The sequence below is a fragment of the Dermacentor variabilis genome, chromosome 1 (assembly GCF_050947875.1).
Source record: "Dermacentor variabilis isolate Ectoservices chromosome 1, ASM5094787v1, whole genome shotgun sequence".
In the NCBI taxonomy this organism is placed as follows: Eukaryota; Metazoa; Arthropoda; class Arachnida; order Ixodida; family Ixodidae; genus Dermacentor; species Dermacentor variabilis.
Window position 1 is genome coordinate 166,256,394 of NC_134568.1, and position 132,453 is coordinate 166,388,846.

At 46.7% G+C, this 132,453-nt stretch overlaps 1 protein-coding gene and 1 pseudogene across 3 annotated transcripts; one reads left to right on the top strand and one right to left on the bottom strand.

Annotated features, from left to right (window-relative positions):
• Positions 1-22,632: 22,632 nt before the first annotated feature.
• LOC142587809 (calcium-activated chloride channel regulator 1-like) lies at positions 22,633-117,626 on the top strand. 3 transcript variants are annotated; one of them, XM_075699100.1, is made up of 13 exons: positions 22,633-22,957; positions 28,739-29,006; positions 40,394-40,544; positions 45,548-45,668; positions 46,486-46,613; positions 47,461-47,578; positions 53,128-53,367; positions 54,118-54,405; positions 96,928-97,134; positions 97,713-97,847; positions 110,525-110,689; positions 113,129-113,282; positions 114,083-117,626. In XM_075699100.1, exons 1-13 carry the CDS (start codon positions 22,769-22,771, stop codon positions 115,210-115,212), a joined length of 3,294 nt encoding a protein of 1,097 aa, XP_075555215.1. In that variant the 5' UTR covers positions 22,633-22,768; the 3' UTR covers positions 115,213-117,626. The 3 variants fall into 3 exon arrangements, with proteins under 3 accessions (XP_075555215.1, XP_075555207.1, XP_075555223.1); XM_075699092.1 differs by having other exon boundaries at positions 110,525-110,675; positions 112,980-113,282; XM_075699108.1 differs by having other exon boundaries at positions 110,525-110,675; positions 114,083-114,288.
• LOC142572436 (speckle-type POZ protein pseudogene) lies at positions 85,217-86,961 on the bottom strand (annotated as a pseudogene).
• Positions 117,627-132,453: the final 14,827 nt, after the last annotated feature.

Consider the following 132,453-nt stretch of genomic DNA (forward strand, 5'->3'; position numbering starts at 1 on the left):
CGGACGAGTCGGTCCCGTCGCACACGCTGGCCAAGTCGAGCAGCACGCCGGCCGTGCCACTGCCGGGTGAGGAGGACCCGCTGCTCGAGCTCGACAAGCGCGTGCCGCCCACGGCCGGCGTCACAGCCACCGGCGACTCGCACCACGCTGTCAGGAAGGCGCACACTGTCCCCAAGCACAAGCACATGATGCATAATCGGCAAGCCAGCCGCAACGTGGAACTCAGCAAACCGCCGACGGTCTTCAAGAACGCCACCGGCGCCACGACCAAGAACAGTAAGCGCTTTCTTCCTGGCTATTCGCATGCTGGAAACTATGCTTCCCAACCAAGCTTTCGCGCTTTTACCTCAAGTAGAAGTTTATGACCTGTGTAGCAGTGTCAGCCATTATCGTTGTCGCTGTGATAGCATGTGACAGCGCGACCGAAGAAACGTTGCGTTCTTTCTGCACTTTGCACTTCTTCGCTTGTGCGATCGCACCATTTGGTTCTTTGTGGATTTGATATCGCAATTTCTCGGCTCGAAATTGACTGTGGCATCAAGTCGTAAACTAATTATTCAGTACCATGACAAAAAGTTGGTAACAGCAGTCTGGTAAGTTTGTCCGTAGACAAACGGAGCTCTTATAGTCAAGGATCAGAAAATACTTATAGAGGAGAACACACGCTACTTTTACTGCCGTTTCGGGCTATTAATGACGATCGTATTTCACATGGCAAACATCTAAGGCGATGTTCATTATGAAACTTACTGACACTGACCGAACAACAAATGAAGCTCACTGGGTCTACATTCGTGCGACCAAGCGAAGGGTAGGCTTTTCAACAAAAAAGAGTGCTCAAGTTTTACGACCAAGACTACGAAACCTTACTGTTGTGAACCCTTTGTGCAAAGTATCTTAAGGTATCCTAATAAGACGACTAGCATACATAAATTACAGAGCACAATAAAGTGGTCGAAAGGAGCACACCACTTTAATATTAAGATGTTCTTTGGTGAGCTACGTCTTTGTATTTAAAAAAAAAGGTGGGCATGCAAACCACAGCTTCTAAAGATACCGTAGCGACGGCTATAGTTCACCTTGTTTTTGTAACTCTGACCGCTCATACAGGCCCGAAGTTAAACGTTATATATTGCTTCTTCATTGCACAGCTCGAATCCTGGCATGCTTTATATCTGGCGATACCCCGACAAGCATGGACGCTTTGCCACCACCCGGAATTTGTGATTACCTCATCTATACGCGCGCCGGCTATGCCAGAGGTCGCCTTCGTTTCGCCTACCCGTCCAGTGAGTCCATGCCCTGTTACACGCCGCTAATTTTGTTCATCGGCGCCCGTTTTTCTACCGCACAGTCTGCGTGAATAGCTGTGGTGAGAGGCCTGTCAGTTACAAATACATATTATTGTACAGCCGCCAGTGGCGTAGCCAGAAACTTCTTATTTTCCCGGGGGGGGGGGGGGGGAGGTGTAGAGAAGGAAGGGGGCACCCACTTGACCGGGGACGTGAAGGGGCGGGGAGGGAAAAGGAGGGCTGGGCAGGCCGCATATTAATACACAAATTTCGAGGTGAGAAGGGGGGAGAGAGGCACGTGCCCGGTGTGCCATTCACCGGCGACGCCTGTGGTAGCTGCATATTCTGATAATGAACGATCTCAGTTCATTTTCAGTGTACGAGTTGTTTGACATGTGCCAACATGTACACTTAAATGCCTATATACGTCGTAAATAACTTCAGCGCCTGTGCATTGTCTTTGCTGCATTTATTCGTAAACGCAAACAACACCTGTATATTTTTCTTGATATTCGGAGGGAATAGCGTTTAGAATTGGTCTCTGAGTGTTCAAATAATTATGTTACATACCCGTGCTATGATATTCTGGCATTTAGCACCCCGCGCTCGGTTGTCCGTTTCATTTGCCTCTTCGCAGGCTTACGAAGGCGCTACTGCAAGCCGACTCTTCGAATCAAGCTGTTGCTATATACCGCATTACGTGCCTTCTTTTCTGACTTGGCATATGAGTGACTTGATCGCAGAGCGTTTTGTATTGGGACCTCTTTTTTTTTTGGCATTGTAAATGAAAATATACCGCTTTGTTTAGTTGTCGCCTACTACGTCTTCATATTTATTTAGGGTTGCGCGCGTTTCGTTTTCATTTTCCCTAAATTCGGCGTACTTTTGTGTTCATTACCACGCGATTTTTTTTGTGTGTGAAATGTATTTGATAATAAACCTTTACTAGATTTTTCAATGAATAACCTGGGGCCCTATAACGTAAAACTATTCCAATATGTTTCTATTCCAATCTCCTGACGTCAAATTTGCGTAACCACCGACGCAAGCACCGGGCGGTCACCCGCAGGGTTGTGTGGACAGACCAATCAAACGCTCTCCTCGTTCATAGGAGGTCACTTTTGTTTGCTTGAAAAACGAATAACATTGCCTACACTGAGCGGCTTGTCGTATCTAATTGGCTGACAAGAAGCGAGGAGAACGCTCAAGTGGAGAGGGATGCACTGGGGCAGAGCCAGTGCACTGAAAATCGATAACCGGATGAAGAGGGTGGTGCCGCCGCCTGCGATTGGTCGGCTTTCCGTTACTTAGCTTGTGGTGGCTGGTCGAAAATCATGGCAGCATGCAACGGAAGCTTAAGAATGACGCTAAAACTGACACTCAGCAAAGAAGAGTTGGCAGAATGAGGTGCTAAACGTGCCGGAAGGGCTCGAAAACGTCACACGGCCACGCAAGAAGTTTTATTATACGCAAATACACCCATGCTCTCCGGCAGGTGCGAGTAGCCAGCGTCTCAGTGATCGGCGGCAGCCATATTTTATTCCTTTCGGAACGGGGCCGCCTTCGGCTATTCCGAAGAAAATTCAGTTTTGTTCGGCATATTAATGCGTCTTTATCGCGTACACGTCACTTTGACGCGGTGAGTTTGTGCGGTTTTGTGACGTCGCGTGACAGGCAGGTCAAGTGGGTGCAGCCCGAAAACTTTTTACCAATAGCCGAGGGCTAATGGCGAAAAAGGGTCGAATCAGGAACAACTGTGTTTTTGTTTTTCTGTCAAATCATGCATAATCAGTGTGTACACATCATATCAGATGGTGAGGTATCGCGGTTTTTGCGACGTCGCGTGACAGACAGGGGAAGTAGGCGTGGTCGAAAAAAGTTTTTGACCAATCGTGGAGGGCTGATAGCAGAATTGGAATAGAAAAGTTTGGAATAGTTTTACGTTATAGCGCCCCTGGATCTTATAATTTCTTCCTTTTCGGCGAATATCTGTTCCCGTAATTTCGTTGACGCCTAAACGCACTGTATGACTGCACATTCTACTTTTCACATTCGACACCGCAATTGCATGTAATACAGAGAATAACGAAGATTTTCGAAACTCATTCTGTATTAAATGCACAAAGAAATACTGCGATGTGACTATGCAGGAATTGAGAGAGTGCATCAATGACATTTGAACTATAATAGAATGATACTTTATTTGTCACGTTTTAGGGTACAGGGTTCGAGAGATTAATAAAAAAAAACATGTACGGAGAGGACCCTCCCCACTCTTTATCAGTGAACTCGCTCGGTTCATCTGCCACAGTGGCCACAGAGCAAAAATTGCAAAGGTCGGCGGGGCGCGCACCAGGGCCCCCTCTACCACTCTGCGTACCCTGTCCCTCTTCTCATCTACACGCTTCTCGGTTTCGTCACAGCACTATGACAGGCAGAACAAAAGCAAACCTGAAAAGTAAAGAGTACGTATTGCTGGGGCGGCAGGCTATACCTTGACCTCGTCGGACTCCTAGTATCGGAGCACATATATATAGTATTGCAGCTGCGCGCCCATCATTGTCTTGACTCTTTGGTAAATTTACTTTCTCGGGCCCTTTTCGATTAAGGCTAAATTTTAGAAAAAAAAAACTTAGGCGTATCTCTTCAAATTAATTTTTTTTCGATTTAAACCAAACACGCTGAAACCTAGGGTTGCATCAAACGAACAAATGTCATCCGGTATAATAATAACGAGAAGGGAAAGAGTTGACACTGCAGCAGCCTGCTGAAAGTAGGAAAAAGAACATCTCCGAGATTTTCTGCGTGTAAGGAATCGGTTTCTGAGTGTTAAAATAATTATGTTATATACCCAAGCTACAAAGGTACATTTCGATGTCCGAGTTTTCAACGGCACCAGTAGCACTAATTTTTCACACTTGTTTCTGATTGATTGATGGATATTGTTTTTTGGCGTAAGGGCCAGAATGGCCAAAGAGCACCATGACACTTGGTGATGAATGGCAATGAGAATAGTTGAATATGGTGGAAATCGAGTGGCTGTATATTGGCCTAAAATATTATCTGCAAATGGTGTAAAATATGCATCTACTAAAATAACGTCAATGAAAAGTGAGTGCTATGGTTATAAAAGTACGTTGTGGAGGATAAGATACGAAAACGTGTTCATTTATAGCAGCACTAGTGCCTCTGCAGAGGCCTTCAGCGCAAGGGCTGCGAGGCATGTGCTCTGTGACTGCATTGCAGCTACAGCCTCCAAGCAGAGGCTGTGCTACAAATAGCCTGACCAAATGATTTCTATGGTGTTCATTTCTTCTAAGAACTTGAGTGGTGATTTAAAATTAAATAGAGGGTCATTGCCTAAAAAGAAGACTGGGTGCAAGGGTATATTATGACGGTATAAGGAAGGGAAGAGCTTTTTTCTCTCCTCTTCTAATAATTGGCACTGAACGAGAACATGAAGGACTGTAAGTCTACTGCCGCACCTAGTGCATGTCGGAGGGTTAGTTCCAGTTAGAATATACGAGGGAGCGCTATAGGTGCGCCCAATTCTTAATCTACAGAGCAGTACTTCCTGGTGTCTTGTTGTTCTTTCAGAGATCCAGTTTTCTATTTTTGGTTTGATTAGGTGCAGTTTGTTGGATATCTGAGTGTCCAATTGCCTCGGCCAATATTTCCGTAATTTATATCGCAAAAATGGCTTAAGGTCTGTGTACGGTAAAGGTATATTAATGTTTGCATCACAAAAAGCTACAGATGTAGCCCTTTCGTCAGCAGTTACGTTGCCCTCTAGGCCTCTATGGCCAGGCACCCAACAAAGGACAATTATTTGGTTCGACATGTATACTGAGCATAGAAGGTTGTAGACTTCATTAAGGATAGAGTTTTTTTTGTTTTTCGTAGACTTCATATGCCACTAACAAAGCTTAATGAATCTGTGAATATAACAGCCTTTATTATACCTGTTTGTTTTATATGTTTCACAGCAGAGAGGATCGCGTATGCCTCCGCTGTGAAGATGCTGTTGTTTTGATTTAATGCACCGGACGTTGAAAATGACGGTCCGAGAGCTGCATAAGCTACACCATAAGTAGACTTTAAAGCGTCTGTATAAAACTCCGCGCAGGAGTACTCGGCCTGGAGTTCGAGAAAGTGTGAATGTATGTGCACCTCAGGCGCACCTTTTGTTATTGCGACGAAAGACATATCACACTGGATGGTCTGCCATTCCCAAGATGGTGCAAGGTTAATGGGAGTCATTAGGACTGTTTCTCGATGTTGAATACCGGTTTCATTAGCCAGTTGTTCTAAGCGCACTGACAGAGGAGCTCGAACAGATGGGCGGTTACGGTGAAGTCTTTGCAGAATACAAGTCAAGTACAGCTGAGTAACACGGATGTTCGTTATTCGATTTACATTTTAAAAAGTAGGAGAAGCTTAGATGTGTTCTGCATAGGTGTAAGGACCATTCGTTTGCCTCGACATACAGACTTTCCACAGGACTTGTTCTAAAGGCGCCTGTTGCCAGCCGTACATCTAGATTGTGGACTGGGTCGAGAATGTTTATGATACAACGGTAGACAGAATGCACCAGAGGGCGATACACGAATAGATCATATACTCGGTGTCTCACGTAACTTGTGTCAAAATTTAACAATATGCGAGTGCCACGTAGCTGGATATAAACAAGGTAATGTTGTTTGACGTCCCTTGGAGCAAATCAGACTTTCTATTTCACCTAATTATATAATTAGTTTTTTATTAATAATTTGCTTCTCAATTATTGTAATCAGAGCAAAATTGTCCATCAGAACACTGTAGGCCGACATGAAAAATTCCCAGTCCATCGTTATGTTGCTCAATACGTGCTACATTTTGTTTTTGTTTTTTCAAGCCTGAAAGAAGCCCGGAAAAGCACGCGAAAAGTGCGGCGCAACTAGTCGCGCGGCATTTTTTCGTTTTTTGCGGGTTTTCCGATTAACAATTTTCTGATTGACAATGTTGCTCTGATTACAATATTTTAGACTATAATTAATTAAAAACTAATTATGCAATTACGCGAAATACAAAAGATAGTCTGACTTGCGCCAAGCGACGGCAAGCAGCATAATCTTGCTTCTGTCCAGCTATAACGTGGCACCAGCGTATTTTTCAATTTTGGCACAAGTTACGTGGGGCACCCTATAGTCGCCCAAGTAACCTGCACTTCAGAAACTCGTTCGTGAGGGACAATGAAGTTTGTTCCACGGCTTACAAACGACTCTGTCGGCTGCACTTGGCGGCACACGCTCACCGCAAACCTTCGGCGTCCGGTCGTGCAGCGTTCAAGAAGTTTCGCGAGCAGGCTCGCGTCGCCCAGTCGACCAGCGTTCGCAGTGGCTGGGGCGTTGCGCTGAACGCGGCCGAAGCGATGTCGGGCCAGAGCGGCGTCTGGGGCGAGCACCGGCAACAGTTCGGGCTGCAAGTGCGCCGGCTGCTCGTCGCCTACGGCATCTCCTGTTTTGGCCTCGCCGACGTCCACACCACGGCGGCCGACTTCATCGATACTGCCAACGACTACCTGGACTTCTATAAGGTGCACCGCCGTACGATAACGATGCAGAGGACGTGCTGATGGATACTGTGACAGTTTATTTTCTTCTATCCCTCTCCGCCCTCGCGCATCTTAATCGTGACTTCATATTTACGGTCTGCTTGCGTAGGCTTCGCTTTATGGCGGTAGCCATGCGTGGCCCTGCAACTGAAGCCTTCCACTGGGTCTGAGATCTTATGGTCAGGGTTGTGCTGTGTGCCGCATAACAACTATGTGCAGAGGTAATGCTATACAGCCCTAAAGCGCAGCAAGTGTAAGCATTATTTCATGCGCCGTTCTTGTCTTCTTAGTGCTCGCGCAGTGATGCAAGTGACCGGACAACACTGGATAGCCTAATAGCTTCGCAGCATTTAATGAAAGGCTGTTTATGTTACACGTACCTTTCGTATATGAGTTTCTACAATTAACTAACACTAGTGACACCAAAATAATCAGCAGCCGTTTAATTAAATACTGCATGACAAAGGCCGGTACGACAAGCGGAACTCGGTCCGCACGAAATTACGGTATGTAGCGCAACTCAACTGTAATATCATCATCGCCTTTGTGGAATACGACTGACTGTCTCCGTTCAAGTTGCCGGAAGAACAAATACAAATGCAAAAATTGAATGTTAATTACGCTCTTTGCAGCCGATATAGCTGTTGTTCTTCTTTACTCTTCACGGCTTGCTTGCAGAGCTTCCGCGGCATATTTGAGAAGTTTCGAGTTCCTTTAGGACCAAAGCCGACCCTGTTTTTCGGCATGCGTGTCCTCGGCATGTTCTATTCCAACCGGGATGCCTTCCGGGACAGAGTCGGCAACGTCCTGCAGTAAGTGATTGTAATGCTGCGCGATGTGGCGACTCGCCTGAAGGTAATTATGCACCTCTGAAGTCAAAGTCACTGTCAAGTTGAACTACTACTGTAGTGGCAGTTGAAGTAATTTTTATTTGCGCTAATACCAATGTTTGCACTTGAAATACGTATTAGGTGGCGTGATTTCACAAACCAGATACAGCGGTATGTTCTACAAAAGACACCCCTCCGCCCCCTCCCTCCCCCCCCTCCCCCGAGAAGAACTGCGTAGGTTTCGCTATTATGCTAAGAAATTATCAGTACACGGGCCCCCCTTTTTTTTTTTTGAAGTCTGCGCCCGTCATAACATAACCGCCGCGTTAGGAAGAGGGTGCGTAACTTTCATAAAGTAACCGTCTCCTCATGATCATTGTCGTAAACACCATTTTTATTGACCTAAACACAGAGATGAAGATGCAACATCGCGTTGTAGATTGACATGTTGATGTTTTATCCTGGATTTTCATATCAAATCGCGGTATTCAAAAGGCACTTCAACTGCGCTTTTGATCGTCTGCGACGATATAGAATAAATTGGTAAAAAAAACAAAGGTGGTGCCACTAATGCTCTTAAAACACATCTATACAGTTTCGCATGCACCTGAATTAATATCAGGAATGAATGTCTCACGTAATCACTTTTGAGTTAATTTCGGAAAGGATCATACGCTTGTCACCCTGAGAAGTCCACGTCAAAATTATGACGTGACAGCGAGCTATGCGAAACTTCGGGGTGGCGGTGCCACCCGTCTTTCGTGCATTTTTTCTGGCTTGCCAAGCCTCCTGTCCCTGATAGATCCCAATAGTTTTTTCCTTTCTTTTTTATTGCAAAAGCGTAATTAGTGAACACAACTGGAATAATTAACCCTCGTATTCAGAAATGCAGCTTAACTTGCAGCCTACGCTCGACTCGAGCGTCATTTAGATCAAGTCAAGCATGGGATTCAAGTTAAGATTCAGTTAAGATCCAGTTAAGATGCATTTCTGCATGCAAGGGCTAGTATTTCTCCTTAGTGCCCATTTAAGTTGCAATTCCATGTGATCGTTGAGTACTTGGTTGTGTGCAAATCTGCTGATACGACTTGCGACGGTTACTGACCGCAAAACATCTGCTTTGTTGGCAGGTTTGTTGATATCTTCATCTATCAAACGCACGTTTCCAGGATTACGAAGATGTGCGTCAGCGTTTTTCCATCCAACAGATACTACCCAGGAATCGACGATCAAGACTCGTTCGTGCGTTGTCCTTTTGATTATATTTACAGTGACACAGCTCTTGAGAGGCGCGCCTATCGATGCTTTGTTTTCACTCAGCTAACGTAAACAAGGTGGAATTTTCGTCGCCCACATCGTTCAATAAAGAACTTCGGATCTTTGCTTATCTTGTTGGTCCGGGAAAAATGAAGAGACGCTGTAGTATTCGTGCCTGGTCATCGCAAAAGCAAACTGATGTAGAGACGGGGACTGGGCTGGTATAATGTAGTGCTTCCGTTCGTTAAATTCTATTTCTTTTTCGTGACCCACCGCTCATAACCGGCTGATTCTGATGATAACGTAGGCGGGGTGCCGTTCAAACCACTGACGAAGCAAAAAAAATAATAATTGGAACAGAATCGTTACATTATCCTGGCTCCTGGGCGTTCTATAACGTAAAACTACGCTATTCTGATTTTATTCCAACCTCTTTGCGTCAACATCCTTGACCACATTCCTTCTGTCTTCGTTATTAACAGGACGACGCTTTACGGACGCTCACACCTCCACTTGTGTACAGAGACGACTTCCAGTTGCTCTTGTCCCTAAGCTTGAGCCTTTTAAGATTCAGCATGAAAGGGCCTGATATTGAAGAAATTCGAAGGCCCTGCAAGAGCATGGTGTCCTTACCTTTCAAGGTGGTAGGTATTCCATAATTAATACAGAACGACGTCTTAGCCTTGACTTACTAAGTCTAGCGAACAATGCGATAGAACGAATGCTCTGACTGGTCATTGCGCGCTTTTGAATTTGTGACGAAAACATGCAATATGGGTGAAAATTAAATAAGTGTGTGCATAATCTTAAGGGGCTGACATGTTTCTTGAATTGTTCTTCAATTTTTTTTTCAATTTAATACTTGTTGAAGACTTCGGAGCAGAGGCGTCCTATGCAATGGGGCGCATCCGCAATGCTCCGGGAAGCATATATTGAAAATCTAGAAGGCACAGCACCTTAGCAACCCTGGTTGAACGCGATTGGCTGAAACATCGCCGGCGGCGCTCGATGCCCTTTGCAACTCCCGTGGAAGTACGCCGAGCCAACTAACCCCTTTTACGCTAACCTAATGTAACCTAATCTAATCCTTGCCTAACGTATTGTGGTTGACACGCAAAGGCAGTAATCCTCACGGTGTGACATCAGAGCGTTGCTGGCGGCGTTTCAGCTAACCACATTCAACAATGGTTTCTAAGACCGCTGTGCCTTCTAGATTTTCAATATACGCCTCCGAGGAATCTACACAAACGTCTCACCACTTATTTTGAGGGAGGTGATGTAAATGGAAGACGAGCTTACTGACTGAACAAGTCACACAATTCTACCTAAAACAGCATCGTTAGACAACTGTACATTATGCACCGTTTATATAAACCAGGATCACCGCCGGTGCAGCCAGTGTTGAGTGAACAGAATATGTCGAAACACTAAATTGTCCGCACTTCTAAGGCTCTCTATTCAGCGGTTCTAAGACCCCGGTTACCTCCAAACATGGCGTGACGGACAATAAATTGTATTTCTCAATGCCTTTTTCTTTTCGGTAATCCATTCACATATATGCGACGCCGGGCACTTTACGGCCGTGCATTTTTGCTAGTTAAGACAACAGTGAGCTTCGCTACTACTGTAATCGGGATGACTATAGAACTTTGGTGCTATGCACGCTTGCAGCATCGTGCCACCAGTCGCGGGTGTCTGTATAGAGTGCAACGCTAAATAAGTGCGCCCCGTAAGCGTGGTTTCGGACATGGTGCCTTCAGGAATGACTCTCATTTGTGAGCGGTCGGCCTCGGTAGGCGAGTGCCACACAATAATTGTGAGCATACATTTCGGAGTAAACATGGCATGCATACTTGTTCGACTCGTCTTTTGCTTCCTTATCTCTTCTTTTCTCGTTGTGCACAATATACGCAGTACTGTAATACCACTGGATTCAGCGAGGACTCGGAAGACGAGCTCCAGATTGGCGTCTATCGTTTCAACGAGCGGAGATCTTTGGTGGACACGTTTGAAACTCCAGACGTGATTGAATTCAAGGTGTGGATGATTTATATACACTTTATTGCATTCAACGGATTTATGTGAGGCAGAAAAAGTTGTATCGGTTACCTTCAGTGTGTAACCGCAAGTAAAATGACAGGACCAAAACTGCTATTACACTCAGTAGGTGACGGACAACTCGGGAGTTATCATACGCAACTTGTTCCACTGCGTCAGGAGTATCTCGCAGTGCAGAAAACGTCACAGTGTTTGATGCACGATTTTATTGCACTCGCAAAAGAATTTGACCTTGACATTATGGAAATACAAAGGGACTAATGATAGTCAATATTAGAATGAGTTATTTGCAATTATTTTTCTCATTCATACTCATAGTCATTGTACTTCTATGCATCGCTGCTGTATTGTAACGCGATGCTACTCTCCAGTGGTGAAAACTATACTTCTTTGAGGTACGTGCTTTCAACATTCCTTTGATTAACACTATGTAGTTGCTGGCAGCTTGTTAAACTTTATCGCCGCAGCAGCGAAGGGTCTTTTCTGAAAAAACCTAATTTTTCAGAACGTGCAGTTTCGTTTATACAGAAGAATCTGTGTGCACCTTCAGACAGATATATTCTTTGTTCGTTCGCAAGAGTTTGTTTCAATAATTTGACAATGGGCCTGTATTCACGAAAAGGATATCAGGGCAGAATTTCCCGTAAGAGAAAATTCCAGCCGATGTGGATATATTATTAGCGAAGGCGGCTGACAAATGGTAACGGCTCCTTACGAAAGAAAATATATGTGAATTCGGCCTCAGTTACGTAACTTCTGTTCATTTTGACCTCTTTGTTTTCAACGCCGACGTCTCGTTTATTAAAACAAGCACGGCGCATACCTCGCAGTCCCGTAAGAAATAAGAAAAAATGCCGCAAGAACAAAAGCCCGTATTCATAAAGTGTTCTTACGCCATAGTTGTTCGGAAGAGAAAATTCCAGTCACTCCTGATACTAGACATACAATTAGCGAGAGATAGAGAGAAATAACTTTATTTTGGACGTAAGGTTAAAGAGTGGGACCCTTAGTCTAGGGCTCCAATGGCCATGGTGATGTCGCGGACCCGCCGGACCAGCGCCTGCTCAACCTGCGGGTTTCCGTTTCTTAGCACAGCCACCATGCTATCCAGGGATGGGATATGGTTGGTGGAAGGTCTTTGTCGAGGCCGCGGGTGCTGGCACTCCAGCGTTATGTGCATGAAATAACCTTGGGGTGTCCCCACAGCCCGAACAACGGGGGGAATGGTATGTGGGGTGAAGGACATATAAGAAGTGGACGTTGGGGAAGGTGTTGGCCTGCAATTGCCTTATAGCCACTACGTCCTCTCGAGATAGTGACGGACGCGGGTGTTGCTATCGGACCCGGCCCTGCCTACAGAGAGTATCTCGATACCTTACTATTATCGAAGGCTGCCTGCGCCTGCCAATAGCGAAGAGAACATACGAACGAAAACTTTTGTGACATCGTCTGGTTATTTGAAAAGCGGGAGTGCTTTACCAGAAAAACTTAGGTAGAGAAAATTTCAGAAAATATTGCATGCTTGAGATATCATTAGCGAAGGTTGGTGGCCAACGATAAAGAGTGCTTGTTACGAACGAAACTGTGAATTGGGGTTTTGAAGAAATGGGACTTCGGAAGTTTGGTGCCCGAGCTTACAGCTATAGCTATCAGCTGTCACGCTATGGTATGGAGAATGTAGTGATTCAGTACAAGTCACCAGAGGATGTCCCTCGCAAAGTGCTCTTTCACAGCAGCGCACCGAAAGGCGCGCTGCGTGGTTCATTAAGGTACGGTTTTCACCTGTTGGTACATATTTCAGTTGCATGCGCTCTGCCAAAACACTCAATTTAGAATAGAGACGAAGTACGAGGCTAGAAGGCCACATGACCACGAAAAAAAATGCGTGCCTTGGTGCTTTCAAATACCATGTGAACAGGGTTTGTGTTTGTCAACGTGGTACATGCTTGTGTGCTTAACATATTTTGCAGATGAACGACGTGATGCGAGAGTACCAGGTCAACGGCTTGGATATCGGTTTTGCTGCCTTCTACTTGGAACACGAGGACTACCGTGGCGAATGCGGAAACAGCTTTGCCAGGCTCCGAATGATGTCCAAGTGTCTGCGAAACTTCGTATAACAAAAATATCACAAAGTCAAAAGAGGTAGATCTATAAAACCAAATGACTGCGCCTCAGGTTTATCTTATCGCTCATAGACTTAGATGCCTCCATGCGCCCAGAGCCTTAAGCACTGTGGGTCAGTCGGAAAATACGCCCTTGATACATCACCTGGACACGGACCGGCTCTGCCCTTCAATAAGCGACAGCGGGCTCCGTTCAAAGCACGCCATTCGCCATTCGGGTGCAGCCTGCAGCCTATCTTCTCGCGAAGCCAGGGCATAATCTTACGACGTCAAAATTGAGCCTCGGATATGACAGAAAAACTGCAACAGATCAATGGTCCTAAGAACAAAACTATTACAATCTGTTTTGATTCTAATCTTCTGACGTCAAATTAACGTGACCGCCGACGCACGCATCGCGCGGTGACCCGCAGCGTTGAACCGCCCAACAAAATGCTCTCCTCGTTTATAGGACTTCACATTTGTTTACTTTCAAAGCGAATATCACTGCCTACTACATGAAGGTGCACTGCAGTCTCCAGATAAGGACACACAACTATGGGCCGTCCAGTAGGCCTGGGGTGCACTCGAAAAGCACAAGCCCCATGACCCACTACAAACGGGCCCAACTGGGGTAGTGCAGAGTAGGGTATAACCCTGGGTCGACGCTTGGCCAGCGTCACGACGTGTTAAACCGTCGTTTGCCGGCACTTTAGTAAAGTTATCCCTATCCCATCCTATCCTAGCAGGTTGTTCTTATCTAATTGGCTGACAAGAGGCGAGGAGCACGCCGAAGTGGGAGAATTTCAGTGGGGACGAGCCAAGGCAGTGAAAGTAGACAACTGGATGAGGAAGGAAGTGCCGGCGTCTGGGGTTGATCCAGTTCCCCTTGCGTAGCTTGTGGTGGCTGGTCGGAAATCGCAGTGGAGTGCTACCCCCCGCCCCGCTCCCTCCGGAAGGTTTATATATATATATATATATATATATATATATATATATATATATATATATATATATATATATATTATATGCACACACAAATAAATCCGTTCTCCCCAGCAGCTTCGAGTAACTGTGTGAAAGCGATCAGTGGGCAGATGTCTTCTCCGGCTATACCAAAATGGGTTGACTGTAGCTCGGCAGTCATCTTAAATGCGTACATGTCAGTTTGACGTGGTGAATTTTCGCTGTTTGGTGACGTCGCGTGACAGAAAGGTGAAGTGAGAGCGGAAGTAACGCGGAAGCAAGGCACGAGTCCAATCAGTAACTCCCAACAAGCAACATACCCAAAAAAGCATCATGATGGCCTGATAACATTGTTTGTCGTTAACCGCGCACAGATGAAACGCAAGTTAACTTTGCAGTCAAAAAAGAAAGAAAACTTTAACATAATTTCTATATAGTACTGATTTCTTTTTGCTGCTTCTCATTTTTGGATAGCACGGTTTTGGTTTTGAAACATTCGAATGAGTTCGCAATTACAAGTGTTGTTACAATTCGTTGCTATACATATAACGTGAATGTCATTGAATGCTTATTACACTAATTATTCCTGCGTGACAGTAGCATAAAATTATTTTGTGCTACTCTTCAAATAATTTTTGTTCGGACGATACTGCTTGCCAGTCCGCGTAGAAGTCAGTGCAAATTGATACACGTAGCTCATATCCTTCAACTAATATGAATGATGTCTGAAATCTATTTTATGCCTGCCTGTGATTGGCTGTTATTCGGCCTGGATCTAATGCAACAAAGTATTCAGCACAAACTCTTCTCAAGCTTGTGCAGGGGCTCATTTGCTCTCAGCGACCCTCACCAGGTCTGGCCATTTTGAGCCGACAAGCGCAGAGCATACATTGCGCGATAACAATCGTGTCTGCAAAGTATTACATCGCTACGCGCCGCGGAAAGGCCTGAAATTTCAATCCGAACGCCGTTTCCCTCTTCACTCGCGGCGAATCCTTCCCGAAAGGGACGGGGACGTAGTCGGGCTCCTGCGCCTACCTAATCGTGCCCGCAGTGTGACGTCTCTCGTGGTGACACGTGACTTCGACAATTATTCAAGACAACATCTGTTAACTGTTCCATCTGTTGCTTGAAGTGACGAATTGAAGTTTGGAGAAATAATAAAACACACAAACGGAATATCTGCGTGTTTTTTTGTTTTGTTTTACTTCGTACCGAAGCAAAAGAGATGTACTTCCGCTTCGTCTGCTTGTTCCCACGGTCGTGCGGTCACGTGCCCAGGTACCGAAACTATGCCATTTTCTACTGGGTCCCGGGCGTGATCACGCTCTGCGATTTGCTTGTTCTGCTTCAGTATTCATGTAGCACTGAATTATACCGCTAGTCATGTTTCCTTGTGCACAGCGGGCAACATCGTGCGCTGCGCGAACGAGACAACAGCTCCAGCGCGGCGCCGTCAACGGAAATGCGTAGCGCCGAAAAAAAAAAAAAGCGAGGAGCAAAAAAAAAAAAATAACGAAGGCGGGGTCTGTGACGTATGCGTCACGCGATCTTCGAGGCAGGGAAGGAATTTCGCTTGCGTAGGCTAGACGGGGCGAGTGGAGAGAGCGTCTTGCTTGGCACTGGAGCCAGCCTGCTGAAATCATGGGTTTGCGGCACTGAAATATTTCCATCTCGGCTATCAAAAAGCCGATTTGAAAAATATATTGCGGCAGAACGCTCCCTAGAGGACACGTGACCACCTCCAGCGTGTAACCAAAATTTGCTACGGGGCCTGGGGAGGGGCCCTTTAAAGCTCGTTTTTTTTTCCTTGTACACACACACTTCTCGTTCATTATATATATATATATATATATATATATATATATATATATATATATATATATATATATATATATATATATATATATTGAACGTGCACAAATTCGTGAGTATATGTTGGAGACCCACCGCTATTTCCCACTGGCTATGGCGTTGCGGTGCTGAACTCGAGGGTTCAATCCCGCCCTTGGCGCCGGATTTGAATGGGGACGAAATGTAAAAACGCTCGTATACTTGGGTTTAGGTGCACGTTAAAAATTAAATTATGGGGTTTTACGAGCCAAAACCACTTTCTGATTATGAGGCACGCCATAGTGGAGGACTCCGGATATTTCGACCACCTGGGGTTCTTTGACGTGCACCTAAATCTAAGTACATGGGTGTTGTCGCATTTCGCCCCCATCGAAATGCGGCCGCCGTGACCGGGATTCGATCCCGCAACCTCGTGCTCAGCAGCCTAACACCATAGCCACTGAGCAACCACGGCGGGTGAGGTGCACGTTAAAGACCTCGAGGTGTTGAAAATAATCCGCATTCTCCCACAGCGGCGTGTCTCATAATCAGACCGTGGGTATTTGGGCGCGGTAGATCCCAGAATTTTTACAGTGAAGCTGTATACCTCGACCGTCCAATTAAATTTTCGCGTCGTTGGCGTGGTAAGCAAAAAAAAAAAAAAAACTCCCCATACGTGGGCCGATCCCGAAGATAGCGCAATACCGGCCCGACCCGCGGCGGAGGTTAAGCAGGCGTTAAGCACTCCTCGTACGTGGGTCTATCCCGAAGATAGTGCAATGCCGGGCCAATCCGCGGCGGAGGTGCAGTTCGCCATTAAGGGGCCCACATACACAGCTTCGCTGGTCATCCTTCTTCACAAAGTGGAAGGGCACTGAGATTTAAAAAAAGAATATTTTTGACATCAATCTATGCAAAAGGAAAAAGCGCTTGCCCACAGGCACCTGTAGCACAGTCTCATGGTCACCATGTGCATCAAGCAAGGTTACAAACATACGCACTGCGGCCCTGCCAGCGATGATGTGCCGTAGGCGCTTTCATGTTGTCTGAGACAATTCGTGCGATGCTGCGCTCGTCGGTTTCGTCGCAATAACAGCAAACGCTACTGCGGGGGAAAAATGCTTGGCCACTGGTGCGCGGCTCCTGAATCACGGATGCCAGATCATCATCAACATGGTTTAAAGAAGAAATATGTGTTTTACGTGTCAAAACCACGACCAGATTATGAGGCACGCCATAGTGTGGGACTCCGGGATAATTTGGACCACCTGTGGTTCTTTGACGTGCACCTAACTCTAACTGCACGGGTATTTTCGCATTTCGTCCCAATGGAAATGCGGGAGCCGTGGCCGGGATTCGACACCGCAACCTCGTGCTTAGCAGCCCAACACCATAGTCACTAAGCAACCACGGCGGGTAAACAGGATTTTACGAATGCCCTCTCATATGTGCTTTGATGGGACTGCACATAAGAAGGCCGCCCGCAACGTGATCTAGAAATGTGAGATAATTCGGTTTTCGACTCGTGGGCGCCCTACAACGCGCCATGATGTCTAAGGAGGACAACTGCCTCCACTGTACGGCTTGGAATCAACCACGTGCCAGCAAGTCTCTCCTGTCGTAAACGTCATTCGCCGTGCATTTCGGTGCGACAGCGACGCGACTGCTCCACCACGCAAAAATCGGCGAAGGAAAGGACGAAGTTTCATTTTTTTTTTTCGCTAAGCTACTGATAAAGAAATGATAAAAAGCCTCGCCAATTCACAAAATTCACATCTCAGATTCGTGTTGTGACGGAATCTCTAGAAAGATATTTTTTTTTCTCTCTCTTTGACACGTCACCAGTTCAACTTTCTGCGGAAATGACGTAAGTTGTGTTAAAGATTTTAACAGAAAGTTAGTGATAAAGCTGCCCATACAATGCTTATGCTTTAAAAAAAGAATAGACGCACATGTAGGCGCCTTTACCATATGCCGCTATGAATGAGTACAGCATTTCATCAATTTGCATTTGAACCAGAACTCGTCTGTAAGAGATCCTTTGTCGTGCCTAACATTAAGTCTGATCTGCTGCAGTTGCCTAACTCAATTGAGCCAGTATCTTTTCCTTCGCTGCCATTAGCGTTTCTAACGAAACTCGTTTGATCGTGGCCGTACCCATGTTGCACAAGCTGTCGGACGAGCCTTCAATGCTAAAAACTTCTTCACGGCGTCGCAGCGATATCGTGTAGTCTGAGAACGCGAAAAAAGTACATCTGCCGTCAGCACGGTTTACCGGATGAAGCGCTCTGAGTGAGCAGCTTTTTTTTTTTCCCGCAAGGTGCTGCTTCGTCTAAATTTGATATGCAAAACGACTTCGGAAGCGTGTGCCAGCAGACCGCATTTTATACTCGCTGCATGCAGCAACTACGGAAAGCCGTCGAGTAATGTGCTCATGGAGCGTAGCCGGTTACCCACTACCCTGCGATTTGAATTTACTTCAACGCTTCAAGATGTCCTACAAACTTTTGTGCCGGCGAAATTTGGAGGCGTAGGATTCTAAACAGTTTGTATAAAAGCCCACATATGTCGTCTTCGTACATTTGTATAACATAAGATCACCTACTTCAGTGTTGTCTACCGAAGCGGTGCCAGTGAGTGCACATATTCGACATACTCATGTGACACTTCTGTGACAGTCGGCAGCGCAGGTGAGATTGATTTGAAACTTCTTTCTTTCAGCCCTAGCATTCGGCATCTGGAAATTTGGTGAACTTGGGGCCACTGTTCCTGTGGACATTTACAGGCCGTAGACTGCAAATGTTTACGATTCAATTTTTTTCCTCGTTATTTTTCATGGTGTGGCCTATACACTGTTTCATAGTTCTATGTAATTTCTTATAGTAAATATATGCCTTGTACGGTCCCTAAAAGCATGCCTCTTTTTGTGTGCGCAACAAAAACAAAAATCAACCAAATTTACGGCTTTTTAGCGTCACTAATCACACCGAGAAATCAACTGCCCTAAAATTCGGAAAATGCGATACTCACCAATATATAGATATATAGACAATATATAGACAAGGTAGCGACACGGCGAAATAGTCCACAGACATTTTCAAATGCGAAGTCCAACTCTAAAGAATAACGAAGTTACGCGTTCGCCACTAGAAGCTGACTGCCCGCCGTTTTCGGTTTCGATAAGGCGGGTTCTCACTGCACACTAGCTCCTCTTTTCTCTGGGAAGCGTATTGTACTGGGCCGTTTGTTTTCTTCCTTTTTTTGCACGTTATTGCAGTGTGAAGGGAACAACTAAACGAACGGGATAAAATCTAGGGACGACACAGCCTTGTGTTTGACCCGCCGTGGTTGCTTAGTGTCTATGGTCTTGTGTTGCTAAGCGCGAGTTCGCGTGATCGAGTCACGTACGTGGCGGCCGCATTTCGATGGAGGCGAAATGCGAAAACACCCGTGTACATACATTTAGGTGCACATAAAAGAACCCCAGGTGGTCCACATTATTCCGGAGTCCCCCACTACGGCGTGCCTGATAATCAGATCGTGATTTTGGCACGTAAAACCGCATAATTAAAGCAAAATAATTCTCCACAAAAAAAACGGGAAAATACTGTTTAAAGAAAGAGGTCAGGTAGGGAGACGCAATCTCTCCAATGCTATCCAGCGCGCGCATAGAAGAACTATGTAAGCTAGCTATTACTCTGGGAAGGATTAGGAATGAGGATGAACGGCAGATATCTCAGCAAGCTATACTTTGCAGATGACGTTGTCCTGTTCAGCAACGCTGATGGTGACTTGCGACAAATGATTGATGATATTAGCCGACAAAGTGTAATACGTGTAGGGTTGAAGATTAATATGCAGATGACAAAGGTGCTGCTCAATAGCCTCGCCAGAAAACGAGAACTTGTGATAAGCAGTCACTCTCTACAATCTGTGCAAGAGTACATTTTTCAAGACAAATTATTCACAGGGATTCACGATCATAGGAAGAAAATTTGCAAACTAATAAAAAATGGTTGGAGCGCATACGCGTCAGCCATTGCCAAATCTTGACAGGTAGCTTACCGCTATCCAAGAAAAGAAAGTGTACAACACTTGCATTCTACCCGTGCTAACATATGGGTAAAAACTTCGAGCTTAACAAAGAAGCTTGAGAAGTTAACGACAGCGCAAAGAGCGGTGGAACGAAAAATGTTAGGCGTAACGTTAAGAGACAGGAATATCATAGCATTTTCAATTTAAAGCAAACGGGGGTAGCCAATATTGTAGTTGACAATAAAATTTTTTTAAAAATGGAGCTGGACAGGCCATGCAATGCGTAACGCACATAACCGGTGGTCTATTAGAGATACAGAATGTGTGTCACGGGAAGGGAAGCACAATCGAGGACGGCGTATAATTAGATTGTGGGATGAAATTAGAAACTTTACGGGCATAAGATGGAATCAGCCGGCGCAAGACAGGGGTGATTGGAGATCGGTGGAAGAGGTCTTCGACCTGCAGCGGACATAAATATCATGATGTTGATTATTATAATGAGGATGGACCTAGAATCTGCTGTCGGTCTACGGTAGTTTCAAAGTTTGTATACCTAGAGAATTTGCGAACTTAGATTCCGCATCTGTAACATATAGCCCAAATTAATTGAAAGAACTTCTCCAGCTCCACTAAAGATGTTACGTTGAAGTAGGCAGGAAACCGTTTACATGATATATTTAGAAGTATAGCAAGCGTTGATCAAGATGGAAGCCAGTCCACGTAACGCATGGCACGTCGATGTCTTCGGTTCAAGCTGCGGCCGCTGTCTTCTTCGGGTGTCATTTAGCAATATTGATTTGCTTAATAATTACATAGTAAATAGACAATTGTCGCACAATTTTTTATGGCTGGTGGCACGAACATATTGCCACTGCAAATCTCATAAGGGTGGAGGAAGCATTACCGAGAAAATTCGGGATCGGGCAGCATTCAGTCTTGAAGTAACCTGGAAGCTTCATTTATATAGAGGTCCCTGCACCTGCCCCAACTCTAGAAACCTGACACAGCAGGCGGGTATTCACTGCGTAATGTGGACTTACCCTGGCCTCGCAACATACCTACGCGAGGCCTTGCTGCGGGGTCCTGTCCGCAACCATAAGATCAGCATGCTATTACAAGTGGAATGTGAACATAAGCAACAATACTAAAACGCCTTCATTGTGTCCGGTTGACCCAACTTTTGTATCCTTCACACACACACGCACACACACACACACACACACACACATATATATCTATATATATATATATATATATATATATATATATATATATATATATATATATGGACCAATTCGAATGAAATTTGTTGCATTTGAGAGAGAAAGGTAAATTCTACTGACTGTTGGAAGCGGAATTTAGATTTAGGGCCTGAATTTTGTAACAAAAAATTTCAAAAATACGAAAGTTTGAAAAAATAAGAACCACGAAGTTTACAAATTATTAGCTCTCCGTCAAGAACACATATCGCGGTTCTGTAAACGGCATCCATTAGATCATTCAAAGCGGACAAATTCGATATGTCAATTTATATTTTACGTGAATTCGTTACCTTTTGTAGAAGGGTTCTGCAAAAGCTGTATTTCCATATTACTAAATTTGTCGAGATTCATGTGTAACATATCAATTTTTCCCGCTTTAGATGTACTATTAGATGCAATTCATATAATTGTGGTATCATTTTTCATTGCTGCGTTACAGAGCTGTAAACGTGATAATTTCGTCTAGTGAAAATTTTCGATTTTCGCCTATTTTTAATAAAAATTAGACAAATAAATAAAAAATTCCAAACCAACAGTCACTAGATTTGAAGCTTTTCTTTTAAATGTAACAAACCTCGCCCAATTTGGTGCAGTGGTTGCCGAGAAAAACGAATTTTCCTTTTGCACGTATTTAGATACGAGCACCCGAGCTAAAGCTCCTTAATCTTCGCTGAGGCACCGGGAGCCGCTTGCATGAAGCATTTTACCCTTGGGTACTTGCATACACTTAAGAATACAAAGCTTCGCGCAAGTGGCAGGAAACTTCGGCGCAGGATTTCGCCGATTGAAGAGAAAGGCACGAAGATTTGCGTAATTATTACTCATTTGTCACTCGACAACTTATTGTGCGGCAACTTACTGTTATTTTCGCGATGCTGTTTAATTCCCTGGCAAAAATAACCCCGTGGGAATTGCTTCGCGCGAGCATTCTCTGGATGGAGACTATCCTGTACGCGCGTCTATATTTCGCTAACTTGAAACTAGGAGAAGTGAAGGAGGAATGGAGTTCTACAAGGAATGTCTTCTTGTATATTGTTTCATTCCTGCTTCCTTCTCCCTTTTGTTTACAAGCGGCTCGTTTGGGCGTCACGGTGGACTCAAGGTGTTCCTTTTTGTTCGCTTCTTATTTCCAAGGTGTGCACCACAACCGTTTATTGCGTTTCTCTTGCACCGACGCGCCTGCAATCTCGTACTCACAAATACGGCGACAAAAGTAGCCGCCGCAGATAAAGGCGGAGGCGCACGTCGTACACATACGCCATCGGGTGAAGAGCAAGAAAGTGACATGCTTCGCAGGTTGCGCGACACGAGACGACTCTCCCGGCTCTCGGTTACCCCGGCAACCGAAGTACGCCCGATAAGACGATAAGCGCATCGTTATGCGTGGAGCCAAGAGCACACGTACGGCGGACGTGCACGGTGGCTAGGAAGACCGCAGCAGCATGCAGCGCCGTCGGTCCTCGCCCGGAGCGCCCATGCACCTCCTCTCACCGGAGTTTTGACCAAGCCTACGCACGTGCCGTATGGGTGCAATATGTGGGACGCAAGGGCAGCTATCGGCCTCGTGGTGTTTGCCACGCTGAGTTTTCCACGGGGAAGCGGCGTTGGTGCCTTTCGGGACCGGGCGCCTCGCCTGGAGGGGCACGGGTACACGGATATCATTGTGCGCCTGCCGCACGGCCTGAATCAGCGGGATCCAGGAGAATTCTTCGGTCAGCTCGAGGCAAGTTTAGCATTCAAGTTGGCAGTGGGGCGTTCCTCTCGCACACATCCGCTTTGTGTCTGTTTTGTGCCTGCAAATTACCTCCTCCTCCTCCTCCTAAACTACTATAATAATAATAATAATAATAATGATAATAATAATAATAATAATTAACGTTGTAGCAAATTTATAGTCGTCTGCTTTCTCGCTCGTTAGAATTCATATATTACCCATGATCATTTCTAGTTTAAGTTCGTACAAGAGAGCGCTGCCACAGTAATTACAACATCTTGCTTGGCTATATAAGCCTCGAAGACTGCTTACATGAAGTTTTTCTCCCGTGATTGTCGTTTGTCTAAGTTCTAAAGAGCGCGCTAACGCATTCTATATGTTTCACTTCTGAAGAGTTGTGGAGTAGTCGTTAGGACCTTCAACTGCTTCAAACCAAATGGCTTCAGACAAAAGCGAATGGCCGCTGAAATCTTTCCGTCGACTAAATAAGACAAAAGATGAAGATGTTCGAGTTCCAGGAATATTTCAGAAGAATGCTCAGGCTATCTTGTCGGTTTCTTGTCAGATTCCTGTCAGTTTTTTCAATGCTTCTGCCATCTTGTTAGGCCGGCATGCCAGCAACATTCGCTAGACACTTAATACACCGATTAAGCCAAGACGCGTCGTACATTGCAAATTATGCATGAATTGATTGTGTCTATTTTACTGCGATTTAAAAAGTCATAACAGGGTTTGCTCTGTCTGTCCAACGAGTCCGTTCTGTGGCGCAGCGGCAACCGTCGCTGTGCCGTGATCCATTCATCGTTTATTTACTATAGGATGCAAATACCACACAGAACATTTTACTGCTACAGCATTTAAGTCTTCTGGCCGCTGTCGTCGTGCCGTCATGCCATACGGTCTACAATAAGTTGTTGGGTCATAGATTTGTATTTTTGAGTAGTTTCCTGAGAAAAGCGCCGATCAACATTCCGGCACCCAGAGCAGTTGCTTACATCGCCACGTACTTGTGATTGCTTGTGATTCGTTTCACAAGTGGTGTAAACCACGCCGTATTCGGACATAAAAGAACGCTGAAAACTAGTTAAATGGCGCTCATCTTTCCGTACTTATTGTGCGACGTCCCACGCTGAGCAGCGTGGGTATAAATACTTGGACCTTTCGACAACGGAGACAGGGAGGTCCTCGCACAGGGAGTTGCAACTAGCGGTTTCGTTAGCCGGTGTTGGTGCTTCGCCAAGCAAGTGTTCTCTAACACTCTGAGCCCGTCAGCAATAATTTCAAGAGTGGTTTTCTTTTGAAAGCGCCGATGCTGTCACTGGCACTTGAGCAGAGCAGTTGTTTACATTGGACCGATAGCACACTCACACACTCACCGCCGGTTGTTTGCTTGACAATTTACGCAAGCAATGTTTCTCTGAAGTTAATCAGTATAGGTTAGCTTAGCAACGCGTTAAAAATTCAGATTTCAGCGAAATTCAATACAATTCCCTCATCTGTGCGACCTCACACAACGCAGAGAAGCGGCGGTGAACGCGACTGGCCTTTCACAATGGTGGCAGACCACTCTCCCGCTTACGTCTTAACCTGCCCTTGGAGACACGCCCGCAGCGTGTACACAAGTTGGGCGGCTTAGGCCGTATACTATACATATATAACCTTCGCTGAACGACACCGGTGACGACTGCAGCGTGGTATGCGCGTCTATTCAGTGCTACAGCTTGTGTGTATAGATCTGAACTACGGCAGCTCGCTGCGGATAATTTTTGGGCTTTCTATTAAATACCCAGTAATGGCGCCGTCAGTGCGAACATTTTTGCCCAGCGGCCGGTCTTCCGGGAACTGTTTGATTGACGGCGCTGAGGGGCGTCACTCCATAAGGGACCGATTACAATACAGACCTATCAAAGGCCGACTAAAATATCAATCGTAGTGCACATGCTAGCAGTGCAAGCCATTAAGTTGAAGTTGCAAACCTAGATAGAGTAGAATGAGATACTGTAAGGACTGCAGAATAGTTTTGAAATCGTCAGATGCATCGATGATAATCTCTTTGTAATCTCCCAGTGTGGAGGAACAGCCAAGGACGATAACTTGCCAATTTATACCCTTTTTATATGCTAGTGGTGCACATGACAACGTAAACAGGAACACCTTGTGGAGCATCCTTCGACAGGAAGGCATTGCGGCAGGTACTATAGTGTTTCTAAAGAAAATAGCCCGAAACAGTACTGTTAAGCTAACGTGGGAAGGGAGAATTAATAACGTGACATATAGACAACTGGAAGGGTCTGCGCCAGGGCTCCCATTGTCATCACTGCCCTAAATTTAGGATATATATATGATAAGCATGTGAAGGAAAATAAATGCAGGTAAATTATGGATTATGGACAACGCATTTTATAAGTCGCTGCTGCAGTATCTGTACGAAACGGGCCTGCATGCTTATATTCAGCTCCATTATGACGTTACGCCACGTGGCAACCCAACCGAGAAAAAAAATAAATTACGAGTAGGTTATAATTTTTCGTGTAACGAGCTGGTATGGTGATGGAGCAGTGTATTTCGGCTTTGACGCACGCGGGTGAGATTGCTTGTGAGCCGGTAGTCGGAGAGACGGGGCGCTGAGACGGGCTACTTAAAGGGCTGCAGCAAATAGCACCCCTTCATGTCTGCAATTACTCTCTCTCTCTCTCAGTTGGAAAGATATATAGAACTTCCCGCAGATATCTGGGGAAATGAGGGCAATGTAATCAAAGCAAGAAGGCAAGAGAAAGAGCGTTATGGCAGAACGGCAAATATTAATCATAGTACGAGGTAACGGTTCCCAGGATTATGTTTGCTAACTCCGTGCTGTGCTTAAAATCTGAAGTGCAAGCGAAACTGGAGATTAATTAGAGGGCTGTAAGAAGGCTAGTACTGCGAGTGCATGGAGGAGAATACACACACACACACACGCCCGCGCGCGAGGCAGTATGAAGCAGCACATCAAGACATCGGGTGGGCGTCGTTCGAAGTGCGGGAGGGCTCGATACATCTGCTTCGAAAGACGACTGCGAAAACTGAAGAAATGCGAGTATAAACGGGCGGCTAGATTAGTTAGGTACCTGTATAGGAAAAATGATCACTCAAAGTGGAGAAATATGACCAGGAAACTAAACAGTAAGTATTAAATCGGTGGGACAGCGACAAAGGAAAGGGTGTTAAATGTAAAGGCAGAGATGCACAAATACTGTATCGGATGGGAGCAACGAAAAGAAAGCTAGCCGTGGAACGATGTCAAACAGCACAAAATTAAATCAGAAAATATTTGTGGTTATTCAAAGGACAGTGCCCTAGTGCTCGAAACGAGATCGGCATGTCTGAGAATGCGTAGTTATAGGGATAATAATAAAAAAAAGACTACTTGTGCATAGCGTGTGCAAATGGTGCTGAAACTATTGAGCACATTCAGTTAGAATGTCTGGGTATCCATCCAGCAATCAGTCTTAGCTTTTATAAGGACAGTAAAGGAAACATAAATGAAACTGCTAGGGAGACTAGTAAAAGACAAATCGCAGTCTGGCGGCGCAAGGGAACACGTCAGGAAGGGAAATAAACTTGTATTGTGGCTAATGTAACTCATTGACTACAAATATATTCAAAGATTTAATTGCACCAGAGCCTTTTAAAGAACGCACTTGGCGACATGCAGCGCCTCCCCGTTTCAATAAGAATGAAAATATCATGATGATGATGATGATCATCATCATCATCATCATAAGGTGCGAAAGACTGACCCACGTAAACGGCTTTCGGTCGCCGTTCGTGCCGTCAGCGTTGTCACAACTAGCTTCCAGCGACGCGTTCGCTCATCGGTCGATCGCGTCGGCGTTGTCACCGTGTGTGACTGCGAATGAGCCAGGATTATATGTCGTTGGCACAGAAATTTGTGACTGACTTTGGAAGTGGAACGGCGATCCAGCGCTAAATATGCTGCTTTCCGAGGTGATCGCTGCGGCTGCCACACCGGCGCAGAACCATAAGAAACGCAGGCTGCACACTTACTTGTGGGTGACGCAATCATAAATACAAGCTTTATTTTTTAACATCTACACAAGACAAAATTATCCTGCGCAATGACGTCATGGTAATATCAATATTATTAGGTTCAGTATTTAGAAACCAAACTTGATATCGAATTAAAATGCCGTATAGTTTGTAACCTTTCTACTTACTGAGTGCCACCGTTTTAGACCGGGACACTTGCGGCAGAGTTTACGTAATTCCGAAACTATGAGTTTAATAAACGCGCCTATAGGCAATGCTGCGTCACGTTATATGCCTTATATGCCTCGACGTTCCTGCTAAGGTCGTTCTAAACTGCTAGAAGCACGCTCTTGGGAAACTTTTAACTGGAACGCCACTGTATTTCGTAACAAATTTTAAGGTCGCATACCTCGGAAGTGGTGCTAGTCTTGCGATTTCTGCCAAGCCGACATAACTTCACTACTCCTCCGCTTGAATTTCTTAATTAGAACACGTGCCCTAAAGTTAGGAATTGAAAAGTTAATTAGCATTAGTTAATTAAAAAAAATTATCGGTACCGTCTTCCTTTTTTATTTTTTTGCTGCTACTATCCGCCTAGCCACGTAGTCTATCAGCAAGTGGCAGGGGCCTAAATATGACAGTTTTTTTAGTGTTCGTCATAAAATGAAACATCTAGCAGATACAGTTCTCTTACTAACAGTTCTAGTGTAAGACCTTTTTTTGATAAGAACGCAGGCCTCCATAACTTTCAAATGAAATTCAACATTACTTGAAATTAATGAAAAGAGAATGAAAATGAAATGAAATGAAGAAGAAAAGAGAAATGAGCTACCAGTTTCTTGGCTAAATAGGTATGTGCCACCCCTTGCTTCGGATTTTATGGCACGGAATTTAGACCGACAATTAAAGTGGTGCCAGCGAGCGCAACCCTGTTCTGCCTAATCGAACAAAATGTCAGGACATAAGACCTCTTCATATGTGGGCTCATTAGTATCGCTAAAGCACACAGACATCTTAATTCAAGAGGTCACGATATTCAACGACTTCTCTCATTTTTTTTATCTTTCTTAATTATTCGACCCCGTTTTTTGGCCACCATGGTGGCCACCAGAGTGTCTTACCATGGTGTACGTGGCCAATCCCACAGAATCGGTATGTGCCATTGTGACACACGAGGTATAACATGCTTAAATGTATTTGTATATCTGTCGCACTTCCCTGTGCCATACACCTGTCATCAACATTCTCCCCTCGGCAAACATCATACATCGCCTTCGTCCTCGTGACAGCAGTTACAGGCTACGGCACCGTGCGCGTGTCAGCGAATTCTGCTGCTACAACGCTAACTCAAACAAGCTTTGCTTCATTTATATTACAACACTGCGCGCGATCTGTGCGTCGTTTTTGTGGTATAAAGAACTATTGGAGCATTACTTTAAATAAAGACTAGTTGTTTTTCAGTGCTTTGATATTGCAGTTAGTCTTTCTGACTGCGTCCGCTGCTTGTAAGGCTTTCAAGTCGTTGAAGATGCAGAAACGGTCACATGCGAGCGAAACAACTTTAACTGCAAACGAATTCAAGAGGGCAATGCAAAAAAGGAAGAGCGCTATTTTCTTATGCAAACAAAAAAAAAGCATTTATATTGGATATGACCCTTGACACACTTTTGCAGATTGCTTGGATTTACCATACTCACTTTCTCTGCCTCTCTCGTTCTCAACATTTTTTTTTCTTCCCTTTTTGTGCCGTGGATTCCCCAGAGGCTGCTACGCCGTGCGTCAGGCAAGCTTCTGCAAGCATCTGACGGCCTATGGTACTTCAAAGGCATACGCGTGGTCGTGCCTCCCGAGATGGAGACTCCTCGGAACCTGTTGTTGCAGGACGCCACCTGGGAGCTTTTCAACGACGCCCACATCGTTCTCACCAAGCAAGGCAGCAAGTGCAAGGCTCGACAAAGTAGGGGCTGCGGTGAACGGGGAGACCTCGTGGCGCTGCCCGTGAGCACGCTCGACGCGTCCGTGGACATTGGTGAGAAAATACACTAACGAGCACGGCGCTTCGAGGATTCGCCAGTAGCACTCCACACACACATGATAGCGCCCGACGTGGACTGTGCTGCAACATGTACACCATTGCTAGCAATAACTTGGAGATTGCGGCATCAGCAAATTTTTTTTTTCTGGCACGGCCGAGCCAAACTGTGACATGCAGTCATTGCTCCACCAAGCGTACGTGTGTAATTCTACCACTCGATCTTATGTTTCACGTCTGGGCTGAAAAAAGAAACTGTCTTGGTGGCACCTGTGGTCTTTAAGCTATCTTAAAGTTCACCTTTGTACATGTTACAGAAACAAAATTACATGCCGTATTTTGTAGAAATTCTTTTCGTTTTCCATTCTTTTGGCTTTCATCATTGTCTCGCATGAAGCAGCGCCCCAGCTGGTACCGGGATGTGCTAACGGGCAGGACGGATAGAAAATGAAGAGAATTTGAGGAAGACAACTTTAGCAAAATATTGTCCAAGGACCGGAACAGTGCAGCGATTCTATTGCAACTCTAATAATAATAATATTTGGGGTTTTACGTGCCAAAACTACTTTCTGATTATGAGGCACGCCGTAGTGGAGGACTCCGGAAATTTTGAATACCTGGGGTTCTTTAACGTGCACCTAAATCTAAGCGCACGGGTGTTTTCGCATTTCGCCCTCATCGAAATGCGGCCGCCGTGGCCGGGATTCGATCCCGCGACCTCGTGCTCAGTAGCCCAACACCATAGCCACTGAGCAACCACGGCGGGTGCATTGCAACTCTGAGGCGTAATTCATGAAGTCTCTGGTTTTCAAATGCAGTTTGCCATTGGATTAGTATAACCAACATAATCATTATCTGGCACCTGCTCTTACGAACAGCCTCTATCATGAGAACTTTTGCGAATACGGACACCTTCTTGCGTCTTCAGAGGCCTGAGAGATGCAGCGCCTACACAATGTCACCATAACAGGCAGGTCCAGGGCGGTGAATATGAGTGGAACCGAATCCGCCGAAGATAATTCTTGCGTCTGACCTAGTTGAGCGAATTATACATATAGTTACAAAAGTCAGTACGGCAGGGTCGCTATAACGTAAAACTATTCCAAACTTTTCTATTCCAATTCAGCAATCAGTCCTATGCGATTGGTCAAATACTTTTTTGGACCACCCCCACTTCACCTGTCTGTCACGCGACGTCACGAAAACCGGGATGGCTCCCCATCTGATATGGCGTGTACACACTGATTATGCATGGTTTGAGCGAACAAAAGAAAAAATTGTTATTTGTGATTCGACGCCTTTTCGCCATTACCCCTCGGCTACTGGTCAAAAGTTTTCGGGCAGCACCCACTACACCTGCCTCTCACGCGACGTCAGAAAACCGCAAAAACTCACCGCGTCAAAGTGACGTGTACGCGTTAAAGATGCATTAATATGCCGAACAAAACTGAATTTTATTATGAATAGCCTCAGGCTGCCCCGTTCCGAAAGGAATAAAAGATGGCTGCCGCCGATCACTCAGGCACTGGCTACTCGCACCTACCGGAGAGAGCACAGGTTTATTTGCGTGTAATATAAGTTTTTGCGCAGCCGTGTAACGTTTTCGAGCACTTTCGGCATGTGTACGACCTCGTTCTGCCAGCTATTCTTTGTTGAGGATCCGTTTTAGCGTCATTCTTAAGCTTCCTTTGTATGCCGCCGCTATGTCGACGAGCCACCGCAAGCTAAATAATGGAGAGCGGCCCAATCGCAGACGCCGGCACCACCCTGTTACGTTTCGCCTACGACGCGCGGTAAAGCCGGCGAGGATACAACAGACGCCAGGGCTTCGTTCAAAGCGGCAGACATTTTGGCCCGTTCGGCGCCGCCGCTACGCCTCCCTGCCAAGCGCGTCCCGGCATGTTCCGATGCCACGTGTCTTCATGTGCGTGTGTGAGTGTATGTGCATATTGGTGCCCACGCTTGTCGAAGCGCGGCAGCCGGGGAGAGGAGCTCCCAACAACTGTGAAGCAAGGGGGTCCGAGCGGCGCCGACACGACGGCTGCTCCTCCTTCTCTTCCCATTGTGCCCACGCTTGTCGAAGCGCGGCAGCCGGGGAGAGGAGCTCCCAACAACTGTGAAGCAAGGGGGGTCCGAGTGGCGCCGACACGTCGCTGCGCCACCTTATCCCATTGTGCCCGAGCGGCACAGTCACGTGCTCGTCTATAGAGGGGTTCCTTCTTGCCCTCAACTGCGAGAGTATAAAAGCAGCTGCCCCCGGACGCCAAGAGGGCTCCGATTTCTTCTGTTGAGTAACGTGCTCTCCCGTCTCTCTACTTCGGTCAACCTGACCGCCAACTCTTTGCGATGTTAGAATAAACAAGTTGTTTTGTTGTTACCAGTCGACTCATGCTTTGCCGGGACCTTCGGATGCTTCCAGTTGTACCCCAGGCCGCCAGGCCAACGCTACCCTTGGGGCTTGCGACCCAGGTACAACAACGGGCGTCAGCGCCGAGTTCCCAACAACTCGTACCAGCGGTGCGATTACAACAACCGGTGCCATCGGTGGGATTCCGACAACTGTCTGCCAGCGGTGAGATCGCGACAACGGAGGCCAGCAGCGAAGAGATGCAGTTGACTGTATGCTGAGCAGCTCAACGACCATCCGGGAGCAGTGCAACGAGCCCTGTGTGATGACTGGTTGCCTGCAGCGGAACGACTGCGCTGAAGTCTTGGCTGCGAGGTTTGGTGAGTGCGGGACTTTCTTCTTCTGAGCTTTGCCAGGCTTTTGTTAGTGTCAGAAACAGAGCTGGTAATTGTGGTTGTCGTTGCTGCCGGGTTAGTTTGCGGCAAGACAATATTAGGCAGTAGAGAAAGCAGCATTCAGAGCAGCCATGGATTTGAAGTCGTTGCGCAAACCGAAATTGCTGGAGCTTGCAAGAGAGTTGGGTCTGGATGTCTCAGACAAACTCAGAAAACCAGAACTGCTAAAGGCTATTTTGAGTTAGAAGCTGAGGATGACGAGCTGTCGGAATGCCTTGAGACCATTGAGGAGAGGGCAAAAAGACATGAGCGCGAACTTAAAGAGCAAAAAGAGAGACAGGAGCGCGAACTTAGGGAGCAAAAAGAGAAACAGGAGCGCGAACTTAAAGAACAGAAAGAGAAAGAAGAGCCTGAACGTAAAGAAGAGAAAGAAAAAGAAGAGCGTCAACACGCTTTGGAAATGAAGCGTCTCGAGATAGAGATGGAACGCGCTCGTAATGGAAGTCAGGCACACGGTGCAGGAGAACGAGTATTGTTCAAAATGACTGACCTGATGCGGCCGTTTAAGCTTGGAGAGGACATTGGTTTGTTCCTGGTTAACTTTGAGCGAACGTGCGAGAAGCAGGGGTTCTCTCGGGAAACGTGGCCACAGCGCTTGCTCACTTTGTTACCCGGCGAGGCGGCCGACGTAGTCGCTCGCTTGGATAGAGAGGAGGCAGAGGATTTCGACAAAGTGAAATCGAGTCTGCTAAAGAAGTACAGGCTGTCAGCAGAGGCGTTCCGTCGGAAGTTTCGGGAAAATGAGAAAGGCAGAAGTGAGTCATACACAGAGTTTGCGTACAAGCTTATGTCAAACATGCAGGAGTGGCTCAAAGAAGAGAAAGCGTTTGGTGACCACGATAAAGTTCTGCAGTGTTTCGGGCTAGAACAGTTTTATAGTCGGTTACCTGAGAACGTGCGGTACTGGGTCTTGGATAGGCCAGACGTTTGTACGGTGGCTAAAGCCGCTGAGCTAGCCGAGGAGTTTGTGACGCGTCGGGCTCGCGGAGCTAAGGACGGTCAAAAGGGTGAATTTGGCTCGAAGTTTGAGAGGCCGAAGTTCACGCCCATGAGAGCAAAGGGGAACACACGTAGTGCGGATGCGAGTGAAAGCAGTCCAACAGAACGTAAGGAGACGGCGGCAGCCGAAGCCAAACGCAGAAAGCGGTTCGAGATGAGGCAAGCGCGCGTGTGTTACACGTGCCAGAAGCCGGGTCACTTTTCGGCGCAGTGTCCGGACCGAAAGCGGTTCGAGATGAGGCAAGCGCGCGTGTGTTATACGTGCCAGAAGCCGGGTCACTTTTCGGCGCAGTGTCCGGAAACAAAACCAAAAGTTGTGTTTTTGTCAATATGCAGCACTGACGAGAACATGAAGCTTCTCGAGCCTTACATGCGAGACCTCCTCGTGAACGGGAAAGAGTGCCGAGTGCTTCGCGATTCCGCAGCTACAATGGATGTAGTTCACCCGTCTTACGTAGAACCCGATATGTTCACGGGCGAGTGCGCATGGATCAAGCAAGCCGTGGAAGCTCATAGCGTGTGTCTGCCGGTAGCAAAAGTGCTTATTGAAGGACCTTTCGGAGCGCTTGAGACGGAGGCCGCAGTGTCATCTATGCTGCCCCCCCAGTACCCGTACCTATTTTCGAACAGGTCCGATCTCCTCCTGCGCGAGAAGGGGCTTTTGTTTGGTGAGGCTAGCGTTCAGGCCTTAACCAGATCGAAGGTTCGGGAGCTCGCTGCAAAGGCGGTAGTTGCGGGGCCGACGTTATCAAACAATGAAAAAGGGTCAGAGGCGCAGCAAGCCGATATTCAGAGCACGCCTGAACTGAATAAAATTGAGTCTGTAACGTTAAAGGCACCAGATACCGGAGAGGAAATTGCCGATGCGGGAAAGTTAGAAGAGCTATCTGCAGATTTGCTCATCGCGCCTACGTCAGACGGACTTGATAGGTTGCTAAAAGTCAGCCGGTCGGCTTTGATAGCCGAGCAAAAGAAGGATGGCAGCCTAGAAAACGTGCGCTGCAATGTCAAGGAAGGTATCGCCAAGAAAAATGCTCGCTTTGTGGAAAGAGGTGGAGTCCTGTACCGGAAGTATCTAGACCGCAGAGGAGTGGAGTTCGATCAGCTGATCGTGCCTCAATGCTATCGTCAGGATCTGTTGCGCTTGTCGCACGGGGGTTCGTGGTCCGGACACCTAGGAGTTAAGAAAACTAAGGACCGTCTCTTGCAAGAGTACTATTGGCCAGGGTGTTTTCGGGACGCAGACCATTTCGTGAGGACATGTGACACCTGTCAGCGGGTGGGCAAACCAGGGGACAAATCGAGGGCGCCGTTGAGATTGGTACCTATCATTACGGAGCCTTTTAGACGGCTCGTTATTGATACAGTGGGACCTCTGCCGGTAACAGCCACAGGGTACAGACACATTTTGACTGTGATCTGCCCAGCCACAAAGTTCCCTGAAGCAGTGCCGCTTAAAGAACTCAGCTCAGTTGAGATAGTCAATGCACTACTGTCCATATTTGCGCGAGTTGGTTTTCCTGCGGAAATCCAATCAGATCAGGGCACAGTGTTTACTAGCGCTTTGACGACAACTTTTCTCGAAAGGTGTGGGGTAAAGCTGTTACACAGCTCAGTGTACCACCCACAGTCGAATTCCGTTGAGAAGCTCCACTCCGTCATGAAGCGCGTGTTGAGAGCATTGTGTTTTGAACATCAAACTGACTGGGAGCTGTGTCTGCCTGGGGTGATGTTTGCATTACGGACCGCGCCGCATGCGGCTACGGGGTTTTCGCCAGCTGAACTGGTGTACGGTCGCTCGCTGCAATCTCCGCTTCGCATGCTTCGAGAATCGTGGGAAGGCAGGGGCGACGACCCAGTCGTGGTGGAGTACGTGCTTAAACTCCTCGAACGCTTAAGAAGGGCACAGGAGTTGTCAGGTGAAGCAATGGCAAAGGCCCAGCAGAGGGCCAAGGTTTATTATGATCGGACCGCCAGGGCCCGTCGTTTTGAGGTGGGCGATGAGGTCATGATATTGCGCACATCGCTAAACAACAAACTAGACGTGCAGTGGGAGGGCCCAGCACGAATTGTTCAGAAACTGTCGGACGTTAACTACGTGGTGAGTCTGCCAGGAAAGCGGAAAGCACAGCAAGTTTACCACTGTAATCTGCTCAAACCTTATAGACAAAGGGAAGCAGTGGTGTGCATGATGGTAAACGTTCCTGAAGAGCTTCCGGTCGAGCTTCCGGGACTAAACTCAGTGACGAACAGGAAAGACACCGATCAGGTCATTAGTGACTTAGTCAGTGGAGCATCGCTGTCGCCTGAGCAGAAAACCGAACTACACCAGCTCTTACAAGAGTTTCAAGGTCTGCTCTCTGAGAGGCCTGGTAGGACTTCTGTCCTTACTCATGACATAGAACTTACCTCCCCGGAGCCAGTACGATCCAAGGCGTATCGGGTGTCACCCCGCCAGAACGATATTATGGAGGCTGAGGTAAAGAAAATGCTACAGCTCGGTGTTATTGAGGCAGGTGAGAGTGATTATACCTCCCCTTTGATATTAGTTGAGGTACCGGGCAAGGAACCTCGTCCTTGCGTCGACTACCGCAGGCTTAATTCCATCACTAAGGATCAAATTTATCCGATCCCTAACATCGAGGAGCGCCTTGAGAAAGTTAGTAGCGCTCAGTTTATTTCCACCCTAGATCTTGTCAGGGGTTATTGGCAGGTTCCACTTACAGAAGAGGCTAGTAGGTATGCGGCGTTCATTTCCCCAATGGGAACATTCCGTCCTAAAGTGTTGAGTTTTGGTTTGAAGAACGCGCCATACTGTTTTTCAAGCCTCATGGATAAAGTGTTGCGGGGGCAGCAAGAATTCGCTTTACCGTATCTAGACGACGTAGCGATATTCTCCGCATCCTGGTCTGAGCATATGGCACACTTGCGGGCAGTGCTAACCCGCCTGCGCGAAGCGGGCTTGACAGTCAAGGCTCCCAAGTGCCAGTTAGCACAGGCCGAGGTTGTCTACCTCGGTCACGTGATTGGTCAGGGTCGTCGCCGCCCCTCTGAAATAAAGGTGGCCGCTGTGCGAGACTTCCCGCAACCGCGCACGAAGACCGATATTCGGTCGTTCTTAGGTGTCGCCGGCTACTATCAGAGGTACATCCCCAGGTACTCTGATATCGCGGCCCCCCTGACGGATGCTCTAAGAAAGACAGAGCCGCAAACAGTCGTCTGGGACGAGACAAAGGAAAGAGCTTTTAGCGCCCTAAAGAGTGCCCTAACAAGCCAGCCTGTGCTACGATCGCCAGACTATACAAAAGGGTTCGTTGTTCAGTGCGATGCTAGTGAGCGAGGCATGGGCGTTGTACTGTGCCAACGGGAAAATGGAGAAGTAGAACACCCCGTCCTGTATGCTAGTCGTAAGCTGACCAGTCGTGAGCAGGCGTACAGCGCCACCGAGAAAGAGTGTGCGTGTCTCGTGTGGGCCGTTCAGAAATTGTCATGCTATCTAGCCGGCTCGAGGTTTATCATTGAGACGGATCACTGCCCTCTCCAATGGCTGCAGACCATCTCTCCCAAAAATGGCCGCCTCCTGCGCTGGAGCCTCGCTTTGCAACAATATTCATTTGAGGTGCGTTACAAAAAGGGGAGTCTCAACGTTAACGCCGATGGCTTAAGTCGAAGCCCCTAACGTAGGAATCAGCCTCAAAATTGTTACTGATGTTTTTCTTCCTGAGGCAGGATTTTTAACATATTGCTTTTGTTTAGTGTTTCAAAGTGATGATATGCTTTCTAGTGCAATTTTCCAATTTGTGGACGCGTTCTGAGTGCTGCTAGACTACTGTAAGGAACTAGGCAGTGGTATAAAAGGGGAAAGAGCCTGGCAGGGCTTAGTGAGGGTTGTGCCGTGCTTGCTGACTGAGCGGTTGAGTTTCAGCGTAGTTCTAACTCTGGCCGGGAACGAGAACAAAAATGTGAACTCTCCCGAAGTCACTTTGCAGTGTCCCGTGCGAACCTGAACGAGAGAACGAGGCCTTCTCTGTGCGCTGCGCTCAAGAAACGTCGAGGGACGCCCGACTTCGGTTATGAGCATCATCGAGCGACATCCCTCCGGACAGCGGATGCAGTCCCCTGACCATCGGGATCTCCTTCCCCCGGCGGGGCGGTCTTTTACGTTTCGCCTACGACGCGCGGTAAAGCCGGCGAGGATACAACAGACGCCAGGGCTTCGTTCAAAGCGGCAGACATTTTGGCCCGTTCGGCGCCGCCGCTACGCCTCCCTGCCAAGCGCGTCCCGGCATGTTCCGATGCCACGTGTCTTCATGTGCGTGTGTGAGTGTATGTGCATATTGGTGCCCACGCTTGTCGAAGCGCGGCAGCCGGGGAGAGGAGCTCCCAACAACTGTGAAGCAAGGGGGTCCGAGCGGCGCCGACACGACGGCTGCTCCTCCTTCTCTTCCCATTGTGCCCACGCTTGTCGAAGCGCGGCAGCCGGGGAGAGGAGCTCCCAACAACTGTGAAGCAAGGGGGGTCCGAGTGGCGCCGACACGTCGCTGCGCCACCTTATCCCATTGTTCCCGAGCGGCACAGTCACGTGCTCGTCTATAGAGGGGTTCCTTCTTGCCCTCAACTGCGAGAGTATAAAAGCAGCTGCCCCCGGACGCCAAGAGGGCTCCGATTTCTTCTGTTGAGTAACGTGCTCTCCCGTCTCTCTACTTCGGTCAACCTGACCGCCAACTCTTTGCGATGTTAGAATAAACAAGTTGTTTTGTTGTTACCAGTCGACTCATGCTTTGCCTGGACCTTCGGATGCTTCCAGTTGTACCCCAGGCCGCCAGGCCAACGCTACCCTTGGGGCTTGCGACCCAGGTCCAACAACGGGCGTCAGCGCCGAGTTCCCAACAACTCGTACCAGCGGTGCGATTACAACAACCCTCTTCGTCCGTTTATCAATTTTCAGCGCAGTGGCTCGGCCCCATCGAATCCCTCTCCACTTGAGCGTGCTCCTCGCCTCTTGTGAGCCAATTAGATAAGACAAGCCGCTCAGTGTAGGGAATGTTCGTTTTTCAAGCAAAGTGGCCTCCTATGAACTAGGAGAGCGTTTCATTCGTCTGTTCAGACAGCCCTGTGGGTGACCGCCCGATGCTTGCGTCGACGGTTACGCGAATCTGACGTCAGGAGATTGAAATAAAAACATATTGGAATGGTTTTACGTTATAGGGCCCCAGCATTCGGGAAATATATATTGCTCTGAGTATACGCTTCCTTATTGGTAAGCACAGCGGATGTCATCTCTTCGGGCGTAATGACCGGCTGATGGTGTCAACCAATCGCAGAGAGTTGTAACTTAAAACGTTTGTCGATTGGAATCTTCGTTCCTGTGCATAAAAATGTCGAGCTGTATGATATGTCCGGTCTTTAAGCGTAAATTTTGGTCTCAAATCTCCATTTTGCTTCAACTTACTATCATATATTTCCAAATATTTTTTATTTCTTTGCCGACGGAAATAGTCACGGTGACAACTGCCTAAAGGCCCAATTCAGAAATAATATTCATTCGCAAGAACTGTTTGCCACTGGCCAACCGTCTTCGGTAAAATATCTTCTCCATCACTGTTGGGCGGCGCCTGCTCTTATGCCAGCTGTTACAGAGTAACGGCTACTTTGTAAATACGGGCGCGGGACCTATACTCACAAAGCTTTCGTAGGCTGTAATAGTTCGTAAGAAGAGATGCTCGCCAGCAGCGACAGCAAAGATGTTTTTAGCGGAGGTTGCTGGCTAGTGGCACACAAATTTTTCGAAGAGAAAGCGTTCTGCATTGGGCCCAAGGCACGTTTTTCGAGGCAGGCGTATAGACGAATCACACCACATTCGTTCTTCGAAGCGAAATTTTCGTCACCGGTGTGAATATTCTAAATTCGAGCAATTACAAGGCAGCGAAGCCGATATGAAAATTAGGTTACATTCATCGCACAGGATAGCAAGTGCTCCCGCGTACGACGAATTTCATAAAAGTAACAAGACCTAACCGACAATTCAGAAGTGAGGCTTAAAAAAGTACGTCTGAAGTGCAGTTACGTGTGCAGTCACGGCTCAATGACACTCATGTTACCGCAACGGATAAAGGTGCCCTTTACACTTTAGCCGATAAAATGCACTAACTCGTCATCATATAGTTACGGGCCAGTTCGTGTAAGTTATAGCCGTGGGAAAGTAGTGTAAGTAATAATTTGTAGACGTGAGTAAAACTACTCAATGTTTGTTTCAAAGGTGCACCAAGAGCCACACTTTGTCCGCTGAAGTGGCTAACCCTTGAATGACACTGTGCAGCCGGGTCCCTAGCATTTAGTTGAATATCAATTTTGCATTTATTTTCCATTGGGCGTCATCTTGCGTAAGTCGAATAAATACCATATCATTCCATATATCTCCACATTATGCGAGGACAACATCGTACTTCCTCTCCCCTGTGTTAAGTCTAAAGGCTCACAACTATAAATAATGTAACTGCACGCCATTCTCGATTCATACATGTCTATAGAGTGTCACTCACTGGCACACCGGACAATGTGGTTGAAGGCATTGTGATGCCTGCGGTTCAATTTCTTAATGCTTAATTCACATTTAGCTGGGGGAGAGATGGCGAACTTCCCAGGGCTGAGCTTCTGGTGCACCCTAAAGGAAGAGAAAAAAAGTCAAAATCAATCGGGAATGCTCCACAGTCACCTTCACCTCCACAGTCACCGGCCTATCCCCGTTGTTAGTTTGGGTCACTCTGTCCTGCGACGACGGCGGCAACCACGAGGACAAGGCCGACGACAGGAACACTAGGCATCTCCCATGATTAGCTTTGAAACGGCATAATTTATCATCTTACGCAGGAACCGGCTAGCCCATCGCGCTACACGTGACTATATGAACCATGGTTCCAATGTTCTGTGCTACATGTGGTTAAGGGAGTATAGGCTGATAAAATATTAAAGTTTCAAAGCACAAGGAAGTGAACATTGCGTTCATTTGTTTATGCACTCGTGTAGCGAGGTACGATGAGAGTATGTGATACAAAGTACGTTTCATAGGAACCATTTGCATGAGTTAAAAGGAATAAATTTAGCCAAATATTCTTCGGCAACAAGTTTTTACTTAAGATCAGTCTAACTTACCAACTTGGCCGGTCATTATTGAGTGTGGTGCGGATTTACAGTGCCAATTCAGCGTCATGCATCACAGAAATGCTTGCCGCCCCTCATTCATTTCCGAAAGCTGTTTCCCTGCGTAATAAACGTCAACATGTTTGTGCTGCACTCGGTATACAAATACCTGTGTAAGGGTGCCAGAACCGCCAATGACATATTCAAGTTTGCTTGCAACATTTCTTGAACCCTTGAAAGTGTGTACACGTTTCAGGGACAACAGCAAAATGGAGTCAAAAAAAGATTAAAATGTCTGCTCCTCAATTTATTCGCATATTACTTTATAGCCTCTGTACAAATTTGTACGGCAACAGGCCTTGAGAATAGACGCAGCTGCAGCCTTAAACATGCGCATGCATGTTTGACGCCAAAGTTTTCTTTCTGTTTGAAACTTTCTCTAGATGCAGCAGCGTCCTCAGTCGTTCGCAGCTGGGCCCAGTTTCGCTACGGGGTGTTTGAAGAGACGGCGTTCGGTTCCAGGCCGCAGTGGTGCTTCTACGACGGACATTTCTGGCGTCCCACCGGCTGCTACACGACGAATGTCACTGCACGGTAATTAATTCGCGCGAAGAGTAGCAGCGAATGGGGTTGTCATTAAACTGCGAAAGAGGTCATCAGTCACTGAAACGAAGAATAAATATGGGAACTGCCCCATAGTATCTCTCGCTCGCAGTGGTTGGTCACCCACCTCGCAGCTCAATTCACAGTGCTAAACAGGTCACTGGTCAATCCATTTTTTTGCATTATAAGTTTTCGCACTATTATCATTATTTCCAGTCGCCCATCTTGCACTCATGCAACGAATGATTAATTGAGTGGCCTAGTTACGTACCCCGCGGCTCACTGTGTCGAGGATGAAGCAATGAGCTGCAAATACTGCAATGACCTGTTGCAGTTACCTAATTGGTGAACCTAATTAGCAGGAATTATTCTTATTAGGGTAATAAATGTAATTTTAATTAATCTGAATTAGAGCTAAGTCATGTAATATCAAGCAATTTTCATTACACTTATTAACGTTTATTCGACATAAATAATATCATCGTAATTATTCTTGATTAGGCCTAAGGGAGCCTAATTACCTTTAATTAATCCTGATTAGTCCTCATATAATATTTATCAAAATAATATTTAGTTAATCTTAAGTACGTTTATCAATCTTAAGTAGGTTTAATTATGTAACCATATTTACTACTGAATATGCAAATTAGGTTAAACTAAACAAATTCAATTAACCGCACGATTCATAATTATCATCAATTAATCATCGTTACGTTCAAGTAATTGCATAATAATTAATCTGCGTTATGCCTACTTACATTTCATTAGTCTTAAGGAGCTTCATTTAGGCTTAATTAATTTCATCATAATTATCTTATTAGTATTTTATTAACCTCCATCACTCTTAATGCATCTTCAGTACTCACTATACATACAGTCACAATCACAAATCTGGGTAGTCATACGTAGTCATACGTAGTCATTCTCATACATAGACCTTTTTCGCGGAGTAGTTTAGAACGGACACGGCGCTTTTGATGGCGCCCCGCATGTATTTTTAACATACCTGATTAACGCAAGCAAGCTAGGTAACTTTTGTCACCGCTCCGTTTAAAAGGGGATGCCAATAAATCATCATCATCATTGCACGACGCCTCAAGCGCGCACGGAATGCGAAACCAATACCACTTCTGCCCTGCTACTATGCGATCAGCTGTCAGAAATGCATCTGGGCAATTGCTAACGTACTGTTTTCCATTCATGCTTCAAAATGTGGAACGGTAGAGAGACGACATATGCAGTAACTGGCTGCGAAGATCGTGACTGGCATATTAAGGCGTGGAACCAATCGATGTGGCCAAGTTAGCAGACCTCTGCTGCACAAAGTGTGCGTGTGTTGCCGGCCCTTCGCGATGCACGGCTTTCCTCTAGGATGAAAAAATTCACTCATACGCCAGCGTAGTGTCACTAACCTCCAAAGAAAGAATTTCAACCCCGGAACGTAGGCAAGAGTGAGTACCGCTCGTTACTCAGTGACAAAACTAGTGGCAACGCTTTTATATTAAGTTTCTCGCACGTTATCTACGCATAGACCGCAACTCACACTTAAATTAACGCCCACTCTGTCGTCCGCTTATCAAGAATAAGTGAATGGACTCGCTCTTGAATCAATGCGCCGAAGCATGGGTGACGGAATACACCGAGAGCACAACGAATGTTCGACGCTGAACGCTTCGTGACGGTTCGCAGAGCAAGCGAGTGACTAGCGATAATACATCTTTGCTACAAGATATTACAAAGTAGAGAATATCTGCATTCCAAGTTTTGTACGCGGCAAGAACAATTCTACCACAACTGAGCGCAGCCACGAGCGATTAGGCAGAAAATAAATAATCCGATAGCGACCGCACAGAGAAACGTTATGCTGAGTCAGAAACATGATAAGCCGCAGCTTCAAAGTGATTGGCAAATAAGGAATGAAGAGCAAAAGACACTAATCCTAATTTACCTCAGAAGAGGAAAGTATGGACAGCTTGGAATGTATTTCTAGCCCTGCTTCCTGTACAAGTCTGTACACGGGGCTCGCACTGTTTGGACAAGGCGTAATGAGCTTCGAAAGCGCATAAATCCTTACATGTCGTCTGAAGCTGTGACGAAAGCTTCGTGTCGTCCGCCCAATCAGCGTCTACGATATCCGCGCCCAAACAGAGGTTTTCCGAGGCGCACCGAGCGTCACGCACCACCATTGTAAGTAGGGAGGCAACGGAGACAGCTGAGACAAGCAACAGATACTTCACCACATGATCCATGATGGCGACGCGCATGGGATCGCCGTCAAAAGGGTCTATACCCTCATCAGACCCGACGTATACCTATGGAGCGCGTCGTGTCCCGCGTTACAGACAGACGGACGGATATATTTCCGAGGGAAGTAGCCCTAGAATGCTTACGTATTAAATATGTGCAGAAACCATCTAGGATGATTGTCTACAAATGTAAGCGAATAGCCCGAATGAACGAGCAAGCGAGCGAATGAACGAACGTGCTAGCGAACAAACGAGCAAGCCGACGAACGAGCGCGGGAGTGAGTGAACTAACGCATGTGTTACTTGGCGAGTCCCACCACCGCCCATCAGCCACCGACAAACAACAAAACTGGGCTAAAGAGGCAAAGAAACCAATCCGCTTAAAAAGGGAAGAGATTGGAGCGGGATCGTAACGAAAATATAGAGGCACGAGAAAATCCGATTTTGATTTCGGAATGCATCTACAGTGCGCTGTTCGATCTAGAACACAGATTATCGGCCATCTTCTTTACGTGTAAGCGCCTTGCGTGAAAATGTATGCCGCACAAGTGCGAGCCTTTTTCGTTCGTGTCAATCCTTACTCATTGCGGCGACTCAATGATGATGCGTTTCCAAAATTTTCTATTCCAATTCTGCAATCAGCCCTCCGCGATTGGTCAAGAACTTTTTTGGACCACCTCCACTTCGCCTGTTTGTCACGCGACGTAACTAAAACCGCAAAAGCTCCTCATCTGATATGACGTGTTTACATTAATCATGCATGGTTGCACCGAAGAAAAGAAAAAGTTACTGCTGATTCGACGCCTTTTCGCATTAGCCCTCTGCTATTGGTCAAAAGTTTTCGGGCTGCACCCACTTCACCTGCCTGTCACGCGACGTCACAAAACGGCGAAAACTCGCCGCGTCATAGTGACGTCTACGCGTTAAAGATGTTTAAATATGCCGAATAAAACTGGGGCCCTGTAACGTAAAACTATTCCAATATATTTTTATTCAAATCTCCTGACGTCAAATGTGCGTAACGGCCGACGCAAGCATCGGGCGGTGACCCGCAGCGTTGCCTCAACAGCCCAATTAAACGCTCTCTTAGTTTATAGGAGGTCACTTTTGTTTGCTTTCAAAACGAATAACATTGCCTACATTGACTGGTTTTTCGTTTGTAATTGGCTACCAGGAGGCGAGGAGCACGCTCAAGTGGAGAGGGCTTCTATGGGGCCGAGCCAGCGCACTGAAAATAGATAACCGTATCAAGAGGGTGCTACCGGCGGCTGCGATTGGTACGCTTTCCCTTACTTCGTGGCGGCGTGCAAAATCGTGGCGGCGTGCAATGGAAGGCTAAGAATGCCGCTAAAACGGATCCTCAGCAAGGAAGAGTTGGCAGAGCGAGGTCGTAAACGTGCCGAAAGTACTCGAGAACGTTACACGGCCACGCTAAAGGTTTTATTGTACCCAAATAAATCTATGCTCTCGGGCAGGTGCGAGTAGCCAATGCCCGAGCGATCGGCGGCAGCCATCTCTTATTCCTTTTGGAACGGGGCAGCCTGTGCCTATTCAGAAAAAAAAATCAGTTTTGTTCGGCATTTTTAACGCGTACACGTCACTTGAACGCGGTGAGTTATCGCGGTTTTGTGATGTCGCGTGACAGGCAAGTGAAGTGGGTGCAGCCCGAAAACTTTTGACCAATAGCGGAGGGCTGATGGCGAAAAGGCGTCGAATGAGAAATAACTCTTTTTATTTTGTTCGGTCCAATGATGCATAATCAGTGTGTACACGTCATGTAAGATGGAGAGCTATCGCGGTTTTCGTGGCGTCGCGTGACAGACAGGCGAAATGGGGGTGGTCCAAAAAAGTTTTTGACCAATCGCGGAGGGCTGATTGCAGAATTGGAATAGAAAAGCTTGGAATAGCTTTACGTTATAGCGCCTCTGAATATTTTTCTGAATAGCCCCAGGCTGCCCCGTTCCGAAAGGAATAAAATATGGCTGCCACCGATTGCTCAGGCACTGGCTACTCGCACCTTCCGGAGAGCATGGGTTTATTTGCGTAACTTTTTGCGTGGCCTTGTAACGTTTTCGAGCACTTTTGGCATGCTTACGACCTCGCTCTGCCAACTCTTGTTTCCTGAGGATCCGTTTTAGCGACATTCTTAACCTTCCGTTGCACGCCGCCGCGATTTTCGACAAGCCACCGCAAGCTAAGTAAGGGAAAGCGGACCAATCGCAAACGTCGGCACCACCCTCTTCATCCGGTTATCTATTTTCAGCGCGCTGGCTCGGCCCCATCGAAACCCTGTCCTCTTGAGCTTGCTCCTCGCCTCCTGGTAGCCAATTACAAACGAAAAACCGTGCAATATAGGCGGTGTTATTTATTTTGAAAGCAAAGAAAAGTGACCTCTTATAATTATATAGCAGAGCGTTTGATTGGGCTGTTCAGGCAGCGCTGCAGGTCACCGCCCGATGCTTGCGTCAGCGGTTTCGCAAATTTGACGTCAGGAGATTGGAATAAAAACATATTTGAATAGCTTTACGCTATAAGACCCAAAATCGCGGAATCAATACCCAGCCGGGCGGCTGCATTATAACATACACGGAACGCAGCAATGACCGTGTGCCGACATGTTGGTGCAGGTTAAATTACCTCACGTGTTCGAAGTTATGGCGCTATCCACTGTAGTGTACTTCACACTCAGAATACGGCTCTGAAACGTAAAGGCCAATCTAACTAAACAGAACATTCTCTATCTTCCAGACCTTATCTGAATGCGGAGGGGATTTGGGAATGTTCGAGAAAGGACGTGGGCGTCAAGCAAATTTTTCAGTCTGCAAGCGAGCCGGCATCATCGTTGATGTTCACGTCGAGCATACAAAAGGTACGAGCCTCTCCATTTTGCTGCTTTTCCTCACTTAAGGCTTGAAAAGTTATTATAAGGGCGTACTGACGTACCGGGCGAATGTCACTATAAGATAACCCTTTCGGTAGCACTTTCATGGGAATTGTCACATCCCTGAGATTGCTTGGTTCGCTCGCAAGTAAACACCTTATTGATTTCATAAATGCAATTGCGTCGAGTGCACGTAGGACGCCAAGTGTCGAGTATTGAAGCAGTACTAGGTGGAAAGGTTGTTATTCTGTTCAAGTGATGAATACTGCGCTCCATTATTTCTTAAGCTACAATAGCTTTTTGCCACAAGCAGCACGCAACCACTAAACAATCTCTCCCCTCAGAAAGCGATGCGGAATCACATATTATCTTGTTCTCGCTCTACAGCATGCTACCTATAAAGGTGTACATGGTCATGTTACGCAGTGCATGGGTATGAAATAAGAACTAAATGATTTCACGCCTATTTCCGTACGGTCAGTCAGTTATGCCACGTAAATAAAATGAACCCCCGTAAAACGCACTTTCGAAGTACAACTCACTAAGGAAGAGTGGTGGCGACAATAAACCTGAACGTTAAACCAAAAGCAAGTGGGCCTCAATGATGGAGCGAAAGGAATTGATACTGTGGGGCATCTACAAAATAGTGATCATACGTGGTGGCAGCAATGTGCTTACATTTGTCAGTAACATCAGTGATGCAATAGTCGAGGTGCGCTGCGTGCGTGGAGTTCTACGATCACCAGGGGACTGGCCGGACCGTGCACTTAAACAGCTTTTGTTTTGTGCGTGCTCTGTATTACAGGTGCAGAAGTTCTGCGATACCCGTGGCAACCACAGCCACTTGCATTGGGCGCCCACAAAGCATAACGCGTTGTGCAAGGCACGCAGCGTATGGGAAGTTATCAGGGATTCTCCCGACTATTCACCAAGGTAGGCGTAAGATTTTAACGCAGCTGCATGTGCTGATCTATAACAATGCGATTAGCATTTCTAGCCTACTGTAACCTCATTTCGTTGTGCTACTGTCTGACCGCTATCGCATGACTCTCTTCAAAAGACATAACCGTTGGTTGGTTTCAAATCCGTATCCTTCATAGCAGCCCAACGCCCCATTTCTACAGTGTCAGTGGGACAAAACTGGCTGCGGTTGGGAGGGCAAATTTATCGAAGCTTACTTTATGGCGTCCAGAGGCCGCACAAGGTCACCCGACACAAACTACAACAGCGACACGTTGCCCCCGCTATGACTGTCAACACGACAATATATATATATATATATATATATATATATATATATATATATAACCAGTCACAGAGCCTCCCCTTCAGTTGTGACATGCCACCCATGAGGGCCTTTTCAGCTGCCGACCTTAAAAAACAAACCCCTCATATGTGTAATTGGTAACGAACCCGAATCAATGGAAGTCCCAGAATGACCACTACAGATTGAAAATAAAGGCGCCTTCAGCAAGACGGTGTGTCGTTACACTGATTGAATGCTATTCGCAATAACGTCGACAGTTATCATGAGATAAATTCTACCGTAACTTCTTTTGTCAAGCCATCATCTTCGTAATCATTTCAAGTACAAAAACTGGTTCACTTGAATGAACTATATAGCCCGAGATGCCACCAGCTGCTCACGCTCGGTAGCTTCCGAATGGCTTAAGTGGGATGACGAAGATTACTATTATTATCATGGCTACGGCTATGTAAAATCAAGTGCGTGATAAATCGCTAAATAAGGCAGCGGTAAATGGAAAATCGTTTTTTGCAGCATTCAGCCTTTATCCATGCAACCGGCTACTCTATTCGACTATGTCAAGCCACGGACACACCGCTACTTCTATGTAGTGCAGGCGTGTGCACCTGATCCAGCGGATGCAGTGTACAGTGTAAGTGGAAGCACCCAACGTAAAAAGTTCTGGAATGTTTTGCATAGTTACGACAATGTACTGGTGCAGAAAGATGCTTACTCGTTTAGCTGGCAGCCTGATTTGAATGAATTTTCAAATTCTCACAACTATTATTCCGCCGGTGTCCGCAGGCTATCAATGGTTGACCTATTTAAAGAATGATTTAGTGAAATGGAAAGGATTCCAGCAATAATCCACTTTCACTTGCATGAGCGCGGCAAGGCAATTTGCATACGGCGTGAGGACGCTTCGTTGGACTACCCCACGGAAGGCTTCATATCCGACTTCGGAGTAAAGATGCAAAATTTTCGGAAACCTTCCTATAAATCGAAGGAAAAAAAAGGAAGGTTTTGGCATCGTTTCCAGAAAGAATTATAAATAAACTAGGTGTCACACTCTTCGCTACAAATATTTGCAGTAGAGCGATTCTGTACGCTATACACGTAAAATATATAAACACACTGTCAATATATTTATTTGCTTGACTACAAATAGAAGATCAAGCGGATCTCCCACATTAAACGTGCCATAAAAACATCAATTTCCTGAAAACGTAGTGTATGTGTTTCGAAACTCGAAAGCGTAAAAGAAAAAGCTAGGCCACTATATATTCGGTGTTGGTATCACTGGTCTTGCTTGGTAAGTTCTCGTGCAGAAAGAGTGCCAAAAGGGTCCCCAATTTCCACACAATATGCTTGTCAAATTTTACATTTTTATTTTTGGGGACTGAAAATTTCCCAATTTTTCAGGTCCTCGGAGAAAGAAAAATACAGAAAATCATTTTTTTTTTGCGGTAGCTTTTATTTTTACCCAATTATTCACATCTTCCGAGCGCGGCACCGGCATGAGCGAACACGATCGCTCGGATGCGTCTCCGTTCGCAGCACTAACCCGCGAACGACATACATAGGCGTTGGTGTCCGGCGTGCGCTGTCGTTACCTTTGCGTGGTGAGTCGAACTTACTCAATACCTCGGCGTGTTTCCATCATCATATTCTACTCCTTGCATGTATTTTGGCGCACTGGTTTATGGTATAGAGGGTACCCTTCTGTGTTTACAATTCTGTGTTGTCCTAGGGCCCTATAACGTAAAACTATTCCAATACGTTTCTATTCCAATTTCCTGACGTCAAATTTGCGTAACCACCGACGCAAGGACCGGGCGGTCACCCGCAGGGTTGTCTGAACAGACCAATCAAATGCTCTCCTCGTTCATAGGAGGTCACTTTTGTTTGCTTGAAAAACGAATAACATTGCCTACACTGAGCGGCTTGTCGTATCTAATTGGCTGACAAGAAGCGAGGAGAACGCTCAAGTGGAGAGGGATTCACTGGGGCAGAGCCAGTGCACTGAAAATCGATAACCGGATGAAGAGGGTGGTGCCGGCGTCTGCGATTGGTCGGCTTTCCCTTACTTTGCTTGTGGTGGCTGGTCGAAACTCGCGGCGGCATGTTACGGAAGCTTAAGAATGACGCTAAAACTGACCCTCAGCAAAGATGAGTTGGCAGAGTGAGGTAGTAAACGTGCCGAAAGTGTTTGAAAACGTTACACGGCCATGCAAGAAGTTTTATTACACGCAAATACACCCATGCTCTCCGGCAGGTGCGCGTATAGCCAGCGTCTCAGTGATCGGCGGCAGCCATATTTTATTCCTTTCGGAACGGGGCAGCCTGCGGCTATTCCGAAAAAAATTCAATTTTGTTCGGCATATTAATGCATCTTTATCGCGTACACGTCACTTTGACACGGTGAGTTTGCGCGGTTTTGTGACGTCGCGTGACAGGCAGGTGAAGTGGGTGCAGCCCGAAAACTTTCTACCAATAGCCAAGGGCTAATGGTGAAAAGGGGTCGAATCAGAAATAACTGTTTTTCTTTTTTCTGTGAAATCATGCATAATCAGTGTGTACTCATCATAGATGGAGAGGTATCGCGGTTCTCGTGACGTCGCGTGACAGGCAGGTGAATTGGGGGTGGTCGAAAAAAGTTTTTGACCAATCGTGGAGGGCTGATAGCAGAATTGGAATAGAAAAGTTTGGAATAGTTTTACGTAATAGCGCCCTAGCTTTTCTTTGTTAGCAAAAACACTTTAGACCAGGGTGTCGAACCGAAACATTATCGGGTTCAGTTCGGGTTTGTGTTTTCGGTTCGATGCAGGTTCAGCTCCGCAGCGAACATTACAACGATTCCAGTCAGTTTGGAGCTTTCCGAACCGCTTAATTCGGGTTTAAGCGGGTTCGAATAAAAAAAAAAAGTATTGGCGCGCCGCCGGTTTTTGTGAGAACACGCGGTATGCCTGAAGAGACAAGTTCTTTTGGGTATTAATACAACTACTGCAAACCATTCTTTTTCATGGTAATTAATTTGATGAGAAAAATAACGCAGAAACTTTGGGGCACCCTGTGCGGCTATCCAGTGCGTTACCCCTCCACCCTGCCCCAAATTTCATGCTTCATTAGTTTCGCAAACTGGCTCTAACGAGAAACACGAAATCAAGTTAGGCTGACAAAGTATTCTTTCTTAATTAATTTCGTAAATTCCGCGGTAAACGGTTGAATAGAATCATAAACGAAACAATGAAGGTTAAAGTTTCACTGATAGAATTTCGCGCGGTGACTCCAGCACACGCAAATCAGCATGACGTCATGTATTTCAAAAACCTTTTGGGCATTTGAGACGTTGTGCCTCTGTAAACGAATTTTGAAGCTTGCCAAGTTCACTGTTTGGTTCTTTCAGAACGCATTGTATTCCATCTATACCGAAAAAAAAAGTTGACTAGGCTCAAGCAGATGCCATTAAAACCAATGACGTCCCAGCGAGCTGGTGCGGTAACTTCAAGGCGGCATCGCCAACCGACTTTTGTTTTTGCATGTTTTCTACATAAGCAAATCGCTCCTATGGTCATAGTGGGTTGTTTTTGGTATTGAAAAATGATGTTTGACTAAGGCAGCCTAAATCTCTGTAAGGTACATTTAAAGGAGTAACTGACAAAATATTTTTGTACAACTATCCATGTTTACTCTTTTTTCTTTGTTAGCTGCCGGCTCCGTAATCACGGTATGAGATTTCAATTCCTCGTATGTTGAAGCAATCATAAAATTTCAAAACGCGCCAAATGAAGTGTGGCTTCTTAACCTACGGTTTGCTGGCAAGGTTCCTCCAGACGTCAGGAAAATCGGGGTATGGTGGTCACGTCGTACCACTGATGCACGGGTTGGTGTGGCCGAAGCCGCACTGAAAGCTTTAGGTGACATCATATAGGGGACAAAAGGTGCGAAAGGCGCTGCGCGTTCTGAAATAACTGACTTCAGAAGAGCAAGCTTATTATCCCGTGTCGAACCGAAGCGCAGAGTGAAACAGGAAGCAATTGCCTATGCGGCATGCGTCCAGCCTTCGGCGATACATTCATCATATGGCTTGCAGCCACGACACCAAGATTACGAATGCATGTTTCAATGGTTTCTAATACCACGTGACCACTGCATGCGATTTCCGTGGCGTGTAGAGAAGCCCTTGTAAAAGTCCCTACACTAAGAAGCCACGCACCATTTACCGCGAGTTTTGAACAGGTCGCGTTAAAAGAGGATATAATGAGTGATTTCTTGCGCCTTCGAGGAATTATGGCATCTTACTTTAGTTGCGGGTTCGACAGATATGTAATGGAGCAAAATAAACAAGACACAAAAATTTTGTGTCAATACTCAGCTAAAGTTGCTCGCGCTCGTTGGCCACATTGCCCTGCAAGAAATGAAGTAATCTACCTCTTCAATGCTTAACTTCCCATGAATTCCTTGTTCTTTTTGTAAAAGTGAAACAAGGTGCCTGGTTTTAAGAGAACACGTTAGATCATTTCGTAAAAGTGAGCAGTCGTAACACAACCTTAAAATACTTCCTGTTTCATTATCATATTTACCGTAGGTACACAGCGATCGCATAAATGCAAACAATAAACAGCGATTTGTGCAAAAATCACTTCCAGTTCTTAGTATCGACTAAAAACAGTATGCAGTACAGACACTGAGCAAAACACGGTAGATGTCATGTAACATTTGTTTTAGCGCCCGTCAGTGGAGATCTCAGACTAATACAGCTATTTTTCGGCATTCCATAACGATTCACGTTCTATCCTGGCTTTCTTCAAAACGATTGCACAAGCTGCCTCACAGACAGACAGGAATATCACCTAAAACCTATACAAAGCGCCTACAATTACACAAATTCGAGAAATCTCCTGTTAATAGCTGAGCACAGCAAAACAAAGTCCACACTCCCTCCTACTTCACTGAGTTGTCGCTGTCTGCCCTTTTGGCTGGAAAACTTTCGCGAAGCCCCAATCGTGCTGCAGGAGCAACAGCAGTCACTGAAAGTACAGTGGAGTTAAACTGAATTAAACTGCAGCACGCATGTCAGACAGCGCAACCAGTACGCTGCTGTGCCTGAGCTGCACCTCGAGCCGCCAGTCGCGCGGCAATTTTGCGTGTATTCACGGGCACTCTAAGAAAAACACTTTCATATAGCCCATATTAAGCAATGGAAAGCTGTATCGGGAGTTTTAATCTAACTATAATATTTGGGAAGTTTATTAATTAATTAAGATTGATTATGTAATATGGCGGAACGAAATAATATAATCTGAGTATCTCCAAGCGACGGCAAACACCATTAACTTGGTTCTGCCCAGATAAGTGGCGTTAGCATATTTTAAAATCTTGGTGCATGATAGTTGGAACACCGTGTACGTGTGTTCATACCTAGACACGTTATCTTCATTTAGGTTACAAGAGCTGCCATGATTCAGAGCAGATCGCGAGGTTGGAGTGCTAGTCCATAGTTAAAGCCTTTCTTCCTCTTGTTTTCTTTCGCTTTTCTTTTCTTCGCAGGAAAAGGGCAGTCATCATGTCTATTAACCGCTGACCTCAAAGCTGTTTCACACGGAGGACAGCTCTGAGGAGATTTTCCTATGAATGGCCTGCACAATGTATGCTATGAAAGATGCGCGATGTATGCTATGACAGACCTGCCAGCATATGGACCACTTCCTATCGAAGACGATGGCTCAGGCAGTCCATGTTATCGCCACCACCGGTGACTGCTATGATCGTCAAGTATTACGACTGAAACAGCATTACTAATCGCACGGTATTTGTAGAGGTTCCACTAAAAGTGCTGCGGACTGCTTTCCTATACGGGACATTTTCTGATCCTCGTCGAATGTCGCTTTCGATAAGCGTAAAAAGCTTAAACGGGCAATGGTTTCAGTAGAACTGACAAGAGATATATAGAAAGCTGGCGAACGTATGGCGATCACAGAAAGAAGTCACACTGAGTATACTTACGACAGCAGAAAGGACGTAGCTATATGAATCCACGTGTAATGTTGCCATGGTACTGTTTTCTTTATACAATCCCTGTGCTGTATAGCGTATCGCTCTACGAAAAATATCAGCTTCTAGTATACTGCATAAATGAGCTCAACGCTGCTATCAAACACTTTCCGTCCTTGCGTTTTACTTGCGTGTTTCTCAACGCAGAAAATCATGGCATCTATGAACGAGGGGTTACGGCGCTTTCTTTACGCTGCACCACGTGGTTCACACTGGAACCTAGTGCTTCTGGACGGTGGTAACATCACCGCGCCCGCCGAAACCGACTTTGACAGCAGGAACACTACGTGGCAAGCAAGGTGGGAGTACCTAAGGGATTTGGACAGAAGTGTCAAGTACACCTGCACGAGCCCGGACGTTGACAGCTTTGTTAAAATCCTTCCGAAGGTATGTAGCCGACCATCGGCTGTATTATTTAGCGTATCATTCATCAGAGAGTTGCATGTGCACATCACTTGCATTTTCTATCGTTATGTTTTTTTAAGTTGCCTGTGACAGATAGCACTTTTGTGCATTTGCAGGTGGATTTCTGGAAGAGGGGAAATGACATGCATAAGAAATCGTAATGTTCACCTAGTTAATAAAAAAAATCGCAAGTTACCTTTAAAATTATTAACTTCAGGGCGCATGTTGCAATTACGAAATTGAAGCCGACCTGTAGGGAAAGAGAAAGCTTTGAAAGAGAAATCCTAAAACTAACGCCGAATGTTTAAGTTGTGATGCCTATAAAATAGCACCCTTATTTCGTGTAATATTTTTGATACCTTGCTATCGCTATCAATGTTTCGTCCTTCAAGCGAAGCTGCGAACTTTCTTAAAACAAAACGCGATTGTTGCACAATGTAGCCGTCATTAATTGCAATGGTTCCTCCTACTTGCATCGACGTACACCTGCCTCCCCCCCCCCTTCGTTCCTTCGCCTTGAATGCTTAAAATGAGTTAACATATATACATTCATTTGAAACTTATCTGCAACAAACAGACCTCTCTCGCTTTGGGCGTCTCTTGCGTGTCAGGCAGCCAGCGACTTGAAAGCGACAAGCTTAGTCCGTTAGACTGTGTGCCCAGCTTGCAGGCGCATTAGGTGGCCGTCGACGTCTAACGAGATCACTGCAATATTCTGTCGTGGACGTACAGGTGGCGCAAAACGAGGCTACGACGGTGATCGCGCTGCTGCACAGCGACTCGGTCACGGCAACAGTCGTCGAGGCGCTAGCCGCGATCGACACGGTGCGGCTCGTCCTTATCCTGTTCGACACGGCTGCGACGCCCCAGCACTCGGCCTGGAGATCAACTGTGCTGCGAGCCAATCTTCTCTTCATGGTGCCCGCAGCTTCCAGTCAGGAGTCCATGGCGGCACTGGTCGACCTGGCCCTACACACGACGCACCGCGCGACGGCAGATCTTGACGGAGACGTGGTCAAGGCAAGAATATGGGCTGCCCGCGTGTTGTTCACGCTGTCGTGCTCTCTCTTAAAACCGCAGGGTAGCATAGCACCTCTTATAAACCGTACAGTACTAAAGTACGATGTACTGTCGTGTCCTTTGTCAGTGTTGAGCTTGCCTGGCAAAAAACCCAAGCCCCAAGCCAGATATGACGAATTTTGGTATATATCTGATTTTGTAAAATGGTCAGTTAAGCATTCATTGCAATAGCAATAATACAGACGCTCGAGGCATGGCTTCGCCGTCGCCGTCATCACTGCCGTGCTGTCCCAAGTGCGAGGCGCGGCCCGCATGGCCCAGCCTGTCGAGCCCTATTGGCCCGTGCGCCGGGTGTTAGGGTCACGTCATCCGCGGCGGATGCCAGGGCAAGCATGCGAGGGCAAGCCTAGAAGACCGATGGCTTAATGTGCGGCGTCTTCCTGCGCGCCCTATGTTGGAGGCCCCGTAATCAAGCACGCGCACCGTGTGCCTGGATACATTTTTCGTATTTGCCCGAGCGTCGTGCGCATGCGTGAGCTGCGACAGAGACATCTGGGGACTTTCGCTTCTCGGAATCTGCGTTTCTCTAGGTACTACCTTACTACAGAGGAGAACGCGCTTTGCTCTGTTTGCCCCTAGCTGGGTTTTAGTACGCGAAAGCGCATAAGTACTCCGGAATAAGCCTGCTCTCCGTCCGTATTTCGGGGCGTAGCTATCACCTAGATAGTTTTTTTTTGTTTTGGATGCATTACTCTATCATTTTGCCCGCTGACTACTGCAGTAGGTGTTCTTTACCTATAATGCTTCACCATCAGGCCCGACACGGAGAGTACCTGCCAAGGGGAACGAAGCAACCCGGCGCGAAGCGCGCCAGAGTTGGTGGTCAGGTAGAAGCCGCTTTAGCGGCCGCAGATCAATGCATAATGACACGTTGTTAGTGCACATTCGTTTTATTGTAAAATAATCCTTTGCTTCTTACACTGAACTTCTTGTTCATGGCTGGCTTGCGCATATGCAGAGCATGCCCATGTGGCACGTACTCCTCCCGTCGCCGACGATCGTGGCACTAGCAAAGCGCCGAACACGCAATGCGAAGCGGCAAATCTGATGTTACGTACGCCCCAGTGACACGGGCCAACCACTGACGACAAAAAAAAAACGGATGCTTCGCCATTACAGACTATGTATCGGCCACTGTGATCCCGCTTGGAGGGAAGTTCAGGCTGCCGACGAAGCAAAGCGCGTCGTCCTCCTCGGAATTTACGCAAAGCCACATTTTGAGGCGCGAGGAAGCAAGATTTCCCAGCAAAAAGTTCCCACAGAGGCAAGGTTCCCCAGCAAAAAGTCCCCACATTTGTGTCTGGGAACTATTTGGGTCGTGCAAATACGATAAAGAAACTCCCGTCTGTGTGCCATGAGGTCACATGATTTGCTGCGAGTGCCAGGCGAGCATGCAAGGGCGAGCTTCATGCTCGCTGTCTTCCCGCGCCCCCAGTATTGGAGATGACGTAATCTGCCGGGTTTTGGAGACACGGCACAGTTGGAAGTGTGACGGGAGCGAGCGGCATCGCAGAACGTTTACTTTGGAACAAGCACGCATGCTCCCCGCCGCATGCCCTGATCACGCCCATGTGTGACGGCGTGTGCTCGCGGTCATCGAGTGAACTCTGTTCATCTGTGTCTTTGGGCGCGTTATGGCAAGCTTGTTTAATTATGTGAATATTGACTACAGCTTACACTGCCCGTGTTACTATACGAGCTTTACTTTGTGTAATAGACTGATACTTTGCTATCGCTATATATATTTCGGGTGAAACTGCGAATTTGTTCATACTTAAAGAAAGCGGTGCTTATTCAAGGACCCCGATCGCCACGTTAAGTGTTCATGCCACGCCGATACTCATATGCTTAACTTCAGCTTTGAGTTTGCATTTATTGAGTTCTTCGTTTTTTTTTTTTTTTCAAGAGAAGCAGCCACGCTGTGTAGCTGCAGCGTTTTCACTGGTAATTATACATTTTCCTCTCCCAGAATGTCTCCTACTACAAGGAAGGCAAAAGAAGAACAGTAATTTTTTGCGTTCTTCTTTTTCTTTGCCGTAGTCGGGCTTGGCTCTCGTTTTCCTTCGCCAGAAAATTAAGGCATACCAAATCGCCAAAGTTTCTGTCCTTAAGCGCTAACCACACGTACGCGTACGCCGCTGTCAGCGTCAGATCGTGTTTGATTTGGGAAAAGCGACTAGTATTTGTGGACAAAAAGCTTCTGGAAGCGAACGAGTTCGTAAAATAAAGTTTTTCCCACTGTCGTCTGCCTACAGGCCCCGCGAGGGGAGACGCGCAGAGGCCCCCATGTCTGTCTCTGCCAGATATCAGCCTACGCGACTGGGTGGTTGGGAAAGGCGATGTGAAGTTGCGTATCCATTTCAACAACGCCTCTACACTGGCCCTTGATCAAGTTTCCAGTATCTCACGCTATACACAATGTCTCGCGGGCCCTTCTTTATTTTTATACCTGCAATTTGCATTCCCTTTTGGTCGCACGCCCCCTTCTAGCTCTTGTTCACCTGTAAGCTGTCCCGGGTGCAGCCAGCAGCCCCTTTCCTTTGTTTCCTACAACAATCATAAAAATAGCCACACTTTACGTAATCAGTCGCGAACTGACGCCTACGCCGGCGTGTACGTCTGGTCAGCGCTTAATGTAAATGTCTCTCAACTTAACTATCAGTTGTCTATCCCAGTGCTCGCGATTAAGAAAGCATGAAACTCGCTGCTTTGTCGTTCCGCTCCTGACCACCATCTGATCGCGACGGTCGCATCTAGTAGCAGGCCGAATGCAAAAGAAGCTTACAGCGAAAAGTAGTTGCGAATTAAAAAAATAGGCCGGTCGAGTTCGTTCGTCACGCTTTTCGTCCAAGTACGCCACGACGTTAAGCACATATGTTTTCAACGAGTGTATATCACCAGTATACATATGACAAAGTATACGGAGTGATTATTTTTAAGTTTTTTGAATATTTACAAATCTCCTGTAGCAGGTAGCATAATCCTTGTCCTTGGGCTTGATTATTCAGAGGCGAACACTACTAGCACGAGCAATCAAAATTCAAGATTCAAGATTTTTATTATCGAAGTACATGTAATAAATTGCATATGGCCTAAATACAGAAGAAGATCTCAAAGTCGCAAGACTCAGAGTGAGACCTCCTATAAGACCATACATCAGACAGCAACATTCGGGTAAACAGTGGTATCCCTAGGTACGAAACACATATTCGAAACACATATTCAAGTAATTAACAAAAATTCGACAATTACCTTCTCAATTATTTATTTAATGGTGCATTTTGCAATTTACGAATTGTAGCCGGTGAGCTTGCAAGACGAATGCATTTGAATTGAAATTAATTTCCAGGATGACACCAGTTTTGATATATTATTTCCCAAAGTGTGGGACGAAATACATGGGCGTTCCAGTTACTTTTGTGCTTCAATGCATAAAAGAGCGTTGTGTTAAAAAAAGTAAGCGGAACAGTACTGCATTTTCACAGCGAATTTGATGGCGCATATCTCAAACCTGGTATGGTATGGTATGAAGAACTTTATTTAGGTCCTGAGGGATCAGTCTGGGACTGATGCGGGCCGCTCCCACGTCGGGACAGAGAGGCTTGGCCCCTCTGCCATCACACGGGCCCTCTGGACAGCCCTGAGTTGGTCCGCCAGCACTTCACTGTGCAGCATCCGCTGCCACCACTGTTCACCTCGAGAACCATCACCGGCCAACGCCAAGCAGCGCCAAAGCATGTGTTCTAAATCGAACAAACCCCCACACTTACTAAAATACACTGAAACCCCGCAGTCCGGATTAATTTTATTCATGATGACCGGGTTAGGGTACGTTCGTGTCTGCAGAAGCCTTAATGCAACCGCCTGTGGCCTATTTAATTTGTAATGTGGCAGGGGGAATGCCCTGCGCCCTAAGTAATAGTGCTTGGTGATCTCGTTGTAGGTTAACAGCTGGTCCCTGTACTCAAGAGCGGGAGATCCAGCCCCTTCAGAAAGTACACGGCACACTACTCCTCGTGCCTCCCTGTGCGCCACCTCGTTGAGGTTACGCGGGGCTCCCTCCACTGTCCCCATGTGCGCCGGGAACCAATTAACTGTACGCGAAGTGATATCCCTACCCTGCAGCAGTCTGTTAGCCGGTTCCGCAACAAGTACTCTCGAGAAGGCTTTAATCGCAGATCGCGAGTCACTAAACACCAAAACTCTTCTTGAATCAATTAGTGCTAGAGCAATAGCCACCTGTTCGGCAACCCCCGGATCTTTGGTATAAATGGAAGCAGCATTTCTAACGCTCCCTTTGCCATCTACCACCACCACCGAATAAGCATTTTTCTCATTAATCCATGCGGCGTCAACAAACTCTTACTCGTCCTCCTGGTCCTTTGCCTCTCGCAACAAAGCCCTAGCTCTCGCGACCCGCCTCCCTACATTGTGCACGGGGTGCACATTCCGCGGAAACGGACGAACCATGATATTTGCCCTAAGGTTCACGTTCAACTCGTGTAGGGGCGCCCTATCGTGCGACACAGCCACTGATTCTTCAATTGACTCTAAAATATACCTACCCGCTGGTGTACCTAGCAACCGTTCCCTCTGTGCCGTACACTGAGCCTCGGCAATTTCATCTAAAGTATTATTCAGACCCAATCGTAACAACATATCGTTTGACGTAGTCACAGGCAGATCAAGCGCAGCCTTGACGGCTTTTCTAATTAATGCTTCCAATTTATCTTTAATTAATTAATGCTTCCAATTTATATAAAACTATATATCGAGGCCTCCTTTCGTGCGCTCCCGGCGCGTTCGGTTGCCTGGATGGAGCTTTGAAAGTCGATTATGAATATCTCAAATTAGATGCGATATTTAACATTAAAAAAATGGCTGTGCATAAAATATGACTGCCTCTAAATCTGCAATATACATAACTGCCCTGAAGATTAGTAAAAGATTAGTAAACTTCCGTGTCCTCCGCCAGATGGCGTGGAGGGCTTGAGTTCGATTGAGGCGATTGAGGCGAGTTCGATTGCGGCTTGAGGCGATGCAGTGCTAGGTGTCTGCTTAGGCTCGGTCAAGACGCGGACGCTCCTGTGGACGAGGCTTCAGCGACTTCGTTCGTAGCTAAGTACTCTTTTATCTTTATTAGCTAGTGTTTTGAAGTGTTTTATTTTGCATGGAGTAGGGGCGCAAATTTTGAATTTTTGGAGGAGTAGGAAACGTACAGGCTTTGTCTAGGTCTGGCGGCTCCCCCGTTAGGCCTAGGGGGTATTTCTTTCAGCTAGCTCTTCGGATTCTTACATGGAGTAGGGAGTGATAATTCTTTGTTTTTGTTTGGGATAGCGGTCGAGGTCGGGTTTGCGTGAGTGATTTGGCGGACGTGCTCGCTGAGCCTAAGGACGTAGGCCTAGCGATGAAACCGAAGAAAGGGAAGGCCGCGGGGGACGCGGAGCAAGTGCAGTGCGACGAGTGCCTGCGCTGGTGCTCCCTCGACGAGACCAGTTTCCAGAGCTTAGCAGACGCGGAGGAATCTAGCTTTACGTGCAGGCTGTGCGAAGGGGTCAGGGAAGCAGTCCAAAAACTGGAAGGAAATTGGACAGCCAAGTTCGAAGAGCTGAAAGCAGACCTGAGGGAGGAGCGGGAGAAGCGGGTAGCTTTGCAGGAGAAAGTCACCGAGTTGGTCAAGGTGGAAGCGGTGCAGGCCGCGCAGTTGGTGAGGACTGTGGCCGAGCTTGGGGAGGCGAAAGAAAGGAGCGCCGAACTGCAAAGGCGGCTCGACACTCTTGAGACTCGGGCAGCGGATAATGTCGGGTCAGGACACCAAAGCGAGGGCGAAGTGGGAGGCAGGGAGCCAAAGCAAGCGGTCGCCAGCTCGCCGCCGGTGAATCGGCGTAGCTATAGCGAAGCAGCGCAACACGCCCCCGAGTGAGGCGACGCTGCAGCCACAGGAAGCCGGGAAGCAGGGAGAGGTAGGAGAGAGTGAAAGGGTGATTATCGCTGGCGACTCAAACATGGCTGGGTGCTCAAAAGCAATTGTGGAGAGGGTGAAAGGCGACAAAAGAGTGGTGGTAGGGACATTTCCAGGGCAGACACTGGGTTCTGTCATGGAGCGAGCAAAAGAAAAGCTCACGGAAAATGCCCACGTGCGCAACCTTGTCGTAGTAGCAGGTGGGCTAAATGACGTCCTGAACAGGAAAGGGCCAGGACTAGCCCAGCGCTTGGCGAAGGGGGTGGACGACTTGCGCGAGCTATCCCCTCAGGTGCAGATCGTGGTTTGCACGGTGCCGGAGGTGCCTGTGCGTGACAGTCACGTACAAAGAGCCGTAATGGCTGCCAATGAGGCAATATGGAAAATGAGCCGAGAGAAAGGCTTCGAGGTTGTCGAAGTAAACAGGGAAGTGAGAAGTTGTGGTGGTTTTAAACGAGATGGGATCCACTTCAATTACAGGCTAGCCCGAGAAGTGGGCGACTTGGGGGTCGCGCTGTTGCTTTTTTAGGGGGCCCGCGGGCGCTCAGGAGGTCAGAGTAGGTAGTAATAAAGAAGGTCCCCTAGGGGAACATCAGAAGAGCATCGCCGTCGATAACAGGAAAAGGAGGAAGGCAAGAACAAGAGCTCGCCATGCAATAGGCTACATAAACATGCAGGGCGGCAGAAGAAAGGAAAAGTGGGCAGAGATTGAGGAGCAGTTACATAGAGAACAAATAGGGGTGTATGCGGTTACAGAAACGCACCTTAGAGACTCAGAAGAGCCGCCAGTTATTGAGAATTATGTATGGGAAGGGTGCAACAGAACTAAGTCGTAAAGAAAGGGAGGGGGAGTCGGAATGCTCATCCATCAGGGAGCCAAATGGAGAAGAGTAAATTCACAATGTCAAGAGCATCTTTGGTTATCAGGTACAATGAGTGGGAAAGAAACTTAGCTTGCAGTTGCGTATTTGTGGACCGGAATAAATTGCACAGAGAAGAATAAAGAGTTAGTGGAATGCATAAGCGCTGATATTAGGGGTTTCGGGAATGGTGCTGAGATAGTCCTATTAGGTGACATGAATACCCACATACAGGATTTAGATGGCTATACCGACAATAACGGGAAGTCAATGCTAGACCTTTGCGAGCAACATAACCTCGTGATCGTGAATACAGGGCCTAAGTGTGAAGGACAGATCACGTGGGAAGTGGGAAACCGGCAATCGACCATTGATTACTGTCTGATGACAGAAGGAATTCATGATAAGTTGAGAGAAATGGTCATCGATGAGGAAGGGTTTAGCAGCATAGGGAGTGACCATAAACGCATCATTTTGAAAATGGGATATGTAGTTGGGAAAGAGAGCAAGGAGCGCAAAATGGCCAGTCCAAATTTGTATGCTGGACAAATAGCAAATATAGTCACTAGAGTCGAGGAAGAAATTGGCAAATGGCCAAGTAAAGAGTGGGAATATGGTGAGCTTCTAAGTGTAATAACGACAGAAATACGGAAAGAGAAACAACATGTTCGTTGGAAAGGAAAAAAGAAACCGAAAAGCTGGTGGAACAAGGAGATACGAGAAGCGATCGCCGAACGACAGAAAGCATCTCGAGAGCACAGGCAGGCAAAGAAGGCGCAGTTGCCACAGGATGAAGTAACCAGTAAATGGGAAATATACCGGGAGAAAAAGTCTATGGTTCAAATACTGGTGCAAGCAAAATTAAAAGGTGAAAGTGAACGTTGGTTGTCAGAAATACGTGAGAAAAAGAAGGCCGCACCTAGAATATTTTGGAATCACATAAAATTATTAGGCAGGAAGGCAACAACAATACAACAACATATCCTAGACGAAGATGAAATTAGACTGGAAGGAGAAGCAGCAATAAATTACAGCCAAAAAGTAACAGCCGAATCTTTCCAAGGCAAGGACAAGGTTGAATTTGAAGAAAAAAAGAGCATGAAAGAGACCCAAGGGGGAAAGGAGCACGTGCTTACAAATTTAAACTGGAAGAAAGCGGAAGAGAAAATTCCTAAGCGCACAGCCACAGGGCTAGACGAGGTTCCCGTTAGGCTGATAAATGAACTGGGACCAAAAAGTAAGGAAGCTCTCGTGAAAGCAGTTGAAAAAACTTTAAAAGATAGACGAATACCAGACAGTTGGCGACAAAGTAGAATGAATTTAATTTATAAAGGTAAGGGGGAGAAAGACAGAATTCACTCGTATAGACCGTTGACCATTACATCGGTAATATACAGGCTAGCAATGCAGGCAATCAAATTAAAGCTTCAAGCATGGGCAGAAAATAATGGCATTTTGGGAGAGCTTCAGAATGGCTTTAGAATAGGTAGGCGTTTGGATGATAACTTGTTTGTTCTTACTCGGTGTATTGAAATATCAAAAGCAGAAAGCAGACCCTTGTATGTGGCCTTTTTAGACATTACAGGAGCCTACGACAACTTAGACCGCAAAATACAGGGCCAAGAAATACCTCGGGTAACAGAATATAAATACCTTGGTATATGGATAAACGAAGGCAACGGATATATGGAAACACAGGAAAAAACCATAACAGTCAAGGGGAAGAGAAATGCAGCCATAATGAAGCACAGAGCGCTATGGGGATACAATAGGTACGAGGTCCTCCGAGGTATGTGGAAAGGGGTAATGGTTTCAGGACTTACTTTTGGAAATGCGGTTGTTTGCTTTAAATCAGGGGTACAATCAGGACTCGACGGGAACCAAAGGTCAGTGGGTCGCCTCGCATTGGGCGCTCACGGGAAGACTACAAATGAAGCTGTGCAAGGGGATATGGGCTGGACTAGTTTTGAAGTGAGGGAAGCTCGCAGTAAAATTGAGTATGAAGAACGGCTGAGGAATATGGAGGAAATTAAATGGGCTGGGAGAGTGTTCAGGTATCTGTACAGGCAAAACATTGATTCACAGTGGAGGAAAAGAACTAGGAAGCTTACCAGCAAGTATGCGGCCTGTGGGGTGGGCAACACAGCAACAAAGAAGGTCAAGCGGAAAGTCAGAGAGGCTGAATTATTCTCATGGGTGGCGGCAATGGAAAAGAAACCTGCCATGAGTAACTACTTAAGGGGAAAAAACGAAATTAGGAAAGAAACCATTTATGATAACTCAAAGGGAAGCTCATTACTTTTCGAAGCGAGATCGGGATGCCTTAGAACACGCACCTATAAAGCGAGATATAAGAAGGAAGAAGAAGCATGTGCTTGCTGCGGTAAAGCTAGGGAAACGACGGAGCATATTTTATTAGAATGTGAAGACGTCTATCCAGCGGTCGATTTAGGCACCACTGGCCTCCTTGAAGCCCTTGGGTTCAGCGGGAGCAGTGGTAAAGCAAACAGGTCCGCAATAGACATCAGTAAGAGGCGATTGGAGGATTGGTGGAAGAAAAGTAGGGAAACGACAAAAGACGGAGACGTACAAAAGCACAGTTCGCAATAGGGTATCAGAAAATTTGGACGTGGTAGTTCATAGTGGTTTTTTTTTCATTGGTGAATCTAGGTAGGATATTAGGCAGCATAGTAGCAAGAGCTTGGTGGCGCAAGCCACCGCCCCGTTCCAAAAGGGACGCTCATAACATCCATCCATCCATCCATCCGATAGAGTCACTTGAAAAAATTTGAATGCGGGAGTACCGCATTCGTTCTCCCCGCGCCGCCGACGCGTTCATTGGCCCAACCGTACCACGTGACTTTGGAGTGCCATATACCTTCCAAGCGCCGGGCGGGCCGGCTGAGTTAGAGCGCAGGCAGCGCAGGTTCCCTACGTTTCTTTGGTGTTCCGATTGTCGCGCTCGCGTTTGACTGCAAGAAAATCATGCCTGGCTGCTGCGCCTTCGGATGCAGCAACCGAACTAAGTCTGGAAAGACTTTTTTCTAGATTGTGACCAGGAAAAATGACCGAGGGCGTCGTTCTGCGTAGTTACACAGAATCGGCCGGGAGAACTTCAAGCCTACAAAAAAGGCCCGCGTGTGCGAGGTATAAGTACACCTTGCTTGTGCTTTTCGGCACTGTTTTAGAAGATATTTAAGCGAAGTGCACGCGGTGTCAGCGATGCTACGAAAATAGGAGTTCATTGCAGGGATCGTTCGTGTCTTGCACGCCTGACGCGGGCACACGGGTACGCGTTTGTTGCTCAACACACGCGGTTATTCCGTGCTCGTGGCACACTTGTCGCGCGAGAATTCCGCGTCCTCACGTGCACCAGGTACTCGCATGATTTCTCCGCGCACGTGAGCGCGCTCTCGCCTCGAGTCACTCGACCCATATGGCACTTGTTTTTCGCAGATCGTGACGATCGCAGTCAATAAAAACATGGTCAATACGAGGCCCATGATACTTCCTTTTTTCCACTTATCCTTTGCTCATTTATACATACGCATTTCGAGCTTGAAACCAATGGCCCGGTGATATTAACAAAACATGCTTCAAATTTTGAGCTTGTAAGCCGAGCAGATGCAATGAACTGAAGTCAGCATACATATTATGTTTTATGTTGAAATGTTACGGTGCATACCCAAATAATGTTGTGCTTGATGCATAACAAGAAATACAAAACAACAGAACACCTAGTGGCTTCAGTTTCACTCTGTCACTATGAATGTTTCATAAACCGCTCTAAAAGTACAAGAATATTATAAATCGCCTATGCAACTTAGAAAAAAAAGTGCTGCGTCACCAGCGGGCGTTTCTGCTTTTTTTACACAGGCAGCAAATCTTGGCAGTCTAAGCAAACCGTCATAAATAAGTTGAGAAGAGTAGCCGCTCATGCAACGCACTAGACAGCCGCGTTCATAAATCGCAATGTAGCAACCTCTCGCTGATAATCAGTGTACAGAAGTACATATACGTTGCTGCAATCACGCAAATGGCTCATATTGGCCTTCCCCAAGATTTAGTGCGCAAAATGGTCATCGAAGTTGGTTTTTACGCCTGCTGTGCACACATAGTGTTACGATCACGGCGCAAACACCGGCGCGTACACCGCAGTCGCAGTGTGTCGTGCGTATACGGCGGACGAAGTCACCCGGCAGAATCGAGAACGCGCGGTATCCGCTTACAAACTAAATTAAATGCAACCGATTTAGCTTGTGAAATTATACAATGAGCGTACGTGCCTGTGACACTGTCAGGTGTTAGTTTCGTCCTGATTGGAAACATTCAATAGAAGCCGACGGCGGTCCACGATGTTCATGCCCAAAAGCACAAGCTTGCCTCATTCCGGCTCGAAGTGACGAAATGTTTCTTTCGTAGCTCGCTCCGTGGAAGGGGAAAAAAATGCGTGCATAAGCTCACGATAGCAGCGCTAAGCTGCTGCCCACAATCGTAGCACAGTTCCAGCAGTAGACACGATCGGCGTGCAAAACAACCACTGGCTGCATTAACTCGCACAAAATAACATTTTATTTTCGTTCTCAGCAACCATTATCACCGGGCACAAAGTATTTGTAATTCAGTAAACACTCAACCCGAAGTGTCACCGAATATCAAGCTCTTTCAACACGGCGGCCTTCCCGCGACACAGTCGGCTTGGAAGGTATATGGCGGTGGCCGCTCAGTGTTGCCAGTCAAATCCCGACCTTTGCGGTACTCTGAAATTTTTTCCAGTGACTCCAGAGTTCGATTATGTTTCGATGAGTTCCACGACGTTTGGTGATGTTTGTGGCGGACGGACGTGCTTTTTCAGGGCTTCGTAGCGGCGACGAAAACAAGTTTTTTGTGCATGCTTTGAGCTTGCTTCTGTTTGATTTGCTGATTTTTAGCCTTTAAATAGTAATTGGCTAGTTTTGTTTCTCGTGTGCGCGGGTGTGTTTCGTGTATATTTGGTTTTGCAGGATAGTCAGAGCGTCCTCTCGCGCCACGTGTTTCAGCACGTGCAACCGTGTGGGTCGTTAAGTCTTTATAGCCTTTAAATAGTTGTTTCGAAATCGCAAGACTATTCGCTATTAGTGCGTGTAGTGTGTGTGCATTGGTATTGGGAATATTGCGCTGGTAGGACAGTGAGAGTGGGGCCGCGTGCTTGAACACGTGTGAACACGTGTCATATACCTTAAGTCTGTGCGGCATTTATTGCTTCTAAAACATGGGTGATAATTACTTTCCAGCATTTTAAGGATTTAGATTCTGTGCGTATCAGCCTTTGCTAGAAGGCACGTGCTCTGAAAGATGCGGTGTTTGTATTAGAAAAAGCCAATTGCAACACATGGTAAGAAATACGGTAAAGCGTGCAGTGTGCGGGGGTCCCTCAAGCCAGACGAGGGGACGGATGAGGATGGAGAGGAAATGGAGTCAATCAGCAGACACTGTGATGTTGATGCTAGGCTTTCCAGGATGAGCTCGTCAAACAGGTCGAAGAGCTCAAAAATGTGATAGATATGGAGCGTGATGAACTGAAGGCGGTGGAAAAAATACTTCAAGCAGCCGAGGAAAACCTGAACAGGGCCCCCATCGTGAATGAGAATGGTCGTGACAATGGAACGCAGTCTCCCGACGTGACAGGCCAGGGCCAGGGAGTGTCAGCAAAGCTCGTGGAAAGCGTGCAATGTGGGGAGGAGGTAGTTGGAAAGAGCTGCACCCACCTTGAGACTGCCACAAAGGAAATGCAGGGTTCGATGCCCCTTGTCAAGTCTAAATCACACAGAAAAGGATCGATGACAAAGGGAACTAGTGAGAGACCTCGGCAGTAGGAGAGAGTGAAAAGGTGATTATCGCCGGCGACTCAAACTTGATTAGGTGCTCAGAGGCAATTGTAGAGAGGGTGAAAGGTGACAAAAGAGCGCGGTAGGGATATTTCCAGGATAGACATTGGCCGATGTCATGGAGCGAGCAAAGGCAACGCTCGCGGAAAACGCCCACGGATGCAGCCTTGTCGTAGTAGCAGGTGGGCTAAATGGCGTCCTAAGCAGAAAAGGGACAGGACTAGCCCAGCGCTTGACGAAGGGGGTAGATGACTAGCGCGACCTGTTTCCACAGGTGCAGATCGTGGTGTGCACGGTGCTGGAGGTGCCTGTACTTGGCAGTAACGTACAAATAGCCGTAGCGGCTGCTAATGAGGCTATACGGACAATACGGACGGCTATACGGACGAGAGAAATGTTTCGAGGTTTTAGAGGTGAGCAGGGAAGTGAGAAGGTGGGGTGTTTTCCAACGAGACGGCATCCACTTCAATCACAGGCTTGAACGAAAAGTGGGCTGGCGACTGGCTGATCTCGTGGTTGCTTTTCTGAGGGGGGGCGGGGGGGGGGGGGGGGCACGGGCGATCAGGAGGCCAGTATAGGTAGTAATGAAGAAGGTCTTCTAGGGGAACCTCGGTATAGCACCGCCATCAATAAGAGAAAAAGGAAAAAAACAAGAAAGAGAGCTCGCCATGCAATAGGCTACATAAATATGCAGCGCGGCAGAAGAAAGGAAAAGTGGGTGGAGATTGGAGGAGCAGTTAAATAGAGAACGAATAGGGGCGTATGCAGTTACAGAAACGCACCTTCGAGACACGGAAGAGCCGCGAGTGATTGAGAATTTTCTTTGGGAAAGGTGCAACAGAATTAAATCGGAAAGAAAGGGAGGGGGAGTTGGAATGCTCATCGATCAGGGAGCCCAATGGAAAAGAGTAAATTTAAAATGTCAAAAGCATCTTTCGTTATAATGTAAAATGAATGGAAAGAAAACTTGGCTGGGCGTAGCGTATTTGTGGACTGGAACTAATTGCAAATAATCAACAGTTATTGGAATGTCTAAGTGCCGATGTTAAGGGTCTGAAATTCTGCCAAAATTATCCTATTATGTGACATGAATGCCCACATACAGCATCTAGGAGGCTATACCGACAACAAAGGGTAGTCATTGCTAGATCTTTGTGAGCAACATAACCTCGTTATCGTGAATACAGGGCCTAATTGTGAAGGACAGACCACGTGGGAAGTGGGAAACCAGCAATCGACCATTGATTACTGTCTGATGACAAAAGGAATTCATGATAAGTTGAGAAATGGTGATTGACAAGGAAGGGTATAGCAGCATCGGGAGTGACCATAAACGCATCATTTCCAAAATGGGATATGTAGTTGGGAAAGACAGCAAGGAGCACTAAATGCCAGTCCAAATTTGAACGCTGAACAAATAACAAATATAGTCACAAGAGTCGAGGAAGAACTTGGCAAACGGCCGAGCAATGAGTAGGAATATACTGAGCTTCTAAGCGTAACAACGGCAGAAATACCGAAGGAGAAGCAACATTCTCGTTGGAAAAGAAAAAGGAAACTGAAAAGCTGGTAGAACAGGGAGATATGAGAAGTGACTGCCGAACGACAGAACACATCCCGAGAGCACAGGCAGGCAAAAAAGTGCAGTTACCGCAGGATGAAGTAGCCAGAAAATGGGAAATATACCGGGAGAAAAAATCTATGGCACAAATACCGGTTCATGCAATGACAAAAGGTGAAAGTGAACGTTGGTTGTCAGAAATATGCGAGAAAAAGAAGGACACATATAATATTCTGGAACCACATAAACTCAAGCAGGAAGCCTGGAACAATACAACAACATATCTTAGACAAAGACGGAAGCAAACTGGAGGAGTCGCGGTATTAAATTACGTCCGAAACATAACAGTCGAATTTTTCGAAGGCAATGACTAGGTTGTACTTGAGGGGAAAAAAAGAGCATGAAAGAGAACCAGATGGAAAAGGAGCTGGTGCTGACAAACTTCAAGTGGAAGAAATCCGAAGAGAAAATTCCGAAGCGCACAGCCACAAGGCTAGACGAGGTTCCTGTTAGGCTTGGTCCAAGAAGTAAGGAAGCACTGTTGAAATCAGTAGAAAAAAAGCTTAAAAGATAGTCGAACACCAGACATTTGGCGACAAAGTAGAAAGAATATAATTTTTGAAGGTAAGGCGCAGAAAGACAGAGTTCACTCATATAGACCACTGACCATTACATGGGTAATATACAGGTTAGCAATGCAGGCAAATAAATTAAAGCTGCAAGCATGTGCGGAGAAGAATGGTATTTTGGGAGCGCTTCAGAATGGCTTCAGAATAGGTAGGCGTCTGGACGATAACTTATATGTCCTTACTCAGTGTATTGAAATATCCAGAGTAGAAATGAGACCGTTATATGTGGCCTTCTTGGACATTAGAAGAGCGTATTGCAACGTAGACCGCAACATATTGTGGGATATTCTTGAAGGGGGAGGCTTTGACGACGATTGTATGCAGCTTTTGAGAGAGATTTACCTAGAAAATACCGTTTGCGTTGAATGGTAAGGGATGAGGAGCGAGGAGAAAGTTGATATCAACAAGCAACCGAGGCAGGTATGCCCTTTATCCCCACTGCTGTTTATGATGTACATGGTGAGGATGGAGAGGGCGCTGGAAGGAAGTAAGAGCGGGTTTAATTTTTCATACAAACATGCGGGTACAGTAGTAGAGCAGCAGCTTCCTGGTTTATTTTATGCGGACGATATTGTGTTGCTAGCTATAAGCAAAGTGATTTGAAACGTCTGGCGAATATCTGTGGACAGGAAGGCAAGAATTTAGGTTTGAAATTTAGTGTTCGAAAATCAGGTGTTATGGTATTCAGTGAAAATAGTGAACAGACAGTGCCACTACAAGGCCAGGAAATACCTTGGGTAAAAGAATATAAATACCTTCGTATAAGGGTAAACAAAGGCAATAGATATATGGAAACGCAGGAAAAAACAATAACATTAAAGGGGAAGAGAAATGCAGCCATAATGGAATCACAGAGTGCTATGGGGATACAATAGGTACGAGGTGCTCCGTGGTATGTGGAAAGGTGTAGTGGTTCCAGGACTTATTTTTGGAAATGCGGTTGTTTGCTTGAAGTTAGGGGTACAATCAGGACTCCATGGGAGCCAAAGGTCAGTGGAACACCTCGCATTGGGAGCTCACGGGAAGGCTACAAATAAAGCTTTGTACGGTGATATGGGCTGGACTAGTTTTGAAGTGAGTGAAGCTCACAGTAAGATTGATTATGAAGAACGACTGAGGAATATAGAAGAAAGTAAATGGGCTGGGATAGTGCTGATGTATCTGTTGTTTGCTTGAAGTCAGGGGTACAATCAGGACTCGGCGGTAACCAAAGGTCAGTGGAACGCCTCCCACTGGGCGCTCACGGGAAGACTACAAATGAAGCGGTGCAGGGTCATATGGGCTCCACTAGTTTTGAAGTGAGGGAAGCTCATAGTGAAATTGATTATGAAGAACGACTGAGGAATATAGAAGAAAGTAAATGGGCTGGGAGAATGTTGAGGTATCTGTACAGGAAAAACATTGATTCACAGTGTAGGAAAAGAACTAGGAAGCTTACCAGCAAGTATGCGGCATGTAGGGTGAGCAACAGAGCAACAAAGAACGTCAAGCGGAAAGTCAGAGAGGCTGAAATAATATCATGGGTGGCGGCAATGGAAAGGAAACCTGCCATGAGTAACTACTTAAGAGGAAAGAACGAAATCAGGAAAGAAACAATTTATGATAACTCGAAGGGAAGCTCATTACTTTTCGAAGCGAGATCAGAATGCCTTAGAACACGCACCTATTAGGCGAGATATAAGAAGAAAGAAGAAGAATGTACTTGCTGCGACAAAGCTAGGGGAATGATGTAGCATGTCTTGATGGAGCGGTCGATTTAGGCACCACTGGCCTCCTAGAAGCCCTTGGGTTCAGCGAGAGCAGGGGGAAAGTAAACATGTCCGCAGTGGAGATTAGTAAGAGGCGATTGGAACACTGGTGGAAGAAAAGTAGGGAAACGACAAACGGAGGCATGCAAAAACGAAGTTCCCAATAGGGGTTCAGGAAGTTTGGTTATGGGAATTCATCGTGTTTTATTTTCTTCCTTTCCTTTTCTTTCCTCTTTAACATAGGTTTTTGCTTTTAACATAGGTTTTCTTTTAACATAGGTTTTAATATATGTTTTAACATTGGGCAATGTAACAGCAAGAGCCTGGTGGGGCAACCACCCGCCCCGTTCCGAAGGACGCTCATAGCATCCATCCATCGATAGGGTGCTTCGCTGCGCGCGTGCCACCACGCACGGCGGGTGGGTAGGCGCGCACATCGAGGCACCCTAGAATTCGAGAGGAAAGAGAGCTGGGTCGGAGAAGCGCGTCTAATTGAATATGCAGGCTTTCATTCATGAACGCGTGCAGAGGCGGAAGCGGCTTGCCCGCCTCCCTGATCTCGACTCAGTGGCCGGCTTGGACGAAGCCCTGCGCGGTGTGGTATCTCGGAGTGTGTGAGCGGCTGCGGCAACAGCTGATTGCCGCGCAGTTGCGGGCCACGTTCAACGCGCCAAACTCTAAAGGGGGCAAATCTTCGGTGGTTCTGCCGTTACTGCCGTGACTTATGAAAACGCGAAAGTGTGTTTGATTTGGCTGCATCTTCTGCACTGGTTCCTTTGCAGCACCGTGCGAGTGCAACAGAGTGCAGTGCCTGTTCAGACAGCTTAAGTGGGAGTCTTCTAGAATATGGTTCTAGTACACTCTAGTTTAAGTATAGTACCTGCACTAGCGCTGCACGTTTATTTCGAAAAGTATTGCAAAATTGCAAGCCTAGCTGTCTGCTCGGCCCATTCCGCGTGTTTTGCGCATTGTGTTGTAGCGTCTTGTCTTGTGAGGATGGGGAAAAAATGCAAAAAACGCTCGTGTCCCGTGCATTGGGGGCACGGAAAAAATCCCCTGGTGGTCAAAATTAATCCTAAGTCCTCCACTACGGCGTGCCTCATAATCAAATCGTGGTTTTGGCACGTAAAACCCCAGAATTCAATTCAATTCTCTTGTGAGATGCCAGAGCGTGCATCGAGGAGTTGCTGCTGTTGTCGCGACATCGTTTGACGGGTGCTTTCTGACCTGGTGCTGCTCCCCGTTGTTCGAGAAATGTTTTGCTTTCAAGTGTGCTGTGCTCAAAGTTTGGCCCCTGTGCGGACTTGCTTCTTCGATCTGGCGGCACCGCCCATCAACTGAATGCCGGTCTGTTGTCAAGCTTTTCGACAATTGTGGGCGTCGTAAAAGGTAGGGTAGGTAGGGTAGTTTCTTTTCGTTATCGCATCAATCGCTATCGTGATAGTACTACGTCGCGGGAACGGAATGGGAGGCGTAGTTGCTGTTCCATTTTTTCTTTTTTTTTTTGCGAACACAGATCTAAATATTCACCGATGATTACGATACTCCTTAACCCGAAATTTGAGCACAGCTCTGTACGTGTTCTCATTTCGCGATATATTAAGGCAAATAATTTGAGAGAGACGTGTAGCAGAGTCGGAAATCGTCAAAAATTTTATTTGTCGATCAAGCGCGTCGGCTTTTATACGTGACTCGTCGAAAGTTGCAGTGCATTCGCTGGTGCCGCGTGGCTTCCAGAGAGTACTACGCAATTCACGTCGCGCATGCAATCAGCTTACAAAACAATCGACAACCATGCCAATCGAAACAAGCATGAACGAGACCAAATCAAGCAAACCAAATAAGCGAGAGAGAGACACACAGAGGCAGAGCTGACGCGAACAGACGACAGTACAAAGCGAGCCGTCTGGCTGATACCAGATACGAGTGCGCATCGAGCGGTCGGGCGGGTCTGCATCACACCAGTTTCCCGCGTGCACGCTACTGAAGGGGCCACTCTCATTGTTCGGAGCCGTTCGTGGCTCGCGGCTTTCATCACAGGCTCCGCGTTCGCTCTTTCATCTGTCGCTATGCTCGTTGGCTTGGTTACGCCACCGACGCTCGCCGCAGGAACGGGCGCCTAGGATTTGTGCTCTAAAAAACTCTAAAAACATTCCTGCGTCGAGCGTCGGTGGTGTACTTCGACGTAACCGAGCGAACGAGCACAGCGAAGGATGAAAGAGCGAACGCGGAGAGCAGCGGGGGATGAAAGACGGCGATAGCGAAGACGGCGCGAGGAGGAAAGCGGAGGAGGAGAGTATGGCTAAATGGTCCGGAAGAAAGCGAAGTGCCGCAGGAGACGTGCTTCACGGCGATAACCAGGCATGCGGCGAGCGCGTCTACCGATACCGTATATGGAAACAAAGCGATGGCGTGGGCTTCGGACCCACTGTGCATGCGCTACTTCGCCTGCGCCGCCGCCGCCGCCGCTAAAGAATGCCATCCGCGCGAACCACGCGTTCCCGTGTTCACGTTTTCTTTCTGCTCAATGAACGACGCAACCGGTGGAAATGCTTCGTCTGCCGCTGCTGCTTAACGTGCCGCTCGAGCAGAGGCTCAGCGACGTCGCTGAGAGAAGCCTGTCGTTCAGAATCAAATTCTTCGCCACAGTATATCACGAATTCAAAACAGCTAAACTGCTGCCCTGAAAACTAGCATTAGGGAATATCGTAATCGCAGGTGGTTTTTTTTTTTGTCAGAGAACGCATTTCAACAGATGCGCCTACGATCTAAACCAATTTAACGCGCCACAGGACTTTACTAACTGCCCTCACCCCTCAAGCATCGAACTTGTACTTCGCATTCTTATACTAGCTATTGGAACTTTGGTTATTTATGTGCGCTTACCTGCATACGCGAAATTTTGCCATATAGACAGGTTCGTTGTACTTCGCAGATTTCTCAGTTACCTGATTTTGTGACATGTATTTGATCCATAATGTTGAATACCTCTTTGAAACCAATATGTTCTCTGGGTTGACGAGAACTCGAGTGTTGCTCTGATTCTATTGTTAATTAGCTTGGTAAATATTTTGTATAATACCAGAACCAAACTAATGGTCGTATAATTATGCATTTCTTGTCTTGTTATAGATTAATATGATGTCGGAATACTTCAAAGTCTCTCGCACATTTGAAGTCATGAGGTTTTGCAGATAAATGGTCGCAAGCTTTTCAGTATAATATCCCCTCAATTTTTATCAAATCCACGGTTATTACATCTTCTCCTACCGTTTTTGTACTAGATATATCTTACAGTCATTCTAACTTCATCGCTAGTTATACATGGAAATTCTGTGTCCTGCTGGTCACAACTTCCAATGAAGGTTGCTTGGCTGCTCTAGCTACTGTAAAGTTCAGTATAGCATACGTTGCTGCCTATACTATATCGTCGAAATTGGGCATGACATTGCCCTGCTTATCTTCACTGCTTACATCTTGTTATTCCCAATGCAATTTTTCCTTCTTACTCCTTTCATGCTGCCCTAATTTGTTACTGTTCCTCAACCTTTTCAATGTTATAATTTCGAATATCATTTACTTCCTTCGTATTCAACCAATACTATCTGATCCCTGGATTTACATACTTTCTTGTTTTGTCGTTTCTTTATTGGGTCTTTTGCTGCTTGGGAGAGCTTTTCTATTTGCTGTCTCGGTACCTTGCCTCCAACTTCAGTTGCGGCCTCTGAAATTCTTTTGTTAAGGTTCCATTCAGTAGAGATACCAGCCGTCAGAAAGACATTGCACAGTCAAAGAGTAAAGAAATCATAGGTGAATATTTTAGCCAATATCTATAAAGATTTCACCACTACCTTAGTTACTTCACGAGCAGGAAAATATCAATCAAGAAAGAAGTCAGGCAAGGAGACGATCTCTCCAATGCTGCTCATTACATGCCTAGAATAAGTATTCAAGTTATTAGACTGGGAAGGATTGGGAGTGATTATCATCGGCGAATATTTCAGGAACCTGCAGTTCGAAGATGACATTGGCCTACTTAACAACGCTAGAGATGAAACAAAACCCGCCGCGGTGGCTTAGCGGCTATGGTGTCGCACTGCTAAGCACGAGGTCTCCGGGATCAGATCCCAACCGCGGCGGCCGCATTTCGATGGGGGCGAAATGCAAGTACGCCCGTGTCTCGTGCTTTAGGGGCACGTTAAGGACTCCTGGAGGCGAAAATTAATCCGCAGTCCCTCACTACGGAGTGCCTCATATACAAATTGTGGTTTTGGCACGTAAAACCCCAGAATTCCTTACTTGAAAAAAACATCTGAGAACCTCAGCCGACAAATTATAAGAGTAGGGTTGAATATTATTCAATTATGCAGAAGACAAAGGTAATGTTTTGACAAAGGCAATTTCATGATTGGCAGTCAGCCTAATGAATATGTACTACAGTATGTTTATCCAGGGCCAATTACTCACAGGGGATCCTGATCATGAAAAGGAAATTTGCAAAAGGGTAAAAATTGGTTGATCATAGGACAGGGATTACTAAAATACGGCTGGCAGCTTACCGCTATCCTTAGAAAGAAGTGTACAATCATTGCCTCCTATTAATACTAAAAAAAAATGGAACAGAAACTTTGAGGTTAAGAAAGAATCTTAATAAGAAGTTGAGCATCGTACTGTGAGCGATGGCAAGAAAAAATATTAGGCGTAACCGTAGGAGACAGGAAGACGGCGGTGTGGATTATAGAACAAACCTGGGTAGCCGGTACTCTAGTTGAAATTAAATTGAAAAAAGAAATGGAGCTGGGCAGGATGCGTAATGCGCAGGGCAAATAAGTGGGGGTCTTTTAGAGTTACAGAATAGGTGCCAGGGGAAGGGAATCTCTGTCTAGGATGACAGAAAATTAGGTGGTGGGATGAAATGAGAAAATTCGCAAGCATAGGATAGGGGCAAAAGATAGGGGAGAGGCCTTCGTCCTGCAGTGAGCACAAATAGGATGATGATGGTGATGATGACTATGATGATGATGACGACGACGAACAATGTTGTGATGATGATAGAAAAAATGTTGATTCACAGTGGAGGAAAAGAACCAGAGAACTAGCCAGAGATGTTACGCGAGTGGTGGTACAAAGGCGGTAGAGAAATGAGAGACGCAGAAACAGTGTACTGCACAGAAACGATGAATAGCATGCGAGCTTTAGCACAATATCAAACTGCAAAAAATGAAATCAGAAGGAAAATTTCAATATGATAATTCGAAGGGCACTGCCCTATTGTTCGAAGCCAGATCAGGGTGTCTGACAACGCGTAGCTATAGTAGAAAGTAATGTGGTTGTTCGAGCATGCTCATGAGACATGACTAAAATTTTGAAGCACATAACCAGACAAGAACAGTGAAATAAGACGGGAGACACACAAGCGCTCATGTGTCTCCCGTCTTCTTTCACCATCCTCGTCGGGTTGTGCGCTTTAAGTTTTTAGCTATAGTGGAAAACTTTCAGATAAAGACGACTCGTGCATAGCGTGTGGGAATGGTGTAGAAGTAATTGAACATATTCTGTTAAAATGACAGAGTATCTATCCAACGACAAACACGGGAGCATTCGGCTCGACTGAGGAAAGAGTCGTTAGGATTTAAAATCACTAGGGAAGACGTAATTGATACTCGGGCTGGGGAGACTGGTAAAAGATAGATGGAAGGATGTTGGTGCAAAAGAAGGGATAATACGCAACAAAGCGAACGTTGGACTGCGAATAATTTTGCTTAGAGTATAATGATATCATAATATTTAAATGCACCAAAAAGTTTTAACGAATGAGATTGGCCGCGTGGGCCACCGTCCCGTTTCAAATGGGATGTTAATATCATCATCATTACATCAGAAGATGGCACTAGCTCACAAAGGCTAGGTCTAGACTATTTGTCGTCACCTCGGTTCAAAGTGGATGCTCATATAACCATCATCACATCGAGAGATGGCACTGGCTCACAAGGGCTAGGTAACTGATTGTCACCGTCACCGACGACGGATTCAAAGGGGATGTGCATATCATCAGCACATCAGTAGATGATACTGGCTCACATAGACTAGGTGACTATTTGTCGCCATCACGGATTCAAAGTGAATGCTCAAATAATCATCACATTGGGAGATGACACTGGCTCCCAAAGGTTAGATGACTATTTGTCGCCACACCGAGTCAAAGCAGATCTCATATCATCATCATCACATGGGGAGCTGGCACTGGCTCATAAAGGCTAGGCGTCTTTTTGTCGCCAGCCTCGATTCAAAGAGGATACCCTTAACGATCATGATCATAAGGATCAGGATCGCGCGCTGGGTATTTAGAAATTTGCAGACATAGGATAGAATTAGCTGACGCAAGATAGGTGTAGTTGGAGATCGCTGGAAGAGTCCATCCTGCAGTACTCATAGGCTGGTGAGGTTCATGAGAAAAACGTTGACTCACGGTGGAGAAAAAGAACCAAGTGAACAGTACGCTCACGACGCGGACAGGAGCAAAGAAAATCATGTTTAACGTAAGTCAGAGATGCAGATACAAAATACCGAATAGGCAAGATTGAGGGGAAGCCACATGAGAAAGCATATATCGAAAACCGAAGAATGCAATCAAAAGATAAATTTGCCATGACAATTCATGACCTATACTACTCGGTTCCGTATGAGGGTGTCTAAAATGGCGGAGTTATAGGAGCAAATTTGGGGATGCTGAATATAATCTGTCTGTCCACTGCCATGCTTGCTTGCTACTGTCTTTGTGCCTATGGGGTAAATTCAGAAAGCGACTAAGCGTTCGTAAGCGTTGTCATTGGCCGGCTGCCTTCTCTAATATGTCCGATACAACTGAATGACATCTGCTTTTAAGAACAGTTATAGCGCAAGGGCGTATGTGTGAATATGGGTCCATATGTCCAACGATTACAAAACTCCCTAACGCGCAATTTCAGCGCAGCTCGATACTTGTTTTCCTTTCGCGATATATTGAGGCAAATAATTTGTGACCGAAATCACTGCTACGACTGGCAATGGACCAGTGCTGTCATCAGCTGTGGTATAAGACGACGACGAAGGCGCGAGCAGTGGCACGAGCGCGAGGGGCATTATGGGAACGCTGGCATGACGAGCGGCATCGGAGTCAGCTTGTTGTTGTTGCTGTTGTTGTGGTAGAAGAGGACGACGAAGGCGCGAGCAGTGGCACGAGCGCGAGGGGCAGCATGGGAACGGTGGCATAGACGACCGCACGCCAAGTTTCATCCTAGACGCCAGCGCTCGTTTCTCCCCTGGCGGAACGATTTCATCTCCAACGGGTGTAGGTTTCCGCCGCCGCTTCCCTTAGCGGTCTTGCCCGCGTTCAGTTCGCGCTGCGCGCGAAACGTCTCTTGTTTGCGACGGCGCCTCTTCGGATGACCGGAAATTATTATCGCGTTGTTTACTGTCATGACAGCAATGTAAACACGAAAGGGTTGATGCCACCAGTGAAATTCTGCCGATTCACAAGAAAATGGTACGAAAAAAGCAGACGACAGACATGGATTACTGCGGTGCGCCGAGTGAAGTAAACGACTGGCAAACGAAGCGAGCGCGTTCATTAATCACTCCTGAGTGTATGACGGTTTTTATATGTAACCCACATGAATTTAAAAATTACTCGGTACATAATTCTTTTATTCATATAAAAACTTTGAGTTGTTCGACGAGCGCTTGTCTTGTCTTCTTTCTCGTGTTTCGTTTGTGTGTGCGCTGCCAAAAAATGGAAACCACTTCTGTTGTATGCGCTAGCAGTGGCCGAAGTTCACGCGTGCCGAGAAATTGAATACATGAACGATGCATTGAACATGACCGGAGTTCATTCCCGCTTCACCACTGCGTCGCTCGATCGACTTACTGGACGATACACGCCCGCGTCTTGGTCGCGACGGCATTGCTGAAGCAGGAATGATTACTAATACTTTCAACTTCCGTCTCTTGGGCACTGTTAAAAAATGGCCAAGCTGTCTACATTGCTGCCTCTATTCCATATTGTAGGGGACGTACTAGTTAAAGTTGTGTGCGCATGTCGTACTTGTGCTATGCAGCGATATATTTTTTTTATTTCCGCACAGTGTCGATGGAAGTCCGTTGTCGCCATCAGAGACAACACGGATTTATAGCAAACATTGTGAGACACTGCAAAAATGACTAGCTCGTATGTGCCGCATCGTATGTGCTGACGATTTTTCCAGCGGCACATACGATGTCGTTTACAATTACCTGCTCAGCGTCACTTACACGGTTAAACAGACGCTGCCTTTTTGCAGCCATAAAAATAATCGTCAATCGTATCGATCTTCTTAAAGGTAAATAGAAGCGTGTACAGTCTGTTTCACACTTAGGGGAAAACTCGGAACGTATTGCATCGCGATGCGGCAAGCAATGGAGTCGTGCGGTGGCAGCAGCTCGAGCAGGCGCAGGCGCTCGAGGGGCGGAGTCGTGATCTGCGTCGTCTGCCACGGCGGCACGCGCTGGCCGCATTGTCGGGAAGCGTGCTACTGTCAGGGGCAGTGCACGGATTTCATCGGTACTGCGGGAGCTGAGCTTATATTCTTTACTAAACGTTGTGCGAAGCCTAACTCCGAGGCAATGAAGGCATTGGCGATAATGGAGTTCCACAAACTTCTTTTGACAGCATGCTAGGTTTGTTCTTTCGAAAGGCCGGGGTACTGAGCGCGTGCACGTATATTTCTTCACTGTGTGTGCTACCGTAATAAGCAGTGACAAGACGCACCAAGATGTGCGCGGAACGTGCTCAGTCTTTGTTTGACTCGAAAGCAAAACAAAGCACTCAACAATGATAACTATGGGGGTCGAACACGATGAAACAAACGGATACGATTAAAGAAATGTTTTAGGTTAGGACAATGAGCCGGAAGTGATTTTTCTCGACAATCATTCACTACACCAGGCAGACCCTGCCCGCCGGCGGTGAATCGGACACGTCATGCTCGGAACTTCAGTTAGTATCTCGTCATGTCCCCAGCGGCAGCGATGACAGCGCTCAACGTGGAAGGCAGTGAAGTGTAGAATGACTTGATCAGGGATGTCTTCATTCGCAACACGTCTCAGTCGCTGACAATGGTGGATCGAAGCCTATCCTCGGGGGCGACTGATAGAGGGGATGTTGCGCCAGTGATACTTTCAACGAGCCCCAGACATTTTAAATGATGTGGGCGCGGGGATTGAGGCGGCCACTCCAAGAAAGTGACTGCTCGCTCTTCCGGCAGTTCTTGCACAACAGGAGCAGTGTGGATCGGCAACCTATCGCGTTAGAATATACAGTCGCCTTCCAGAAACGGGCCGTCAAGAATGTATGGAATCAGTACGTCGTCTATGACTGCCCTGCACCTTTCAGCGATGAACTTACCTTCGAGGCGTATCAGTGGGCGTCGCACAACGCTTAGTAAAGAATACCGGCTCATTTCACGCAGTAACCATGAGATCGGCGCCCTGCAACTGACAGTAGAACGCTTCCCGACAATGCGGCCAGCGCGCGCCGCCGTAGCAGACGACGCCGTTCAAGATCCCGCCCCTCGAGCAGCTGCGCGAGCTGCTGCCGCCTCCTGACTCAAGCGCTCGCCGCATCGCGATGCAATGCGCTCAGAGTTTCCCTAAATGTGAAACAGACTGTAAATCGCCCTTCGAATGATATGTCCACGCGCACACACGTAGGCACACACCGCGCGCGGCACGAAACGTGCCCAAACACGCGCAGTGCAGGAGGCAATCAAGGCGGTGCGAACGAGAGATGGGAGAGGGGTACCACCCGCTATTAGAATTTTGCTTCGCATGCGGCGCTCTCAACGCCTAAAGCCCCTTAAACTTCGTAAAGTAGTGCCACGCTTTGAAGAACGCCGCCTCCTCCTCCAGCGCTCTGGCCGAAGCCGACGCCGCGTCGCTATTGGCCTAATGGCATCACGTGGCCCCTTGCGCCGGCTTCGTTTGTTTACAGTCGCGCTTCAGTGCCATCTTTGCTCGAGAAGCGGCGCTTGTTGGCGGCATTCCTTCCGTTCCTATTCTGTGTTGTTTTGATCTTGTGAACGCCTCGAAGGATGTTTTGTGGCAAGTGCGACGTCGCTTCACGTCATTTTCTGTTACCATGACCTGCTGCGCGTTTGGATGCCAATATAGCTTTAGCAAAGGCAAGAATATGTTCGCGATACCTTCCGGTAAGCGCAACGCGTTAAGAAGGAAGACATGGCTTCACCGAATCGGGAGGGAGAACTTCCGACCTACTTCCTCCGCGCGACTATGTGATGTAAGTTGTGGCTCTCTCACAGTATTGTATGTGCCAGGCTTGCGTATTGTGCTACGGGCAATAACGTAGTAGATATTGCACAGTTCACTGTGCATGTTGTCATTTGTACGCACGCTTTAACATGATTTTTACGCAACGTCTGCTTTGCTTATATGCGCACTACGTGGTCGTGTTAGTAATATTTGGTGCGCTTAATTGTTTTGAACGCCAACCGGCTTGAGTTCGCGGGCACGCGAGGTTGCGTGCGATAACGTGATTACGAAATTATTAAAGATTCAGCGCAGTCCTTTTGATAAAATTTCAGTCTCGATCATGAAAGCGCCTCGGGAGAGCAACTCTCTGCCTTTTGTGGTTACTTACTAGCCTTCTTTAGATAGACTAGCTTTGTTTGCCAGATTTGTTCGTGTTCCTCGTTGGCGGTCGCCCGGTGGATTTGCGATACAGAGGCACCGATGAAAAGCGTGCGTGCTCTCCCGAAACCGTGTTACGCGGTGCGTTCGTCGTCGAGCGACCGCATCATAGGTAATTGAGACGTATGTGCTAATTCGCGTGAGCTTTAAAGTGTGCGAAGCTTAAGATGCGGCGGTGGAGCCCTCGCAAAGAAAACGTGCGGTCGCCCGCCCGTTCCCTGGCTGGTTTAGTCATCGTTCGTGCTTAGTCGTTAGCTCGTTCGTTCGCACGCTCGTTTAGTCGTTTGCTCGCTCGTTTAGTTCGCGCGCTCATATAGTCGTTCGCTTGCTCGTCTATGCCACTATTAGTTTCAACAGTCATTATGCCTAATTGAGACGCGCTTGCTGTAGGACTCTTAGGCTGGTGCGTTTATTTACGCAATGAGACAATAAATGGTGCACACGGACTTTTGACTGCAAAGGCAAATCTGTAATGCATCTATGTGAAAATAAACTGTTAACTTGCAACTCGAATGTCGTTTCATATCATTTTAACCTATGGATAAAACATCATTTCACTTGCCGCAATTTCGGCCGCGTCATGGCGGGGAGATTCTTTGCGCGATCATGACTTCACTAATAAAGTCATGTCTCGCAAATGTTACTTCGAAGTGAGTGCAACCGTCCTGAATGCATGCACCTCAGTGCAACTCGGTTCGCGACAAGTACGCCACTTAGTGAACGGACGAACCAACGCACGATGAAGTGTTATTCGTGATAAGTCATTACCCTGAAAAAAATTACTGAAGGCCACAGTGGTCTTGTTTGAGATTGAGTCAAGCATTGTTATCGCGCTCCCGCTTCGCGCACTAATGCTAAAAACTCATTTTGTTGTGTACGCACAGTCCCGACTCGATGATCGGCCGCGGTATTTCTGTCGGCGTTGAGACACGAGAAACACAATAGCACCAGTGCCCACCTCTGAGGCTTTGCGCGCGCTTAGATTGGCAAGCACGCACGTTGGCGGCACTGTAGCTTGTAATACACTTTCGAACCTCCAGAGCAGTGATTTCCATCAGCCTTTGTAGGTCATAGCTCATACGCGCCGCGAATTCACATGGTAAGGGCGGCGCGGATTCTTTAAGCTGAGGGCTTGCTGGAAGCCAAGATGTTGTCATTCGATGGTAAACGTGTTATTTACAACCATTCGCAACAAGATCTTGCGACACGCCCTGGACAAATGTTGCGTACCTAATTGTAGGGCACGCGATACATTTGCAGTGGTTAACGCACAGCGTTAACACTCCTTCAGATACTTTTTTAAGAAATAGTTATCAAAAATTGAAACAAAAGCTGCCGTTACCGAATTTGTACAAGCATCCGACTAGAAATTCTATGCTGTACACGAAGTTACGCGGAGCTGGAAAGCCAACGTGAACGCCTAAAGAGCACTGCCTTGCTATGCGTGCATTCACTCTGCGAAAGGTCGTCTGCTGCGCTCGAGCATCGTAGGCGGCGCCATGGTCGAGGAGGGAGCGTCAAAGAGAGGAGAAACAAGGAGGAGTGAAGGCGGAGGAGGAGAGTGGCACTACTTTACGAAGTTTCAGGGGCTTTATCAACGCCGGCGCAGCAGCGCCGCTCTCGGTGCCGTTCTTGTCCATGACGAGCGGCATCGGAGTCAGCTGTGGTATAGAAGACGACGACGAAGGCGCGAGCAGTAGCACGAGCGCGAGGGGCAGTATGGGAACGCTGGCATGACGAGCGGCATCGGAGTCAGCTGTGGTATAGAAGACGACGACGAAGGCGCGAGCAGTAGCACGAGCGCGAGGGGCAGTATGGGAACGCTGGCATGACGAGCGGCATCGGAGTCAGTTGTGGTAGAAGACGACGACGAAGACGCGAGCAGTGGCACGAGCGCGAGGGGCAGCATGGGAACGGTGGCATGACGAGCGGCATCGGAGTCAGCTGTGGTATAGAAGACGACGACGAAGGCGCGAGCAGTGGCACGAGCGCGAGGGGCAGTATGGGAACGCTGGCATGACGAGCGGCATCGGAGTCAGCTGTCGTATAGAAGACGACGACGAAGGCGCGAACAGTTTTATTGCTCCGGAAACTCCCTCCGAACTCAAAAAGTGCGGTTATTATAACAGATTCCTTTTCGGTCTGCACTTCGCTCACAGCTTCATCCAATTCGCCACCTCTAAAGACATTTCTAACATTAGTTCCTCCACAGTTGAATTCTCTAAAACTATTATGGGTACCTAGTCACTGTGGCTTACATTCAAATGAAATGGCAGACTCATTAGCGCGAGCATCCCTGAGTGCATGGACCTATAATGCCGGTTCTTCCATTAGTGGTGCACATAACAGCAATTAGATATAGAAAATATTCAATTCATAGAGATGTCAATGAATCAATAACAACATAGGCAGAATATCAACACCTCAAATTTCCGTGGAGAATCCAGTGGTGTCCATCAAGACATTCAGAAGTAGCGATCACGAGATTACGCTGCCGTGTCCCTCCATTAAACCTATATTTACACAGGATTGGTCTGACGCTATCGCCTCTGTGTCCATACTGCCAAGAAAGAGAATCACTAGATCCCTATTTTTTGGTATGTCGACGATACAAATTGTTAAGAAAAAGACATCTAGAACTTCCGCTTGCTAAATTAGGATGAATGTTATCATCAGAAATCATACTATCTTTAAGTGCGTCAGTTATAGGGGTCAGCCACAGGGACGTGTTTGATGCCGTTTGTGGTTAATTCGTTTCTTTTGTATGTTTCCTTTTCTTTCTTTTTTCTCATCGAATCTGTAACACTTCAAAAGGAAAGGTAATCGTTTCAGCACGCAATTTCTTGGCCAATCCCCCTGTGTGAGTATGAGCCATAACATGAGGCCTACATCATCATCATCATCGTCATCAGTGGCACGAGCGCGAGGCGCAGTATGGGAACGCTTGCATGACGAGCGGCATCGGAGTCAGCTGTGGTAGAAGACGACGACGTACGCGGGAGCAGTGGCACAAGCGCGTTCGCGCGGTTACGAGGAAGGACGCCGACGCTCAAAACCCAGGAACGGGTGCCTAAGAGCTGCGCTCTAAAATGTAATTGCAAAGTAACCAGGCTAACCACTCGGCGCCCACTCAGTCCGCTATTTGTGCGGCGCAACCCCTCGCGTCTGCACTCGGGGCAACCTTATTACGCGGGTCGAGACGCGAAAAATCTTTTTTCTTCATTTATTCATCCTTGTTCGCCTGCATCCCATACCCCTGCATGCCCTGAGGAATTAACCCTCACATTAAAACAAAGAAAAAAACTTTGTACAAGTGGTGTCACGATAACAAGGTTTCAAGCCGAGCATTCTAACTGCAATGCCACAGCTTTTTTGTTCAATCAAAATGACACATGGCAGCGCTTAGAAGAAGAAGAATTTTATATCACCCCCACCCCCCTTCCAAGACAGAGTTTACAAGGTGACCACATGGGTCCTTACGACGACCAGGCTATCAAATGGGCCTGTGCGAAAAAAAAAAGTCAGTAAAAATGCTAAATAGCATTTTGCTCCAGCACACGCAACAGTTTGTGTAGTTTGTGCCTAGGACTGCTTGAAGCGCTTGTGGGGTGGCTCTATGGGTGGGACCTGCTGGGTGGCCAGCGCCTGGAAGGCCTCTGCGACCAAGTGCGGCTGCCGGTGGATAATGTTCTTCCAGCCCGCAGTCTCTGCAACACGCGTGGCATGTCTGGCGTTGATGAAATCAATGGCACGTGCTTTTAGCCGATTAGCGCAGTGCATGTCAGCCAGACTGAGCACCTGCGCAGCTGTATCAACAGATAGATTCGACCACAGGGCCTCCTCACACATGACCTTTAACCGTTCTAGGGCGTACTTGTCAGCGGCAACCAGAAGGTCATCAGCCATGCTGTCAAGGTTGGGTGCTTGGCCAGTGTAGATGAACCGCAGCATTTCACGTAGCACCTCATGGTCCATGTCTGTGATCTCCACTCGACTCTGCTTCTTCTCTTCCATCTCGTGCTCAAACATGGCCGCAAATACCGGAGAGCGAGCCGCGAGGATGGCTTTGTGTGCATAGAATTCCCGGCCATTGACGCTCATGATGACATCGCTAAACTTGCGGCTCTCAAAGAGGTGCCCAAAGTCGTTGGACAATCGGCATTCGGGGACCTTGAACTGGATGACGCTGTTCTGTCCGGAGATGTTCACAGAATTAGCAAGAACACATACCTCGCAGGAGATTGTAAGCTTGTCGTTTGGAAGGAGTCCAGTGGCCTCGTTGAGCAAGTCTCTTCGAATAAACTCCTTGAAGCCCCAGTCCTTGCCAGGAACAAAGGCGAACGCCTTTTTGCTGTCCACAACCTCGGCCTCTTCCTGCTTTGCGTTCACGATGGAAAACTTGAACTTGGCACGAACTTCACTCTTGTTGCAAGATATAAGCAACAGGAACAGGGACAGGTAGTCCTTGCTCCCCTCGTCCAGGCCTTTAGGATTCAGCTTTAAGCACCACTTGAGCTTGTCGTTAGCTCCCGCAGAAAATGTCGAGCTTCTGAGCACTTCCCCTGTCTCTTCCCGGCAAAAACTGAAGTTCTTGATGGTCCACATGTAGGAACACTTAATCACTCTCACGTGAGTGTAGCACCAGCTCTCGGCCACGGGTGCGTCGACCTCGCTCTGCGGAGGCGGATTCGGCAGGTGGGGAAGTGCCATGGGGCTGGATAACTCTGGCCGTACCTCATCGGACGCGGCAGCGGCAAGGCGCCGCGACGACGGTCGGCCCCTTCTGTCCATGGCTGCGGCCGGTAGGTGCTTGCAGGGAGTAGCCTCGCTGACGGCAACACTGCTGAAGGCGGTGACAACGCTGGGGCTGCGGCTCAGCGTCCACCACGGGTCGACTGACCGAACGGCCACGTCAGCGCCGGGATCGCTGTCACCAGGCGTTCGTTCTGTTCACGTGCAGCACGAGCGAGCTTCTGCTTTCTTTTTTTTTAACAATGGATGTTACCCACTGCAGAGGACTGGCCAAGAAGCAGGTGGTTTTACAATTGTTTTAATAAGATGATTAGATTATAAGAATAATAATAACATAATAAGAATAAGATTATAATAAGAGTATTAGAGCGTGTGCTCGTGGTCGTGACACTGTCGTGGCCGTTCCGTGGTTGCGATTCCAGCTTCGTTGTCCGACTTTCGTCATGCCGTCATCCTCACACAGTCGTCATGCATTCGTTGTCATATCTTCGTCGTGAGGCCGTCGTGGTCGTTAAGTCGTCCTCACTCCAGCCTCGTTATTAGACCCTCATCATGCTGTCGTCGTCACGCCATCGTCGTCGTACAGACTTCGTGATACAGTTGTCGGCACATCATACTCGTAATACACTCGTCGTCCTCGCACTATCCTCATGCCGATGTCATGTCATCGTCATACAGTCTTGATGCCGTCGCGGTCATCCAATTCTCTTCGTCATCCAATTCTCGCCATGCCGTCGTCGCACAGTCGTCGTTTACCAGTGTCGTCGTCATCACGCTGCCATTTTAACGTAGTCGTCACTTCATAAACGTTGTCCCACTGTCGTCATGCCATTGCAATAACGCCTTCGTCGTTCCACCGACGTCAGTACTTCGTCATTCTATCGTAATCATGCCGTTTTCATTCAATTTTGATTGTTCCGCCGCTGTCATGCCATCGTCGTCATTGCATCGCCGTCACGCATCCGTTGACATGCCGTCGTCATCACCCCATCGTCGTCATGCAGTCGTTACCATACCAGTGTCGTCATGCCTTCGTCGTCACGCTGTCATTTTAATTTTTACCACTGTCATCATTTCAGAAACGTCATCCCATTGTCGTCATGCCGTTGTCACACCGCCTTCAGCCTGTTTCACATGATGCGATTTTCGTCGCACCGGAAGTACGATTTCCGTCGTTTGCGACGAAAATCGCAGTCGCAGTGCCGACCCCCAATTTTCGGCCGCCACCAACCGGTTGGTCGCACAGTCGCAGCGATCGCTGCGATTTGCTGTCGAAATTGCGCGGAGAGCTATCATAGAGCTATTTCACCGGTTTATTTTGGAAAATGGCGTCTCGCACTACAAGAGCAATGCGCGGATACGTGGATTGCCGAATTCGGTACGTACGCGAAGGGAGAATAAAAAAAACTTGTACTGCAGATTCCATTCTCCGATTTCTATGCGATTGTTGACACCCTACACAGCAAATGAAGTGCATTTTCACGTTTGCTTCGTACTCTTTGCGAGTTGTCAGTACTAGGAGGTGCTCGATCCCCACCTGACGAAGAGGTCGTCACAATTTTCTTTTGTTGAGTAGCATGCAAAAATCGCGCTTACGGAGCAGCTTGAGTTATTTCAACCTCGGCAAGGGCAAATGACAAGACAGCAAAGTACCCGAAGTGTCAACGTCGTGCTGAACGCGGTACCGTTCAGCTGCATTTTCTTGTCGGTTATTCAAGAGTGAATTTCCCGATGCATCTTGAAAGGTTATCTTACCTCACTAATTAAATTTGACAGAACAAAAGTGTAGGCTATCGTAATGAATTTTCTACGATAGCATTAAATCCGTGGCTTGAATAAACAGCGTCGTTAATTTGTTTTCGAATATTACATGCACGTTAAGTTGCACCTGTTCTCTGCAGAATTTTTTCTTCTTGCACAGAAATAATTAAACATTGACTATATTGCGGACTTTGTATCCTTACTCCACCTGTATTAACATTTGCTTTGAAAGATAATTAACTCCACAGCTAGTAAATTAAATAAATTATTCGCTTGCTGTAGTGGCACAGTGACAACGTACCCTCCTGCACCGTCATGTAAAACTCGCTCAACAATGCGAAAAGCAGGCAAACAGCCTTTCTTGTGGGGATAAAACAGTAGAAAACGACACGTTAAAGAAAAGTAAATCAAAATTGTGCAGTGAAGTCAGCCAGTTGCATCCCTTCCTGTGAAACTTTGAATCTTTTAAGTACAAGCAGTTCTTGCACGTTCACAGCTGATCAAGTGTGCAGAAACACTCGTGCGTTACATGTTTCTAATAAGTTTGTGATCACATATATTAGTGCGTAAACCCATATAACGATATCCTCTGTGATTACTATATAAGTAATGAAATACCATGCGACTTGCAAGAACATATCACCCGAGGATTTCAGAACAAATTTCTGCATTTCAACTATACACAATATGTGGTTTATTCAATAAAGGACCACAAACTACTTTTTGTAATGACAAACTTATTCAAAATTTTACTTACATATAGGCAATAAAAAAATCTAAAGACAAAAATATTGTTCTTCAATTTATTCACCTGCCACTGTGGCTATTAGCGGCGAGAATTCGGAGTGGCGCCCTCTCGCGAGTGACGTCACGGCCAGGACGCCGCTCGCTCCGGTTCGCTCGGCTGCCGCGCGCGCTCGTTTCCTCCGTGCGTGCTTGGGGTATTGGCGGCTTGAGCCGTACTTACAGAAGGTTATTTGGGATTGTTTCTGCTGTCATGCCTGAAACGCAGTTTCTTCTTCTAAACCGCGTGAGTCATGAAAATTTGAGACTTGGATATCGCAAGCTATGTAGCGCTGAAGGGGTCTACTGGTCTTGCAATGCATATATGCGCCGCGTCTGTTCATAAATTTTGCTTAAAAGAAATGTCTGCAAGTTCAACACGTGAAGTTATTTATGATGCTCCTCTAAACACTTAACATTCCTTCATTACTAAAGTATGAGAGACGTAACACTTTACATGGAAAAAATACCTTGATATTTGGTGTCAACATTATAAATCCGTGTTAGAAGGACACTGCCCAGCGAAGCTGTCATCATGATTATTATTCCTCTGGTGAGTTGTTTTAGTCTAATGTGGCAACTGCATGTATTAAGGCCTAAAAGGAAGAGATAGGCGCACATTTTGTGTGAAAAGGTTTGGCACTACTTTCACCGTTCTCTGAAACAGGCACCCAGAAACGCATTGGCTCTTAACACGACGGCGCATCGTGTATAGCATATATTTACTTAACGAATACCATAACAGCAATAACATGAAAGAAAATTTCGTGGTTAAGATCGAGAACCAATCAAATGCAAGCGATCAAATGTGTCATATGCAGCCCTCAGTAGCTTTTATCGACGATATGGCACACCCCTCCCGCAACGGAAGTAACCGACTGTTATGGCGAGGCGCGCATGGTTTGCGAAACCCAGCAGTTCACTACAACTTCGAATTTAAACCATGAAGTAGCTCTTTACAGCTCCTATTACAATGCCTGTAGAATGCTCGAGGCACTACAGTGCAGTTTAGGCTGTGTTGAAATGGAAAATGCAAACATATTCTGCCTCACCATGTCTAGATCCAGCGTTGTTTAATTATACAAACCGAAAACTATCTGCTTCGTCAATGCATAAAAGAGAACCTCGCATGCCCGCCTCATAAAGAAGGCGCCACAAGCCTCACATGAACACTTGAACTGCACTGGGGAACAATGATATCTTCAATATGCGCCGCACTACTAATGAATGGGGCTTCGGCTCCTTGCTGGCTGCAGCGAACCAGTCCAAAAGGAATATTTCACTCAAATATTTGACCCGAGCAGCCTGTGTCAGTTCTCCAAACAGATTCATCATGTCTGTTCCTCAAGCAAGAACCACCAGTAAATTGCTCAAGTGAGTTGAACGTGTAGCACGGAAAGGGAATAAATATTGGTGCATTCCTTTCCGTGTGCTGCAAACAGCTTTAAGCTTCAGTCAGCATTACATCAAGCTGCCGCAACTTAAATTTAACCGGTGATAAACAGCCTAATTTTGAGAACCAGTTAAAAACGCAAGTGGTGCTGGCCGAATATAAACTGCAGTGGTAGTTAAGTCCTCGTGTTACAGCCAAGCGTTTCTGTGAAGAAATAGAAAAATTTGATATCATACCGTGAACTATTCGTCGTGAGCAAACATGTTTTAGCGGGTTAAAATCAAGATAGATGTTGTGTAAGTCATATATAGCCAGCGTTTAGGCGTTTAATTGTGACACGCGTATTGCACCATGGTGGGTATGGAATCTTAATTGGATTCTTATGTGCTGTGCTTTTGCATCTATGCTTCTATTATTCACGTGAGCTACCCCTGCAAAGCGTAGATCCGCGCATGAAAAACCCGTAATGGGCTGGTCTGAGCTCCCTCGGGTGGCACTATAGCGTTGCCTTTGAGAAATATATTGTCATCTAGGAAATAAGCTCCTTACATTACATTTTCATTGCATTTTCGCGAATGAAGACGTCGTCGTAAAATGTATATTTGAGAGGCCTGTCTTAAGTATACAAGCATTGGAAACGAGAGCGAACAAGCGGAAACACTGCAGAATGCACCTGGACACCGCCCGAACTGCAGCAGACGACAGGCGCGAGTCCGTGCCCTGACGTCACGCGAGCGGCGCTCGCAGCACCCCTCTAGGTCGTTCTCGGGACTAATAACATTCAGCTGCTAGCACAAGGCAAGGGGTTGATTTGCCAGCCATGTAAGTTGCATTTCGATGGGAGTCACAGGTGAAGAAAAGCTCTTGCACTTATATTTAGTTCATCACATTTTATTGAACCCTTAAGCTTCCAAATACTATTGCATAGGGGGGGGGGGGGCATGCTTATGCAAAATCTGACATCAATCGAAAGCAAAGGGCACAATTGTAAAACAACCATTTTTCGTGATAATTCGAGTGTGTAATCATTCATTGCATCAATATGTATTGTTCAACAGCACTGCACATATAAGCATAATCAGGTATAGCAAGTATTCTGTTAGGAAACTGGTTCTACAGATGTGTAAATGTCGAGACATGAATGCTCATACTACGTCGCACACATAGCACAAAAAAACCCTTTTTCAAGAGTTGTCCCTTCTGGCAAGTATGAGTGGGCCATAAGCAGCAGAAACTTTATTGCAGGGCATTGTGTAATACCGCTTATGATAGAATAAAGAGAGTGAAGAGGCTTTCAGCAGTAGTACCTGATGCTACTCTAATAAGAGGAACGATGAGCGAAAAAATTTCTGGTAGAGCACTCAAGTTAAACAGTAACTTTTTGAAAGACGGAAAATTCCAGGTGAGAGTTGGAGGTACATTTGTCCCACCCACACCAACCAACACAGGCATATTACAAGAAATGCTACAGCCTATGGTGTACTACAGTCTATGGTAAAGCTATCTTGTACAGAAATCAAGAATGATGCAACAAGTCCTCGACAACACTGCAGACTTTCTTGGCCAGTCTGGCCTCTTGCTTTCTGATAAGTCAGCTTACATCGACGTCGGAAGAAAGACTAGAATCAAGAAATACTCCAGATTGCACATTGTGCTCCCAATAGCTGGAGAAACATACCTACAAGTCAACATCCACAAATCCTTCGCTAGTGTAAGACCATGACGGCAGAGCCAGCACGTGGGTGAAACAATTATGCCATGCCTGGACACAAATTCTACACCTGGCGAAAAGAATAATCTTGAAATCGTGGGGGGTGGACGAGTGGATACTATGGAAAATCGCAGATGCTGTGCTTGTGTCCAAGGTATTGTACGGTATGAATTACCAGCAGCACACAAAAAAGACAACTCATCGAATACAAGCATCGGGTAATAACAGGTATTTCCAACTTTACCATACTTGAAGACCTCCATGAGAAAGAGGAAACAAACAAGCACCTAGACAGAGTAGAGTTGCAGCCTGCAGCACAAATTCTTAGCCTCAAGAGCTCAGAACCTGGTCCTAAAATACTATGCCAGCTAGCATATGAGATGCAAGGACTACCCCTCCCTTCAGAAACAACCTCGGGAGCACCTGACCTTGAAACACAACAGGCCCATACCGTGTAATATGGGGGCAAACAATTAGGCCAGGAGACTATATGCAACTGCCAAACACATAGAGGAGGTTGCTAATCATGAAGATGCAAGCAAACATCAGGCACACATAGTACACTGATGTGGCAATAGCAGTGTAACAGTAGTATGACACTACAAAAACTAAACCCCATATAAGTGACTACCATTCCAGGTCATCATACACCTAGAAAAGCGGAACTGAAAGCAATCAAAGCAGCACTTCTAGTGCAGATTACAGCCTGCACACCTGCATGGATTCACCAGAGACTGTCTGGGCCTGCACATCACACGAGAGTGTCAGGAAAATCAGGAGATTGACATGCGATTTGCAAGCACATGGCCCGAAATTAAATTACAGAATACATAGCCATGCAAATATTCCAGGACACAAGCGGGCTTATAAGCCCGACATAAGAACTGAAAACTGGACGAGTTTGTGTGTATTCATTATTAAATAAAGCGCAACAGATCGACAACGGACAAGAACGAAGCGCTCTGTGTGTTCACTTCGTTCTTGTCCATCGTATTTCTGTTGCACTATAGTTAATGAATTCATGAGGATGCACAGGGGAAGAATGATACCTCCGCCCAAGGGCCCGATTTCACATCCAAATCCACGCGTGCGCATGCACGCACACACACACAAATGTTGCAAGGGTTGCAAATGTTCTCTTTTTCCCGCTTTTATGTTTGGTTTCATCAAGCACTAGTTTTTATCCGATTTTATTGCTGTACTACTTTCTGGTAACATTTATAGATCACTGCATTTTCACAATAAACCTTTTAATTAGAAGTTTGCGTACTCTGTTTTTTTTTACTGCTACACACTATACATTCTTGCTACATTGGCCAAATAAAAGATTTTATAAGGTACACAGAAGCATCATAAGGGTCATTAAAGTGACTTGTTGCAGTCTAAAAAAATAAAGAATAGTCTGGTTGTAAATGGAACCAGAGAGCACACCCGCCGTGGTTGCTCAGTGGCTATGGTGTTGGGCTGCTGAGCACGAGGTCGCGGGATCGAATCCCGGCCACGGCGGCCGCATTTCGATGGGGGCGAAATGCAAAAACACCCGTGTGCTTAGATTTAGGTGCACGTTAAAGAACCCCAGGTGGTCAAAATTTCCGGAGTCCTCCACTACGGCGTGCCTCATAATCAGAAAGTGGTTTTGGCACGTAAAACCCCAAATATTATATTATTATTAACCAGAGAGCACATAGGACGAACAAGAAAACCGAGATGATCTAACAACCAATGTTTAATGTAAACACCGAGTAAATGCTGACTAACAAGCAATAAACCGAACATACACAAAAAGGAGAAGCAAAAATTAATGTGTTTCCTGACAGGAAATGCATCCATTTCTAATGGATGCCGTGCTGACAAGATTCTCCCAGCATTTTTAGATCTACAGCTTCCGTAATTTCTCTAGGCAGCAGATCTGCACAGAATGCTAGCTTCTTCGTCTACAATGCACGCTCAGATGTCGAGAGTGCATTGTAGAGGAAGAAGCTAGCATTCTGTGAAGATCAGCTGCCCAAAGAAATTATGGAAGCTGTAGATGCAAAGACACTGGGAGAATCTTATCAGCATGGCCTCTGTTACATCTTCAGAGACGGATGCATTTTCTGTTCGGATCTGCATGGACACACATCACTTCTTGCTTCTGTTTTTTGTGTAACTTCGATTTATTGCTTGTTAACCAGCGTTTACTCAGCATGTTCAATAAACTTTCATTTGTTAGCACGCCTCATGATCGTATTGGTCTCTAGGAGAAAGGTGTTCATTCTTTTTACAGTGAAGCTGTATATGCCTAGGCAAAACACTCATGGTCCGATTCCAAAAATCCTAGTGTAGGGGTATGAGCCATTGTTTAGGGGGGTGTGAGCCATTGCAATCATCTTGCATGATGGATGGAGAAATTCCTTCTTGGGTAGACATAGAAATGCTTATGCATTTAAAACATATGCAGTTATCTACGTATTATTGCAAGGAAGGGACACAGAGGGGCACGGGGACACAGAGCGCACTATGAACATAGTGCGCTCTGCTGCAAATTTATGGACATAGCGCGCTCTTGGAAATAATGTTGCCGCATTGAACACAATCATTCTTTATTGCCATCATGGTGGTAGAACTTCAGACAACTGTATATTTCATCTGTCTACACGGCTCCGCGGTAGTGGAGCGGCTGTGTGCGGGGTGTGGCTTTTCCGTGCTGGGTTTGCTGCGCTGACATGCATTGGCGCGTTGCGTCAACCGTGTTGCTGCTGTAAAATATAGCGAAATGTGGCGTGTTGCAGACGTTTACTCGTACCGTTGCTGAGTACACAAATAATAATGGGAGAAATGTGCCAAGCGTTTTAATGATTGCATTTTGTTTGCTCCAATTTCGCACCTCGGCTGCGGAGATTGTTTGCTAAAAATGCTCAATTAATATACCTCCCGTTGGGGCAACACTCATTAAATTCTTTGGACGCTTTCTAGGGAACGACGCATTGCGCTGGATGGTTGTAATATGAGTAAAATGTTGGCACATCAGTCTGCGATTGAGCTTGCTCCATGAATGTACCCAACCAAATTCGTACTGAGTAAACACGGCAAAGGGCCTTCCAGGTTCCTACCATATAATAATAATAATCATGCTTTTTTCTCACCTCATGAAGAAGGCAGAAGTGCCAGAGGAGCATTATTTTGTCACGTGATAAACTAAACTTATGTCAAAAGTGCTCCCCAATGTGTGAATGTGAGACTCATAACAAACAACAACAACAAAAACACATGCGGCGGCGTGTGTCGGCAGCGGCATGCGGCGGCAACGAGACAGCTTTCTGCAAGACACATGTAGGGCCTGTGAAAAGCGATAATTGTATATAATATTTGCTCAGTCGTTGATTGTACTTCTGGCAACAATCGTCATTATTTTTGCAGAACATTCTTTTCCCGCGGGCCGTCCTACTTCCGATATGCGGCTCTGCCGGCTCAATGAGTAATTTGCTCTGAGGCAAAATTTGCGACTGAACGCCCGTACACGTGCTTATCAAGTGAATCAACCATGTGTGCACGCAGGTAACTTATCTTGCGCTTTATTAGTGTGTAAATTGCGAACTTCCACTCCGTATATAATGTCTCCGTGGGGTCTTGGTTAAAGGTTACTTAAAATTCTATAGGTTACAATATAGAGGGCATACCTGCTGGCAGCAGATAAATGTAACTAGTAAACAGCCCCCGTCGCACTCAGTTTCGTCATTGTAACCCTTAGCATGAGCAATACAATGAAAACATCAAAAGGACGGACGGTGTAACCGCTATTTTATTCGTTACTCATGTTTATAGGTGCACTTATAGGTTACCAAGATTAGAGTGTATGCCAATTATAGGAGGTTTATAGTACAGGAGAAGGAATCAGTGGTACCAGGCCGAACAGTTACACGCAGTTGGTGCCTGAGCACTTTCCTCCTGAGCTGGGCTTGCTTGCTTTGCTTACTTTGCTTTGCTTGCTTGCTTTGCTTGCTTGCTTGCTTGCTTTGCTTTGCTTTGCTTTGCTTTACTTGCTTTGCTCGCTCCTCATTCCATGGCGCTTACCCTCTACAGGGGATTGGACAAAAAGATGGCAGTCAAAAGAATTTCCAAATAGACGGCTGGTTAAACAGAAATGGGCAATGGTTTCCGGTTCCTGACAGGTATGACATAGAGGTGATGGCGCCAAACCGCTGGCGATACCACTGGCTGTGGTGCTCTACTTCGTCCTTAGAATAACAATAATTTTGATAAAAACGCCATAGTATATAGCTACGAAAATGCTGCTTGCACACGGGATTATGCGCATCGGTGGCCAAAATTTTAGCAAACAAGTCTGCAAATACATAATTGACAAATTGTTAACTACCTTAATTTTATTTTGCAATAATGTTTGTTTATATTAGAAGCTTGAAGATAATGGTATTATTTTTGACTGATTCTTATAGAGTGCCTGCGTTCCGAAATAGTCATCATGAAATACATCCGTCCATCCAACCTGCCCCACCCAGCATCCAGCGTGCCTTGCAGACCTGTAGGGCAGTGGTCTTGCAGGTCACTGCAATGTACAGGACACTTCTAAATATAGGGTCTATTTATTTATTTATTTATTTATTTATTTATTTATTTATTTATTTATTTGTTTGTTTATACCACCATTTAGCTCATGTGTGTATTCCATAAAAAAATATGTGCACTACATTATTCTCTGTAAACCAAATGCAGGTCTACCAGAATACAGACGTGACTCTAGGAGATGGCGTCAATGGCAATTTTAGCTTCAAGTCGTTTGATTCCAACGTGCTCTCATTCATCGTCGCCTGCCCAGACGTGTACAACATTGAAGAAGGTGACGTCACATTCAACGGAACGCTGGTACCATCTCACCGGGTCAAGATGTCTATGTTCGCCACGGAACAGAAGCTCACTGAGGTTCGAGACTCTGCCACAGCATAACGGCTTTCCCTTCTGAGCCCCGCAATTTAGAACTGTTCTTAGAGACGCTCTCGTCAACGCTTTCTCCAGTTTCAATCATTCAGTCCCTGCTCGGTATTGTTGCACCTGGGTGTTTTCTGATACGTCGCTGGTGCTGAAATGCCTCCGTCGAGCTGCTGTCTCGTGTGGGATTAACAGAACGTGTTTGCATTAGTGCCCCCTCCCCCAAAAACGGATATAAAAAAAATAAAAGGCGCGCGACACCGTTATTTAACAGTGGCCACGCAACGCAGACGTTGCATGAATATACTACGCTGTTTGTGTCCCTGCAACACCCAGAACGCGTGTGATGCTGCAGGCGGGAAAGCCTACAACACAGGGAAACTACGGCTAAGACCAGAGGTTCCTAGACTTTTTAGCGTTCGCAGCCCACTAATACTCCAACGAATTCGCATCTCGGAGATAACCTGCCTAATCAACTCCGACATGTTACTTGAGGCAATGCATGTGTAACTTTCCTTCGCCCTTGTGGAAATAATCATGCTTCATTTTTCTTTTTTCTGGCCAATCTGCAGGACCCAGACATTGTGAACGTTGACTATGCGGTCAGGGCACGGAAAAGCAGCCAACGTTGCTCATTCATGGCGAGCATTCGCGGTTCAGTGCAAGAACCAAGAGTTCGCCTACGTGGATGGTTCCGCAGGAAGAAAGTACGTGATCGTTCCCTTTCCTTTTGTCTTTTCTTTTCTCTATCAGCTTGTATAGAGAGCAAAAACTTTGAACACACTGGAACACTTCGTCATCATCATGCATTTCATGGCATATGGTCGGTCTGGCAAAAGCAAGCCTTTCGCGCCTTTGTTGAATCGACCCAGAATACGATGAAAATATACTTCAAATTTGCTATATGACCCTTCCGAACATAGAACGAACCTACGTATTCGCTCTTACCATGGTCGAACATCATATGAAGCTTTTGGATTTATCGCAGAACCTTCATGTGAGCTCTTCGAAAATAAAGCAAGTCTACCTCTGTGCAGCGCTTGAACAGAAACGACATGCAACGAACCTAAATATCATTTCAACTTGTCGCTACCCATAGTTTTTCCACGCACACTGCATTGACTCTCAAATTTTCACAAACTACGGCGTTGTTTGGTGGTATATTTGGGTGGCCTGATGAGCCAGCCATATACAAGGTGTCCCAGCTAACTTTAGCCAGAGCTTAAAAATATGCAAACACCACATAGCTGGACAGAACAAAGGTATAATGTTATTTGTCATCGCTTGGAGATACACAATTTTTTTTCATTCCGCCTAATTAGATCATTAGTCTTAATTAATTAATCAACTTCTTAAGTATTATAATTCGATGAAAAGTGTCAATGGGAAAATTGTAGAGCGACATGAAAAACTCCCGATACAGTTCTCTGTTGCTCAATACGTGCTACATAAAAGTGTTTTTTCGAGCGTGAAAGAAGCCCGCAAATGCACGCAAAATTGCCGTGCGACTGCCCGCTCGAGGCACTTTGCGTGTATTCGCGGGCTACTTTTACGCTTGGAAAAAAACTTTTATGTAGCACGTATTCAGCAACAGAGAGCTGTATCGGGAGTTTTTCGTGTCGCTCTACAATTTGCCCATTGACACTTTTCATCGAATTATAATACTTGATAAGTTGCATAATTAATGAAGACTAAATATACAATTAGGCGAAATGAAAAAAAAAGCTACTCTGAGTATCCTCAAGCAACGGCAAACAACATTACTTTTGTTCTATCCAGCTGCGTGGCGTTTGCATATTTTTAAACTCTGGCTAAAGTTAGCTGCGACACCCTGTATAAAGTGTTCCCAAAGCATTTCCGGTGCAGCATCAGCTCTGCTGCGCCGCAGCATTCTTGTGCCGTACAAAGGATGGATCTCGCAGTCCTTTTTTTTTTCTCTCACTTTATTTTTTTTTTTTTCAGCGTGCCGCGCGCCGCATATTGAGTACAGCGATGAGAGGCGGCCTATTCATTCACACGGGCTGGCCGTATATCGAGGAATTAGCGCTAATAAGAGACGGACGGCTAAGGGAGCACTCGACACATGCGCTTACTTCCACAAATTGTTTTATTCTAAATATATGGTGCAGTGTTAAACACACACACACACACAAACACAGATGACGCTCGAGCAAATGGCGCATGTGCAGGGGGATCATTTTTAACTTGTACGGAATTTTGAAAAATCGCCTGTGACAGATAGCATAATTCTTCTCCTTGAGCTGGATTATTCAGAGAGGCGGATATTACTCACACGAGAAAACGAAAGACATATTCAAGTAATTAACAAAAAAACCACTAATATATATATATATATATATTGAATTAATTACTTTATGGCACATGTTGTAATTTACGAATTGTAGCCGGTGAGTTTGCAAGGCGCATCAACTTGTAATGAACCTCCACAATGAATGACGCCAGTTTGGAGTTATGCACCATCAAACTTGCCCTAAAAATACACTGTTCCTCCACTTACATTTTAACAAAACGCTCTTTCATGCACTGAGCCACAAAAGTAACTGGAACGCCCGTGTATTTCTTCCCACACTTAGGGAAATAATATCTCGAAACTGGTGTCATCCTGGAAATTACATTCAAGTGTATTCATCTTGAAAGTTCCCCGGCTACAATTCGTAAATTGCAAAATGCGCCGTAAAGTAATTAATTGAGAATGCAATTGTTTAATTTTTGTTAATTATTTGAATATGTGTTTCGATTTTTCGTGCTAGTAATGTCCGCCCCTTTGCATAATCAAGCTCAAGGGCAGGAATTATACTATCTGTCACAGGCGATTTTTAAAGATTCTGTAAAACTTAAAAATGATCAGCCTGTATGCCATGTGCACATCAGTCACCGATGAAAGATGATAACTCTTTCTCTGACAGAGACAGGGAAGGGATTCTCACGCACTGAAGATCGAGACTAATATTTTGCTGCTTCTGTTATCAATCTAACAAGACTGTCGTTATTTTTGACAAAACGACACAACTATGAAACAGTAGTCTACACCAACACGGGCTTAAATGTAGAGCAAATCAACCTTCACGACCAGAATTTACATTAACTGTCATTATGCTCCTTGCTTCTGTCAATTATAAAGCGTGAGGGGAAGCGAAAGGAGGTGGGGGGGGGGGGGGTTGCTCACACTTGACCTTGGAAGAGTGGTTGGGGGCATGCATGTGTTGCCGCACGTCATTTGTGCCAGGTATCCTGGTACAACAAAAATCCCGAAAAAAGAGGGGGGGGTGGGGGGGTGGATGGCACGTGCAACCGACAGCGCAACCTGCCTCGGAGTCCCTAATTTCTGCTTTCAAACGTAATTATATATCGACCACAAAAAAATAAAAGTCACCTTGTGTATACATCACTCACATGGACAACAACTTCATTGCACGGCTTCTTATGGCCAGCAACTCGGAATTTCTAGTTTCACACGTCCAGCTCCCCGTTGGAGGTCAGCTAGGAATGTGTACGGCTTCAGCAGTGAAGGTTGTCGGCGTGGTCCATCAACGCTGGTTGCGTGGGGGCCCCGAAGCGGCCGTATTCTCTGGGCTTACGACCAGGGCGTCGGCGATTAATCATTACTAAGAACGACTGCATTCCTATGGGGGCGGACTCCAAAAAACACACGTGTACCATGCATTAGGTGCACGTTAAAGAAACCCAGGTGGTCAAAATTAACACAGAGTCCCCCACTACGGCGTGTCCCATAACCGTAGTTCTGGTACGTAAAGTTCCAGAATTAATCAATTGCCACGATGAACGAAGACTTAGGCTAGGCTAACTATGCACACAACTTTCACCTCATTTCTAGACTAAGACTGGTACCTCGTTCACTATCGGAAGGGGATACTGGTAGAGGACAACAACGGCAACTGTGTTTGACTGGACAGTGGTCACGTCGACCGCGATGTGGTGTGAAGGGAGCGGGGGAGAAAATGGGTGAAACAGTGGATCGCAGTGCGCGGCCAGCTTGATGCCAGGGTGAATGAATATAGCCCAAGCTCACAGCGCCCGGAAAGAAACACGTGGTGTGTGCCTTCCGGCGCTGCAACCTCTGGACAGCAAAAATCGAGGAGGGCCTCTTGTTCCTGTCTGACTGATGAACTCTGTGCAGCAGTACATTGCAGGCTCTCCTAGACGTTGCGGAGGACAGCGGTCTCACCGGCAGACAAGCAAGCAAAACATGCAATGGATCAGTAATACTCCCTTATGGCAGAGGCTACAAGAGCCCAGCAAAGTAAAGCGAACAGTGCATAAATTCGCTGAAATCACCCATACAACACACCATAACAGCATACGTTTCAATAAAGAACAAGCTCAAAACAGGCATCGGTACCATCAATAAAGCACTCCATACCCGCCTCGGAAGTACGCTGCGGCCGAGGATGCTCGGCAAGCGAGAAACGAGCTGCGACTTGCGAAGCGGCGCGTGCTGCTTTCCCCCGCTGAGAGGATGCAACGTGAAGTCGAAGGGAAACGTCGTTGGCGCGACTCTGAACCCGCTGTACGAGCGCGCGAAGCCGCAGCTGAGCGTCGGAAACGAGCCGAAGAAGCCGAACTGCGAAAACAGCAACGCGACGATGCGAGACGGCGACGTAGAGAGGAGGCCGAAGCTCGCAGACTTGTCACACGTTTACTGCGGCTCGTTATGCCTTGCAGGATGTCTGACCCTTCTGATCGTATAACTTAATGCATTGCCAAGTGTGCATCAGGTTTTCGCCTTCACGTGTTACAGGAGAGTAACATGCTGCCGAACTTTTGCAGTGGCAGATAGTGGCTAAGTTAACCTCATTCTCTCCTACGCGGAGGCAGAATAATCACACAGTCATTTCTTCTTTGCTGCTTCACACCAGAACGAAAACACGGACACTCACAGCAGACTACAGCCTGCAAACTGGAAATTTCTTGACATTTGTCTCCTACACCATGGTTGGCGCGGAGTGTCAGTGATTTAGGTTCTTGCATAACTGGGTAATCTGCTGATCTGTAGTTTGCAACACAATGAATCAGCGCCGTGCACAATATCTCGCGTCTGATATCTATTCGGTGCTGACGACAACCTCTAAGCAGTCATGGTTAACTTTTATCGCACAAATATACACGTATTATCGTAAACCGTAGTTGCAGCGGCATCAACATTAACAGTGTAAACGGATACTTTACTGCCCTTTACCGAACATAAAAAAGCATGTGCGCATATTTTATGCATAACGAGTCCATAAGCCCCACAATAATTCAGTTGTGGTCTGCACGTGCTTTGCAGTGAAGACAGAGTTCAACAGTGCCTACCCGTGAGATTGGTTGTGGACTTGAAAAATGTTTTTCTCGCTTCAAACAAAATTTACTGGAATGAAAATTTCTAGACCACAAGCTGAAATGTTGCTGCAAATAATGAGCTATCTCGTGCATCTTTATTTGGAGGGCCTTAGTGCTTATTTAGGTCTGAACATCGTCAGAAGTGGACTTTTTTGGAAGCTTCGGGAGTAATTTTGTGTAAAAATGCTTAATTTGATTGTCTAACATTATTTTTAGCAGAAGCTATAGCTACTGGAAAAGGAAAGTAAAAAAATATTATGGCTGAAACAATGTTCATGCAAAAATATTATAGAAAACGCACAATTTTTATACTTTTTACTAAGCCAATTAAAGGCGAAAAATTCATAAAAGTGTTCACATGACGTCACGTGAAAGAACTCCGCCAGTAGAATATTCTAGAATAAGATTTGCCATTGTAGCTTGTTTCACACTTGAGTTTTAAAAATATTTACCTCCAACCAAAATTTGCTTCTTCGGGAAAACTTCAGTGCTTAGGTCACCAACAATGTGCGACGCAACAGCCAATTATCCCAATCTTTTCCGAGAGAATCGCCGATGGAGGGTCTGGGACGTTTCGCGTGGAATGACCCTGCACTGAATGTCGCGGCGGGGATATTTTGATTGTAGAGCCCCTCTCCAGAGTACCTGTCTATACGACCTGTTTTTGCCTTTTCTTTAGTTGGAACATACTTTTTCAAAAAATCCTGTGAGAGATAGCGTTGTTCCGCTTTTCAGACTGATATCTGGAAAATGCGGAAACTGGGTGCATGTTCAGGTATAGGTAACAAAAATATTGGTACATGGTGCAATTGCAGAATTGAGGTGAAGCAAATGAAGCAGCAATATATTTCGTAGCTCATTTGGGGGACGGATGCCACAAAAGTTGTGCTAGTCCTATACAATTTCTGTTAAGCTGGCATGACTTCACTGCTATACTCGACTTCAATTTGGCAGTTTTATATGTGCCCTAGAGTTGATAATTAAACATTTAATCATATTGTCGCTTGGTAATGTGCATGGTCGCTGAAAAAAATAAGTTTATGTAGAACTGCTAAATATTTCTTTTCTCAGAGGTTCTCCCGTGCACTAAACGAACACACAGCGTTATAGGAATGCTGGAGACTGCAGCCGCACCTGCTGTGATAGCTACGGATACCCGATGACATGAACAAGTATGCGCGCCGCTGTGTTGCGGGTGTGACTTATAAATAATGGCTGATTCACTGATTATTACAATAAAAAGAGTTACGCAAGGTGATTGCGCACGATAGAGTATCAAGGGAGTACTGATATGACATTTTCGACTTTCCCTCTTTTTTTTTGCGTTGAATAAAGGTCCTAGAACTCGAAGTCCTAGAAAAAATGCTGTCCAAGCCTCGGAACATCCTAAATAATTTACCGCAGTTTTTCTATGGACCACTTTCCGTTTCGTTCCCCATGAGGTGTATATGTCATGACGCCGTGACGTGCAAGGTGATCGCTAAGCTGCTACATCAGGCCGTGCAACCAGTAACAGCATGCATAGCGGACGACCGAAGTTTCAGGACGCGTATCTCGAAACTTGTGCGAGTATTAAATTCCTACTAGGTGCGCATGGCTGGAACGCTTTCCATTCACCAATTGCGCTAATGTATTCAATAAATAGTTGATTCATGAAATTACATTATTAGTGATTTACGCCGCACAAACTGTGATGTCAGCTCTCTTGGCCAGAAAAAAACAAGATCACTTTATTGGAAATCCCCTGTCTTTAGACACATGCAAAAAGTAGTTGCTGAAACAACCTGCATACCTTGCACCGCCTGGCCTACTTGCTCAACTGCGACCTCCGCCTCTTAAGAGCCAGAATCTCTTGGCAACGAAGTGAGGCGAGTACGCGAGTTGAACTTGGCCATAGTGGCGGGCGCATGCAAGTTGTAACATATTTATATCCATAAAACATCAGCAACCGAGTAGCTAGGCATTCCTTTTTTGGCAGAGTGTTTGGCCTAGCTGGCGCCGGCTATAGAGAAAAGAAAAAGAGAAATATGACGTACCGACCAGGTCTGGTTATTTCTACACACACGTGAAGGCAGATACACATTTTATTTGCAATATGTTAAGTGAGAGAAAAAAACGTGACACAAGAGCCATAGTCAACTCCGGAACAAAGTTCACGTGAACTGTTCGAGACCACCATCGCCATGGCGCACAGTCCACCACTGGTCTCGCTCTTGCATGCTGCCGCCGATCTTCAAGGTATGGTAAATTGATGGGAAGAAAGGCACAGGAACCCGTGAGGAAGTGTTCGCGGTGATCCACGGAAGCAGCAGCAAAAACGGTACGTTGAACGTGCGACACAAAGTTCAGACGCAATCTTTGGCAGCACGGTGCGGTCCGTAAAAGATCTGCTCCTGCAGAAATAGGCACGTATCTTCTAGGTCGTTTGCTGGGCGCAACATGAAGGCGCGGCCGACGGCGTCAAACTGCGCGAAAGCCGTATAAAATTCTGGCCCTGGCACAACACCAGGTTCCCATACCAGCCGAAGCTCAGGCGGCAATGTAAGCCCCCGCGTAAATTTCGCATCATGTTGTCACTCGTCACACTAGTGGCGTTTGGGGAAGCCATCTGTTCACCCGGCGGTCGTCGCTCACTCATAATGCGGCAGCTGGAGTCACAGCGTCGTCTGTTCGTCGCCTCTGGCAGTGTAGGTACCCCGTCTCGCTTTGCAGCCGCAGTATGGTTCGTGAGAATGGAACGTGCAGTGTACGGAAGCAACGTGGCTGCGCGTGGCGCAGAGCGCGTGCTCTCCATGCCAGCTCCGGATTCCCTGTGTCACCTGGTGCTGCGTGTATACGATGCTCTTTCGCCGCTCAACGTGGATGCTATGGTTTCTGAACGTACATCCATTTCCTTTATGTTCTCGCCACTCTCTAGGGCCTGCCGAGCTCTGGGACGCTCTATACCGTCAAGTATCTCACGTATACATAGGTCGGAAAAATAAACCGAACTTACTCAGACTTACTCACAAAATATATTTTTTTTCTTAAAGCCCCTCACTCGAACTCAGACTCACGAAAATTCTCTTTAGCCGGACACTCCGACTCACTGACGGGCCAGTCCGAGCCTGAGTGAGTCGACTCATGAGCGAGCTTGCCGAGACATGCTCTGAAGCCGGATGATCGCAAATCGATTAATATCGTCCTGTCCAGGCGCGGAGCCAGGATTTTTTTTTTTTTTTATTCGGGAAGGGCAGGAAGCTAAGGTTCCGTGAATTTCTGTTAAGTTTCCCATGCTTGGTACATCATAAAACTAGTACCTTGAGCAGGCTTGAGCGGGCGTTCGCAGGATATGTGCCTTTGTTCACAGGCGCCGGCCGGAATAATTCCGGGGTGGGGGGGGGCTGAATCCTGGTCAGCACCGTTCCCCCCCCCCCCTTTGGCTACGCCACTGAACTTCCGTCATATGCTCTCCAACGTCTGCGCTTCTTTTCACAACAGAGCACACGAAATTGTTTTCAGATCAGCACAGTGAATTTCGACAATTCTGTAATGTCGCGTCACTCATGTCACTTTGAAGCCTATAGGCATATAGCCTCGATATGAATACTACTTCGAACTTGACCGTGCAGTGCACTCGTCAATTTTGATGGCTGTGGTGCTGGTTAAGGTACGAAGAGATTCAGTTCTTTCACAGGCGTCCCATATGATACACGGGTTTGATGTAACAGTCCTGCGGAAACCCGCAAGGTGGAGAGAAGTAATTAATGAAGGGAAAATGAACATCCGCCCATTCGTAGCAGTTGCTAAAAAGGAAGCCCGTACGGGTTCCTCGAAGGAAAAGCCTCGCAGTTGATGAAAAGTTCGTCCTGGTCTGGGCCGATGCAGCAAGGACGCACATCCTATGGGATTGCACGAAGTTCCCCAATGAGGCTTCGACAAGTACAACGATTCCGCCGCGACTCGCGGCTGCGGCGGAATGCTACGACCACGAAAGTCAAACCTAGGCCGTCCAGCAGGTCTCGGCGGCTCTTGAAAGACAAAGGCCGAGCGAAACCGACGGAACGTTGCCCCTCAGGGCGACCGACCGCGGGAGTATACACGCGCTGGAATTGAGTAGAGACCACCCGCTGAGAAGACGCCAGGGCCCGCGTCACGACGCCATTTAGTCATGGTGTCGTTCTGCAGGCGACTACATGAAGTTGTCTCTCTCTCTCTCTCTCTCCTGGTCCGGGACTCGAACCCGGGACCACCGCCTTTCCGAGGCAGCCGCTCTACCATCTGAGCTAACCAGGCGGCTAGCAGATGACAGGGCGAAGTCGAACTTGTCAACAACTACACGAAGCAAAGGCAAGAGATTAATGTAATAGTTCTGCGGAAACCCGCAAAGTGGAGGGAAGTAATTAATTAAGGGATTTCTTTTTCTTCAGCTGCGAGGCTTCTCTTTCGAGGAACCCATATGCGTTTTCTTTGAAGCAATTTCTACGAATGGGTGGATATTCATTTTCCCTTTATTAATGATACACGGGTGTGAGTGCCGTCGAATCACTATGACTGGGCCGTGGTTCAGCGCGCGTCTGCCACGCACGACGAGTAGCAGGAAACGACACATCGAGTTTGAAATCATAATCAGCAACCGTACAGTGCATCCTCGCCCAAAAGCCCAAAACATTTTTTTTTGAACACAAGTGTTTTATTTATGTTTTTCCGCTCCCCAAAGCAACGTTTGCAAGCCTTTCACAGAAGTAGCTCGTCATGCTCCCTCCTTTAAACAGGTATACTCGAATGGCGTATCAGGGCGGAAGTCTTCAAAACAATTTTTAAGACTTCCGCAGCCCGCGCGGTTATTCAATAAATGGGGCTAAACCCCATATATCTCTAATAAACCGCTTTACAGAAAACGTAAACGCCATTTTTAACAGCGTTACACAAAGACGCACGCACACATACAAAGAAGCTTTAAAACAGACAATTAGGAAATGCGCGTCACATCTTCAGATGCGTGGTCGACACATTAATTGGTAAAGCTGTAGTGCTACATTTCCATCTCGTTGTTGTTACTGAGCCCCTAAAAACTATCGACAAGCTTTCGAGACAGGGATGCGTTATCACAGCTGTCGAAGAGCGCACTGGGATTGGTAAAGGTTGCTTTTTAGTTTTGATCGAATGTGTACTTCGAACTAGGCAGTAGGATGACATTGTACATATTTAACCAAATGAAATCAGCTTGCTTCGAAAATTAGCGTCTATCCTTTATGCACTCCAGAAATGCCCAGTAGGCCTTGTATGATTTATTTATTCGTTTTTCTTAGTGGTCTGGTTACTTATACGAAATACTTCTGTCATTTTCTGACCAGCGACCACGTATGTATACGACAGCAAAATTAGTAGAAAATCAGAAGCAATTCCACTATTATGAGTTATTTATTTGACTCTTCATATAATGTAAATTTGAAAGCACTCTCCATGGAATAACCTTTTACCAATTGTTCATAAAAATCAAGCCGTTACACCGCGCAAAAAGCGAGGGCCCGTATAAACAAAAAGCTCTTACGCTAGAATTTTTTCTAAGAGCAAATTCCAGCCGATCCCGATGCTGCACATATCGTTAGCGAAGATCGGCCGGCCAACGACAAGTATCCCTTGCAAACAAAATGCTTTGTGAGCTTGACCCGAGTTTCCTGCATTGGTAATTATTTTCTCTTTCTTTATTTTCCCACTTTTTCTCACAGGAATTAATATACGTCAATAAATGCGTGTAGACATTGCTGAAGAAACTACAGAAGTGCCTTGTGGAACTTACTGTCGGTGATTAAGCATTGTATAGGCTGGTCTATCCATATCCCGACACCTCTCACCAATTTCTAGAGGCAAGTGATATGCAGAGTGCTGGACCAATTGGACAGTCATCCACTGTCGGAACTGAAAGGTCTAGTCCGGGGCTCCCAAAGAAACTCCGCGCAGAAGGCTTTACTCGCGCTAATGAGGTTTCTGTAGCCTATGATCCTTCATGGTAGACTCGCTGCTTAATTCGCGTACTATAATGTCATACATTAGAAACACAATTGACCGAACGCCGACTAAAATAGTGTTGTTGAAGGGGTTAGGCGTTTCGGCTTCCACGTGGACGCCTTGTTCAATGAAGTGAACGGCTGTTCACTCGAGTAAGGCACCTTTGCAGGCCGGCGGCAGATTACCGTCGTTCCGTTTTAGCTCGCTTAGCGTTGTCTGGATAGGCAGGGATTCCAGCCTCTGTGTCCGGTTCCTCCCCCTGACGATAACCGATCCATGGTCCCAGTTAATGTCGTGTTGTGTGGCGTGTGTGTGCTCGGCGAGGGCATTAGAAGCAACCGTTTTGCGTTTTGACGTCGTACGAGGGCGCATCAGAAAGTATTTGCCCTTATTTTTTATTAGCCAAAATAAGGTACATACACGTAATAACAAATATACGTACCTTACACTATTTTTACACATAGTCCCCACACCGGTTCAGACATTTGTCCCATCGCAGCACTAAATTTGAGATGCTCCTTTGATAGGATTCTTCCGGCTCACACTGGAATCACCGTCGGACTGCTGTCTTGGCTTCATCGTTGCACGTGAATCGCAGTCCTGCTAGGAATTTCGACGAGCTTCTCAAAGAGAGACACCTTTCTATGTACGTGGGCTGCATTTCCCTGTGCATTTCGATGGACGTCCGTCCCTTGCTCTATAGAAAACGAATCACACTTCGTTGCTCGTACGCCGCGGACGTGTGAAGCACAACCGCCATCTTCAACAGCTGGCAGCAGCGCCGTACCGTGGAGCTACCGGCAGATAAGGCCGGGCACGTCCAAGGAAGGTCCGCCGCTGGGAATGGATATGTTGACTTCGCATTTACAGCCATAACTCGGCTAAAAAATAGGGGCAAAGACTTTCTGGTTCGCCCTCGCACATGTGCTCTTTTAGGCGCCTCTCGAAATTTCCGCTCTCAGCAATGAAATGCAATCACAGCCCACGCAGAGTATCTTGTATACCACGCCCGGGAATTTTTTTTTTTAGTTTGTCCTGGACGTTCATCAGCTCGTGGTGCAACCTGTTTGAAGAAACATGGACCTTCGACAAAACAATTTTAGTCGGCGTTCTGTTTATTGTATTTCTAATACGCATCTACTTAATGACCTGACGAGATGTCGTCCAATTATTGATTTCGTACTCTAATGTACGCGATTTGCTTGTGCTCGTCTGTCTTTCTCTTTCTTCCCTCTGCCTGTTCCCCCGTGCAAGGTAGCCAAACGGAGCAAACTCGGGCTAACCTCCCTGCCTTTCTATGCGTACTCTCTCTCTCTCTCTCCCTCTCTCTTCTGTATGGATTTCGGCCTTGGACTCAGCCACAGCTGTTGGCGAGCATCCGCTGCAGACAGAATGCAGAGCTGTTTAGGCAGTTTTCATACGTAAATAAGACCCGAAAAAAAAAAGATATGGCAAACTTTACTCAACAGACCTAAGGCCTAATTCACAAAGTTTTTCGTTCTTAAGAGTTGCTTGGCATTGGCCGGCCGCTTCGCAATAATGTGTCCAACACCATGCCTAGAAATGCAAGACATGTGGTCCTGACACGTGCGGACATGTGGACATGTCATTGATGTCCCAATGGAATAATAAAACTGCGCAGGAAGCTAGAGCTTTATTAGCGCAGTGCTCAATATTTCCGAATGTGCTTCCAAATGAGTCTTTTTCAGTCAAACCCTAATTGATACCTGAATTTTTTCGTGAGCTTCAATTTTTTAATTGCGATGTCCATTCAGTAACGAACCGCCTAGCGAATGCCCACCGAGAGAAGATGCCAGGCGTCTCACACGCCTGGTGCCCCGCATTTCTCGACATATGCACGTTTGGCTTGCACCTACTCTTACGACCAGTTCTACAGTAAGAATATTTTGCACGGGCTCTGATTTCTCCACGATTATTTACTCCAAAGACATTGTCTTATTATTGCTCACCGAGAACTGAGCAATATAAAAACTTGATTAAATATATGTCATTCCACGCATTCTCTACGCAGGTAGACACGCCGTTTCCGCAAGTGCTGTACGCCGAACTCCTGTACGGCGAGCAAGCTGTTAAGGGAGCCACTATCGAAGCAGTCGTCTACTACTTATCGCAGGACATTGTCACCACTACAATCATCCAGCTTCGGGACAATGGACTGCTGGGTACGTCGCATGGGGTACGTCATTTCGTGGCGACATTTAGTACATCGTGGTACCAGCTTCGTTGCTTTACTGGATCCTAGATTTGTGTTCTGGTGCGCAAGGGCTACTGAGGCCAAAGTGCACCATGGAAGGGCAGGAAAAGAGGGAAGAGCACATACGCACATGCACGGCCTTCAGAAGGAGTTATCAGTCAGTGTTAAAACAGTGTGATGAGTATATCGCCATCAAAAGCCCCTATTTTCTGCTCGCCATTTCGACACATTGACTACTCGCTACTCTCGGAAACGCTTCGAGTACGGCTGGCATGGCCCCACAATTAGCTGTGTAGAAGATGCCATCTTTTTGTATCTACCAGCACAGGTAATGTACATAGGCGCCCAATGTACATAGGCATCTAAGCGTATAATGTAATATATATAGGCGGTACTGCAAAAGATTAACATCATCTAACACGTTGCGTATTAAACAGGCAAATATTCTGCTGGTCTGCACTCGAACTAATTCACACGCGAATTCCTCAAACATGCTCCCACGGACGGGACTGCAACGTGGCATGGGTTTCATACCTGGTCTTTTTGGAGGGCTCTAGTGAGCCTATACCAAGGCGTGAAGTGTTGCATACTTTTTTGCAAGCACAAAAGTATGCGACAGTTCCCGCCTTGATAAAATGCTGGCACTAGGGTCAGAGACACACGGGCGGCCAATGGTCAGCACCCATCAGCAGAGCTAGATTGACCCATAAAGTACGAACTCTTTCGTACGAACTTATATATATATATATATATATATATATATATATATATATATATATATATATATATATATATATATATATATATATATATATATGCACCGGCACCGTGCACCGGCAGCAAACTCCTTTGCTGCCGCTGCACAGAAGCTGCATATGTGTATACGCGTCTTCGTAGCGTTCTTTTCTTCAAGTATGCCAAACCAACTCGCCCACATCAAGCTTCTACTGCATATAACTATAACATTTGAGAAGTTGATTAGTTAATTAAGACTAATTCTCGAATTAGGTGGAATGCGTGCGCGCGCGCGCGCGTGTGTGTGTGTGTGTGTGTGTGTGTGTGTGTGCGTGTGCGCGTGTGTGCGTGTGTGCGTGCGCTTCATCAACATGAACTGTCATGGACACGGAAGCACGCGAATAAGCTCTTTAGCACTATAGAGTTGCATCTGAGTCTTGAACGAGTCGTGAGCGTTTTTACATTTATGCGAACCCTCCAGTCCGCACAGGTGTCAGCAAAAACGCGCCTGCATGCGCTATAGGTCAGTGCTGTCGACTGACAGGGGCATCATCAGCGAGGTTACGCGTTTCCGCTGCGGAAGCAAGCACACCATGGCAACCGTGCGCGCACGTATAGCTTCGCAGGCGAGGCATGTGGAATCACATGAGTCTGCCACAAGTCGAAGGCGTGTTATTACTAGCATTTGCGAGCTCTGCACGTGTCCCACGGAGGAAACAAATTGCACCACTTTCAACATTTCCGCAGTCGCTGCACGCGCTGCAAGATCTGACTTTCGATCATGTAAGCGTTCGTATTTTCTTCAGAACTCTTTTTCCACGGCGAGTTTCATCGTGGAGCGTATAGAGCCATTTATCGGCCGAAGGTGTCGCTGCATTTCAGTATCGTTCTTCGTCATCACTGCGGTGAGGAGTACCTTTCGGAACACTCCTCCAGTCCAATGCTTTCTACGAGATCGTAAAAGTGCCTTTCTACGAAATTGCTACCGAAGAGCGTCCTAGAACCGCATTTATCGCTACAGTCTAGACGCAACGCTGTCTTTCACGCGGTGGAGCACAGGAGGAGCTTCGAGGATAAGTGGGCAACACTAAAGAGTCTGGGGAGTGCGGAACACTCGTCTTCCGCTCCCACAGGTTTATAGCGCCAGCCGTGCAGCAGGAGCCCGACCACATGTCCCTGCAGCGCAGCTCTAGTCACTTGCGCAGTTACCACGGAACCACTGCAAAGATCGTGCTCCAAACTGTATACTGTCCTGGACAAATGATCCCCACACGGGAAAATTCATGGCAAAATCAGAAGGCTGTGCTTGAGGTAGCTATAAGGTGTAAGTGTGGTTGTTTTCAACTTTGCCGTGGGATACGCGACCCTTTTCTGCGGAAAACCAGCAGCATCTTTGTCTGGAACCCTCGACTGAAACTCATGTAGTTTTTTGTATTTCACTGGGCCATATTGGAGCTTCATTTGCCCATGGCTGTACATGGACAAGGCATGTATATACGACCTTACAGAGAAAGCGCACTTTTGCTTGGCGACGCAGAGCCGGACGTGAGCAAGGGCGACGGTGTGTACAGCGGCTACTTTTTGGCTGCGTCGCGGCGAGGTGGCTGGTACAGCGTCTTGTTGAGGGCCACAGGCAACCATGCGACGTCCGTCGGTTCCGACGCACGCCCCGGCGTCTTCTTTCAGAGGGAGGAGTTCATCGGCTCCTTCTGGGCCTCTGGGCAGAACAAGGCTCAATTCCCACCTGGCACGGTGCGCGACCTGAGCATCAAACGCACCAAGCTGCCAAACGTCACCTTGGAATGGTCAGCGCCCGGAAGCGAGTACGACAGCGGAGACGGTGAGAAGCGAATGGCCGGAAACTATATTGGCGGTTTATCAGGGACCATTTTCGAAAAAGGTATCTTTCGTATTAGCGCAGTGCCGCCGCACTTCAGTATATATAGTCTCGTCATATGCTCGTTAGCTATCCTCTCTGGCTGACGCTTCTTGCGCCGATAAATCACAGAGCGCTCTAAATAGTACAAGTTGTGTTAATCTCGATTTATGACCCGGTAGCGCAGGAGCCTTCTGTATTGCCGGTCCAATACGAAATTACTCATTTCTGATTTCTTTGAGAGTCATGCGGGAGTTTATTAGCTTTTAGAGCACGCTGACATGGGTTGCCGTGAAAATATACCGGACAGGGAAGCACATCAAGCAGAAGAATATCAGCAGTAATTTCATAAAATTTTTAGTTAAGGCGCCTTTCGATTCAAAGATCATGAACTTTATCAGAATTAAGTGCGCAAAGGACTTATCTTTCTGCGTCATATATGAAGCACACTGCTAAGTTACAGCTTTCAAATAGTTATGCGCTCCATGTCACAAATGTTGTTTACACTTTCGTCTATTCCTCAATAATACCGGCTTAAAGAGTATATATGACGACTGGGCGTAACTGACTGAAGTAACTGACGACTCGACGCGGCCTATAAGCCACTCGCATGAGACGAAACTGAACGCAAGCTGAACGCGCGTTCCTAACACCGATCTGCGATCGCGTCCCTGCAGAATGAATGCTTGCCTTTATTAGTTCATATATTACGCACAGTTGAGCATAAGAAGCTTCGCCAACATGTTTATCTGGTTTTACTGCAGGTGTGGGCTCCACCTACGAACTCCGCTACTCCTTGGACCAACGACGCCTGCTGAACGATTTCGCTAATCAACCGAGCGTTGAATTCGAGCAACAGCAACAACCCGGAGACTATGAGTCGGCCACCTTGTCACTTCCAGAGATGAAAGACGATAACACGGTGGTTTATTATATCGGTCTGCGAACGAAGAACAAGGAACGCCGTCACAGCGACATCTCGAACATTGTGGCTGTTGTTGTAGAAGGCCGCTTTGGAATGAACACAGTGGATCCCGACAGTAACAATACCCGCGAGAATACCTCCGCCATCATCAACACCACCGCAACAGACGCTGTAAGCCATGGTGTGCCAAATAGCACAGCCAGGACTATGTTGATGACGACTCCTGATGATATCACGTCATCTTCAGACCTTTTGTACTTGAACCACTTCACTGAGCACCAGTTCTACTATTTAGTTGCCGGCGTAGCTGGCGGGTTTGTTCTGCTCGTTCTCCTCGTCAACTGTCTGATATGCTTGATCTGCCTGCGGCATCGAAGGTCTGATGGCAAATGCCGGGACACCGAGTGCGTCGTTATTGAGAATGCAGTTGGTCCTGATAAACCTATTAATGCATACGAAGAGCGCACTAGATTCGATGCACCAGGGACCGTTGGGGCACTGCGCCAGAAACTATCCAACTTATCCCAGCGTCGGGATCGCGCCAACAATACCACGCTCGAAAACTCTCCTGGCGCGGCTGTGAGTGCGGCTCCTTCGTCGACTAAGCATTTCGATCCCGATCTTCCCATCGCTCTCGCATCCTTCAAAGGACAGGCGCAGCCTGATTCCGGTGGTCCCAGCGCCATGGCTCGGAGCACAACGAAGGAAAAGCCGCGAAGCGTTGACACGGTGGCAGCTGAGTCAAGGGCCAACAACATCGGAGAGAAGGCACCAGCCACGTCAGGGCCTGAGCCCATGCTGCAGCGCCGGGCATCCGGTTCAATACGCTCTTCTAAGAGGTCGAACGCCTCTTCGCATGTAACAAGGGTGTCGGACAGGTCGAGACGTACGGACAGAAGCAGAGCGCCGGTAACCGGCGACCATGCGAGAAAACGCAGTGGCGACTATTACGACCTAGGAGTTGTCTAACACGCGCCATTCCTTATAATGCAAGTAACATATAGTGCAGTAAGGACGAGGGACAAGTCGAGACAGGACAAGCGCTAACTTTCAACAAAGATATTATTGTAGATCCTGAGAATATAGATATACACATCCGAATCCTCAGAGAAGACGAAGGTATACTGCCACGTGCAGACTACGTCAAGAATTCAAGCTCTTTTTTTGATAAAGCCACTGGCGGTCAACTGACGCAATCATCCCTTGCCCATGCGATCTCGGTAGCTTCTACGATTTTCCTGGTTAAGCTATCGCGATGGCGATACAGAACAGTGTGGGGCGGAATCTTAGAACAGTTCGGAATACGAACCGTTCGCTTCGCCGCTTACGTCATTAAATGTGCCACTCCCAAACCGGTGGTGGAAGAAGGGAAGGACGCGACCAATAGATGAGAGAGTGCCCCCTCTGAAGTGTACGTCATTATTTTGACGAGCTAATCAAGGAATTGCAGAATGTTTTTGCTTGCTAAATAAATGTAAAATATAAATTAATTATTATACAAGTTCTATAGTATAAACGTGTGGTGCCGGGCGTTTACGCAATGCAGAAGTAATTTATTAATGTCATTATTTTTCCTCCTCAGCCGACAGCTGGTATTGCAAGCGTAAATAAGTTGGCAGAGCGCAGCGCTATGTCGTCTGCTACCAGGAGTTTGCACGATGCACGCAACAGGAATGCACTGCCAGCCCTTCTTAAGTAGCGAGCGCAACAAAACCGTGAACTGGTTCTTAGGGTCACTTTTAATTACGAGCCGACTATATCAATCTTCCTTCTTTTTTCGCACTTCGTCATCGGCTCGGACATGACTTCGCTCGCCGCCGCGCTGCCGCTATTCCTGCGATCTACCCCACGGCGCGTCGCTTGATAGAAGCAATGGAACTTGAAATCGACCATTACGATATACGGGCCCTGCATTGCCTGCGCAAAGTAAAATCGAAGAGTGTGGTGCTGACGGTGCGCGCTGTGCCATGAAATTGAGGAACAAAGTGTGGCACTCCCGAACTAGAGAAAGAGGGCAGCCAAATAAGAGATCTCCACAATATCTTCGCGTCCTGACTGTATAGTTTTACCAGCCTAACGAAGGAAGAGCTGGACCCGCTTAGGTTGAATCCTTCTGATTGCTGAACGGTGATCTGCGAGCTATTCACGCTGGCGATAGCACTAGGAATTCCATCTCACCATGCAAATATCTCTTTGGCATTGGCTTTGAAGTGGAAGTCACGGGAAAGCTGACCCAGCCCATCAACCGGCCAACAAAGCAATTGCGAGAGCAACTTCGTGGACAGTGTCGGCAGCAGAGATCTAGGCCATTCCGATGAACGCTTCGCTTCCGACAGACCTATGGGAGCCGCAGGGTGGTGCCGATGAATCGCAGCGCGCAATTACGTCCTCTGCGTGGAATGACCACTGGTACGCGTGCACCCGAGTCTCCTCCAGTTGATAGCGTGAACGGCGATCTGCGAGCTATTCACGCTGGTGATAGCACTAGGAATTCCATATCACCATGCAAATACCTCTTTGGCATTGGCCTTGAAGTGGAAGTCACGGGAAAGCTGACCCAGCCTATCTACCGGCCAACACAGCAATTGCGAGAGCAACTTCGTGGACAGTGTCGGCAGCAGAGATCTAGGCCATTCCGATGAACGCTTCGCTTCCGACAGACCTCTGGGAGCCGCAGGGTGGTGCCGATGAATCGCGGCGCGCAATTACGTCCTCTACGTGGAATGACCACTGGTACGCTTGCACCCGAGTCTCCTCCAGTTGATAGCGTAGCCTGCAAAAGGTCTACTTAGAAAGCCGGCAGGGGCGGTGCAACTCATTATCCGTCATTTCTTCAAACGCGTATCGCAATTCTAGCCACGGTCGACGCCGAAAGAGCAACGCCAAGCAGACGACAAAGGCAAGTAATAGCCTGCGAAGCAACCAACGCACGCGTGATCGACGCCCGCGTGTCTCCGGGATCGCGCGACAGGCGTGCGCGGCCAGGTTCGCGAGCCAACAGCGAAGCCACAGCAACGGAACCCAAAGCGGACTACCCCTTCGCCGGTTCAGCTCTTACCCAAAGACGGGTTCGCTTTGAAAATAACTGACAGATGCGTGACGTGATCGTAATTTGCGATGCCGCCCCGCTGTCTCTGACGGCCTCTGACGCAAGCAAAATTTGTACCAATCAGATGAGGCCAAGTGAACCGGTTCCCTTCCGAACCGTTATAAGATTCGGCCCCTGATCAAAAAGAGGACGGCAAGGCGGCTGCGAGTCACATTTTTTTACAAAGGACTGCCAGTTGGCCGTCTAGCAATATTGCTGACTTTTTTGTTGTAGTACAAAAAAGTCAGCAATTCAAGACGCACATTCAAGCACCTGACGGTCTGACCAATGTAGTGTCTTTCACAAGAGAGTGGAATTCTGTAAACTCCCTTTTTGCAGGTGACCTAAGTATCGTTGTGCTTGATGGCAGTCTGGTTTGCGCATTCTCGTACGACAGCTCAACTTGCTCAAACTCAAAAGCTTATTTGGCGCCGTGAACAACACTTTGACGCAGGAACGCTGATCTACCTTTTTAAGATTGTGAGAAACTTTATGCAGGTAGGGAATCACTGCTACCTTATCTTTGTATCTTTCTTCTTTTTTCTCTCTGCTGTCTTCCGCTCTCTGTTCGTCACTCATGCGCGATTCAACCTTCCTTCTGCGATGCAGGCCTTCAGCAACTGAGACTATATAACGTGCCTCCGATACCCCGCCGTCTCCAAACGTGCCCCTTGCCTTTGAAGGCTTGCTGCTATGGAATGATCGCATGACTTGCAGAGAGCGCCAGACAAGAAAGAAAGCACTATATTTATTTTTACAAGCTTAGAGTGTGCTGTTCGAACTGTACGGTAAAGGGGCTTATTGGCTCTTGGGGCCCATACATATAGCACTTGTCCTGTCTCGAATCGTCCCTCGTCCTTAGTGCGCTATGTTACTTGCATTACGATGAATAACCAGCAAGCCCAAACCTATTCCCTTCTGCGGCCATTCCTTAGCAGTGCCTTTAGGTAAGGGTCATTTCAAAATGTTCACACAGCCGTTGATCGCTGTCAGCGCACTATTGCATCTATCGGCGTGACGCTATCGCAATTGACTAAGAGAGATCACGTGCTTTTCACGCCGCTAAAAAGGGAATAGTAGTCTGAAAAGCTGAAGATATACAAAATTTCCGCCCGCGATTTGCTCAAGACTGAGAAAAAGCATAGTATGACGTTTAGTTACGTTCGTCGCGTTTATTATATTATGGTCGATTAAGCCTTCAGCATAGGAAATAACTTTATTTGCGCAAAGAGAGACCGCGAGGGACAGAAACAGAAGCTTATGACCAAAGAACTATACCACTCTGCCCATCCCACACCGGGGATTCGTTTTCGGAGGAAAGCGATTGCTGCGGCTACGACAGCACGGGCGCGCTCAAAGCTGGTTCGCACTTGGAACATCTTTCTGATATATGAAAGAGGCGACGTTAACATTCCACTGACTACTTTTCATCGCTCGGTACAGTTACAGTATCATGCATTTCTTACAATAAAGTGACGTGACATTTAGTACCATGAAGTTCTCCGCTTACCCAATCCAGGCGGAATTAAAAAAAACTCTATGTACCGTCCATTTGGCGGCGCGCAAATTTATTCCAGAATTTAGTTAGTTTTCTTTCTTGGTAATTAAACGCAACAAACTTCGGGGGAAAAAAGATGTATAGGCTGCGAGAAACCTAAAAGAAGCGCGGTACAGATGTTGTGTAGAAATGTGCAGACAGATGTTAACGTAACACAATAGAGGAGATTGCGTCTATACCTGCTTGACAAGCTTCTTGAATGATATTTTTCGCCGCTCTTGTGAAGGAACCATGGTATACCGTGCCAACAATATTCATATTTTCTAACGTATTTACGCACCTCAGGAATATTAGTCGCATATTCGCGCCCTCGATATCAGAAACCGACACCTTAAGGCTGTTTCACATGACGCGATTGGGGTTTTTTGAAAAAAAATCGTTCTGCCGTGCATGTCGCAGAGCGATTTTCGCTGACAGCTCACACGCGTTTGCGGCAGCGCGATTTCAGTCGCAGCGATGCGTAAGGTTGCTGCCTGCATCGTTAAATAAAAACCTCATGGAAACAAGTGAAATATTCGAATTTTCCTATTATTATTTGATAATAGATTAAGTACACCATTTTTTAACGTTTAAAAGCGTGGAGACTTTACGACAGCTTGCAGATGCGGTGAGTGAGACGCTGCAGAACGCCGCAAGTATAAGCGTGCAGCTTGTGCGGCGTCGGTGGGGTGGTTCCGTTTAGTACACTCTAGTTTCCTTGTTACTATGGAAGCCACAACTTTTTCCTGGATGAGTATTTGCTTTTGCAGAAGAACAAGCTACTGTTGAGTGTGCATGTATAAGCAGCTGGCACAATTTGTAGCGATAAAGAGATTGACGGCGGTGGCGATCGAGTTACGTGCCTTATGTCGAAGCGGCGTCCTTCTCCTGACCTGTATAGCGTGCAGCTTCTTCTTTTAAACGAATTGTGTAAGCGGAAGAAAAACAAGATGTTTATGAAGCTCCTAAGCCGCAGGCGCTGGTGGGTACGCCCTATTAAAACATAACTAAAACTGGCGCGCGACATTGCTCTACAGAGCTACCAACGGGCGGTAAAACAGGAAAGCGTCTATTTTCACAGCGCTTTGTTTCGTCACACATTGCCCCTGCCACATCGCGCCGATCACTGCGATTCAGCGACGGCGCGAACAACTTGTTGGAATCCAGTCGCGGAGAGTCCACGACGTCGCGGTGGTCGCTGAGCGACGGAAGTCGCTGTGTCGCTGACTGAAAACCGCGTCATGTGAAACAGACTTTAGTGTTGTTGCTCCCGACCACACGATAATAATAATCTTCATCATCATTGTCCACTGACGATTTGACGATGTCTCTTTCGCGTGTCTTCATTTCGTAAGCATGCAACCAGTTTCACGGATAACAGTGCTGTAATGTTTAAAGCTAAAAACCAATTTGACGAAATCTAAGCTCTCTAAACAAGAGGCTAGTCACTCCGTGCGTCCATCAGTGTCGTCTGTTCGCATGCCATGGACGAAACTTCCGACATTGATGGCGCTGTTCACTGCGCCGTCCGGCGCCATCACAAGCGGTAGACGCAAGAAAGCGCGAGTTGTGCGAACTTGGCAGACTATTTACAAAGAGGGAAATCATAGATATCCTGAAAAAAAAAATCTGGCGTATAGTGTTTGTGCATCTGCATGCTCGTATGGCTTGTATTAATTCCTTGACACATAAGCAACTACTAACTTGTGTGGTAGAGTGAATTGACGATAGACTACGATCGGCGCAGTTGCGGTTCAGAAATCAGCTGGTTTATCCGTAGACTTCTTATATTTGCTCCGCTTTTATATGAACTTATATACAACTTACATATGTAGAATGGAATGATGATATATTCAAAAATGAGGAATGCGTACTAGCTCGAGCTTAATGCCTCTCCTTATGGATATATTTTCAGCGCCCCATGATAGATTATTGTCAGACGCATTGATAGGGTTTAGTGTTTTTAAAGAGTTCAGATATGTCGATGACGATTAGTTTTTGTTTTTTAACCTGGACGCACACACTACAGCGGGTAATTTGTTTAAAAAATTCTACTGAAGCCCTTAACTCTTTCGCTTAGAAATCGATCAGTTTGATCGACACTTTTTCTACGCGTTGTTAAAGGGCCGCTCACCGGGCCCCATAGCAAATTTTGGTTATACGCTGGAAGTTGTTACGTGTCCTCAAGGGAGCGTTCTGCCGCAAAACATAAGTCAGATCGGCTCATTAATAGCCGAGATAGAAATATTTGAGTGCCGCGAACCCATGATTTCAGGAGCTAGACGAGCTCCACCGCAAACATAGGCCCTCTCTCCACTTGCCCTGTCTATAGACACCGCAAGCGAAATTTCTTCCCTGCGTTATCGTCCCTAGAATATTATATTCTAGGGACCATACCTGCACTATTAAGGATCGCGTGACGCATACGTCACAGACCTCGCCTTCATTTTTTTTTTCTCCTCGCTTTTTTTGCGGCGCGGTGCATTTCCGCTGACGGCGTCGCGCGCGATCTGTTGCGATTGTCTCGTTTCGCGCAGCGCACGATTTCGTGCGCTGTGCACGAGGACACCTGACTAGCGGTATAAAATCAGTGCTACGTGAATACTAAGGCAGACACAAACGGATCAAAGAGCATGATCCCGCGCTGGAACACAGTAGAAAATGACGCAGTTTCGGTGTCTGCGCGCGCGACTGCAAGACGTGGGAACAAGCAGACGAAACGGAAGTACATCTCTGGCTGCGGTGGGAAGTAAAACAAAATACACGCAAACATCCGGTTTGTGTGTGTTTTATTATTTCTCTAAGCTTTGTCTATTCAAGCAACCTATTAGAGAAATAACTGATGTTGCCTTGAATAATTCGCGAAGTCACGTGCACCCACGAGCGATGTCACAGCACGAACACGTGTACGTCATCCTCCAGCTTAAAGCGCGGCGGGCGCGATGAGAAGGGAAAGCGGCGTTCGGTTTGAAATGTCAGACCTTCCCGCGGCGCGTAGCGATGTAACACTTTGCAGACACAATCGTTATCGCGCGTTGTATGTTCTGCGCTTGTCAGCTCAAAATGGCCAGACCTGGTGAGGGGAACGTTAAGTGGCGTGGACCGTTCGGGCATGCAGGAAGGAAAAAGAAAACAAGGAGGGGGCGTTACTTGACAATCTTGAAGCCTAGTCATAAAAAATTTAGAGGAGTGGGATGATGGGAAATAGGCCCTCACGTGATAGGCAAGCGATAGGTTTAGTTGGCTCGCTTTGGTTGCGTCTGCTGCGGGGGTTTCACAATATGCGCACATAGTAGCCGTGGCAAACGCACGCCGAGGTTAGTGAAGGAATTCAAGCGTGCGAAGCGGTCGAGTCTGTGTTATGTCAGTCAGGTAACGCACCGAACCACCCCACATTACGTTGACGCGGCTCGCCGCAGACAGGCGCCAAGGTTGTAGCGAACGAAGGCGTCGGGTAACCGGCATTACGCCTAATAACCCACGAGGACCACCTCGAGGACGACTGGTCGCGTTTCGGGGCGGTTTCAGGGAACCCAGGAAACCTTTCGCCCTGAAAACGTGGGCAGGCAACCAAGCCAACCTTCTGACGGTGATTCTTCGCGTGTGGGGACGTCTTCTGGGAGACAATGACGCCTTTCGCCCCCGCAAACATGTACGGAGGATCAAGTGAGCGTCCAGGGTCCGCAGGGACTGCCTTCCCGTGGGAAAAAAATCCGTCCTTTCTTGCGTCCAAGGATGGATATTTACGGCCGTGCCGGCCCATTTTCAAGGCAGACGGTCCCATTCGACGCGGTCGTTCTGCTCAAGGTATTCGGCCTCTCAGCAGACTGGCGAGAACTCAATATGCGCGTTTCAACAGCGTAACGACGCCGCACCGCACAATATTCCAAGACATTGGTCATTGTCCGTGCAGGTGCTCCATGAAAACCGTCTCTATCGCTCGTCAGCCCACAAAGTTGTGAAAGCATTTTTGCCTGCCTTCTCTCTTTATTGTCTCCTGATATTGGCAAACGTGATTCTGCGAGCTGCGGCACCGCCACAAGGTTGGGAACGGTATTGGCGGCGAGGAGTTACGGAGTCGCCATCTATCGGAAGCGCCTCGCTGGCGTAGTATGATGGATCACGCGGCGCGCTCCTCATAAGTTTTGCTGTCAGCGCTCATTGAAAACACCACGCGGGAGCTCTCTCGGACATTTCTGTAAGCACATTCGAAACGAGAGAAGTCTTTTACTGTGTAAACAATTTTGGGCAAACTGAAAGCACAGAATCGTTTACAGACGCTATCTCTTTACCGAATACGTACAGTGAACGCCACTGCGCGCGGTCGCCGCGATGGAGTCTCCCGAACCGGCTTCTTGCGTGAAAGGTAGGCAAACGCTGAGAGCAAACTATGTGAAATATGTTCTTATAGTGTTTGTATAACTAAATGGAGCGTAATAGAATGAAGCCTCAATGCAGCCATCGCACAGGTTTGCAGCGACAGACTGTGCGTCTGCATGCTTGTGCGCCCACTGTTTCGCTTTCGGTGCGTGCGCGTTTTCACACCATGCCAAGAGCTTTAGGCAGCACAATATGAGCATTTGACAGTATACAAGCAACCATTGTTGCGTGGGCGCTATCAGAGATGTTCAAAAATAATTTCATTGTAGAGACCTCGACGCCTACGGGGACTGTGATGTGCCGTCGCGACGATTCAATCTTTTTTCTTCTAAATTCTTGGACGTTTCAATACTATTTCTGGAGTTGCGTCACACTGTATGTTTATCGGTGTTCCCAGCGTGCGATTTCCCTGTGCTTCTTTTTTGTAATCCAGTGGATTAATTTATAACACGAACATGACCATATGCCATTTTTTTTAATGTGCTTCTTACCGCTCCCTTTCCACTCCAGTGAACTTGCTAGTATCTATAGAATCGACAAGTGCATACACCAAACCGTCATGACATTAGTCGGGCAGTGGACTCGGGCGAGCGTCTCAGTGCGCGTTTTCCGAACATCGCAGACCCGGCGCGGTAGCAGAAATCTTCCTCGCGTCTGTGCTTGCTGCATACCCGAGTTGTAGCCGGTTTTATGTTTCGCGAGCCAAGCTTCACGCAGCTTCTTGTCCTGCGGCTACGTGTGAATAAGGCTGACACCGGGCTCCGTTGCGTACATACGTCCGGCACTGCGGCACCGAGCAGTCGCCTACCATGTTGCGCGCCTTCAAAGGCAGTCACTACCTATTGTAGTGCTTTCAAGCGTTGTAAAAGAGAGACTCGAAGCGGGAAAATTTCGTCACTAAATGAGGACCGCAGCGTACGAGGGAATTTCAACTCGCTTCGGCGCTCCCGAAGCAGCCGACGCAGCTATGTCCACGTAATCCCTCATAGCACGTCACGCCGACGGTGGCGCCAGCTTTTCCAGTGGTGGAGCTCGAGGCCAATAGGGCACGCTTTGCGTCGATTCCTGGCGCCATCACGCGAAAAAAGAGAAGGCCGCGACGAAGCCCATGCCAGCGAAAGCTTGCGCTACTGTTGGTCTGCACTTGCAACGGAGAGGATAGAGAAATTCACTACTGCACCTTTTCATATTTATTTGGGTACTGTCATACTGGGCCGCCCGCAGTGCCAAAGCGCTCCTTTCCCTCTCTTCCCTAAGCTCGCCCACTGTCCTTACTAATTGCGCGACCTGGACCGCTTCCCCACATTTACCAAATCGTCGACTTTCGCTTGCAGTGCTATTCGCTTCTCCCTCAGGTCCCTCAGGTTAAGCTCTTCGAACTTGGCTGCCCAAGTTCCTTCCAGTTTTTGGACTGCTTCCCTGACACCCTCGCACAGCCTGCACGTGAAGCTAGACCCCTCCGCATCTGCAAAACTCTGGAAACTAGTCTCGTCGAGGAAGCACCAGCGCAGGCACTTGTCGCACTGCACTTGCTCCCCGTCCCCCGCGGCCTCCTCTTTCTTCGGTTTCATCGCCAGGCCTATGTCCCTAGGCTCAACGGGCAAGTCCGCCAAATCACTCGAGCAAAGCTGACCTCGACCGCTATCCCAAACAAAAATAAAAAATTTGCACTCCCTACGCCATGTACGAATCACTTCGAAGAGCTAGCTGAGAGAAATAAATAAGCCTATCAAATAGGTCCCGCCTACCACCTAAGCTTAACGGGGGAGCCGTCAGACCTACACGAAGCCAGCACATTTACTAATCTTACCAAGAATTCAAAATTTGCGCCCCTACTCAATGCAAAAGAAAGCACTTCGAAAACACTAGCTAATAAAAATTGCCTGTGGCTTAGTTCTGGTTAACCCTAGTTGAATTGCGAAAGCGAGCTGCATGGCTACGCTTGTGGTTAAGCGTTTGGTTTAGCTCTATTGTATAGACACAAGACACACTGTTCAGGTAACGACTAGGCTAGGTAACGTCTGTGCAACGTCTACGCAGCATCTCATTCCCATGCTCTCGAGAACTCAACGCGGTCTCTTCCACAGTTGAAGAGTCACTCTGGGACATGGCCCGACTTCTAGCCACATCTTCGTTACACTTCTCGAGTCGTGCGGCGCGTTCTTCTGGCGTCTCTTGAGCGCGTTGTCGCTTTGTCTATCGTTGCGTCTCTTTCGCGCTCTCCATAACGACTAAATACACCGAGGATAAGCGCATGTATATATACCCCCCGCGAGGGGACACCTCCTCTCCCTCTTCCACAGCGGAGCACATCTGGTGTAAAGCCCCTAGATAATTATCAAGAGACTTTAATCTGGTTAAGCGAGCGACGCCATCTGTTTGGGCGCGGCTGCGGCGTTGCTAGGCAACGGAGGCTCAAGGTCGTTCGTCGGCCACGGCATACAGCTGCCTGTATATGGCATACGGCGCAACGAGCCGAAATAGCTCGCTGGCTGCCGTGGTCAAGCTTTCGCTTTAAAAAGAAAAGAGTACTTAGCTACGAACGATGTCGATGAAGCCTCGAGCACAGGAGCATCCGCCGCATCCACCCTGCACCAACTCGCTGAGTCTGGATGGATGTTATGAGCATCCCTTTCGGAACGGGGCGGTGGGTTGCACCACCAATCTCTTGCTATTAAACTACCTAATTTTCTACCTAGGTTAAACAATAAAAAAGGAAAAAAGAATACTATGAAGTACAACGCCCAAATTTTCTGATCGCCTATTGCGAACTGTGCTTTTGTACGTCCCCGTTTTTTGTTGTTTCCCTACTTTTCTTCCACCAATCTTTCAATCGCCTCTTACTAATGTCTATTGCAGACGTTTATTTTTCCACTGCTCCCGCTGAACCCAAAGGCTACAAGGAGGCCAGTGGTGCCTAAATTGACTGCTGAGTAGACGTCTTCATATTCTAATAAAACATGCTCCATAGCTTCCCTAGCTTTACCGCAGCAAGCACATGCTTCTTCTTCCTTGTTATATCTCATTTTATAGGTGTGTTGGTTTTAAATGAGACGGGATCCACTTCAATTACAGGCTGGCACGAGAAGTGGGCTGGCGACTTGGTGGTCGCGCTGTAGCTTTTTTAGGGGGCCCGCGGGTGCTCAGGAGGCCAGAGTAAGTAGTAATGAAGAAGGTCCCCTAGGGGAACCTCAGAAGAGCATCACCGTTGATAACAGAAAAAGGAGGAAATCAAGAAAGAGAGCTCGCCATGCAATAGGCTACATAAACATGCAGGGCGGCAGAAGAAAGGAAAAGTGGGCAGAGATTGAGGAGCAGTTACATAGAGAACAAATAGGGGTGTATAAGATTACAGAAACGCACCTTAGAGACTCAGAAGAGCCACCAGTTCTTGAGAATTGTTTGGGAAGGGTGCAACAGAACTAAGTTGGAAAGAAAGGGAGGGGGAGTCGGAATGCTCATCCATCAGGGAGCCAAATGGAAAAGAGTAAATTCACAATGTCAAGAGCATCTTTGGTTATCAGGTACAATGAGTGGGAAAGAAACTTGGCTGGGCGTTGCGTATTTGTGGACGGGAAAAAATTGCAGAGAAGAATAAAGAGTTAGTGGAATGCATAAGTGCAGATATTAAGGGTTTCGGGAATGGTGCTGAAATTGTCCTATTAGGTGACATGAATGCCCACATACAGGATTTACATGGCTATACCGACAATAATGGGAAGTCAATGCTAGACCTTTGTGAGCAACATAACCTCGATATCATGAATACAGGGCCTAATTGTGAAGGACAGATCACGTGGGAAGTGGGAAACTGGCAATCGACCATTGATTACTGTCTGATGATAGAAGGAATTCATGATAAGTTGAGAGTAATGGTCATCGATGGGGAAGGATTTAGCAGCATAGGGAGTGACCATAAACGCGTCATTTTGAAAATGGGATATGTAGTTGGGAAAGAGAGCTAGGAGAGCAAAATGGCCAGTCCAAATTTGAGCGCTGAACAGCAAATATAGTCACTAGAGTTGAGGAAGAACTTGGTAAATGGCCAAGAGTGGGAATATGGTGAGCTTCTAAGTGTAATAACGACAGAAATATGGAAAGAGAAACAACATGTTCGTTGGAAAGGAAAAAAGAAACCGAAAAGCTGGTGGAATAAGGAGATACGAGAAGCGATTGCCGAACGACAGAAAGCATCTCGAGAGCACAGGCAGGCAAAGAAGGTGCAATTGCCGCAGGATGAAGTAACCAGTAAATGGGAAATATACCGCGAGAAAAAGTCTATGGTTTAAATACTGGTGCAAGCAAAATTAAAAGGTGAAAGTGAATGTTCGTTGTCAGAAATACGTGAGAAAAAGAAGGCTGCACCTAGAATATTTTGGAACCACAGAAAATTATTAGGTAGGAAGTCAACAACAATACAACAACATATCCTAGACGAAGATGAAAACAGACTGGAAGGAGAAGCAGAAATAAATTACATCCGAAAAGTAACAGCCGAATCTTTCCATGGCAATGATGAGGTTGTATTTGAAGAAAAAAAAGAGCATGAAAGAGACCCAAGTGGAAAAGGAGCTGGTGCTGACAAATTTAAATTGGAAGAAAGCGGAAGAGAAAATTTCTAAGCGCACAGCCACAGGGCTAGACGAGGTTCCCATTAGGCTGATAAGTGAACTAGGACCAAAAAGTAAGGAAGATCTGGTGAAAGCAGTGGAAAAAACTTTAAGAGATAGACGAATACCAGACAGTTGGCGACAAAGTAGAATGAATTTAATTTATAAAGGTAAGGGGGAAAAAGACAGCATTCACTTGTATAGACCGTTGACCATTACATTGGTAATATACAGGCTAGCAATGCAGGCAATCAAATTAAAGCTTCAAGCATGGACAGAGAATAATGGCATTTTGGGAGAACTTCAGAATGGCTTCAGAATAGGTAGGCGTTTGGATGATAACTTGTTTGTTCTTACTCGGTGTATTGAAATATCAAAAGCAGAAAGCAGACCATTGTATGTGGCCTTTTTAGACATTACAGGAGCCTACGACAACTTAGACCGCAAAATTTTGTGGGATATTTTGGGAAGGGGACGGCTTAGGTAACAGTTGTCTACAGCTTTTGAGAGAGATTTATCTAGAAAATACCGTTTGTGTTGAATGGGAAGGGATGAGGAGCGAGGAGAAAGTTCATATCAACAAGGGACTACGGCAGGGGTGCCCTTTATCCCCACATCTGTTTATGATGTACAAGGTGAGGATGGAGAGGGTGCTAGAAGGAAGTAATATCGGGTTTATTCTCTCATACAAACAGGCAGGTACAGTAGTAGAGCAGCAACTCCCAGGTTTATTTTATGCGGAAGACATTGTGTTGCTAGATAACAAGCAAAGTGATTTGAAACGTCTGGCGAATATCTGTGGACAGGAAGGCAAGAATTTAGGTTTGAAATTTAGTGTTTGAAAATCAGGTGTTATGATATTCAGTGAAAAGAGTGAACAGACAGTGTCACTACAAGGCCAGGAAATACCTTGGGTAAAAGAATATAAATACCTTCGTATAAGGGTAAACAAAGGCAATAGATATATAGAACCCAGGAAAAAACAATAACATTAAAGGGGAAGAGAAATGCAGCCATAATGAAGCACAGAGCGCTATGGGGATACAATAGGTACGAGGTCCTCCGAGGTATGTGGAAAGGTGTAATGGTTCCAGGGCTTACTTTTGGAAATGCGGTTGTTTGCTTTCAATCAGGGGTACAATCAGGACTCGACGGGAACCAAAGGTCAGTGGGTCGCCTCGCATTGGGCGCTCACGAGAAGAGTACAAATGAGGCTGTGCAGGGTGATATATGGGCTGGACTAGTTTTGAAGGGAGGGAAGCTCGCAGTAAAATTGAGTATGAAGAACGGCTGAGGAATATGGAAGAAAGTAAATGGGCTGGGAGAGTGTTCAGGTATCTGTACAGGAAAAATATTGATTCACAGTGGAGGAAAAGAACTAGGAAGCTTACCAGCAAGTATGCAGCCTGTAGGGTGGGCAACACAGCAACAAAAAGGTCAAGCGGAAAGTCAGTGAGGCTGAAATAATCTCATGGGTGGCAGCAATGGAAAAGAAACCTGCCACGAGTAACTACTTAAGAGGAAAAAACGAAATCATGAAAGAAACTATTTATGATAACTCAAAGGGAAGCTCATTACTTTTCGAAGCGAGATCAGGATACCTTAGAACACGCACCTATAGAGTGGGATACAAGAAGGAAGAAGAAGCATGTGCTTGCTGCAGTAAAGCTAGGGAAACGACGGAGCATGTTTTATTAGAATGTAAAGACGTCTACCCAGACGTCAATTCAGGCCCCACTGGCCTCCTTGAAGCCCTTGGGTTCAGTGAGAGCAGTGGTAAAGCAAACATGTCCGCAATAGGCATTAGTAAGAGGCGATTGGAGGATTGGTGGAAGAAAAGCAGGGAAACGACAAAAGATGGAGACGTACAAAAGCACAGTTCGCAATAGTGGATCAGAAAATTTGGCCGTAGTAGTTTAGTGTTTTTTTTCTTTTTTCATTGTTTAACCTAGGTAGGACATTAGGCAGTATAATAGCATGAGCTTGGTGGTGCAATCCAACACCCTGTTCCAAAGGGGACGCTCATAACACACATACATACATACATACATACATACATACGTCCGTCCGTCCGTCCGTCCACCCACCCATCTATCCGCAGTGCCGCCTAGGCAGAGCCCGAGGTCTATGGCTGTCCGCGCGCAGCATCTAAGGTAATCAGCGGCGTGTGCAAAGATTTGGGCGAGCCGAGATCGCTGCATGTGCGGTCTTCCAGGGCGCCTATACTCCCGTTGATACATATCGGACAACGCTGTGGAAGCTACGCAAGATGCTCGGTAATCAAAAATGTGTTGCTACACGCGTTTCGTTGTCGCACAGGTTCGCATGAAACTGCCGCAACAGGCGGGAAAAGAAAAACCCAAGAACGAAAACGATGAAAAGCAAAATGCTCATAACAATGCACCACAGCCATTTATAACAGTGTATTAATACGAGGGTACAGAAAGTGAATGCAATTTTCATATTTTTGCTTGCACAGAGAAAGAACTATATATATTATCACTTTTTCCCCCCCATATTTGTCCTACAGAGCAATGCACTTTTGGTATTATGCAATCAGCTTTTGTATCCTGTCCACGAAGAAATGTTTGGTTGCTCATGAAGTCATGTCTGTACTACTTGCTGGACCTCATTAACTGACCCGAAGCCCACACAGTGCCTTTTTCGAAAGCCAGAACATGTGGCAATTTGATGGCGCCAGATCAGAGCTATATCGAGTATGGGGAAGTGCTAACAGCCTTCGCTGCATACCTGCCAATTGGACTTCATCTGAACACAGAAAGTGTGCTATGGCACAATGTTCCTCGATGGTGCAATCTGGGAGTGGTGCATTCATACATTTGACCCCTTTTCTGAATGAATAGGGCAAGGATGGATAATCCTACTTCATCACTCCAAGTATGCATGTGGTGACATAAGACATGCACCCTTCGTCTATTTCCGCCAAAACACAAAATTGTCTTTACTTTATTATATACCCTGGTATTTAGCATTAAATGCATCTGTTCATTCATTACCGAGTCTAAATAAAAGAAGAATTTCATATAATTGCTGGTAATAATTACGAAACTTTCTTGGTGCACTTGCAGCAACTGCAAGAAGTGCTGATAGCCCTCAGAGCATAACACTACATATTAAATGGAGTACATTGTTGGAGGTCACATAATAAAAATTTCGGAGACATGGTGAAGTGAACAGCAAAATGACGCATTGACTCCTGGCTATGGCGTTATTGCAGCTTTGCAGTCATCAAGTGGTCTGTTCATGTCTGTGCATACAGCACCATGTTTACTGCAACTTGCATGGCTGATAAAAGTAATCACCTGAATTAGTGTAATTGTTGCTATGGCTGCCACCGGTTGGTATGGGGATAGGGTTTCAGTGACATTCAACAGCGTCTGCTTGGAGCTCTAACCAGATTGACCATTGGAAAGGGTTTGGCAGGGAAGACGAGATGATGTAAAAACAAATAAAAAAGTTTAATACATCGTTATGGGGCAGCAGCGCGCTCCAAGACAAAAAGTACAGAAACGTTTGGTGTGCATGCTTCTGCACCAGGGCAGAGATGTGTCCATGTGGCGTCCCACTGGCCCTTCTTATACGCTATACGATCCGGGCAACCTCATTCTCTCTTGCTCCCTGGTAGAGGGCCTTGTCAGCACACTGGTCAGCTCACACAGAGGAATATGGAGAAAAAACACACCCTGGCAAGCCACACTGAAGAATTTGGAGAGAAACCATTCCCTGGCTTAGAGGTGAATGGAGGACCGAGGAGAGTAGGATTTGCACTGGCACTTAATCCCATTGCATACACCCGACAGATAAGTCTTTTCACGTTGATGAGTGTGACGATTAGGCACATTAGGCACGTGTCTTAGGCATTAGGCATCCGTTCCATTCATGGCCGCACAAAGTGAACCGTAACATTGCCATCGCTATCACTGCTTTGCCTTTTGGGTGAAACTGAGACTATTTTGCATACCGTTATCACATATCACGCTGGAGTGCAGAAGTAAATCAATGATGCATTGAATAATTGCTCTCTTAGAGCACTCCACATCGCCAATGCCAAATTGTGTGGCACCACCACCTGGTATTGATCTCAACAATAAAGACAAACATCACTTTTTTGCCATCGCAACAGCAAGTAGCGAGGGTGAATTTGGATCGAAGGAAACAGCCTGGGCGTTGCGCTCCTCTTACACAATCACAATAGCCACTCTACAAGTTGATGTCACGCGACCTTCCCTTGACCAGATCTCCAAGCCAATCCAATGGTAAGAGCCTTAAACGCCTCCAATCACTCTCGAGGTCACGTAGGTGGAATCAGCCAAAACAATTGCGAGTGCTTTTTCAACCAGCCCAAGATAGGAACACCTTTCAGTGCGCTCTGGACTGCTTGAAAATGACCAGCCAAAAGACAAAATTCAGAAGTTATTCATCTTACTACACAAGCGCCGTCAAATGTACCTCAATTCTGTTGTTAAGCCACCAATGCACACACCAGGTGTGCTGCAGTAATTTTTTCCATTTTCTCAATTTCTGGCACATGTAATCACTTCCTATCAGTTATGCTATCAAAGGCACCACATTGC

What these genes read in the sequence shown, in the direction of transcription:
- LOC142587809 (XM_075699092.1), top strand. Translation starts at nt 22,769, where the DNA reads ATGTGGGACGCAAGGGCAGCTATCGGCCTCGTGGTGTTTGCCACGCTG. An exon ending in CGGAACAGAAGCTCACTGAG is followed by an intron (nt 97,135 to 97,712) that starts GTTCGAGACTCT and finishes GCCAATCTGCAG; the next exon opens with GACCCAGACATTGTGAACGT. An exon ending in CGAGTACGACAGCGGAGACG is followed by an intron (nt 113,283 to 114,082) that starts GTGAGAAGCGAA and finishes GTTTTACTGCAG; the next exon opens with GTGTGGGCTCCACCTACGAA.